Raw genomic sequence first — 144,179 nt, 5'->3', positions numbered from 1 at the left:
GACTCTGACCTGGGCTCCTCACCGTCAGCTCAGAGGGAGAGACACCAGGCCTTCAGCCAAGATATCATAGCTGCCCAGGAGAAGGAGGACAGGGAAAGGGATGCTCTCAAGAGAGCCGCCCACGAGAGCTTCAGCCTCAGTCTCCAGCAATATGGCCAGGGAGGGGGTGAGGCGGGTTGGGAAGGGGAGGGGAGGATGTGGACAGGACAGTATGGTTTAGAGAACCAGGGTTATTCAGGGTGGGAGGGGCAAGGGGAGGGGAGAACAGAGGGAAGGGTGTCTACCACATTCCAGCACTCCTTCATAGACGTGTCTCAGCAGGAGAAGACTCTGAGGGAGGAGAGACTATCCTTCCTGAGTTATGGAGGGTCTGACACCAGCTGGCAGCAGCGTCGCAGTCGCTCCCGAGTCTCCTCTCTCATCAAAGCCTTTAGCTCGGAGGGTTATGGAGGTGGGGACGGGTGGATGGAGGGGAAACTCAGGGACTGGAACAATGAGTCCTCCTGGGACAAGTCAGCTCTGATGAGCATCCAGAGAGAGCTGTCTGAGTTCTCTACGGCATACCCCCATAACTTTAACACTGGCGCCTTCCCCGCGGCCGGCACCTTCTCTCAGCAGACAGGCCCCTTACCGCCCAGTAGGAACAGCCTGTACCCCTCTGAGGTATCTTCTGCTGTGTCTCAGATGGACAAAACATCCTCCTTTATGAGATCCTCCCACAGAAAACACTGTAGTAAACAAAGCATGTTTGCACAGCTCAACTCAACCTCTAACTTCTTTCTCCATAGTGAGTTCAGCCCCTTCCAGCCCCTGTGGAGAGACCATAACAGGTTCCCCTTCCAGCAGGGGGGTGTCTCCGGGTTCATGTCCCCTGCAGACTTCCCTAAATGGTACGACTCACCCATGTACAAGGAGCTGACATTCGAACAGCAGTTCTACGCCCACCCTGGGATCAAGGAGACAGTGTACGGACCCCAACGTAAGGCCCTGGAGGGAGGCTCCACAGTGCTGCAGAAAGCCTCAGCCCTGGAGAAACGCTCTGAGTCTGAGCTGGTCGGTCACCACCCACCATGGAAACGCACCCAGAGCGTGGGGTCAAACAGATATCCCTCACTCCGTCCCTCGACGGTCTCTCCTACCAGTGAGAGGTCCCGGCGTGGCCACGATGCTGTCAGCGCCATCACTGAGTTCCAGCACACTGAGAGGTTTACCAAATTGACCGCAGAGCAGAGTGTTACAACAGTCCTAAACAGCGCCGAGCAGAGTAGTGCAGTGAAAGGCAACAAGAACAGTGTCATTTCCTTTCACAACAAGGTTAGCACAGTAGCAGTGGAGCAGGGTGTAGTCGCTAGCAACACCAGCACAACGCCCTTTAACATCACCCAGCTGCTGACGCCTGTCATCCATAACCATCAGGACACCTCAGAAGCTCTGCAGTACGCCCTCTCACCCTCCGTCGCCATCGAGCAACCCCCCGCCACAGTAGCAGTGGATCCGGGTGTAGTCGCTAGCAACACCAGCACCACTCCCTTTAACTTCACCCAGCAGTTAACACCTGTCATCCACAATCCTCAAGACACTGACACCACCTCAGAGGTGCAACAGTACGCCCTCTCACCCTCCCTCCCTCTCGAACAGCCCACCGTCTGGGGCGAGAGAGAGAGGGAGAGAAGGGGGGCCACACCAGAGGTGAGGATGTCCAGCTACAAGTCCAGAGCCTCCGGTCTCCTCTTCAACCTGAAAGACAATAGGAAGAGGGTGAAAAGCACATACAGTCCCACCAAGTTCAAAGGCCTGGAGGTGACTGGCAGGAGTAAATCTAACCTGGACGGCTATGAGCCCAGAGACACAGTGATAGATATGCCAGCTATCTTAGACATCTCTGTTCCCCAGGTGGTAGTACAGGAGGAGCCCAATGCAATAGACACTTCATTTCACCCCCATACCAACCCACAGTATAGCCCTTCATTGCAGCCAACCACTGCACACTCTGACCAACACTTGGATTACACAGACACTAGTAAACCCGAGGCCCATCAGTCCGTGAAGTCGTCTCAGACTCAGGAGGAGATGGTTTACCGTCAGGAGTACAGTGGAAACTGCAGAAACAGAGATCCGCTCACTACCAGTCAGAACGGCCAAGGTGGGATATCACAATTTATTAAATCCGATGAAATAAGTAGGACTGAGCTCCTCCAAAATGATATGTATGAGCAAGTCAGCCCCACAAAACCAGGTCTAGACATCACCCTTCCCACAGTGAGCTCACACCTCCCTAGCACTAAGCCCAAACCTTACCCTAGCCCCAATTTTACCGCTAACCCACCCCCAGCAGTCCCAGACACTTACAGGATAGATGGAATCCCTCCAAACCAAACCAACACTGTAACCAGAGACGCACTAGTATCCAAACAAAGTTTTGAGCCCAATACAAACCAGACTACAGTAGAGAGATACACAAAGGCAGGTGGATGTGAGCACGTAAGAGAGAACAAATATGGTTTGGGTGTGAATGACAGAGTTACAACAGAAGTGCCTCCATGGAAAGGGGAGATCGCTGCGCTAATAGAGAAAGACAAACAGTCTCTACCCTCACAAAGAGCAGCTACAATGAAGCAGGACCCAAACCAGAAATATGGAAATGAGTGGAATATATATGGACAACAAGAAAAGAGAGAACAGGGAGAGCAGAATGCATCTGATGGAAGGCTGCATCCAGCTGGTGAAGTCTTAATAGGTCAAAATATCCTTCCATATAAGGACATGCTTCCAGTTCCTGACCACACACTGGCCAATCAGGAGGAACTGTCAAACAGATTCACTCAAAACACAGTCTGCCCTCTTAGTCAGCAGATCATCAGAGACACTGTAAAAGAGCAATACTATTCTGGGACTTTCATGGACAAGTATGGAATTGTAGATCAGTATCGAGTCAATGAGGAATCTCTCACCACCAAAGAGAAGTATCAGAACCAAAATGATCACTTGTACAGGGGTACAGGACAAGACCACAGAAAACAGAGTCTGTATTCGGAAGGTGAAAGAGCATATACAGTCCATAACACCCTGACAGAAAGAGAGCAACCTGTTCAGAGAAAACCACATGCCCCATGGGTGGAAGACAACAAACTACCCAGACACGAAGGATATGTAGATAAACAACAATATGACCAGGATATACAGTGGAATTCTTCATACAAGAATGAGAACAGACAATACAGAGACAATGCAGCTACAACAGCACAATGTGCAAAAGATCACAACCAGTATACCGACAGGACTGCTACAATACTGCAACAGACAAATGGAGAATTTAGTGCAATTAACAGTCACCAATATCCCAAAAGTACAACAAATGACCCCAATAAGATGCACACAACAGGGCTAGCTAAAGCAGAGCTAGCTAAAGCAGAACAAGCTCAAATAGAGCAAAATAAAGCAGTGTTAGCTCAATCAAAACAGGCTAAAACAGAGAAAGTGAAAGCAGAGCTAGATAAAGCAGAGCACGTTCAAGCAGGTATTGCTGAAGCAGAGTTAGCTAAAGCAGAGCTAGCTAAAGCGGAACAAGCTAAATTAGAGCAAGATAAAGCAGAACAAGTTCAAGCAGATATAGCTGAAGCAGAGTTAGCTACCGCAGTGTTAGCTAAAGCAGAACAAGCTAAATCGGAGTTAGCTCAAGCTAAACATGCTAAAGTAGAGCAAGCTAGAGCAGAACTAGAAAAAGCAGAGAAAGCTACAACTGAGTTAGCTAAAGCAGAGCAGGCTAAAGCAGAACAAGTGAAACCAGAGATAGCTAAAGCAGAGTTGGCTAAAGCAGAACAAGCTAAATCAGTGAGCGCTAGAGCAGACAAAGCTAAAGTTGAGTTACCTAAAGCAGAACAAAACAAAGCAGAGCAAGCTAAAGCTGAAATAGCTAAAGTAGAGTTAGCAAAAGCTCAAACAGAACAAGCAAAAGCAGATCTTGCTAAAGCTAAACTAGCTAAAGCAAAGTTAGCTAAAGCTCAAGCAGAACAGTCTAAAGCAGAGAAAGTGAAATCAGAGCTAGCAAAAACAGAGTTGGCTAAAGCAGAGAAAGATAAAGAAGAGTTAGCTAAAACTCAAGGGGAACAAGCTAAAGCAGAGTTGGCTAAAGCAGAGTTAGCTAAAGCAGAGTTGGTTAAAGCAGAGTTGGCTAAAGCAGAGTTAGCTAAAACAGAACAAGCTAAAGCAGAAACTGCTAAAGCAGAGTTGGTTAAAGCAGAGTTGGTTAAAGCAGAGTTGGCTAAAGCAGAGTTGGCTAAAGCAGAGTTAGCTAAAACGGAACAAGCTAAAGCAGAAACTGCTAAAGCAGAGTTAGCTAATGCAGAGCTGGCAAAAGCAAAGAATGATGAACCTGCTCAGTACAGTTCATGGTCAGCCAGTGAGGACAGATACGGTATAAATGATATCCTCACTACCAGAGACTATGAACAGGTGAAGAGAGAGCGACTGAGAGAGAGAAAGCACACTGTCAACGAAGCCGTTTCAGCAGCAGATGACACCAATCTCAACATATCTGCAAAGGCAGAGAACAAAACACTCCAACAGAAAGATGTCTCTCCCACCAGCAGGTATGAAAGGGTAGACAGGGGGGTAGATGACTACAACAGATTGAGAGAGAAATACGGGTTCAGTCATGCAATTTCAGCTAAGGAAAACAAACAGCCCTCTAAGGATGTAGCTGCAACAGATGACAGTAAAAAGACTCCGAATAATGCACCTGCCACTAATAAACATGAGCGGGGGAATGAGGGTCAATGGGTGTACAGCGAGTCATCCAAGCAATTCAAACTGGCCAGTCAGATTGAGAGGAAGACGAAGCCTGCTGACCACACTGTAGCAATGATGAAAGACGTCCATCCGTCCTCATTCAGAGCTCTGTCACTAAAAGAGAAAGGCCAGACCAAGCAAGAGATACTGACGTCAAAACTGAAGGCCCACGCTGAAAAGGAGATCTCAGCCATCAAAGAGAAAGGTTTTGGTAAACGAGACAGACTCTTATCAAGAAACCCCACCAAGCACCAGGAACAGAGAGAGAGAGGACAGAACGGACAGGAAGTGACGAGCGTTAAAAATGATCCATCCAGGGTTGAAAAACAAACAAACAGCCAACTCAGCGTCAGGAAGGAAGCACCTCAATCAGAACATAAAGAGCCAGCTAAAACTGAAGCATCGGCTGTCAGTGATGGTCAACAGTCAAGAGCATCACTGGAACAGGCCATAAACGGGTCAAAGGTCAGTGATGTAATTGAAAAGGAAGTGCATCAGTCAAAGAGGGAGGAAAGTGCAAATGAGGCCATTTCCGGTGACAGTTTGCAGATCATGGGGATAATGGTGACCATAAGAGAACCCTCAGTGAATGAAGACAACGTTTTTACTCCACATCATCCCACCCCGGTAAAAGATAAGATAAACATGGAAAAAGAGGCAATTATTTCCAATAGAAATGAACTCAGCTCAGGTCAACTTCCCAGCAACAATTCAGGCCATTTGAAACAAGAGACTCCTCCAGCCATGGCTCCCATTGCAGATGAAAGAGTTTCGGAAAATGCAGTTAAATCAATTGTAACAAGCAAAAGGGAAGACACTACATTTGCTGAACCTGTAATTACAGAAAAGACCAGAGTTAAACAGCAAACACAGTTGCCAGAAGGGAAAGGTGAACCTAAAACAGAATGTGTTATGAGTGGGAGTAAGCAGGCTAGAAGTGCACCTGAAACCACAAGGAAAAATCCAGAGAAAAATGACAAATCTGTGAGGAACGAGAATTACTCACGGGAGATTCCTAAATCGTATGGGAGAGATCAGTCTCAGAGGGAAACTCTACTCCATGACACCTCTGCAGTTAAAGATGGACGCTCAGCAGAGGTCAAATCGGCTAAAAATAAACAGTTGGCTGAAACTCAACCTCTCCTCTTTAAACATAGCATCACCGCAAGAAACCCTAACGACTACGCAAACAACAACCATCCTTCTAATGAAAGCATCGGCAAGGCCGACCTTGCAGCAGTGGAAATGGAAAAGAGCAGTGTCATTCAAGGTGGCAAAGACATCAGTGTTCAAGATGGCCAAGTGGATAATTTACACATAGGAAGTATTACAGTCCATGTTGTGTCATTAATAAGTGAGATTGACAACCACAAAACTACTGAAGGTCACTCAGTTACCGAACAGGTTTCTTCAGGAGCAGAGAAACCCACTGGTGACAACAATGTTCACATTGATAGTATAGCCATCCGTGTTGTGTCAGGTGTGAGTGAGAATGACAACGGGGAGACAACAGCAAGAGAGAGAGAGCATAACCCAGCACTTCCAAGTGAAAAAGTGTCGCAGAAATCAGAGGTGAAACCAAGACAGAAGGCGCTACCTACTGTCCCTACTGCCATCGCAGACTACGCCAGACTAAAGGTGATCTCTACAGAAGAAGATTCCCCTCCTAATGTGGACAGTCCAAGCAGAAAGGATGGATATTTCCCCATGATACAGACTCACCGCAGTAGATGTCCAGTCTTTACAGTTGAACAACAAGACCACCCAGTGACCGGAGGGGTGTCGAGGAAAGAAGAAGTATCTGTGAAAGGACCAGAGATTCCCTCCAAACTAAACACGGAGGCTAAGATAGGAGTGTTGTCTTCCATGGAGCCGGAACAGAGAAAGAAAGGGACGATCAAACTGAGGGAAAAGGAAAAACAGCCAATCTCATTCAATGAGGCAAAAACTACTGAAGGATTCACAGAGACACACTCTCTTAAACACGACACTGTGCCACAGCCAGAACATGCAACCACTTCAGGGTACCAACTTGGGTACCAATCTGGGATTGATTGGAACCAAAGGCTCTATCAATCCCAGAATCCTCCTCTGCCAGCTCGCGCCATACCCTCACAGGTTGATGTTAAGACCAGAAACCCCTCTTTCTCACAACAACCGACCCAACCCACCCATGTTGACAGGCCTGGAAAAGACCCGTTCTCCCCTACAGAGGCAACGCAATATATGGAGAAAACACATGCAACACAAGCCTCTCTGGGAGACATATATAGCATGGAGAAGAGAGAGGAGAGGAGAGAGAGACAGAGAGAGGATGAGAGGATGGTGAGAAACAAAGAGGAGAGGAAAGAGGAGGAAAGGAAGGTAAGATGGAGAGATGAGGAGAGGATGGTGATTGCGAGACAGAAAGAAGACGAGAGGAAAGAGGAAGAGAGAAGAGAGCAACAGCGACTGAGAGAGGAGAAGAAGGCGGAGGAGAGGAGGAAGAGACAGAGAGAAGAGGAGAAGATGGCGAGACAGAGAGAGGAAGAGAAGAAAGAGAAGGAGAGGAGAGAGCAACAGTGTCGCAGAGAGGAGGAAAATAAAGAGGAGGAGGAGAGGGCGAGACAGAAAGAGGAGAAGAGGAAAGAGGATGAGAGGAGAGAGCAACAGCGACAGAGAGAGGAGGAGAAGAAAGAGGAGGAGAGGAGGGCAAGACAGAGAGAAGAAGAGAGAATGGCGAGACAGAAAGAGGAGGAGAAGAATGAGAAGGAGAGGAGAGAGCAACAGCGGCAGAGAGAGGAGGAGAAGAAAGAGGAGGAGAGGAGGGCAAGACAGAGAGAAGAAGATAGAATGGCGAGACAGAAAGAGGAAGAGAAGAATGAGAAGGAGAGGAGGGAGCAACAGCGACAGAGAGAGGAGAAGAAAGAGGAGGAGAGGAGGGCAAGACAGAGAGAATCAGAGAGAATGGCGAGACAGAAAGAGGAGAAGGAGAGGAGAGAGCAACAGCGACAGAGAGAGGAGGAGAAGAAAGAGGAGGAGAGGAGGGCAAGACGGAGAGAAGAAGAGAGAATGGCGAGACAGAAAGAGGAGGAGAAGGAGAGGAGAGAGCAACAGCGACAGAGAGAGGAGGAGAAGAAAGAGGAGGAGAGGAGGGCAAGACGGAGAGAAGAAGAGAGAATGGCGAGACAGAAAGAGGAGGAGAAGGAGAGGAGAGAGCAACAGCGACAGAGAGAGGAGGAGAAGAAAGAGGAGGATAGGAGGGCAAGACAGAGAGAAGAAGAGAGAATGGCGAGACAGAAAGAGGAAGAGAAGAATGAGAAGGAGAGGAGGGAGCAACAGGGACAGAGAGAGGAGGAGAAGAAAGAGGAGGAGAGGAGGACAAGACAGAGAGAAGCAGAGAGAATGGCGAGACAGAAAGAGGAGAAGGAGAGGAGAGAGCAACAGCGACAGAGAGAGGAGGAGAAGAAAGAGGAGGAGAAGAGGGCAAGACAGAGAGAAGAAGAGAGAATGGTGAGACAGAAAGAGGAGGAGAAGGAGAGGAGAGAGCAACAGCGACAGAGAGAGGAGGAGAAGAAAGAGGAGGAGAGGAGGGCAAGACAGAGAGAAGAAGAGAGAATGGCGAGACGGAAAGAGGAGGAGAAGAATGAGAAGGAGAGGAGAGAGCAACAGCGACAGAGAGACGAGGAGAAGAAAGAGGAGGAGAGGAGAGAGCAACAGCGACAGAGAGAGGAGGAGAAGGTGGTGAGACAGAAAGAGGAGGAGAAGGACAGAATAGAACAACAGCGACAGAAAGAGGAGAAGAAAGAGGAGGAGAGGAGGGCAAGACAGAGAGAAGAAGAGAGAATGGCGAGACAGAAAGAGGAGGAGAAGAATGAAAAGGAGAGGAGAGAGCAACAGCGACAGACAGAGGAGAAGAAAGAGGAGGAGAGGGTGGTGAGACAGAAAGAGGAGGAGAAGGACAGAATAGAACAACAGCGACAGAAAGAGGAGAAGAAAGAGGAGGAGAGGAGGGTGAGACAGATAGAAGAGGAGAGGAAAGAGGAGATGAGGAGGGAGAGACAGAGAGAAGAGGAGAGGATAGCAAGACAGAAAGAGGAGGATCTGAAAGAGGAAGAAAGGAGAGCGCAACAGAGAAAAAAGGAGGAGAGGGCAAGACAGAGAGAAGGGGAGAGGATGGTGAGACAGAAAGAGGAGGAGAGGAAAGAGGAGGAGAGGAAAGAGGAGAGGATGGCGAGACAGAAAGAGGAGAAGAGGAAAGAGGAGAGGATGGTGAGACAGAAAGAGGAGGAGAGGAAAGAGGAGAGGATGGCGAGACAGAAAGAGGAGGAGAGGAAAGAGGAGAGGATGGTGAGACAGAAAGAGGAGGAGAGGAAAGAGGAGAGGATGGTGAGACAGAAAGAGGAGGAGAGGAAAGAGGAGAGGATGGTGAGACAGAAAGAGGAGGAGAAGAAAGGGGAGAGGATAGGGAAACAACGACAGATTGACGGGATGAACGAGGGGGAGATGAGGGCGAGACAGATAGAGGAGGATATTACAAATCAACAGCGACAGAGAGAGGAGAAGAAAGAGGAGAGGAAGGCGAGACAGAGAGAAGAGGAGACGATGGCGAGACAGAAAGAGGAGGAAAGGAGAGAGGAGCAGCAACGGAGAGAGGAGGAAAAGAAAGAGGAGGAGTGGATGGTGAAACAGAAAGAGGAGGAGAGGAAAGAGGAGGCGAGGAAAGAGGAGAGGAGAGAGCAACGGCGACAAAGAGATGAGGAAAAGATGGCGAGACAGAAAGAGAAAGAGAGGAAAGAGAAAGAGAGGAAAGAGAAAGAGAGGAAAGAGAAGGAGAGGAGAGACCCACAGCGACAGAGAGAGGAGGAGAAGACAGAGGAGAAGCAGAGGGCGAGACAGAGAGAGAAGGAGAAGATGGATGCTCTCCAGTATTACTCCATCAGCAGCCCTGAGGGTCAAACCAGACCCAGGGACATACCCCTCTTCTCCCCCCAGCCCTCCCCACGCAGGGGGGACCTTGAGGACTGGGAGTCCTATGGTAGACCTCACCTCCCTACCTCCCCTGCCCCCCCTTCCACCCGCTCCAACACCTCCTCCCCTGCCCTTGGGGGCAAGCCCACCATGTTCAGAGTCAAAGACAACACCTTCAGAGGCTCCTCACTCACCAAGTCAGTCAAACCACTCTTCCACAAGAGCTTTGGAGAAGAGTTCAGGGTGGGATCAGCCCTTTGGAGCGGATCAGATATGGGAGACGAGGAGCTTGAGAGGACAGGAGAGAGCATAAATGAAAGGCTGAGAGAGAGCGCCGGGACTCCTGTGTATCACGACTCTGCCATCTCGTCACACCGACTCCCCCGCATCCGAGAGACTCAGCTCTCGAAAGAGTTCACCGCCCCCTCGGAGACCACCTACACACACCCTTACTCCAGGCTCCTATCCAGGAGGAATGTGGCTCTGGACGACGATGACTCTCGCTCGATGATCAGCAACATGTCTGGGGATGTTGAGAGTTATGCCACCAGTGTAGCCGACCTGTCTGATTCTGAGTTCGCCAGCAGGGGGGGCTATGGCAGGCCAGATTCAGCCTGTAGTTTTATCAGCGACGTAGGACGGCCACTGGGGAAGCCCCCGACGGTTCCTCCTAAGAGTGAGAAAGCTCTACGGAGAGCCAAGAGGCTCACAACCCGCAGGATAAAGAAAGAGTCGAAGACTGAGACAGACAGCACTGCTGACCTAGTGGAGAAACCGGTCCATGCGGTCGCTAGTGTCCCCTCCTCACCCTCAGAGCTTCGATCCTCCAACCGTCACGCTCGTGCCTCCCCCCATTTCGCTGCCCCTATCTCCCTGCCCCTTGCCCCAACTCACATCTCCAGTGTCCCCTGTTCTCCAACTGATGTAGGATCCGCTCATCACCCATCCTTCCATGCCTCCCCCCACGCCAAAGCCCCTGCCTCCCTTCCCCTCGCCTCACCCCATGCCTCACCCCCTGTCTCCCACCCCCGAGTCACAATGCAAGTGGCCAGTGTGCCCTCCTCCCCCACCCACCACCACGCTCCCCCCAGACACCTTGTCTCACCCCTGGCCTCCCCCCTCACCTCCCACCTGAATGTCCCTCAGTACCACGTCGACCCCTACTACCCTTCCCCACCCTCCCTCAACCTCCCCCAGCACTTCACCCAAGGTTTAACCCAGAAGAAGGTTCTACAGGACCCGGGGTCTGGTCAGTACTTTGTGGTGGACATGCCTGTCCAGGTGAAGACCAAGACCTTCTTTGACCCAGAGACGAGGAAGTACGTCCAACTGAATGTCCGTCAGCCAGGCCAGGGAGGCTCTCTGTCTCAGCCCCAGCCACAGTGTTATCCCCAGTCCCTTCCCGAAGACTCATACACCCAGCCCCAACCCCAAACATATCCCCCATACACCCAGCCCCAGGCTCCTCCAGCCAGCCGGTCCTATGTGCTCTACCAGGGATACCCCCAGAGATACCAGCCCATGCCCGTATCATCCCTGCCCACTCACAGGTCTCTCTCTGAAATGTCTGCCTTGGTGTCTCCCACCCAGGACCCACAGCCCACAGAGGAGAGTCAGGGTTGGGCAGAGGAGGGAGAGAGGCATGGAGAGGGCTGGAGCAGCCAGTGTTATGAAGGAGAGGAGGAGATAATTGGGAGAGAGACATATGGACAGAGCTACAGCCAAGAGCAGACACCTTACATGGACACAGCTCATGACACACACACTGTCCATGACACACACGCTGCGTACGTCACACACAACCAGCTGGACAAAGGCGCAGTGGACGGTGATGATACTAACTCCGCCCCCCACCGTGATATCATCACCATGAGCGAGCTGGAGGACTTTGCTATGGATTCTGGTGACTGGTGACACTGATTGACAGCTTTTGTTTCACAAGTCCTGTTAGGGTCGTGTTCATTAGGCACCGAACAGAAGGAAATGGACTGAAATTGACTTTTTCCGTTACGTGCCCTGATAATGAACACAGCCCTGGTCTCTCTAGAGCAGCGGTTCAAGCATCAAAGAGACTTATAAAGGCTGAATAGCATTTCATGTAATTGAATAAACAGCTGTGTTTTAAAGCATTTGATTGCATTTACATGCACAAATACAGATTTCACAGAAGCCCAATACATAGTTATAAGAACAAATCAAATAAAAAAATCCACATGCTTCATAGACAACAGGTGTAGACTAACAGTGAAATGCTTACTTACGGGTCCTTTTCCAACAATGCAGAGTTAAAGATTGGATACTAAATAAAATAAAATAATTGTCTGGCAATAAATAAATAGAATAAACTAGGCAACCGGATAGATAATAGACAGTAGCCGCAGTATGTGTGTGTGTGTGTGTGTGTGTGTGTGTGTGTGTGTGTGTGTGTGTGTGTGTGTGTGTGTGTGTGTGTGTGTGTGTGTGTGTGTGTGTGTGTGTGCGTGTTGCGAGTGAAGCGATGTGGCTTTATATGTGACTTATTTAAGATCTTTGTCTGCTGAAATTGACTATTTTGTTTTGTTTTCTTTTGGAAAGTATCCCTCTTCTGAGACATTTTGTAAAGCTTGCTGTTACATTGCTGATGTTGATCTTTTTGTCGTTTTGTGGTGGAATTATGAATTAGATTAAAGGCTATTTATTATTAACAGTTTCACAGAAATGTTTACCATTCCATATTTTGAATGTGATATGCTGTCTAGGATATTCTCGTGGTGCATTTGATCGATATGTCATGGTCACCTAGAACGTTTACTAATATCAGTGAATAGTGAATAAGAATACAACACAATAGATATCTACAGTATTTAACCGTTTTTCAGGCTGATAGTACTTCTGGGGATGCAGTTGAACATGTTGTAGAAACTGAAGTTCTCATGAGCTACATCTGTTACCAGTGTAAACATCAAATGGATTGGATTATTATTTAGACCTCAGTTTGGTTGGTGTGCATGAAATATTGTCAAAGAATGTGGTGGCGGTTCTGCAACAAGGTCTCATTAGAATATGTCAGAATAGTGGCATATGGGGAATTTAACCATTATACTGTATGTCACCTAAACTGAAAGGTCTATGCAAAGTGAACACAAAACCTGTATTTATGCAAATATGCAGCCACATTGTGTAGATGTGAACACTGATTTCAATATGAACGTTTAGCAGATTTGATTTCAATAAATAGATCCACATTTCTGAAGTGAGAAATGTGTACAGCGTTTCTCCCTTGCTGTGAATAATATAGTGTGGCTTATTATCAAAAGCACAATTTATCACTTTGTATTAACTTTCTTTGTCAGTATTTTGGATGTATTTCAGAAGCACTTTGTAAAGAAGCAAATAAACAAATGATGTGTTATTTGTTGTTTTTTGTTTTTGTTGTTGACTAAATTAGTTCTCTGATAATGAACTCAGTAGCTGACTAAGATACCACCTAGTGGACGTGATAAGTACATAACCGCGATCTTCTCCATTCCTCTTCTCCTTCAATATAATAGTAGATTTGGTGTCCAGAGCCTTCATAATCACACTTTTTGTAGCCTTTTCAGGACACTGTCCTCCCACATAGCCTGCAAAAGGCTCCAGTCATTTCTTATGGTGCATTTATGTTCATTTATGTACAGTTGAAGTTGGAAGTTTACATACACCTTAGCCAAATATACTTCAACTCAGTTTTTCACAATTCCTGACATTTAATCTGAGTAAAAATTCCCTGTCTTAGGTCAGATAGGATCACCACTTTATTTTAAGAATGTGAAATGGCAGAATAATAGTAGAGAGAATTATTTATTTCAGCTTTTATTTATTTTATTTACATCACATTCCCAGTGGGTCAGAAGTTTACATACACTCAATTAGTATTTGGTAGCATTGCCTTTAAATTGTTTAACTTGGGTCAAACGTTTCGGGTAGCCTTCCACAAGCTTCCCAGCTGGGTGAATTTTGGCCCATTCCTCCAGACAGAGCTTGGTGTAACTGAGTCAGGTTTGTAGGCCTTGCACGCACGTGCTTTTTCAGTTCTGCCCACACATTTTCTATAGGATTGAGGTCAGAGCTTTGTGGTGGCCACTCCAATACCTTGACTTTGTAGTCCTTAAGCCATTTTGCCACAACTTTGGAAGTATGCTTGGGGTCAAAGTCCATTTGGAAGACCCATTTGGGACCAAGCTTGAGATGCTGTTTCAATATTTCAACATAATTTTCCTCCCTCATGATCATCATCATCATCTATTTTGTGAAGTGCACCAGTCCCTCCTGCAGCAAAGCACAACATGATGCTGCCACCCCCGTGCTTCACGGTTGAGTTGGTGTCTTCAGCTTGCAAGCATACCCATTTTTCCTCCAAACATAACAATGGTTATTACGGCCAAACAGTTCTATTTTTGTTTCATCAGACCAGTGGACATTTCTCCAAAAAGTACAATCTTTGTTCCCATGTGCAGTTGCAAACCGTAGTCTGGCTTTTTTTATGGTGGTTTTGGAGCAGTGGCTTCTTCCTTGCTGAGCGGCCTTTCAGGTTATGTTGATATAGGACTCGTTTTACTGTAGATATAGATACTTTTGTACCTATTTCCTCCAGCATCTTCACAAGGTCTTTTGCTGTTGTTCTGGGAATTGCTCCCAATGATGAACCAGACTTGTGGAGGTCTAGCCTATCAGAAGCTTCTAAAGCCATGACATCATTTTCTGGAATTTCCCAAGCTGTTGAAAGGCACAGTCAACTTAGTGTATGTAAACTTCTGACCCACTGGAATTGGGATACAGTGAATTATGAGTGAAATATTCTGTCTGTAAACAATTGCTGGAAAAATGTCTTGTGTCATGCACAAAGTAGATGTCCTAACCGACTTACCAAAACTATAGTTTGTTAACAAGAAATGTGTGGAGTGGTTGAAAAATGAGTTTTAATGACTCCAACCTAAGTGTATGTAAACTTCCTACTTCCTACTTCCCTAAACCTAGGGATACATATCACTGGTGAAATGCCCTCATACTGAGATGCACCCTATGCTCTGACTTTGATCATTGATCTCAAGCCTAAACTTGAAAAAAATACATAAATTTTCATTTATTTATTTATCTAGGCAAGTCAGTTAAGAACAAATTATTATTTACAGTGGCGGGGGAACAGGGGGAACAGTGGGTTAATTGCCTTCTCAGGGGCAGAACGACAGATGTTTACCTTGTCAGCTCGGGGATTTAATCCAGCAACTTTTCGGTTACTGGCCCAACGCTCTAACCACTAGGCAACCCCGATCTATGAGATATAATTTTTTAATTTTGTGTATCAAATAAATCTATTTTTCAAGGGAGAAAAATTTGAAAGAATGTTTCTAATTTAACCTTTATTTAGGTTAAATAACGTCCCATTGAGTTTAGGAGACCTGGCCAAGACGGTCATGTTGATGGCTTTGGGGCTCCTGAGTGGTGCAGCAGTCTAAGGCACTGCATCTCAGTGGAAGAGGCATCACTACAGTACCTTGTTCAAATCCAGGCTGCATCACATCTGGCCGTGATTGGGAGTACCACAGGGCGGTGCACAATTGGCCCAGTTTTGTCCGGGTTTCGCTGAGGTAAGCTGTCATTGTAAATAAGAATTTGTTATTAACTGACTTGCCTAGTATAATATAATGAGCCACCTCTGGGTCTGATATGAGACAGGAGTCTGGTCCAGAGCAGAGAGCTGGTCCTGGTCCTCTCCATGCTGAGTCAGGTGCCTCCCTGTGGTTGTGTCGCTGTCAGCAGCCTGTGGTTACAGCAGGCAGACGTCTGATGAACAAATGCATTACTCTGCTGAGTTAAAATATGCTATGCTGGTATAACCTCCATCAGAGATGACTCTAACAGATCTAATTGATTGGCTTATCGATAATTTCTAATGCGGGAATTAAAAGCAGGGATGATGACGGTGGAGGTTCAGTCTCTTCTCTGAATACTGTCTGCACTGTCTCTCTGCCGTTGTATAGAAGTTAGCATAGCCTTATAAACACAGATCTAGGATCAGCTTTAATGCGCCCCCCCCCCTGTTCGTTAGCATTAGGGAGGGAAAACATGACCTCAGATCAGTTTCCAGGGTAAACTTCATCCTGCTGCTTGTCTCTCAGTGTGAAGAGTCCAGGACATCTCTCTCTTTCTGCAGCACAGTATTATGTTTCCATTACTGCAACAATAGAAGTCCATTAACATGGCTGTGTAGAAGAGAGTTAAAATGCCTGTCCTCCATATTCACTCTTTCTGTTTCTGGCTGCCCTCCAGTTAATTTAATACAACAATGCTCCACAAAACTGCTGCAGGACTTATTTTAGGTGACAGAGAATTATCACAGATGCCACATGCACAGCGGGGATGTCAATAGCAACTTGACTTGTTTATGGGATATTAAAGCAGTGAATTATGGGTGCCATACAAAACTTAAATGATCGGAACCATTATAACCCCCGAATCTTTTGTTTTTGTTAATGATTAAATTCCAAATCTACTGTATTCAATTTGGAGAGATTTAAATGTGTTGTCTGAATCTTTTGTGTGAGTTTTAGACCGTATGTCAATGTCAGCCGCACATATAATAAATGTTCCATTTTGGGAAGCAGTGTACATTTCTTATAATAAGTATTGTTATAATACGTATACACTATATAAGTATTGTTATAATAACTATACACAATATTATCATTAGCTGCCATGTCATTGGATTTTTGGAACTCCTACATTTACATATTAGGAGATGATTAATCAAGTAATCCTTGATTCGGCTTGATTGGATATATATATATCTATATATATATATATATATATATATATATATATATATATTCACACACACACACACACACACACACACACACACACACACACACACACACACACACACACACACAGTGCTGTGAAAAAGTATTTGCCCCTTTTCTGATTTTCTATATTTTTAATATTGAATGTTATCAGATCTTCAACCAAAACTTAATATTAGATAAAGGCAACCTGAGTTTACAAATAACAAGAAAAATGTATACTTATTCTATTCATTTAATTAACAAAGTTTTGCAACACCCAATTCCCCTGTGTGAAAAAGTCATTGCCCCTTAAACTCAATAATTGGTTGTGCCACAACTAAATGCTTCCTGTAGTTGTTCTCTCACATCACTGTAGAGGAGTTTTGGCCCATTATTGCATGCAGAACTGCTTTAACTCAGCGACATTTTCAAGCATGAAATGCTCTTTTCAAGTCCTGCCGCAACATCTCAATTGAGATTAGGTCTGGAGTAACACAATCATTCTGGGAAAAAATGTCCCTTTATCAGTAAATTAGTCAGTCATACGTAAATCATTCCAATCAATCACTTACTATTCTCTAAATCCTAAAATGGTGTTCCCAGAACTTGCATGTAGTTCCCAGAACTATGTAAGTTAAATACCTAATATGAATACTACCTGAATACCTAAAGACAACGTTGCCGACAGGGTCTCTCTACCCCCGCCACAGTTGTAGCAGCTCCAGTCTCTCCCTACAGAGGCGCCTTGTGCTCCTCGCCCTCTGCCTCTTACCCTTCCTCTACCTCCTCCTCGACCTCGTCCTTGACCTCCACGGTATCCTCTTCCTCCTCCAGCAAAAAACAACAACTGTGCAGCTTGTAGTTTAGCACCAGTCTTGGATGTCTTTGACTTGATCTGTCTTTCTGCATGGGTGTTGTGAGGTTTGACATCAGCAAGGTTCTTTGTCTCCCACCCAATGCATGTAGTGGTCTTCCTTGGCATGGCACAGCAGGCTGACATATGGTTCTTGGTCAGGGGCCAGACCAGGATGCTGGAGGAAGCTCTTCTCCATTCGTTCCTGATAGTCCTCAAAGCTCTCATCGGCCTTCATCATGGTAGAATGTATTTTCTGCCCGTCTGTGTCCTTTGGATATGTTGTCTTTACATGATCAAACACAGAAGTAAGTTGGTCAGCACGGTTGGCTCTGACTGCATCACTGTTCCGGCCTCCCTTACACTGGTTCCACTTGAACTTCAAACACCGACAGAGTATTTCCTCAATTTCACGGGTGGTCTGGTTATCCATGGCAATGATTGCTCTCACCTCTTCTTCAAACTTCACAGCATCTTTCGTGGGGTCATTCCATGCTGTCCAATCTTCTGTCTGACACAGTACCCCTTTACCAAATGTCTTTGCCATCACTTTACTGGGTCCCTTTGTTGACAAATCTGGGTCTTCATACAGTGCCTTGCGAAAGTATTCGGCCCCCTTGAACTTTGCGACCTTTTGCCACATTTCAGGCTTCAAACATAAAGATATAAAACTGTATTTTTTTGTGAAGAATCAACAACAAGTGGGACACAATCATGAAGTGGAACGACATTTATTGGATATTTCAAACTTTTTTAACAAATCAAAAACTGAAAAATTGGGCGTGCAAAATTATTCAGCCCCTTTACTTTCAGTGCAGCAAACTCTCTCCAGAAGTTCAGTGAGGATCTCTGAATGATCCAATGTTGACCTAAATGACTAATGATGATAAATACAATCCACCTGTGTGTAATCAAGTCTCCGTATATCCAATTTGCATTACTCTAGTCATAACGCAATCATTCTGGGAACTAATTTCCCTTTTTCCGTAAATTAGTCGATCATACAAAAAATTATTCCACTCAATCACTTACTATTCTCTAAATCCTAAAATGGTGTTCCCAGAACTATGTAAGTAATCCCTGAAAACCTACAGACAACGTTGACGATGGGGTCTCTCTACCCCCACCTAGTCCCCTTTTGGGACTCTGGATCCTATTCTAAGCTTCTCAAACCAGTTTTTTTAAGTCGACTTACTGAAATTCACTTGTCAGTCTTTCCAGGTTTCGCAGATGATGTGTTTTCTCCAGGGCAGCCCACAGTGAGTATCTGGTCTGAGTGCGTCCTCGTCGTCTTTGGTCAGACGGGAATTTCCCTTGCACGCCTTCAAATGGAATGAGTCACCGGTGTTCCCTCACAGACCCTCACTGCCGAGCTCCACAGGTAGAATCAATTATCCAGTTTGTGACGCCAAATTGTCATGGAAATGACCACCTAAGGACTCAAAGACAAAGTTAAATGAACGGATCTTTACTATCACGGCCGGAGAGGTTACAACAAACGTAATACTCAAAGTACAAGTCTGTCAGAAGCTCTGAAGGGATGCTCTCCCTTCAGCACTCGTAATACTACGAGGCATCTCTGCTCTCAGGGTGCAATAGGCCGAGCACTCAACATGCTCGGCACTGACACAGATGACTTGGCTGAAAGAAATTGATAATAGGAAGACTGTTGGAACTGTTTTGTTTAGACTTCAGTGCAGCTTTTGATATCATTGATTATAACCTATTTCTGAAAAAACGTAGGCGTTATGGATTTGCATCCTCTGCCTTAATATGGATTGAGAGTTACCTGTCTAGTAAAACACAGAGGGTTTTCGTTAATGGAAGCCTCTCTCGTGTAAATTCAGTTGAGTGTGTTGTACCGCAAGGCAGCCGGCTAGGGCCATTATTGTTTTTCTGTTTTTACAAATTACCTTCCGCTGACCTTGAATAAAGCCTGTGTGTCTATGTACGCCGACAACTCAACAGTATAGACGTCAGCTGCAACAGTAAAACAAATCACTTAGACACTTAACACAGAGCTCCAGTCAATTTTACAACGGGTAACTAGTGTAGTGGAGATGTTTTGTGTCCTCTCTTTCACTGAAAATGCGTGACTACATGTAGCATATTGTTTCTCGTTATTGTGTTAGGATGTTCTGTGACTGCTCTATGTTGGTTAATGGTAGCAACAACTGCTCTCTTGTAGTACATGATTCTGTTACAAGAGCACCAGGAAATGTGAGTAATACAATTTATGTTTACAATAAGTCTACCGCACTGAAAGGAGACCCAAATGGTACCTATTGGTTGTGTGGCCAATTTGCTTATTACAGTTTACCACTAATTTGGGAAGGGGCGTGTACTGTTGGGTTTGTGGTGCCGGCCATGAGAGTCCATGGAAACACTAAAACAGAATTGAAGGTTCTGTTCAGGGACTAAGGTCAGCCGAACCCTCATTTTAATAAGCGATCCCTTGCCGATGTCAATCAGGTTCAGACCTTCTTCTCCTGATTCACTGGTGTTTTACTGCCTCAATATGGAGTTGCATGTGCCTTAGATCAAATTAAAGATTTGGCTTTTAAAGTTACGAAAATTAGAAATGCTACTGAATGAGGAGGTGAAACCACTCCGCAAGGTGGCCCTGCAAAACAGGGAGGCAGCCGACTACTTATTGGCTGGTCAAGGGGGTACTTGTTCTCTCTGTTCTCTCTGTTTGGTGATGAATGCTGCACTTTTATCCCAGATGTGTCATCAAATGTGACTGATCTTGCTAACTACATTCACACTGTTGCAAAGCCTCATTCCGGGAAATCAGAGTGGGTGTTTATAGTGATAGTGATAGTTGATAGTGTTCCCGGTTTTGACCCCTGCCTGACTCTGGACTACTTTCCCGCCTGCCTGATCATCCTGCCTGCCCTGACCTTGATTCTGCCTGCCCTTTGGTAACTTTTGGACTCTGAAATGGTTTTAACCCTTTTGCCTTTCCACGACCATTCTCTTGCCTTACCCTATTGGATTAATAAATATTGTAAGCCTCCAACCATCTGCATCTGGGTCTCACCTTGTGTCATGATAGTATTTGGGGAGTTTCTCCCTTTATTCTCCGCAGATCCTCTCAAGCTCTGCATGGTTTGATGGGGAGAGTAGCTGCACAGGTATTTTCAGGTCTCTCCAGAGACGTTCGATCGGGTTCAAGTCTGGGCTCTGGCTGGGCCACTCAAGGACATTCAGAGACTTGTCCCGAAGCCATCCCTGTGTTGTCTTGGGTGTGCTTAGGGTCATTGTCCTGTTGTAAGGTGAACCATCGCCCCAGTTTGAGGTCATGAGCGCTCTGGAGCATCTTTCCCTTGATCCTGACTAGTCTCCCATTCCCTGTCGCTGAAAAACATCCCCACAGCATGATGCTGACACCACCATGTTTCACCGTAGGGATGGTGCCAGGTTTCCTCCAGACGTAACACTTGGCATTCAGGCAAAATAGTTCAATCTTGGTTTCATCAGAACAGAGAATCTTGTTTCTCATGGTCTGAGAGTCCTTTGAGTGCCTTTTGGCAAATTTCAAGCGGGCTGTCATGTTGCTTTTACTGAGGAGTTGCTTCCGCCTGGCCACTCTACCATAAAGGCCTGATTGGTGGAGTGATTCAGAGATGGTTGTCCTTCTGGAGAGTTCTCCCATCTCCACAGAGGAACTCTCGAGCTCTGTCAGAGTGACCAGAATGGGTTTTTGGAGTGGGTTTTGGTCACTTCCCTGACCAAGGCCCTTCTCCCCTGATTGCTCAGTTTTGCCAGGTGGTCAGCTCTAGGAAGAGTCTTGGTGGGTCCAAACTTCTTCCATTTAAGAATGATGGAGGCCACTGTGTTCTTGGGGACCTTCAATGCTGCAGAAATTTTTTGGTACCCTTCCCCAGATCTGTGCCTCGAAAAAATAATCTCAGAGCTCTACGGACAATTCCTTTGACCTCAGGACTTGGTTTTTGCTCTGACAGGCATGGTCAACTGTGGGGCATTATATAGACAGGTGTGTGCCTTTCCAAATCATGTACAATCAACTTAATTTACCACAGCTGGACTCTAATCAAGTCTCAAGGATGATCAATGGAAACAGGATGCACCTGAGCTCATTTTCGAGTCTCATAGCAAAGGGTCGAATACGTAGGTCAGTAAGGTATTTCTGTTAAGTTTTGATACATTTGCAAGAATGTCTAAAAACCTTTTTTCGCTTTGTCATTATGGGGCATTGTGTGTAGATTGATGGGGGGAATCCATTTCAGAATAAGGCTGTAACGTAACAAAATGTGTTAAGTCAAGCGGTCTGAATACTTTCCGAATGCACTGTACACACACACACACACACACTACATGACCAAAATTATGTGAACTTGGTAATGTGTGTTGCAACTGAAGACAGACAATTTTTATGCGTTACGCGCTTCAGCACTCGATGGTCCTGTTCTGTGAGCCGTTGTTGCTCCTAAACAATTCCACATCAAAATAACAGCACTTACAGTTGACCGGGTCAGCTCTAGCAGGGCAGAAATTTGACGAACCTATGACGGTGCCACATTGAAAACCACTGAACTCTTCAGTAAGGCCATTCTACTGCCAATGTTTCTCTATGGCGATTGCATGGCTGTGTGTTCATTTTATACACCTGTCAGAAACAGGTGTGGCTGAAATAGCCAAATCCACTAATTTTAAGGGGTGTTCACATACTTTTAAATATATATATTTGTATATATTATACAATACCAGTCAAAAGTTTGGACACACCTACTCATTGCAGGGGTTTTCTTTATTTTTACAATTCTCTACATTGTAGAATAATAGTAAAGACCACAAAACTATGAAATAACACAAATGGAATCATGTAGTAACCAAAAAAGTGCTAAACAAAATATATTTTATATTTGAGATTCAAGCAGCCACCCTTTGCCTTGATGACAGCTTTGCATATTCTTGGTATTCTCTGAACCAGCTTCATGAGGTTGTCACCTGGAATTATTTCAATTAACAGGTTAATTTGTTATTTAAAAGTTAATGCATTTGAGCCAATCACTTGTGTTGTGACAAGGTAGGGGTGGTATACAGAAGATAGCCCTATTTGGTAAAAGACCAAGTCCATATTATGACAAGAACAGCTGAAATAAGCTTTACTTTAAGACATGAAGGTCATTCAATACGGAATATTCAACAACTTTGAAAGTTTCTTCAAGTGCAGTCGCAAAAACCATCAAGCGCTGTGATTAAACTGGCTCTCATGACAGGAAAGGAAGACCCAGAGTTACCTCTGCTGCAGAGGATGAGTTCATTACAGTTACCAGCCTCAGAAATTGCAGCCCAAATAAATGTTTCAGAGTTCAAGTAACACACTCATCAAAACATCAACTGTTCAGAGGAGACTGCGTGAATCAGTTATTCATGGTCAAATTGCTGCAAAGAAACCACAGCTAAAGGACACCAATAAGAAGAAGAGACTTGGTTGGACCAAGAAACATGAGCAATGGACATTAGACCGGTAAAATTTGTCCTTTGGTCTGATGAGTCCAAATTTGAGATCTTTGGTTCTAACCGCTGTGTCTTTGTGAGATGCAGAGTAGGTGAACGGATTATCTCTGCATGTGTGGTTCCCACCATGAAGCATGGAGGAGGTGATGTGATGGTGTGGGGGTGCTTTGCTGGTGACACTGTCTGTGATTTATTTAGAATTCAAGGCACACTTAACCAGAATGGCTACCACAGCATTCTGCAGTGATACGCCATCCCATCTGGTTTGCACTTATTGGGACTATCATTTGTTTTTCAACAGGACAATGACTCAACACACCTCCAGGCAGTGTAAGGGCTATTTGACAAAGGAGAGTGATGGAGTGCTGCATCAGATGACCTGGCCTCCACAATCACCCGACCTCAACCCAATTGAGATGGTTTGGGATGAGTTGAACCGCAGAGTGAAGGAAAAGCAGCCAACAAGTGCTCAGCATATGTGGGAACTCCTTCAAGACTGTTGGAAAAGCATTCCAGGTGAAGCTGGTTGAGAGAATGCCAAGAGTGTACAAAGCTGTTGTCAAGGCAAAGGGTGACTACTTTTAAGAATCTACATTATTTAAAGAAGGATTTGTTTCGCACTTTTTTTTGTTTACTACATGATACCCTATGTGTTATTTTATAGTTTTGATGTCTTCACTATTAATATATAATGTAGAAAATTGTAAAAAAAAAATTAAGAAAAACCCTTGAATGAGTATATGTGTCCAAACTTTTGACTGGTACTGTATATATATTTATTTATATTCTGAAAAAGAAAACAATACTGGCGTAAATCAAAAATACAAAAAAATTGTTGAACTTGCCTTTCCTCACTATACGAACCTGGCCAAGATTTAAATGTTACATGAATGGTTTGGAAAACTCAATCACTAAATAATGGTCAAACGTTTTACTCCGATTTTAGAGTATAATCATGCAAACTCAAACTACATGCACGGCTATTTGTTTCGTGGAAGATTTTGCTTGTCTTGTTTAAAGAGTGATAGAACAAAATAACCCATAAAGATAGAAGAAGAAGAAGAAGCAGCCTCCACAGATCATGAGTGGTCTTGCTGATATAAGCACACTAACAATTTAACCCAGTGACTCAAAGCTTCAATGAAGTCTTCACTTTATAACAGTATAACTCGATGACTCAAAGATCCAATTAAGTCTTCACTTTATTCATATATATGAACTATGCACAGCATGCAGAACATTTAATTGCGAAAGATGAGAGCGATAGAGAAGAGAGAGGAGGACAGATGAATAAAGAGAGAGAAACAAAAAGAAGATACAGGGAGAAATATAGAGACAAATAGATAGAGAACAAGATAAATAGGGGGAGAGAAAGATAGAGGAATAGAGAGAATAAAAGAGTGTGAGTGCTCGAGCCAGGACTTCTGACATTATCTCCCTCCTCCATGTCACCGGGGTGTCTCCCTCATCATTAATTATTAACCCAGTACTTTGTGGTAATACATAATTCACCATCAATTATTCATGCTAATGTGTGTGTAGTTGACTTAATTGTGTTATTGATTATCAAAAGTAATTTCCTGAAAATCCTCAAGGACTCAAATTGAATCAGCCTAAATCCTGGTCTCTGTGTACTCTCTCTTCATGCGATTAAGTTTTCTCAATCTGATTGGTTTATGTCTTATTAGCCGATCTGGTGAAAGACAACACAGAAAAGAGGTTTAATATATTTTTTAAAGGCTAAATTAATAAATCAACTATCACTGATGAACCATGAATGAGCCTCTGGGTTTAAAGGCCCATCGTTTTGTAAATATACATTTTAGTGTTAATAAATAGCATGTATCATGTTTAATGGGCTATTGTAACCTGGCGATGCGTCTCGAGCGAGAGAGAGAGAGAGAGGAGGTTATGAGTGGTGTTCTCTAGTTTCTCCAGTTTTAAGGGAAACTGATGAATAATGGATAGGAGCAGATGGCCGTGGCGGTAGGCAACAGGAGAGACTACATCTTTAATTGTTTTAGAGAACATGTCACAACAGGACTAAAGTGATCCAGGGTCGGCTAACGCTAGTAATGCCACAGACGTGCTAACAGACTGCTATTAGCAAAAGCCCTGATATCAACACCACTGTTGTGTCATCATATCTGTTAGCCTACCCTGTTAGCGTAGCCAAGGGACCACAGAGCAACATTAGCTTCAACTGTGGCACTTTAACATCGATGTGAAAGCAAATACGTTGATTCATGTACACTGCCACTGTCAGTTAAACGAGACATAAATAAATCAGTAGTTAGCGTTCTCTCTGGCCGCTGGCTTAAAAACCTGAACACGGATGACCATGACTCCAGTGAAAACTATAGAAGTGTCAATATTTCACATTGTGTTTTTACATATGTTTTAAAAAAAGAGGAACATAACATGTTACATTGTCTGGTGACTTTCTGTAACACAATACCCTAATACACAGGGGAGAGCGTGTGGCCAAGATGAGAGAGAAGGGGAAATGCCTCAGATTCACATTATTAGCCAGGGTGGTAGTCTCCATCACACACAGTTTATTCAGAGTTCATGTAGAGTCCATGAGCTACGTACAGTACGTGTGCTTATAAGGGGACCGCAACGGCCCCACGATATTCAGCAATATTCACCCACAATAAATAAATCACAGTCATACAATATCTTGATAGTTGAATCCATAGAGTATGATATCTGGGTAGCCACTCCTCTCCCTGCTCCAGTAGTAATAGGACTAGGTCCATAGTTGTGCTTTAGGAGGAGTAGGTAGAGGGAGAGTAGTTGTAACAGGAGGCACATTCACACCACAGGAGTTTTAAGTCCCAGTCCTTCCGTCTGTACATCCACACTGTCTGCACGTCTGTCTCCTCTGGGCGGCGACACAGACACACTCACTTTTTCTCCAGTGGTTCCTTGGGGCAGAGGGGGTGTTTGTCAGACCCGGTACCCTGAGTCGGGGTCTTGGAGCCTGGGCTGGGAGCCTCGTCTCTGGAGCCTCTCCCCACGGCTCCAGAGACTCCCAACACTGATCCAGATACTACTCCCAGGGCAGGGCCCATCCCAGGCCTCGTCAACCCAGCACCAGACACCCCAAGCACCGACATGCCTCCTACTCCAGTCCCATGCCCGTGGCCGGCCCCCAGCAGGTTGGCTGACTGTAGCACGGCCTCGGAGTGCTCCCGGGCCTTCATCCTCAGGGCTGCCACACTGGCCGTACGGTTGCCCTGACAACCATAGGGGGGCAAGAAGGACAGGCCCATGGGGTCAGGAACACAGCATGAGCACAGACCACCTCCTGGTAAGACACACACACACACACACAGGGTCAGGATATTGTTTTACAGTAGAGTATGTCCATCATCACTACCCTCCTCCTCTAACCATCAAGTGTGTTAGTCATGTTAACTGTTAGCTGTGCTAACTTACCCTTCATTGTGGCAACATGTGACAGAGCCTGGGCATAGGTGGCTGAGTTCAGGAGGGTTCCTGGTAGACAGGAGGGGAAGAACGGACCACCAGGACCCACCGCTCGGTTTATACTAGAGGGAGAGAGAGGAGGGAGGTTAGTTTAAAATGACTTCGAGAGGAGATTATGGTTATCCTGCAACTGAAGGAAAGCGAAGAGGAGTAGGGAGGGGAAGAGGAGTGAGAGGAGGGGAAGAGGAGTGGGTTAGCATTTGTGGTGACTTAATCACATTTGGAAGGTCCGAAGTAAACAACAAGCAAATAGGGGCTGGTCTGAGACTTCAGCACAGACAGCTGTACACTCAGCACCCTGCTTTTCAGCACCACATAACAGTGGACAGCGGCTGTATTGTTACTGGCCACTGGGAGAGAGGGATTTAAGCACAGTGGACTGTTGCTAAATCAGGATCCCAAATTGGAGACATTCAGCATCACATGACAATGGACTGCTTCAACATCACTGGCCAATGGGAAAAGAAGAGGCCTAACTCTGTAGGGGAAGCCTCCCCACAAACTCTATGCTAGACTATACAGCCAACCCTGTCTTCATACACCTATGTCCTTGTCCCTGTTCTCTTACCTTTGCTGCATCTCCAAAGGTTCCTTCTGTTTCCTGCTCTGATCCACAGGAGACTGGGAGTTCAGACTCCTGGACGGAGGAGTGCCTCCCTCGTTCATCTGCTCCTTCCCTCCGTCAGGGTCTGTACTCCCTCTCTCTGTCTTTCTCCACTTGGCCCTGCGATTCTGGAACCACACCTAAACAGGAGAGGAAGTCAAAAACTCACTGTTGCGCCATGCAATCTCTCTCCCGTGTACAATCTAAAGTAGTCCAATGAATACCTGCTTTTGTGATGTATATTGATTGACATGTTACAAACCCAGACCAGCATCTTTGTAGTTATGCACACAGGAGCAGAAGGTAAGATTCAGTTGGTCAGAAAACAGACAGATTTTATGAACCATGTCTCATTACCGAAATATGGACAGGGTCTATTGTGTCTTGTCATCAAATCCATCAAAAGGATATGTCATTTTTGGATCATGATAATATCAAGATAAAGATGTCGCTGTGTGTGTGTGTGTGTGTGTGTGTGTGTGTGTGTGTGTGTCAGACCGAAGCTCTCTGCCTGAGTGACTTTGCACTGCGACTTCTCCCAAACTTCACCCACCCATAGTCTCCAGCCCGCCACATACTGCCAACTTCTATATCCTAATTGAAAGAAGGTCATTGCCTATAACAACATTTAATTGAGCAATTTTTCATTCTCATATTTTAATGACTTCCCACTGACAGTCAGGGCGCTTTAGAGAGAGAGCTGTGATGAAGTCGTTTATTCCCCTATTTAGTGATTGTTTGACAACATCAGATTCGATTAAGACTGCACTCCCACACGCATTAATCATGATGTGTGTGAATGGAATGGGGTGGAGCAACTGTGCGGGACAGAACAGTCACCATTGTGCAAAAGCCTAGGTACAAGGACGTCAACAACCAAAAAAACGAATCCCATTCAGTCAATGTACGAAAAAAGGACAACAGTTTAGTTTAGTGTCAGGACAACAATACCGCTGCTTGTTGTGATTGTGAGGCAGGCTATCTCACCCCTGCACCTTACAGCTAAAGAGTCGTGATCCCGTCTCTCTGAATGGCTGGTAATTGCTACATTAATCTCCATTTGGCACCTGCTTTAAGGAGGGGGAAACCCATTGACACGATACAATAAAGACGGGCCAACAACACTACAACAGAAAGGACATTTATTTTCTAATAATAATGTAAGTTTAATATCCCTGCATGCTGCAGCCGATTCATGTTCAGATTTAATAATAGGAATGCTGTAATCGGATTAGACCGGAATAATTTGTTTACAATCCCTAATTTACAGCTCGGGATTCCATTATCCCGCGCGCTGTCGGCTTTAAGCAATAGTAAGATGACCCAGGGGAAGCAAAGCCGAACTATTATATTTCCTACAATTAGATCTGCGCTCACAACAAAACCCAAAAGCAAATCTGGAATGCAGGAAATTACATACAGGACAAACTGAATTGAATTACAACTTGCCAAGTTTATAACCACACATATGTGGAGGGCAGGGCAGTTATAAATTGCCCCCAAAATAATAATAACAATGTAAAGGGGTGGGTGTGTGTGAGCGCGTATTTAATGCTGTTTTAACATTTGTATCAACTGCCCTCTTTAAAAGCATCCCTTTTTCTTTTGTTTTCTTCTTCTGAGCTGCGGAAATGGACGCACATGTATGATGTGTTTTTTTTAAATGTACCTTTGTTTTGAGACGCGGACAAATTAGTGAAGAACATTATCACTGGTTAATTATGAATGACCGATTAATCAACCTGATCTAATATTCACCATTATGTTGATGTTATTAAAGAGCATCGGGAGAATGACAGAGTGCCTTAATTTACCCTCCTCTCTCTGGTCAAACGTGCTCTCGGAGCCCACTGCCTCATTTCGGTGTGTGCGTGAGCGTGCGTGTTCACCTGGACACGCGCCTCCGTCAGGTTGATCTTCATGGCCAGTTCCTCGCGCGTGAAAACATCCGGGTAGTGAGTCTGCGCGAAGACAGCTTCCAAAGCTTCCAACTGAGAACGACAGAAATGTGAGATTAAGACTTTTAAAGTGATGTGAGTTTATTATTCACGACACTACACACAATGGTATATTTATGTGTGTGTGTTGGTTTTCGAACGAAATATACAAAAGATTCCTGTTTTGGTAAGTGCCCTAGCCTACTTTCAGAAGCGATAGGCCTATATATTGGCCTGTGAATAGCGTAACTAGGCAACAAAATGCTATTAACTAGAATAAGTGCAAGTAATACGGAAGTGATAGGCTACATTTTATTATTACGGCGGAAATAATGAGAAGCATCATTATAATAATCGTTAATAATAATCAACAATATTATGGAAATATGTGGCCTACATTTGTATAAACTAGCTAGACTAATGCATGGTTTTGCTCACATAAGATTAAATTCGTTATAACCAATGTACAGAGTGATATTTTTAAGCAGTCCAGAGTTTTATAATTGATTGCTACCTGTTGTAGAGTAAATGTTGTCCTATTTCTACGTTGTTTTCTCCGCAGAAAGCCGTCATCAAAATCACCTGCTGAGGCATGGTTGGCAAACCCGTTGGTGTTCACTGAAAACATAAATCATCGAAGAAATGTTTCAATAAAAACACTTGTTTAGAGAAATAAATTGAATACATTTGTGTTTGTTTTCAGTCTAAACCTGACATAGAAACACTTTGCAACGAACACATCGAAATGAAAGGATCAAGCAGGAGTTCATTTTTTCGGATGTCAGTAAATAGGATGGCCCATTGAAACGGACTATAATCTGCTTGTATATTCCTCTTATTAGAGCCATGAAACATTGATGTCCCGGTCTGAGAGGCATGACACCCAACATCTGTGGCCGCAGACGGGACAACACACCCGCCTCAGCCCCGGGGCTAACACACACACACACACACACACACACACTTTAAACTAGGGTGGGCTCATAAAACAAACAAAAATACGCTATTAAAACATGCTTTTTCAAAAACAAGTATAATCTTAAAAGGCAAGCAAAAACTCGCGACAACCGCTTAAAACATTTACGGAACATGCAGTAATATATTTATATATATATAAATACTATATAACTGTTAACTTGATATATCAAGTTAACAGTTGTGTAGTATTTTACACGAAATGATGCTAACACATAAATACACACATACTTTATTTACCACAATTAAAAAAGTGGATACAAATATGTTAATCAGATGTTTACAGTTTTCATGAGTCATAACCCTTAAACCACTCTTCTTACAGGGAATTCCGAGGTAGCGTCAAGCTGCAAATATTTGAACTCAATTGCAAGGAAATAGAAGTTATAGGATGTAGCCTACATTTATTATTTCCAAATCAAAACTGTCAACACATTCTAGCCCATCTATGGAGAAGCGGTCCCAAAAGTTGCAGTATTAGGCTATGGTCTACTTACACGTATTAGTCCGACAGCATTCTCCATCCAGCTGAGGGGGACAATGAAAGTAAAACATGATGGTTTTATGGGCTTTGTTTATCTATGGAGCTGTGTACGAAAGCCCGATGTCACTGAGAAATCTGAAAAGAAATCAAATAATTTCAGTCGCAAATCAGAGAATAACGAGTCAAGATGTGTCCAAGCGGTCTGCATCAATATTTGACAGTGGAACGGGCCAAAATACAACCATTGTAAGCCTAAACAGTGTAATTATTACAATGTTCATATTAATGACAAAATAGAAGAAAAAAACTCCGCAAAACTCCCTACTCTTCCCCCGAAATTAACGAACAATAAGTAGTTTGCGTAACAAAACAAATTACTAGGCTATAAAACACTGGAATAAAACATGAAATAGCATGCAATGTGCTCACACCAAAGTTATTAGCGGAGATGAATCCTCAACAAAATTGTCCATAAGGATGGGACAGGGTAGCGCTCACCAAATGTTATAAAGAGACACATCAGAAATAATGCTTAGATGTCTCTTGCAAAAAAATGTAATAAATTATAGTAAATTGTATGAAACATGTAGCCTGTCTATGATAGAATATTCCATCTGTCTGTCATACCTGCTGTGTATTTGTCTTGTGCTGGTCCAGGGCGCGAGGAGGAGAGGATGCTGAGGACGCGAAGAGTTTCCTGTATGTCTGAGGGACCGGCAAATCCACTTTAACAGTCACTATCTCTCTCTACAACCTCTCTTACTCACTCCCCTCTTTCCCCCACACCATCCCTATCTGAGTGTATCTACTCTGCCTTTCTCTCTCTCTGGGAGTGTCCAGATGTCTTCGGCGAGTTGAGGCTTTCAGCTCTTGCTGCCTTTAGAATCTCACGCTTAATTGGTTCTAATCGGATTACCGCGGCTTTGTCTTCTCACTGTGAGTGGGACCTCTTTCCCTCCCTCACTCTCTCTCTCTCCGTGTGTGTGAGAGAAACATCAACTCTCCCAGGTATCTGAGAATTCAAATATTTTCCCCTGCAGATTATTCCGCTGTTATGTCAGTGGTTATTCCCTGACCATAAACACACACACACACACACACACACACACACACTTTATTTGGTTGCTTCTATATTAAAAATCTAAGATGACTTCTGTTGGGTTTGAGATTGACTGCCAGGCCGTTAATTGCTCCTTAGGTGGGTTACCGGGTCCACTTTACAACGGGCTGCGCATATCATAACATTCACAATGGCCAGAATTTTGATTTTCTTCACAGCAAGGGGTCCCACGATTTATATCGCTTCCACGGATAAACGATATACCACGGGACCATTTCAATTAGTTTTAAAGCGCATCTGGGACATCACAGCACAGACGCTGGAGTCTCCACGGAGAGACGAAATGAGGCTCCAAACTGCACCTGAAATTTGAAAGAGGAGGGTGGGATTGGATCAACGCACATAAGGTGGAGAAGCCGGTCTAATGGCAGGTAATTGGGTCTGTAATATCGTTACAGTCGGGTAATGGGCAGTTACGGCCCATGCGCTATTAAGTGCATCCCCTGTGTGCAGCATTTATTATATTAAAAGGGGGAATAATAATGATATTTTGGTTATTAAATGCATGTAATTAATTTATGCACTGCTGAAAATAAAGTTGTTATTACGACTTTCGACTAAAGGGAAGGAGAAAATTGAAATCAAGTGTATTACTCTTAGAATTGTTTTTTCTAATAGTATAGAGATATTTAATCTATGTGTGTGTGTGTGTGTGTGTGTGTGTGTGTGTGTGTGTGTCAGTAACGACCCTCTTTATCATGTGAAGTCTGTCAGTGTAAACTGCAGCTTTCTCCCAGTCACTCACTTACAGTAGGACTCAAACACAACAATAGCGTTATCTGGCAAAGAGTACGCTATTTAGCCCCTCTGAACATCATTTGCGAACTGAGTGCCAAACGATTTTACATGTAGAATCGCGTGGAAAAAATGTCGGCAGTCAGATGTCAAGGCCTACAGCAAGCAGGTGGTGCCTAAAACACAGCGTGCTAGATGATTGGCGGCTGAAGAATGCTAGAACCACGTTCATTGTGATGTGCCAAGGATACTGTGAGTTTCCCTGCGTTTAAGCCCTTGTTTTACATGCCCAGACTCAGATGAACTCCTGGATACCATTTTAATGTCTCCGGACATTGAACATCTGGACATCTGAAGGAAACTAGTGGTAGTTCTGGGAGCCAATGCTAACTAGCATTAGGGCAAAGACTGGAAGACTATTCCACGTTGTTGTTAACTTGTTCTAGAACCCAAGAGCAAAAAAGTAGACTATCAGAAAATAATTGACTAACTTCATATGAATTTATGGTCATGAATAGAACATATTTCAATCAGAATGGTTATTAGCATAACCCTCACTCTCAAAAATAGAAACACAACAATTTCAAACATTATACTGGGTTAGTTCATATAGGGAAATCAGTCAGTATCTGGTGTGAACACCATTAGCCTCATGCAGCGCAACACACCTTCACATAGGGTTGATCAGCTTGTTGATTGTTGATTAATGGCACTTCAATGGGACTCAGGATCTCACCACAGTAGCACTTTGTATTCAAATTGACATTGATAAAATGCAACTGTGTTCGTTGTCCGCAGCTTATGCCTGCCCATACCATAAACCCACCGCCACCATGGGGAACTCTGTTCAAGGATTACCGCAGACAACATTGGCATCAGCAAACCGCTTGCCCACACAACACCATACTCACTGTCTGTCATCTGCCTGGTACAGTTGAAACCGGGATTCATCCGTGAAGAGCACACTTCTCCACGAGCACGCACTTGAGCTTCCCTTTCTGGTTACACGTTACCCGTGGTCTGCGGGTGTGAGTCCAGTACTGCCAAATTCTCTAAAATGACATTGAAGCGGCTTATGGTAGAGAAATACACATTCAATTCTCTGGCAACAGCTCTGGTGGACATTCCTGCAGCCAGCATGCCAATTGCATGCTCCCGCAAAACTTGACATCTATTGCATTGTGTTGTGTAACAAATGTTGTGATCTGCAGTTTAGAGTGACCTTTTATTGTAATCAGCACAAGGTACCCCTGTGTAATGATCATGCTGTTTAATCAGCGTCTTAAAATGCCAAACCTGTCAGAGGGATGGATTATCTTGGCAAAGGAGAAATGCTCAGTAACAGGGATGTAATCAAATTTGAGCACCAAATTTGAGAGAAATAAGCTATTTGTGCGTATGAAAAACTTCTGGGGTCTTTTATTTCAGTTCATGAAACATTGGACCAACACTTTACATGTTGCATTTATGTTTTTGTTCAGCATAGTTGCGCAGGTCTACTTATTGTTTTTGGAATTGGGCCATAGGTTTTTGCCGAGCTTCATTTGGTACACAGGAAAAGCTATGCTCCAAAAGAAAATCCTAAAGTAAAGTATAATAGTGCATGCTTTTAATTATTTGAGCTCAAAAGAACTAAAGCGGTCAATCTGATTCCATTTTGGACAAATCAATACATTTCTCCCATGTATGCCGACACGGGAAAAAAAAAGCTGTGTGTAGTGTTTCTACCGTTGATAGTCAAATGCACTGTTCATAATAACTAATATAGGTTAATAGTGATTGGGTAAAGTCATTGCTCAGCGGTTGTAAAAGGCAGGTGTGATTTAAGGAAGCCCCTGTGAGCTGCTACTGCTCATGAGTGTCGTAGAAAGGGGGATGAATTGATTTGAAAAGAAAAGCTATTTTGAAAGATAAATTATGAATAAATATTTTCAAAACAGTATAAGTATGTGGTTGGAATTATACAATTAGAAAAAAATAGGGATCTCCATAGACTTAGAAACAAATAAATACACTATTCACTAGATTTCATGGATGATTTATTCCTTCATTATGAAATGCAGTCATGTTGTCTGTCTATAAAAGCTGGCATCTACACATTTCTATCTATCTACACAACTGACAGATACAGCAATCTGGACTCGGGTGTAGACAAAACAGAGTAAATGTAAATCCGGGACACTGCAATTGCTATGATATGTTATGTTTCGTATTGGTATGTATTAATTTGTGGATGTCCATCTTCCATTTCATATGGTATGTTATGAATTACAATTCGTAGGATGTATTAAAGTTGCTAATTAGCTAAAATGCTAAAGTTGTCCGTGATAATATTAGAACACGCAACCTTTGGGCTGCTATTTTTTGTGTTACACGCTCACCCATCTTTAGTTTTGGCCTTAATTAACCTTCTGTTTTATGTAACCATACCAAACAAAACTAAATCACACTAATTTGCTTGTCCCGGATTTACGTTTACTATGTTACGTCTAGCCTATGAGACCATGCTGGGTATAGAGCACAGGCGGCCAGTGGCACCTTAATTGGGGAGGACGGGCTCATACTAATGGCTGGAACTGAATCAACGGAATGGTATCAAGCACATCAAAAACATGGTTTCCATGTGGTTGACACCATTCCACTCACTCCATTCTGGCCATTATTATGAGCCGTCCTCCCCTCAGCAGCTTCTTGTGGTATTGAGGTAGATCAGATTTGATTACGATGTCAGTTATTACAATGTCATAATATTTCACCACAATCTCCCCTTGGTTTTAGAAAATCAAGTTGTTCAACAGCCTTAAAAAACAGGAAAAATCAAGTCGTTACATCTTGGGTCGATACAAGAGAAGATAGTATCGGAGAGCATTTCAATTGACCTCCCCCTTGATACTCCCAAGGAAATGTATGAATGAACGCATCAACTTTTGTTTCAATATTCATTCTTCCAAGAGCAGCACAAATATTCATTTTGGAATATTTCAAAATCCGACAACATAGCAATGTATAATACCACAAATATCCATTGTATTACTAATATACACTGAGTGTACAAAACATTTGGGACACCTGCTCTTTCCATGACAGACTGATCAAGTGAAAGCAATGATCCCTTATTCATGTCACCTGTTAAATCCACTTCAAATCAATGTAGATGAATGGGAGGAAACAGGTTACAAAAATGTTTAAGCCTCAAGACAATTGTGACATGGATTGTGTGTGTGCCATTCAGAGGGTGAATGGGCAAGACAAAATATTGAAGTGCTTTTGAACGCGGTATGTTAGTAGGTGCCGGGAGCACCAGCAACGCTGCTGGGTTGTTTATGCTCAACAGTTTCCTGTGTGTATCAAGAATGGTCCACCACCCAAAGGACATCCAGCCAATGGCAGGCCAGTGGTCTAAAATGGGTCACAGATGAAAGAGGACAAAGAAGGTTGACACGAATTGTGCAGAGCAACAGACGGGCGGGAAACAGTTAGTCAACTGACAGTCCAGTACAACATTGGATCCCAAAGACCAATAAAATAATGCACAACTCGTCGTACATTGATACAAATTGGGTAGAACATCCGACGACCTTATAGAGTTGCGGCTGCAGTGGGTTCAGGAACAAAAACACTGGATACTGGAGAATTGGAAAACATTGCATGGTCTGATGAATCCGGTTCCTGCCATTTAATGCTGATGGGAGGACTAGGGTATGGAGAAAACAACGAGTACATGCATCCATTATGCCACGTGTCAACATTGCACACAATGGGCCCATTGGTAAAAGTGGAGCAACATTTCAGGACATCTGAATCAGGTTTATCCATTTTCAAATAGATTTTTTTTTAGCACGATAATGCCCCATGCCACAAGGATAGGATTGCATCCCTGTGGAATGCTTGACACCTTGTAGAGTCCATGTCCCGACGAATTGAGGCTGTTGAGGGAAAAAGGATGTGCAACTCAATATTAGGAAGGTGTTCCAAATGTTTTGTACACTCCATGTATATTGTATTTTTCCTTAGAGTCAATCTCTGACTACTATCCTTCAAACAGCACTAAGCATGACATCACTTTCCTATGGTAATGAAGAAACCTAAATGAAAGCACGCATTTCTTAACATTGCAAGGTGGATGGATACTCATTCAAAAGATATGACATTTTATTCAATGTCGATTTTTATTGTGCTTCAAATGCAAGAAAGAATTTATGGAATATTTGTTAAATGTTTACATTATTTTAAGGCTACTTGAAAAATACAATGTTCAGACTGGTATGTTGACAATATTGGTCTTACAGTGAAAAAAACATTATTTGTGCCAATTGAGCTGAGCAACGCGTTTAATACAGAGTGCTGGTGAGTCCTTACTCCACCCATTCCATTCACTGCAATGCAATTCACAGCATATGAGTTACAATATGGGTCTCACAGTGAAAAAAGTAGGGTCTGTAGAATCTGTATGGTATAATTTCATGGGCATTGAATAATACGGAGCGTTGCTGGCCTTTTACTACACCCATTCCATAGGACACAATGCACATCGGCAGTCTTTTTTACCCCTCTAAGCCAATATGTAATTTATAGGCCAACAGTGTATTGCGTTGGGACTGTTGGAATGGGTGGAGTAAAAGTGCTGGCTGGGTATGTAGACTCAGTCCCCCCAAGAAATAAAACCCTATTTAGATTCTACAGACCATATTGAGTAATCCCTACCCCACTTTTACGGTGGCATTTTATTTCTTCTCTATAAGCCAATATGTAACTCATTTGCTGTGTATTGCATTGCAGTGAATGGAGTGGGTGGAGTAAGGACTCACCAGCACTCTGTATTAAACTCATTGCTCAGCTCAATAGACCAATTTAAGTTGTGTAGACGACTAATCCAATTACATATACTTGTATTTTACTAAAAGTGTATTTCTTTACGTATAGCTTTCAACATACCAGTGTTGGTGTAAACTTTCTAAAGAAATGCTGGTATAAATACACTACATGGCCAAAAGTATGCTGGTCAAACATCTCATTCCAAAATCATGGTCATTAATATGGAGTTGATCCCACCTTTGCTGCTACAACAGCCTCCACTCTTCTGGAAAGGCTTTCCGCTAGATGTTGGAACATTGCTGCAGGAACTTGCTTCCATTCAGACACAAGAGCATTAGTGAGGTCGTGCACTGATGTTGGGTGATTAGGCCTGGCTCGTGGTCGTCGTTCCAATTCATCCAAAAGGTGTTCGATGGGGTTGAGGTCAGGGCTCTGTGCAGGCCAGGCAAGTTCTTCCACACTGATCTCAACAAACCATTTCTGAATGGACTTCGCTTTGTGCACAGGGGCAGCCAAGAAGAACGTGTTCAAACATTCATTCATTCCTTGTGCTGTTGAACTACTAAATGCAAAGTCAATTGTATCGGTACATGTACTTATCTATCGAGTGCAGTTGGGACAGTGCTCGTTTGTGAGTGAATTAATTAATGTCTTCCATGTTGTTAGTGTATGCAACATGATGGACTGACTGGTTTAAATGTGTATGATGTGAGAATGTATGTGATTATTTTAATGAAGGTGATACCAAAGAAAAATGTCCATCCTGGATGGACTATAAAGTTTTATTCTATTCTATTGTCATGCTGAAACAGGAACGGGCTTTCCCCAAACTGTTGCCACAAAGTAAAAAGCACAGAATCTTCTATGTCATTGCATGCTGTAGCATTACGATTTCCCTTCACTGGAACTAAGGGGCCTAGCCTGAACCATGAAAAACAGCCCCAAACCATTATTCCTCCTTCAGAAAACTTTACAGCTGGCACTATATGCATCCGGGCAGGTGGCGTTCTCAGCAAAGTCGCCTCTTCACTGTTGACGTTGAGACTGGTGTTTTGCGGGTACTATTTAATGAAGCTTCCAGTTGAGGACTTGTGAGGCATCGGTTGCTCAAACTAGACACTAATGTACTTGTCCTCTTGCAGTTGTGCACCGGGGCCTCCCACTCGTTCTATTCTAGTTAGAGCCAGTTTGCACTGTTCTGTGAAGGGAGTAGTACACAGCGTTGTACGAGATCTTCAGTTTCTTGGCAATTTCTCCCATGGAATAGCCTTCATTTCTCAGAACAAGAAGAGACTGACGAGTTTCAGAAGAAAGGTCTTTGTTTCTGGCCTGTAATCAAACCCACAAATGCTGATGTTCCAGATACTCAACTAGTCTAAAGGAGGCCAGTTTTATTGCTTCTTTAAATCAGAACAACAGTTTTCAACTGGGCTAACATAATTGCAAAAAGGTTTTCTAATGATCAATTAGCCTTTTAAAATGTCAAACTTGGATTAGCTAACGCAACGGGCCATTGGAACACAGGAGTGATGGTTTCTGATAATGGGCCTATGTAGATATTCCATAAAATAAATCAGCCGTTTCCAGCAACAATTGTAATTACACTGTATTTCTGTATTATTTTAATGTACAAAAAAATGTTGCTTTTCTTTCAAAAACAAGGACATTTCTAAGTGACCCCAAATTTTTTAACGGTAGTGTAAGTGTTCGTGAGATATATTAGCATGTAGCCCAAACTGTTCAGACGCTACAGACAGAAGTTGGCAGATCATCTGTACCGACTTCAAACGAGTCCCAAGACGCTTGTGGGGGTCGTAGAGCACAACATTGTGTTCGTGAGAGTTTCATCTATCCATATAGGGGTAACAGTTTGTAGGGCGTTCAGACGCTACAGACATTTTCGTGAGAAGACTGATATTTTGGAATGTCTCATGGTCTGACAAACACAGCTCTAGCTCTGCCACCTTTCACCGCAGATGCGGAAGTGCGACATCGGCGGATTAAGACGTGAAAATCGTCTCTATGGGGTTAAAAATAAAAGTACGTCAAATGATCAAGACATTTTCTTAAAAGGTGGTTGCAATGCCGTGAAAAACCGTTGTACTGCATATTCCCCAAGTTTAACGTGTCTTTGTAGGGGGACTCTTATTTTGAATTAAAAACATCTGCATAATTTCCTGCTGCCACAATAACAGTATTCGATTTCTAGCTACAATGTCAGTTACATGTAAAATGTCTGAATTCAAGTAGATCCCAGGTATAAACAAATAAATATGACATTTTCATTAATAGCACCCCCCCAACCCAACTACTACAGTAACTCAGGTCCCCTTCTCCCTCTTTTTCCTATCTCCTCGCCATCAGTCAAAATTATTTTTTTTTTAGCCTCAAGTTCCTCTCCATCAACCCAGACTTCTCCTCCTCTGCCTCACCCTCACTACAAGTAGTCAGATGTGAGTCTCCTCTCCCCTTCTCCTTACTCCCATTATCTGTAGTCAGGTTTAAGTCTCCACGTCCCCTCCTGCCCCTTTGCCCTGTGGAAGTTACAGATGTTTCGGAGTAGTTCTCTGAAGACAGGGGTCTGGGTGTGGGTCAGTCTGGGGGTGAAGTGGTCCAGGACCTCCTTGGTGCTGGCCTGTCCATCCACAGCTCCCTGGAATGCCACAAAGTTTCTCAGCTCCACCAGGAGTTCATCGTGTTCCGTAGGGGGGGCAGGAGGGCCTGAGGGGATACGGGCACCCCCCTCTTCCTCTTCTCCTTCATCCCCTTCTCTCTGGGGCAGGCTGAGGTGGTTCCTAGCTTTCATGCAGGCCAGTAGAGTGGAGGAAGAGAGGGGGGCCGTAGTAGAGGAAGAGCCTCCCACCTCTACCCCTTCTCCACTGAAGTGACCCCCCGGGATGGGTTTCCTAGCGATGGTTTTCTTGATGATGGCAGCGTCCTACACAGATAAAGCAGACATACCGGGTTACAACAGAGAACAGAATAATGAAGAACATGGAGAACAGAGAATATCTGACTATATGTTTCAGCAGGGTCATGTTCATTAGGCACCCAACAGAGGTAAACAGACCGAAACATGGAGTGACTACCAGGACGTGTCCAATAAGAAACACACATTTCCATTTCCATCTGCAGGTTCCATCAAGTTGAATTTAAGACTTTTTAAAGACCTGTTCAATGCCAATTGAAATGCAATTTAATACCAATTGAGGTCTACGTGTGCTACAAACCTGCTAATATTCCCATATTTCTTCACACCGTCACTAATAAAAAACAATGTGTAGGCTAACCATCTTCTGATGGCATTCACAGTGCTTTAATAAAGATGTGCAATAGACTACTGAGATGGTATTCAAATAGCTTTTTTCATCTAGGCAGGAATGCATGACTCAAGATATTTTGATGTGCACTGCAACCTAATCCTGTGATTGTAATGCATTTTAGGTTGACAATTAGTCCATTGTCATATTTTACAGTTAAAATAGGTCTCTATTTTTTGTTCAATAGAGATTAATTTTCCTACATCTTTACGTGCACTAAAATCACAGATGAATATATTTGGTGTTAATTCACCTGGGTAAGTGGAAAATAAAAAACACATTAGCTAGATCACTACCTCGAAGTATAATTTTCACTGGAAGTAACCATGTTTTAATCTAACAGTAAAGTAATGATTAATTCCCCCCCAAAAAACGTCGCTGTCATAGCCTAATACCCAGTGAGGCCAATGCGCTCGCAGAGGCCGATGAGCTCGCAATGGACAATGCTAATTTTGCGTGCTCCGTATCGCAGATCCATATCTCGGTTGTAAAATAGACAGCTGAGAAATAAAAAAACAATATACCTGCACAAAGCTGAGAACATCCTCTCTTCAACTGTGATGAGTATTACCAGGGCCTTAAACAAACTTTTTTTCTATACCAGCCACTGTGGTTGGTAGATAAAAAAAATCTCGCAGCAACTTTGATTTGTTTTTGGCATAATTACACAAAGATACACAAAAAATGATGAGCATGCTTAGTAATGTTTCTAAAACAAGACATTATTAGTAAGAAATAATGTGGTATATTGCTTGATTTAATATAATATTCTGTGACCTGAGTCACAGAATCTGACAAAACACTTTAGCTGCCCCTTTAAGGTAACCTTGGTAACAGGGCTGCTGGAGTCATCACATGTTCCCGTGAGAACGTCACTAGTTGAGGCCAACAATGTCTCTTTTTGCTAGCAGCGAGAGCAAACTCAAACATCGAAAAGCAACCTAGCTTGTGAACAAAACAATGTAAATTGCCAAGAAACACGAGGACAAAGTCTCACTTTAGTAGACTTCAGAGTACATTAGACCAACTTTTATGCCTGTGCCCAATAATTCTAAAAACAAATCTTTCAGTGCTCACAGCCCCCCAGACAGGCAGAGTTGCTGTTGCAAGGTGGGATAGCTATAACCTTAGGATTCAGATTTCTTTGTGTATTAGTAGATATGAAACAAAATGGCAGAAATACTTTGAAAACAGCTACTGCAGCATTTATTTTGCTATAAAATCACAACACACACTTTAAAAAAAATTAAACACTCACACTGTAGAGCCCGGAGAGTTACCACACGCCAACGTGGCTGGTGAATTAGACATTATTACCCACCAATACCAAAATCTACCTGCATTTGTCAGGTGGCGGGTGTTAATTTTATGCCCTGAATATTACACAGGATTGCTGTGTTTTTCTTATAGCTAGAATCAGAACACTTTTTTTTTCTCCAAAATAAGTGCAGTGGAAAAGGAAGTTAAAAGTGGCTCGCTCATTATCACTGCAGCAGGTCCTGGCGAAACAGGAACATGGGCAGACACTTTCATTAGAGGAATTATGAAGACAATGCACTATACTGTTTATTTTGCTGTGGTGGCAACAATAAGCAGCTGCACAACATTGCGGAAACACAGTCGTCTCCGGTTGAATTTTTTAAGACCATTGAAAACTGACATTAAGACATTTTAAAGGCCTTTCATTTAGCTAAACTAATTTAAAAAAATACATTTTAAGGATCAGCAGACACCCTGTGAAAAACATTTTATTTTGTGTGCCCTTATACAAATATGTTGTCTACCTCAGTGGTGTTGAGGTGTGTAGTTACCTTGCATTTGTCCTGAGCTGGGACAACTGTAGTAGGAGGAGCAGATAGCAAAGGATTTTTCTTCTGACCAAACCTCTTCCTGTAGACACACAACCACCCACACACATATTCAAACTACAATACCCATAATCCTCCACTCAATGTGGAAGTCTACAGTGATAGCCTGTGTGTGCGTGTACCTGGCTGGAGCTGGGGCAGGTTGGTTGTAGGGCAGTCTACAGTGTTGTCTGGAGACCTTCAGAGCTTTCAAAGCGTCTTTAGCTACTCTGTTAGCTTCAGCTTCCACCAGGACAAAGTCTGGGTTAGACGCCTCCATGATGGAGTCATGCTGCATCACACTGTGGATACCTAGAGAGGAGAGACCGAGAGAAGAAGGTTAAAGATGCACTGTGTAGCTTTACTTTACCCTGTGATTGTAGGACAAAATCATTAACACAAATTGTGGTTTAAACACCACAAACAAAAAAACACACACACAAAAACAGTTTGGTTCATGTTAGTTCATCTTCTACAGTTTAAACGAAGAGCTTCACCTTCAGTCCAACAAAACTTCACCTGGCAAATAATGCCTCATGTGCAGAGGTACAAAATTTCTTGAAACGCGTAAAGGAAAGTACGATAACACTTTATAATAACTTTCCTGAATAAGCATTAAAGCGACATAACTACCAACAAAAATATATTTCATTACTTGTAAACATGTATTAACATAAAAACATACCCGACTTCTTGAAGAGTTTGGCCAGTACATAGTCGTCGCTCTGTCTCTGGTCCTGTTTCTCTGGCTGCTCCTCACGCTCCTCTTGTCCTTTGTAGCTCCTCTTCTTCACCAGGTAAGAGATGCGATGACCCTCGACCTTGGCCTGTTTCTGATTCCCGTGTTTGTTTTTAGGTCCTTCTACTGTCGAGTCACAGTGCTTCCTCTTCTCCCGGTGTTTGTAGGGACTGGGGCCGGGTCCTTGAGACTCTCTGTGTTTGTGTGGACTGTGTTTGTCTCGTTGTTTCTGTGTGCTGGGACTGACAGAGTTAGTGTGTGAATGTTTGTGTGGGTTTGGGCTGGTCACGGGTGAGTCTCTGTGTTTGTGGGTCAGAATGGAGTTTTGGTCTCTGTCTGGGTCTGTGAGTATATGAGCATTGCTTCCCTCCTCCCTAGAATGCTGTGTGTCACATTCTGTCTGGGACTGTCCAATAGGAATATCTGCCTCGCCCTGGTTGGCTTCCTCGCTGTCCGTCAGCCTGTTGTTCTTATTGAGAGAGATGTTACTGCGAAGGGGGGTGGTCCTGTCTCCAGGCTGGGGCGATGGGGAAGGGATGGCTCCACCTCCAGTGGAGCTAACATTGTGATTGGTTACAGAGTGTCTATGGTTAGACCTTGGTCTGACTGGCTTCTTAGGAGCTTGGACATCAGAACCCGTGCCTACACAATGAGTGGAAATAAAAATGAGTGGAAATAAAAACAAACACAAAACCAATAGGAATAGACAGGCGGAACCACGTGTGTGTGTGTGTACCTGCAAATATAGCACTGGTCTCAGTGCCCTGCGTCCCGTCAGGGTTAGATAAGGTAAACAGCTCGTAGATGTCGTTGGACTTGAAGAAGCGTCGCTGTTTGGGGTCCTTCAGAATGCGGTTGGTCAGGAAGTGTTTGAAGATTTGCCTGAAGGGAAAAACACCAGAGGTGAATATTAACACAGTCTCTCCCTGGTGGTGTTGGGAGGAGAATCTAAATAGTTCAGTTTATCATAGGTGAAGAGCTACTTGAAACGTGGACACAGTAAAAGGTCCAGAAGCCCTGTGGTCGGTCAGCTGTTTGTTCACCCGCACACACAATTGCTAATAACCTATCCGCAATCGCCCGACTATATGTGACAAAGTGAAAATCTGAAGCCCCGACCCTAACCCGATAATATAGAAAATGCGCTGTAGGCTACAGTCAGATGGTGGGATGATTTTGAGACAGGTTACTGCTTATAATTTCCAACTTTTTGGTAGGCTATTTGGGAGTCAAAATGTTGCCAACATTTGGTGTATAATTTTACTGCAAGAAATGCTTCATTCTGCAGGAGTTAATATGCGAGAGGTTATAGATCAACAGTTAGTGTCCAGATTTCAGTGTCCATTTAACCCGTCTGAATAGTAAGCTACAGTTCCCCTTGACGTGCCATAGGCCTATTTGACAACCTGTCTTGTGACTGTGGAATTTGTATAGTGCTCTCACAACGACACACATAACATAGCTGGCACTGCTATCAATATATATTTTTTAACCACTTCACCAAATCTTTCCCAAACATGACTTTTCTGGCCCTCGCTTCTCTTTAACTTCAACTCTCCATTTAACATAAATTGTTACATTGATGCATTAAACTCAGACATGGTTCTTTCTGCCTAAATTTTCCCAGCAAGTGTTCTATGCCACTAGGGGCTCTAAAACTACTCTTATACGACCAACAAGCACGCTTACAAGACACTCCCTTGGCCTCCCTTCGCAAGAAGTGCCCGTGACACACTCAGTGGAGAAGTGGTCCAATGAAGCAGAGGCTACATTTTACGGGACAAGAAATGTGTTTCGGGACTTTGCCAACATCGCAAGTTTCACCACCCCGTCACCGGCTTCATCAGAAAGTGCACCGATGACGTTGCACCGTTGTCCCTACAGTAAAGGTCAGATGTTCTCCCAACCAAAGGCCCTGGGTTAACACTGAGACACATGTTCAACTAAAGGACAGAGTCACACTACACATAGGGCTATTGCAGCCAACGTAGTTAACCGTGAGGCTAAGGAAGTAGCCACGGTCACATGACGAAGTCCCGCTACAACCTCCGTAGAACCACCAAACATGCAAAAAAGACGATACAGGAATAAGGTGGAATCCTATTGCACTGGCTCCAATGCTCAATGCATTGGGCAAGGACGAAAATGCATTACGGATTATAAAGGACAAACCAGCCAACCGTGAGCTACCCAACGATGCCACTCTACCAGATGATCTTCAAGCCTTTTATGTACTCTTCATTGACAATACCGCAAGCCTTGCATAAGGGCTCCCGCTGTTCCGGATTACTTGCTCTCCGAGGCTGACGTGAGTAAGACCTTTAAACGCGTCAACACTCATAAGGCCACTGAGCAAGACAGAATACCAGAGCACATCCTCAGGGCAGGAGCAGACCAGCTGGCAGGTGTCGTAACGGACATTTTCAACCTCCCCCTGTTCCAGTCTGTAAATCTCCACATGCCTCAAAATGACCATCCATCGTTCCTGTTCCCAAGAAATCTAAAGTAACCTGCCACAGTGCCCTGTAGCACTCACATCTGTAATCATGAAATGCTTAGAAAAGGCTGGCCATGACACATCCACACCATCACCCCAGACACCCTGGAGCCACTCCAGTTTGCATACCGGCTCAACAGAGCCACAGACGACGCCATCTCAATTGCACTCCACACTGCCCTTCCCACTTAGACATGCAGGGGAAAATCTTATGTGAGAACGCCGTTTATCGACTATGGCTTAGCTTTCAACACCATAGCCCCCTCCAAGATTGTCACCAAGCTTGGGACCCTGGGACTGAACACATTGCATCACTGCCTGGTGTGGCAACTGCTCCACCCTTGTCCGCAAGGCCCTACAGAGGGTGGTGCGGACGTCCCAGCACATCACTGTGGGCGAGCTCCCAGCCATTCAGGACATACACACAAAGCAGTATCTGAAGAAGGCCCCAAAAAATTGCCAAAGACTCCAGCCAGCCCTGCCATAGACTGTTCTCTCTGCTTCCGTCCAACAGGCAGTACCAGAGTATCAGGTCTCGGACCAACAGGCTCCAAGAGAGCGAGAGCCTCTACCCCCACCGTGGACTGTATGCACTGACAGTGCACACGCTCACAGGTCTCAACCCGGCACACGCATACACTGACACTCACCACCACGCACACACCCACCACTTACGCTGCTGCTGTATTGTTTACTATTGTGATTTATCCATCCTGCTACCAGTCACTTTCTCCTAATCCCTGCCTACATGTACACATCTACCTCAATTAATGCAGTATACCTGCACCTAAAATGTATTTCTTATTTTTGTTTTTATAGTTCTCCTATTTTGATATTGAATATTGCACTGTTGAGAAAGGGTTGCAAGTTAAGCATGCCACTGTACTTGTGCATGTGACAAATAAAACTTGAAACTAGAGCGTTTGCAACGTCAGCGTCGCGGTTTCTTTGGGAAGTCCATATACGAAATTGTATGCACGCAATACTGTAAATCGCTTTGGATTGAAAGCATCTGCTAAAATGGCATATTATATCATAATGGGGCCTGAGAAAGTAAATGTTACCCTTCTTGATGCCTTTGGCAAAATGCAGCGAGCTCAGATATATGCAAAGTCTGTATTTTAACCCCTCAGGAAGTGAGGGCTGTACCTTGGTGAATGGCTAGTGATATGAATATAGTGTCCCTCCTTCCCTTCCTACCTGTGGTAGATCTTCTCCTCAATGGTCCCGGCGGTCAGTAGTCTATAGACAGTCACCTCCTTTTTCTGACCGATCCTCCAAGCTCTCTCTCGAGCCTAGAGGACAACAACACAGGGACATGGGGGTGAGAGTGTGATAAGAGTGTGAGTGCGTGTGTGCGAGATCCTCCACATAAGCGCATCGAGCCTAGAGGACAACAACACAGGGACATGGGGGTGAGAGTGTGATAAGAGTGTGTGAGTGTGTGTGTGAGATCCTCCACATACGCGCATCGAGCCTAGGGGACAACAACACAGGGACATGGGGGTGAGAGTGTGATAAGAGTGTGTGAGTGTGAGAGATCCTCCACATACGCGCATCGAGCCTAGGGGACAAGACAATAGCAGGAGATTCATAGTTAGGCAACGACTGACTGGTCACAGATATGTATGTGTACCATGGAGTCTGTCGACCCTATGGTCAGCGGTGTGTGTACCTGTGTGTCAGTGCTAGGGTTCCAGTCGGGGTCATAGATGATGACTCGGTTGGCTCCGGTCAGGTTGACTCCCAGCCCCCCCACTCTGGTGGTCAACAAGAACACAAAGATAGACTTGTCCTGGAGAGGAGGAGAGGACAAATTGGGATATAATGGTGGTCAAAGCATATACAGAACAATTTCTTATACTACTTTTTAAAAATCACTCATCAGGACACGTCTGATCATGGGACCATATGCAAAGATACCCAAAGAGACTGGGCAGCAGGCTAGACAATATGCCGTTTCCACACTAGCCCCCAGCGTTAAGATTTTTTACTGAAAGGTCTTTTCACACTACTGAGCCGAATCGAGACGATCCAAACCTAAGCTATACTGAACAGGCCTGACTACGCGTCAACCATAGTTGCTGGAAGCATGCTGAAAAAGACAATGTGAAAAGGAAATATCTGAGCCAGCACAGTTTGGTTCAGGTCTGCAAGAAAGTGTGAAAAGGGTAGAATTGTAGACCCTTACTTCGTTGTATCGAGCGATGAGAGGCTGTCTGGAGGCGATGGTGGTGGTACCATCCATTTTCACATAGGTGTAGCCATTCTCCCTCACAAACACCTCCAATATCCCCAACATCTAGAAAGAGACGGCGCGAGAGAGAGGAAGAAAGAGTTATGGATTAGGCCTAACAGGATTGTCATATTAATATTCTATGGAACTTGAGACCCCCCCCCCCCCCCACCACCAACACACACATACCTGTCTGGACTGTGTGAACAGCAGGACTCTGTGTTGCTGTTTAAACCAAAGTCGGAGCAGTGATTCCACCACCATCAGTTTGCCGGAACGTTTCCAGAAGCCAAAGTGTTCCTCTTCAGTCAGTTGGTCCTCTGGTATACCCTTCAGGATCTTGGGACCCCCAGAGAACAGGTCCGGGTGGTTACACATCTTACGCAGTGCTATCAGGCCCGAGAACACCTGGAAATGAAGTATAAAAACACAATATATAAATGCATTAATAAATAAAACAGTCACTGTGAACTAGGAGGATAGTGTTCCCCAACTTTGTGGTAGAACTGTTTCATTTGTCAGTCGATGTGTCACAAGATAGCTCACAAAACTTAAGGTTGATCATAGCACAAAAACATTTGGTAAACACAGCATTGATTGATTTGTTGCATCTACCTTGTTAGGATCTACAGAAAGAAGCAAGCTAGAAAATAATATGCTTTCCAGTCAACAACATTACATTTGATTATATTTCCATGATCATATTGATGGTCCCTTTAAACAAACACATTTTCAGACTAATTATTTCCATAAGGGTCCTAATGAATGATCCGACATAACTAATTCCCTGCAGAAGGCAAAGAGTGCGTTGTGTGTTTGCAGTGCACTAGCCAAGTGCTGCATTAGTAATGTGGGTTAATGGATTCAGAGACCACATCAAGGAGAGGACTGACCACTGAGAGTGTGTGTGCGCGCGCACAAGGAAATATAGAGCAGTGATGAAGAACGGTTGGTGTAAAAGCCTTTCCTCGGGTCAGAGATACACTCAAAAACCACTGTAGAGCATTCCTCTGACCAGGCATCAGTTATCATACCACTGACCTTACATATCCTAATGTGAATGACACACCGAGATAACATACAGGTCCCTATAGAAAGCTTTAAGCATGCATCATGTCGAGCAAAACCCATAGAATGGCATATCTCAACATTATAGACCATCTCGGGTAGTACTCCAGTGTTTGTGTTAAATAATGAATAAGGCCCATCTTTTTCCTGGAAGAATAACCGACTTAACCTGAACTAGGTACTCGTCTTTCAGTGGGATGCCAGAACGTGCATTTCCAATCCAGATCATAACTTGAGATATATTAGCCCTGATCCACCATCCTGACCACTGCACTTTTGTTTCGTTTTCACAGTGAAACAGAATGTAAGCTCGCAAGATCAGGATGGTCGAACAAAACAATATATTTACATGGGCCTTAAAATGAAAATAAAATCAGCCTGTGGTTACAGCACAATAATTTGTATAGACAGACAATTGACTTGACTGTTCAAAGCCAAAAGGTCAATCAATCAAAAAATGTTGATAGATACAATTCTCTGATCAATAACAAAAGAGCCTCAGTGCAGAAAGAGGAGGAGGAGAGCCAGCTAAGAGGTAGATGAGAGGAAATGGAGAGGAGGGAGAGACTCACCTGCATATCTCCATTCAGTATTTGGTAGACCTCTTTGGAGTCCAGATAGCCCTGATACACCTCACGCTGCGCCTCTGTTAGCCTGCAAAACAAAACCTGGAGAAACACAAGCCTTCACTTTAAAACCCCTTGATGAAACAAGTGTGTGAGCGGAAATCAAAGACAAGAGGTTTCAGCCTAGAGGCTCTGTCCCGAGGGAGACAATTCATGAACTGAACAGAATAGTGTGTGTGTGTGCGCGCGCGTGGGGAAATCTGACCGGCAGCATTTGAATTTAATGGACATTTGAGAAATTTCCCAGACCCACATGCATTGGGTGCGTTACCTGATTAGGGCGTCCACTCACGGTGCTCAGAATGACAGAAATCACATTTAGGTTATGGGTACTCATCTTTTTTTTATCTCCCCAATTTCGTGATATCCAATTGCGATCTTGTATCATCTCTGCAACTCCCCAACGGGATCTGGAGGCGAAGGTCGAGTCATGCGTCCTCCGAAAAATGACCCGCCAAGCTACGCTTCTTAACACCCGCCCGCTTAACCCGGAAGCCAGCAGCACCAACGTGTCGGAGGAAACACCGTTCAACTGACGACCGAAGTCAGCTTGCAGGCACCCATCGCCCAAACCCTCCCATAACCCAGATGACGCTGGGCCAATTGTGTGCCGCCCTATGGGACTCCCGCTCACGGCCAGTTGCGAGATTGAATCCCAGGCTGTAGTGACGCAGCAATACTGTGATGCAGTGCCTTAGACCACTGCACCACTCAGGAAGCCCATGGTTAGTCATCTTAACAGAACATGCAACGGTGTGCACTTCTTACCGAATTCCGATGCGCACTTTGAAGATGTTGGAATAACTGCCACAATGTACTTTTCCTCAGCCTTTCCTCATGAGGACTGCAGATGTGGCTAGGACAATAAATTGCAATGTTTGTACTGTGAGACGCCTAAGACGGCGCTACAGGGAGACAGGACGGACAGCTGATCGTCCTCGCAGTGGCAGACCACGTGTAACAACACCTGCACAGGATCGGTATATCTGAAAATCACACCTGCGGGACAGGTACAAGATGGCAACAACAACTGCCCAAGTTACACCAGGAACGCACAATCACTCCATCAGTAGTCAGACTGTCCGCAATAGGCTGAGAGAGGCTGGACTGAGGGCTTGTAGGCCTGTTGTAAGGCAGATCCTCACCAGACATCACCGGCAACAATGTCGCCCATGGGCACAAACCCACCGTCGCTGGACCAGAAAGGACTGGCAAAAAGTGCTCTTCGCTAACGAGTCGCTGTTTTGTCTCACCAGGGGTGATCGTCGGATTCGCGATTATTGTCGAAGGAATGAGCGTTACACCGAGGCCTGTACTCTGGAGCAGGATCAATTTGGAGGTGGGGGGTTTGTCATGCTCTGGGGCAGTGGGTCACAACATCATCGGACTGAGCTTGTCATTGCAGGCGATCTCAACGCTGTGCGTTACAGGGAAGACATCCTCCTCCCTTCCTGCAGGCTCCTCTTGACATGACCCTCCAGCATGACAATGCCACCAGCCATACTGCTCGTTCTGTGCGTAATTTCCTGCAAGACAGGAATGTCAGTGTTCTGCCATGGCCAGCGAAGAGCCCAGATCTCAATCCCATTGAGCACAACTGAGACCTGTTGGATTGGAGGGTGAGGGCTAGGGCCATCCCCCCCAGAAATGTCCGGGAACTTGCAGGTGCCTTGGTGGAAGAGTGGGGTAACATTTCACAGCAAGAACTGGCAAATCTGGTGCAGTCCATGAGGAGATGCACAGCAGTACTTAATGCTGCTGGTGGCCACACCAGATACTGACTGTTACTTTAGATTTTGACCACCTTTGTTCAGGGACACATTATTCAATTTCTGTTAGTCACATGTCTGTGGAACTTGTTCAGTTGTCTCAGTTGTTGAATCTTGTTATTTTCATACAAATATTTACACACGTTAAGTTTGCTGAAAACACATGCAGTTGACAGTGAGAGGACGTTTCTTTTTTTTTTACTGAGTTTAGAACATGAGAGAAAAAGCCTACTGGTTTCAATAGCATATGGAAGTCTTTATAAAAAATAATTGCCTCCAAGCTTCAATGGTCAGATTTTTTACTTTGAACCAAGGTAAGACATGCCTCATAATACGAAGTAAAACGTTCAGGTTTCAAACCATTTTCAAAATGCATATTTCCTCCAGGTTATTGCAAAGTGCTGTGTGACACGCTGAAGCCTTATATGCACTTGAAAGGTGACCGGGAAGCGCGCTACAATTACCAGTTGAGAAATACAAATAGTATAAAACACACAATTGCATTTAGATTTGTAATGGAATGACTGGGCTTATAAAAGCACAAACTTCAGTCCAGTAGCATTGAATGAGATTTTGAGAAGCTGTCCGACAGATTTTCCGCTCATAGGCTCTGTATCTGTATTTTTCCAGCTCCAGTTTTATTTATCAGCTAAAACATTTTATATTATAATTTTTTTTTTTTATCTGTAAAAATCCGGCCAATGGAAACACTGGTGTAGGTGTCTGAGATCCAACCAGATATTAGCTAGCCACCCTAATGAAGACCTGCTCCTCTAGTCAATGGAGAAACGAGTGATTACACTAATGAACAGTGTGCGCACAGGTGCTGCAGCACCGCCAGCACTATTCACGGGGAGCCAGTAGAGAAAAGGGCTGAGGGAGGGCGGGTGGTGTTGTAATTAATTAGGAGAAGCCCCGACTAAAAGACACACGCATATACAATTGAAGTCAGAAGGTAACATACACCTTAGCCAAATACATTTAAAAACTCGGTTTTTCACAATTCCTGACATTTAATCCTAGTAAAATGTCCCCGTCTTAGGTCAGTTAGGATCACCACTTTATTTTAAGAATGGGAAATGTCAGAATAATAGTAAAGATAATTATTTCAGCTTGTATTTCTTTCATCACATTCCCAGTGGGTCAGAAGTTTACATACACTCAATTAGTATTTGGTAGCATTGCCTTTAAATTGTTTAACTTGGGTCAAACATTTAGGGTAGCCTTCCACAAGCTTCCCACAATAAGCTGGGTGAATTTTGGCCCATTCCTCCCGACAGAGCTGGTGTAACTGAGTCAGGTTTGTAGGCCTCCTTGCTCGCACATGCTTTTTCAGTTCTGCCCACAAATTTTCTATAGGTTTGAGGTCAGGGCTTTGTGATGACCACTCCAATACCTTAACTTTGTTGTCCTTAAGACATTATGCCACAACTTTGGAAGTATGCTTTTATGGCGGTTTTGGAGCAGTGGCTTCTTCCTTGCTGAGCGGCCTTTCAGGTTATGTTGATATAGGACTCATTTTACTGTGGATATAGACACTTTTGTACCCGTTTCCTCCAGCATCTTAACAAGGTCCTTTGCGGTTGTTCTGGGATTAATTTGCACTTTTCGCACCAAAGTACATTCATATCTAGGAGACAGAACGCGTCTCCTTCCTGAGCGGTATGAGTGGTTGCTGAATGGTCCCATGGTGTTTATACATGCGTACTATTGTTTGTACAGATGAACGTGGTACCTTCAGGCGTTTGGAAATTTCTCCCAAGGATGAACCAGACTTGCGGAGGTCTACAATTTGTTTTTTCTGAAGTCTTGGCAGATTTTTTTTTGATTTTCCCATGATGTCAAGCAAAGAGGCACTGGGTTTGAAGGTAGGCCTTGAAATACATCCACAGGTACACCTCCAATTGACTCAAATTAGCCTATCAGAAGCTTCTAAAGCCATGACATAATTTTCTGAAATTTTCCAAGCTGTATAAAGGCACAGTCAACTTAGTGTAAGTAAACTTCTGACCACCTGGAATTGTGATACGGTGAATTATAAGTGAAATAATCTGTAAACAATTGTTGGAAAAATTACTTGTGTCATGCACAAAGTAGATGTCCTAACCAACTTGCCAAAACTATAGTTTGTTAACAAGAAAACATGGAGTGGTTGAAAAACAAATTTTAATGACTCCAACCTAAGTGTATGTAAACATCCGACTTCAACTGTATAAAACCTCTGGTAAACCCCAAGATGTACCCACTAAAACTAGCAACGGTCGTCAAAATTGAGAAGGTAAAAAACACATTCTGATAAATGTAACAGCTACATAATTAAGTAAGACAACTCAATTTGTAAAAACCCATCAAATATGGACTTTTATTGCACGTAGACAATTGTATAATGAGAAAAATAAATTAAAATCTCAACATTTTGTTGGGAATTCAGGTATTTAATTGAATGTCAAATATAAAAATGTTATTTGTAACCACACATGCCAACGTTATTAATCCATATATTGCGCTTTGTTGTCATTATCATCTAAACAAACATCAACAATTTTCTAAATCGGCAAAGGGGAACACTTACTGGAAAGAGACCGTTTTCTATTCTCTCATCTCTGTAGTTGCCCATCAACTTTGAAAAACACGTGGGTCAAAACCCATGTTGTTCTACGTCTACAATATCTGATGGTACCGCCATCCTTTTTCCCCCCCGATAGTGGAAAGTCCAGCAGAAAAGGTGGTTTAGCACAGGTATGAATATTGTCAGTTTTTATTTTGAAAGCAATCGGTCAACTGACAGTCAGTTGTCCAATGTATTATCCACTTCTCAAACACAGCCAAATAATGGTTAAGAATGGTGTATTCTCAGGTGGCGTGGCTTGAGCCTTGCTATTAAAATGGCGCACAGGAACACGGAGCCGACTACGGGTTCAGTTACGGCGGGCGGACAGCGCCGATCTAGACGCGGCACGCCCGGTACAACTCATTAATGGACACATTCTACATACCTGTGGTTCGTTGAGGTTTGCTTGGCATTGTGCAGGAACAGGTCTGCAGTGTGATACTGCCTTGTTCTTTATGCTAGTATTCTTATTTCCCAGTTCCTCAAGAACGTAGAACAGTAAACTGTAAAAATAATTGCAAAAAGACTACAGCCTCTTCTGGTATCCACTACATGAGTGACAGAAAGAGACACGCACCTGTTCATTCTTGTCAGGTAAAGAGAGGTTGGCCTTCACGTCAGCCTTCATCCGTCTGAGCAGGTAAGGGTTAATGGTATCCCTCAGAACACACGCACACTTATACGCTGTCTGGACCTAGAAAAACACAAAAAGACAACGATTCAAGACACGCGCACAATTTTACACAGTCTGGACCTATAACAACCAAGACGCACAACAAACAGTTACAACAAATGACAGCAAAGACACCAACACAATGGTTCAACAGCCCCTTGGGTAAACATGCATGACACACACACGCGCCTTCTGAAGGGTCAGATGAACAAACACTTGACCACGACACCTATAATGGAACATTTGTCCTGGGGCATGTTTGTCGTTTAGCCCCCCCACCTCCCTCTATCCACTCCTCCCCTCTCAGCAGATTGGGCCATTAAACATTGATCAGAGTGCTTATGGTGGTCTCTTGAGGGGGAACTCTCTCCCTTTCATCAGCTGCCTATAGTGTGTGATCCAGTAAACGGCTTCAGCCCAGGGTCACGATTTAACCCTTTAAACCGTTTGTTGACCATTCATTCATCAGTCATCCACCTCACTTGGGGGGGGAGGGGGGTGAGATCAGAGGGACAGCCAGCAGGGGGCAAAAAGTGTTATAGCTGCAGGGCACTATATAACACAGAGCTAGAGAGGAGAGGGAGGAAGAAAGGGAGAGAGAGAGAGAGAGGACTATGGAAAGAAAGAGCGAGGGAGAGCGAGTTGAGGGTGGGGATACGGAAGATGGACACAGATGGGGGTGAGAGAGAAAGAGAGGAGCGAGAAAGGGGTAGAGCTATAGAGAGAAAGAGTGCTTTGCCCGCTCATCATTTAATAACTTCAATAATTAGTAAAGGTTTTTTATTATCGACAGCGGAAACACGGATGGCCATCTAAAAGCAGCTAAATAATTAAATCCAGTCAATGTGTGTGTGTTACCTCTAGAGCCAGTTAAATAATTAAATCCAGTCGGTGAGTTATTAATGACTGGACACTAATGACTGAGGATCATCGTTTAGCAGCTCACCGCCTCTTTCTCTGTCCATCCCTTCTCACGCGCCCCCCCCCCCCCCACCCCTCTCTTTCCCTCTATCCATCCCCTACCTCTCTTCCATCCCCTCCATGTGAATCAAATCCTGATGTCAAATCCTGAGAAATGACCCGAAAATGACGAGAGCGTCTTTGATGCCAAATTGTGTGTCCGTGTGTTACCTGTACAGGTGAAGCGTTGCTGTAGCCCCCCATGGTGATCGGTACAGAGAACTGTTCCATAAAAATAGGCAGCGTGCCCAGTTTGCCAGGGAAGACAAAGTCAAATAGACTCCACAGCTCCTTCAGATTGTTCTGCATAGGACTGCCAGATAGAATGAACCTATGAGGAGTACGGAACTAGAGACGGAGAAAGGGAGTGAAAGAGCGAGAGAGGTAGGGAGAGGTAGAGAGAGAGAGGGGGGTGTGTGAGAGAGAAAAAGAGGGTGAGATAGAGAGCAAGCGGGTAAAAGGGAAGAAAAAATCTTGATTAGCAGCTTGGATGGAACAAAACACTATACCACATACTTATACTGTAGCTATCCAGGACCAGGGTTGCTGACCAACAGTTTATTGAGCTGTGTGAGGGTACCTGTTTGCAGGCGGTGGTAACTCCAGCGTGAGGGTTGCGGATCTTGTGTCCCTCGTCCAGTATAACGTAGTGCCAGCCGTCGTATCTCTGCAGGGTCTCCTGCATGATCCTCACGGCTGAATACGACGTTATCAAGACACCATGACATGCTGCCATCTCTGATATCAACTTCTCCTAGAGCGAGAAAAATCAGCCCCCGCATCACTCTCAAGCGCCCAAATGACTCTCCGCCACACGGAGTGCCCACGCACTTTCAACATTTAGATAATAAACCATTTCACCTTTCCATTGAGTTAACGATGGTGGATTGGTTGATTTCCAGTTAAGTACAGAAAAGTATCATCCAACCAATCAGGTATCTCCCTGCACCCTCATATGCCATGTCTTGAAATATGCAGACATATTAAAAGTAAATTTACAATGTAATACTTCTGACATTCACTAACTTTCGGACTTTATAGCATTCCCAGAAGGCATGGATTATTGAGTTATTGTTAGTTGTACTGTAGAATGAGAATATTGTCACGTGTAAATTTGAGTTTATTAAGCATACATTTTCATTAACTGTAATTGTGTTATGTTCCAACATTCCCCTCTTGTGCCAATGTCAGTTATTTTTAAGTCTTGGTTCCAGTAGTATTTTTTCCTAGGAGATCGTCAGTAGTACAGGCACTCTATAAGGTTTGGTATATCTTACCCATCACATGAATATCCTATTCTGACTCAAATAGGGATCCCACAAGACTGGAAACGGGGATACCTAGTCAGTTGTCCAACAATGTATTCAACTGAAATGTGTCTTCCGCATTTAACCCAACCCCTCTGAATCTGAGAGGTGCGGGGGTGGTGCTTTAAATCGACATCCACGTTTTTGCCTTCAATGTTGAAAAGATATCTACATTGGTCAGTCCAAAAGTGCTTTTTAATTCTGTCATGGAAATACATTTATTTCCTATTATCAAGTCATTAAAAGGTTCCTATGCCTTTAGTTTTCCATGTAGACCAATTTATCTGTGAATTCTGAAAAGCTATACAAGGATTGTTCCATGGGGGTGTTTTTAGGGAGTGATATTGGTGCTTGTAGAACACGTTTCAGTTTCTTCCATATTGTTATAGTGTTCTTAACTATGAAGTTGTTAATGTGCTTAGCTTTATCCTTTGAAAATAAACACGTAAAACGATTCTGGGGATGAGCATCCTCTATATGTACCCAGTGTTCCTCTTTAGTGCACTTAAATAAACTCAGCAAAAATGGCCTTAGCCCTCACCCTCCAATCCAACAGGTCCCAGATGTGCTCCATGGGATCCGGGCTCTTCGCTGGCCATGGCAGAACACTGACATTCCTGTCTTGCAGGAAATCACGCCTAGAACGAGCAGTATGGCTGGTGGCATTGTCATGCTGGAGGGTTATGTCAGGATGAACCTGCAGGAAGGGTACCACATGAGGGAGGAGGATGTCTTCCCTGTAACGCACAGCGTTGAGATCGCCTGCAATGACAACAAGCTGGATGATGCTGTGACACACCGACCCAGATTATGATGGACCATCCACCTCCAAATCGATCTAGCTCCAGAGTACAGGCCTCGGTGTAAAGCGCATTCCTTCGACGATAAACGCGAATCCGACCATCACCCCTGGTGAGACAAAACCGCGACTCGTCAGTGAAGAGCATTTTTTGCCAGTCCAGTCTGGTCCAGCGACGTTGTTGCCTGATGTCTGGTGAGGACCTGCATTACAACAGGCCTACAATCCCTCAGTCCAGCCTCTCTCAGCCTATTGCGGACAGTCTGAGCACTGATGGAGTGATTGAGCGTTCCTGGTGTAACTCGGGCAGTTGTTGTTGCCATCCTGTACCTGTCCCGCAGGTGTGATGTTTGGGTGTACCGACCCTGTGCAGGTGTTGTTACATGTGGTCTGCCACTGCGAGAACAATCAGCTGTCCTCCCTGTCTCCCTGTAGCGCTGTCTTAGGTGTCTCACAGTACAGACATGGCAATTTATTGCCCTAGCCACATCTGCAGTACTCATGCCTCCTTGCAGCGTGCCTAAGGCACGTTCACGCAGAGGAGCAGGGACCCTGGGCATCTTTCCTTTGGTGTTTTTCAGTCAGTAGAAAGGCCTTTTTAGTGTCCTAAGTTTTCATAACTGTGACCTTAATTGTCTACCGTCTGTAAGCTGTTAGTGTCTTAACGACAGTTCCACAGGTGCTTGTTCATTAATTGTTTATGGTTCATTGAACCATTGAAGCATGGGAAACAGTGTTTAAACCCTTTACAATGAAGATCTGTGAAGTTACCAATTATCTTTGAAAGACAGGGTCCTAAAAAAGGGACGTTTCTTTTGTTTTATTGAGTGTACATGTCGCAAGCAAAAGCCCTGGGTGGTGTGTTAATACAATTCCAAGTCTGGAACCACCCTCAGACTTACGTGCTGGCCAAACCAGACGCGCCCGTCTGCATGCGCACGTTGACTTTGTTCAGCCACATCAGAAGCGATTAGGACACGCAGATTGTTTTGATATTTCAAACTCTGAACCAATTATAATAATTTGTGGACAGGTCAAATTTGCATTAAACATTTATGACATTCTAGCTTGCTGTTGATAGCTAATTTGTGCTGGGATATAAACATTGGGTTATTTTACCTGAAATACACAAGGTACTCTACTCCGATAATTAATTCAGATAAAACCTTAACCGAATTTGTTTCTTATCATTGCTCCTCCATCCTACAGGCTTATTTTTCTTCGTTGGACTTAATTTGGCAGTTGGCAACCAACTTTACAGCATTACTACAACCGACTGGAGTGTGGACATCAGTTCATCTTTCAATCACCCACGTGGTCTCCTAAAAACCAATGAGGAGATTTGAGAGGCTGGACTTGAGTGTCACAAATAGAACCACCTATTTTCGCTCGCTGTCTCGCGGGAGCAGTGTGGGTGCAATGATTGAATAACATGTATGTGTCCATTTATTTTGCGACGCGAGCAGTGTGGTCAGCATGTTAGGAAGATATAAAACGCTACTTAATTCGGTGACTTTTATTTGCCCTTTAAAAATAATGTTTTCGGTGGGGTAAATTGGTATTACAGAGAATAAAAATAAAAATGTATGTATTGTGTAGAACAGATATGCTTGTCTTTCAGGAAGAAGAGGGAATTGTGTCAGCTCTACTCATTACATTTCTATCATGTCACCTTCACTGAACTCCAGTCCTCACACCGCCAGCTGATGGTGACGCATTACTTCTCAGTACCATAGAGACTGGTTAATTAAAGGTGCATGTGGAGTTTGTAGCTCTTCACTATTAAAGAAGGGGGAGGCATGAGGAGCCAACTCTGCATAAACCGTTCTTTGGTGCCCCCCCAAAGGAAACCCCTTTTTTTTTTTAAATACTAAAAAAATAAATAAAAAACTTGCGCCCCCAGAGGGGTTGGGTTAAATGTGGAAGACACATTTCAGTTGAATGCATTCAGTTGTACAACTGACTACAGCAGGTATCCCCCCCCAGCCCAGACTGCATCACCCATTAATCACTGTGTCACACCCACACAACTTGCTGGGTGCGATCTACAGTGTAAAGTAATTAATATCTACCAGTGTACCACTAATTAATTTACATCTCCCTCAGAGCGGAATCCTCCACAAAATGCTGACAGGAGAAAAGATACAGCACAAGAAAAACACCTGAATACACACCCCCTACCTTTGTTTGGGTGAAGGATCCCGTGTCGTGTAGGACAGCCACTCTGAATGGGGGCCACCAGGTGTGAAACTCACTGACCCACTGGTGCATGACTGTCGCTGGACACACTATCACTGTAGGACCTAGTCCTTGGTACCTGGAACACACACACACACACACACACACACACACACACACACACACACACACACACACACACACAGGATCAGGTAAAGTTCAGGGTTTGTGTTTCAGTCAGGCTGCTGGCATGTTATGGTTCATTCACATGGTGTTTATACCGACATAAATAGCCAAATTAGGGCTGTGACAGACTTGGAAAATGAGGTTACGGTAGTTGGCCATAACCGTTCCGGTTCGTACACTTGTTACATGGACATGCAGCTTAATAAAACCCATTTGAAACAAGCAATTAACACTTCCCTATTATCATGGCATTTTATTCTTATTATTCAGGTTATTACAAATACGGAAATGCCAGGATGGAGGATCTGTTGCATATTGACACAACATTAAACGGAGTCAAAAGAAAGATATACAGTTGAAGTCGGAAGTTTACATACACCTTAGCCAAATACATTTAAACTCAGATTCACAATTCCTGACATTTAATCCAAGTAATAATTCCCTGTTTTAGGTCAGTTAGGATCACCATTTATTTTAAGAATGTGAAAGGTCAGAATAATAGTAGAGAGAATGATTTATTTCAGATTTCATTTCTTTCATCACATTCCCAGTGGTTCAGAAGTTTACATACACTCAATTAGTATTTGGTAGCATTGCCTTTAAATTGATTAACTTGGGTCAAACATTTCAGGTAGCCATCCACAAGCTTCCCACAATAAGTTGGGTGAATTTTGGCCCATTCCTCCTGACAGACCTGGTGTAACTGAGTCAGGTTTGTAGGCCTCCTTGCTCACACACGCTTTTTCAGTTCTGTCCACAAATTTTCTATAGGTTTGAGGTCAGGGCTTTGTGATGGCCACTCCAATACATTGACTTTGTTGTCCTTAAGCCATTGCATTGTGCCACAACTTTGGAAGAATGCTTGGGGTCATTGTCCATTTGGAAGATCCATTTGCGACCAAGCTTTAACTTTCCGACTGATATCTTGAGATGTTGCTTCAATATATCCACATAATTTTCCTGCCTCATGATGCCATCTATTTTGTGAAGTGCATCAGTCCCTCCTGCTCCAAAGCACTCCCACAACATGATGCTGCCATCCCCGTGCTTCACGGTTGGGATGGTGTTCTTCAGCTTGCAAGCGTCCCCATTTTTCCTCCAAACTTAACGATGGTCATTATGGCCAAAACGTTCCATTTTTGTTTTATCAGACCAGAGGACATTTCTCCAAAAAGTATGATCTTTGTCCCCATGTGCAGTTGCAAACCGTAGTCTGGCTTTTTTTTATGGTGTTTATATTTGCGTGCTATTGTTTGTACAGATGAACGTGGTACCTTCAGGCGTTTGGAAATTGCTCCCAAGGATGAACCAGGCTTGTGGAGGTCTTGGCTGATTTCTTTTGATTTTCCCATGACGTCAAGCAAAGAGGCACTGAGTTTGAAGGAAGGCCTTTAAATACATCTACAGGTTCACCTCCAATTGACTCAAATTATGTCCATTAGCCTATCAGAGCTTCTAAAGCCATGACATTTTCTGGAATTTTCAAAGCTGTTTAAAGGCACAGTCAACTTAGTGTATGTAAACTTCAGACCCACTGGAAATAATGAAATAATCTGTCTGTAAACAATTGCTGGAAAAATGTCTTGTGTCATGCACAAAGTAGATGTCCCAACCGACTTGCCAAAACTATAGCTTGTTAACAAGAAATTTGTGGAGTGGTTGAAAAACAAGTTTTAATGACTCCAACCTAAGTCAACTGTATACTACTGGTCAAAAGTTTTGAAACACCTACTCATTCAAGGGTTTTCCTTTATTTTCTACATTGTAGAATATTAGTGAAGACACCAAAACTATCAAATAACACATTCAATAATGTAGTAACCCCCCCCCCCCCCCAATCAAAATGCATTTTATATTTGAGATTCTTCAAATAGCCATCCTTTGCCTTGACAGCTTTGCACACTCTTGGCATTCTCTCAACCAGCTTCAGCTGGAATGCTTTTCCAAGAGTCTTGAAGGAGTTCTCACATATGCTGAGCACTTGTTGGCTGCTTTTACGTCACTCTGCGGTCCAACTCATCTCAATTTGGTTGATGTCGGGGGATTGCGGAGGCCAGGTCATCTGATGCAGCACTCCATCACTCTCCTTCTTGGTCAAATAGCCCTTACACAGCCTGGAGGTGTGTTGGGTCATTGTCCTGTTGAAAAACAAATGATAGTCCCACTAAGCCCAAACCAGATGGGATGGCGTATCACTGCAGAATGCTGTGGTAAACATGCTGGTTAAGTGTGCCTTGATTTCTAAATAATTCACAGACAGTGTCACCAGCAAAGCACCCCCCCACACCATAACACCACCTCCTCCAAGCTTCATGGTGGGAAAAACTCAAATGCAGATCATCCGTTCACTCACACCGCGTCTCAAAAAGACAGGGCGATTGGAACCAAAACTCTCCAATTTGCACTCCAGACCAAAGGCCAAATTTCTACCGGTCTAATGCCCATTGCTTGTGTTTCTTGGCCCAAGCAAATCTCTTCTTCTTCTTGGTGTCCTTTAGTAGTGGTTTCTTTGCACCATGAAGGACTGATTCATAGTCTCCTCTGAACTGTTGATGTTGAGCTGTGTCTGTTACTTGAACTCTGACTGGTAACTCATAAACTTATCCTCTGCAGCAGAGGTAACTCTGGGTCTTCCATTCCTGTGGCGGTCGTCATGAGAGCCAGTTTCATCACAGAGCTACACATGGTTTTTGCGTCTTATAGTAATGGTGGACTGTATTTTCTCTTTGCTTATTTGAGCTGTTCTTGGCATTTTACCAAATAGGGCTATCTCCCGTACCTTGTCACAACACAACTGACTGGCTCAAACACATTTTAATTTATTTAATCTTTATTTAACTTGGCATGTCAGTTAAGAACAAATTCTTATTGACAATGACGGCCTAGGAACAGTGGGTTAAATGCCTTGTTCAGGGGCAGAACGACACATTTTTACCTCGTCAGCTCGGGGATTCGATCTAGTAACCTTTCGGTTACTGTCCCAATGCTCTAACCACTATGCTGCCTGCCACCCACATTGTGGAAAGAAATTACACAAATTAACTTAAAAGGCACACCTGTTAATTGAAATGCATTCCAGGTGACTACCTCATGAAGATGGTTAAGAGAATGCCAAGAGTGTGCAAAGCTGTCATGAGTAAAAAAATAAAATAAAAACTTGAATGAGTAGGTGTTCCAAAACTTTTGACCCGGTAGTGTGTCTCTACCGGTACTGTATGCCTATCAGTTGACTTTCCTGTAATAAAAAATAAAAAAACAACACAGATCCTATTTTGACGCACAAAACCATTCAAATGAAATCCGATGGGTTTTCTACTTTTCCCAAAATATTCACATAATGTCACAAACCCTGCCATCGAAATCCATTCGATGGCAGTGGCATAGAAATATGTCCTTCAAAGAGAGGACGCAGTAATGAGACAAAGTAGCCTAAGCTACTGAAAAAGCCAAGATTAAATCATGACAGGAGCGTTTGATTCTTAAAGAAACACCCCCCCCCCCCCCCCCATAAAAGCACCTGTCAATCAATGCCACATGTGTTGATGCCACAAGCTATAGTATGAAGATGTAATTGACAACGATTAAAATAGAAAGAAATACATGCAACATGCCCATTGCCTATTTATCAGCGATGCCGATTATCGAGGGGGAGAGTGTTGGAAAGATTTTTCAAATACTGTGAGGAATATACATTAAGCAAAAATATAAAACCCAACATTCTACTATTTAAACTTTTTTTTTTACTGAATTACAGTTCATAGGCAAATCAGTCAATTGAAATAAAAATAATTAGGCCCTAATCTAAGGATTTTACATGATTGGGAATATAGATATGCATATGTTGGTCATAGGGAAGTGGGTCAGAAAACCAGTCAGTATCTGCAGCACGACACATCTCCTTTGCATAGAGTTGATCAGGCTGTTGATTGTGGTCTGTGGAATGTTGTCACACTCTTATTTAATGGCTGTGCGAAGTTGCTGGATATTGGTGGGACCTAGAACACGCTGTCGTACACATCAATCCAGAGCATCCCAAACATGCTCAACTGGTGACATGCCTGGCGAGTATGCAGGCCATGGAAGAACTGGGACATTTTCAGCTTCCAGTAATTGTGTACAGATCCTTGCAACATGGGGCCGTGCATGAACATGCTAAAACATGAGGTGATGGCAGCAGATGAATGGTCTGCCATCTGCCCTGTACAGTTGAAACCGGGATTCATTTGTGAAGAGCACACTTCTCCAGCATGCCAGTGGCCATCGAAAGTGAGAATTTGCCAATTGAATTCAGTTACGAAGTCGAACTGCAGTCAGGTCAAAATGACGAGCACGCAGATGAGCTTCTCTGAGATGGTTTTTGACAGTTTGGGCAAAAATGATTTGGCTATGCAAACACACAGTTTCATCAGGGTGGCTGGTCTCAGATGATCGATCCGGTTAAGAAGCCGGATGTGGAGGTCCTGGGCTGGCATGGTTATACTTGGTCTGCGGTTGTGAGGCCGGTTGGACGTACTGCCAAATTCTCTAAAACAACGGAGGCGGCTTATGGTAGAGAAATTAACATTAAATGATCTGGCAACAGCTCTAGTGGACATCTGTGGCATTATGTTGAGTAACAAAACTGCATATTTTAGAGTGGCCTTTTATTGTCTCCAGAACAGGGTGCACCTGTGTAATGATTATACTGTTGAATCAGCTTCTTGATATGCCACACCTGTCAGGTGGATGGATTATCTTGGCAAAAGAGAAATGCTCACTAACAGGGATAAACAAATTTGTGCCCCAGATTTGATTGAAATAAGCTTTTTGTGCATATGAAACATTTCTGGGATCTTTTATTTCAGCTCATGAAACACGGGACTAACACTTTGCATGTCACGTTTATATTTTCGTTCAGTGTGAATGGATGTAAAAAATAATAATACAATTAAAAATGACTTTGTTGACTTACTGTGTGACGGGAAGAAAAAAAATGACAGAAGCCCAGCTTATTAGTGGTGGTGAGTTAAGACAATCAGAAATCAGACATTCCCAAATGGGCACTTTCCTACATTTGCCGTCCAGGTACTTGTGTGTGCGTTCAGGCCGCACACTGCGTAAAAATTACCAGGAAAGAGAAACAAGACACACGCTCATTGCTTACATGGAGCATGTCAATTATGCTATGTAATAAACCAAAATGTGTTTTCCATAAATGTAGCAAACAACATTTCCACTCCGAGAATGAGAACTATAAATGAATGACAGGGTTTATCAATAAATTGTCTGTTTTACAAATGGTAGGCTACCACATGGGCATTCATAAAAGTGCTTTGCGGGCCAACACTGTATAGTCTAGACTACTATTCTACTTAAGAGGGGCGGCAATTTTATTTTACTCGCATAGGGCGGTATATTGGCCAGGACCGGGCAGATATGAGGATTGGCACATTGTCCATTTGACATAACATTACCGCATTATAGGCCTCAGAGCCAGAACAACCTTGTCGACTGCTTTAAAAAATATATATGTATTTATTTATTTACTAGCAAGCAATGAAAACGTGCATTGTATTAAAGAAAGTCGACAAATCAAAACACTTTTTATTGAAGTGTCATAGCCTATAGTGTTCTAAAGCTGCTTGAGCATCAAAAGGACAGTTAAAAAGAGGAGGATGTAGAACGTTTAATGGATAGACTAAGTTAGCAAAACAATTGATTATAGTCATTAGTAAACACCCCCACTATTAGGCAAAGTTTAGCTACACGACAATAGAGCTTTCTAATAATTTTTTTTATTTTAAATTTTACCCCCTTTTTCGTGGTATCCAATTGGAAGAGACGAAGGTTGAAAGTCATGTGTCCTCCGATACACAACCCAACCAAGCCGCACTGCTTCTTAACACAGCGCGCATCCAACCTGGAAGCCAGCCGCACCAATGTGTCGGAGAAAACACTGGCAACCTTGGTTAGCGTGCACTGTGCCCGGCCCGCCACAGGAGTCGCTGGTGCGCGATGAGACATGGATATCCCTACCGGCCAAACTCTCCCTAACCCGGACGACGCTATGCCAATTGTGCGTCGCCCCACGGACCTCCCGGTCGCGGCCGGTTACAACAGAGCCTGGGCACGAACCCAGAGTCTCTGGTGGCACAGCTGGCGCTGCAGTACAGTGCCCTTAACAACAGAGTAAATACGATTTTTTTTTTTTATCCGAAAAATGATGTAGGCCTATTTTGACGGTTATGGATAAAGAACGTTATAACGTTGAAACGGTTTTACACGGTTATTAAATTATCGTCACAGCCCTAACTGCCATGAACCTCTGCTTGGTGGAAACCATTGATAGAGGCATAATTGAGTTTGCAAACAATCAATTTGTGGACGTTGACAGCAGACAGAGTATTGACCATCAGAGAGGTTCAATCCCTCTGGAGTGTGTGTATGGAACCAGTGGGCCCCGCCTTCAACATGCTTTAATGTGGTTCACGTTTAATTGGCCCCCTCTGCCCCTGTGACCACGTCCACTAAGAAACACACACACACACACACACACACACACACACACACACACGTGTCATGTCCACGTTTCCTTTGGTGTCTGCAGTAGAGAATGAGAGGAGTCTAATAATTGAAACATGTTTAATAATTCAGACTAAAACTCTCCAGCACAAATCACCCTAATGAAATATTCATTACTACACAGACTCCCAGTCTGAACACACCATAACGGCTAGAGTTTGTGTGTGTTCGTGCGAGCGTCAGACCTGGGTCCAAATCATAGACTTAGTTAGACGACAAATCTTTGTAACTGTTCCATTATGGCATCTGTGGGGATGAGCAGCACAATTGAGGCCATCTCCATTATAAAGTAGTTCATTTTCTTCTTCTACTACTACTACTGAATTGGTAAACAAACTGAAAGGGTGCATACTGCCACCTGGAGTCTGTTGTTTGAACAGGTATAAAGCCATGGTTGGCGATTTAAACCACCTGCGGTAATGTAATGTTTGCTCACAAGTATAATTCTTTGGCTGATCCCTGCTGATGAGCTGGATGGAATTGTGTGATCCTTCATTAACCCATAGGAAGTTCTACCCAGAAGACTACTTTAAAAAGTCCTCAATGGCAATGTCCATGCAAAAATTTGTTATTTCCAAGGAGTGACCTCCATCTATCTCTAGGATCCAAATACTTGATCTATGCCTGATTGAGCTTGCCTGTTGCAATGGAACTAATATAAAAGCTCAAATAATGCAGACCCCACCCACCTGGCCCTCTCGGCAGGCTAGAGCAAATGCTTAAAGTACTTGAAAGACTTCAAATAATAATTTAACCCAGGTCAGGTGTACGTGTGTGCATGCCCGTGTACCTGTAGTTGGACCCTCGTGTGCGTAGTTTGCTGTAGCTGAGGCCAGCCAGGAATGCGATGACTTGGATGGTTTTACCCAGACCCATCTCATCCCCCAGGATTCCCCCTGCCTGCTGGCAGTGTAGCTCCCACAGCCACCTCACACCTGTCTGCTGGTACCTGGAACACACGCACACACAGAAAGAGACAAAAGACACACATACGTGCACACACAGCTGTTAATATACACACACACACACACACAAACATCCCCGTCTGTCAAAAATCCACCCCCGCCCAAACACAAAGAGCACAGTGTGTGTGGTGGTAAATTAATCGTTAGGTCATTGTCAGTAACGATTCCAGATAAAGAGACCGGAAGTGTAGAGACTGATCAGCTGTGAGCCACTTTGCTCACTTTCTACTTGAGTACTTTTTTACTCAACTCAGACTCAAGTTACTCAACTGAATACAGTCCAAAACAATCTGCCTGCTTTGAGTTCAATACGCTTCACTTATACTTACAATGATGTTCTGTGGTGATGATAAAACCAAATCTAAAACTGAATGTGTTTTTTTTTTTTTTATAAACTGGTCCACACACACAACTTATTATAGACATACTTTATGTATATAATCATTTACACTATCAGAGTTCATATTCAACAGGTATCAACATAAACATTAGTCATAAACATTACAAAATACAGTGACAATTGGGAAAAGCTGTTACTTTGTTTGTTACTTACTTGAAGAGTTTATTCCAGAGGAATCCAGGCACTTTGAATCCTTCATCAAACTCAGCATCACTCTGGTCACTCTCCTCCTCTCCTCTCTCTCTCTTCTCCTCCCTCTCTCTCAGCCGCAGCCGCCTCCACCGCCTGTAAAAAGAGAAAACAGTCATCACTACTGTCATCCTCTCCCTTTCCTCTTCCTCCTCCTACAGGGGAGCAGGTGCTACTGTCACATAAGTCACTATAGCCCCGCCACCCCCCTCTACACACTCTTGTATTGACTCAGCAAAATCTCCCCAAGGCCCAACAGTCCCATCTGGATCTCTCCCCCTACAACACTTAGGCCCACAACACAAAGTGTCTCAGAGTAGGACTGCCGATCGAGGATCAGGTCCCACCTCTAATTTCATTACACTGATCGTAGATCAGCACACCTACTAAGAGACGCTTTATGAATATGGGCCCAGACCCTTATGTGCATCTGAGCAGCAGAGATGTCCCATGCTGAAACAAGACCACTAAACATTTGCGGCCCGAACCTTGCTCTTTAAAACCCAAAGGGATGTGTGAGTAATTGGTGTAATCACTATCAGTTAGCATAGGGAATTCTTAAGCCGTTTTAAGGAGGGCAATCTAAGGCAGTTGAATTTTTATATATATATATTTACATGGTCTTTTCTGACATTCTTGAACAGATAGAGAGAAAAGGTGATAGTGAGGAAAGCTAGAGCCTGTGTCAAAGTGCAGTAGGCCGGATTCAAACGCATAGACGTGTGCCGGAGGCTACGGGATTACCACTAGACCAGCCAGGACACGTGTATTTTTAATAGACTAGCTGCATAGAGCGAGAGGGCAGTTAGTGGCAGAGTCGTCACACAGCAAATGAAGATTGATACAGACAATTAGTGGAGTGGGTTCCCTAGGAAAGGTGTGAGAGGGAGAGGACCGGAATCCATCTTCATTTGGTCCTGGTACTGTCACTAAGGCTGGGAGACTGCTGCTCTTTGCTGGCCTGCTGAGACCAGCCACACTAATTAAGTCAAGGCATCGGCTCAGTTTATTACGCTTTTCTCTCTACACACTTCCCTTCCTCTCTCTCCTTTCCTTCTTTCTCTCCCCCTGTCCCTCTCTTGTCCTTTCTCACTCCCTTCCCGTCCCTCTCGCTCTTCTTAACCGCTCTCTCAGCCTCCTGAGTCATTCCACCTCAAAAAGCACAAGAAAGAGGATTTCGAAACCCACCAATTTAGATTGTACTGAAATCGTTTCTGTAGTTAGAAACGGATAAGATAAGCATTCCTGAAGCATTATTTTGTTGAAATATAATTTGATCTGAGAAATTAAGCTATTTGATTGCACCCAAATTGTCAATTTAAATTGATAGGATTCATATAGTCAATGAATCTGATTTGGACCATAATTCTTCCTAACAATGAGTAAGACATGGGGAATCTAATAAAAAATTGTCAAGAGCCACCTACGAACCACCCACAGCCCATGCCAATCCCACTCCATCAACCAGTATACCATCAGCTTTGACACGCTGCTGCTTGGAGTATTGCTTCTTCATATTTTATAACATATTCTCTGTGAATTTGGTGCTGTTCCCCTGTTTAGAGAAATTAGCCAATGAAGCCGCTTGCATCAGTGTGTTCCACTCGGTTTAAACAAAATTGTGGAAGGAGCTGTGTTTTTAGCAGCCTCCTCTCATTTGTGGTATTGTGTAAGACATGATTTTACAAATTAAATTACTGAGAATGTATGAATTCAATCTATTGTATAAACTGCCTTAATTTTGCTGGACCCCAGGAAGCTGCCTTGGCAGCAGCTAATGGGGATCCATAATAAATACAAATAGTTAGTCATTTTGAATATCGTCTAGGTCTATATGACCAGGACTATTTTCTAATTAAGAGAATATTACACCTTTAACCGGTCTTCTCTTGAGATTAAAGTCTTATTTATTTAAGATATGAAATGCCACAATGTTTGTTCAAATTATGGATTTTATTAAAACAGAATAATGAAGTAAACAGCCCACATTATCTTGAAAAATAAATTCAAGGTAAAATTTTAAAATAAAAGGGCTATACATACACATCTTAAAAAAGGTCCAATGCAGCTGTTTTTATCTCAATATGAAATCATTTCATGGGTAACAATTAAGTACCTTACTGTGATTGTTCTCAATTAAAATGGAAAAAAATGTGCTTCTTACTGGACTCCCAAGTGGCGCAGCGTTCTAACGCACTGTATCTCAGTGCTAGAGGCGTCACTACAGACCCTGGTTCGATATCAGGCTGTATCACAACCGGCTGTGATGGGGAGTCCCATAGGGCGGCACACAATTGGCCCAGCGTCGTCCGGGCAAGGGTTTGGCCGGGATAGGCCGTCATTGTAAATAAGAATTTGTTCTTCGCTGACTTGCGAAGAACATTTTTTTTTTTATCTTAGCAAAGAGCAATTTCTCAAGCAAGAATTTCGCTAGGACTGTCGGGGAGTAGTCTGAGTGGGGAGGGGAAACTGAAATCTAGCTGTCATTGGCAGAGAGGTTTAGAATTATTTCTTATTGGTCTATTAACTCATTTACTGGGCAGGCCAAAACTCCATCCCACCAAAACATGCTGAAAATTCAGGCAGTCTTTTCAAACAGCGCTTACACTAAAAGGGCTATCATAATTTTCACAATACTATTCCACCTTCATAGTGACGAAATGTATATCAAACACAGGCAAATCACGTTTGACTGCATCTTTAAGGTAAAATTATTTTAAAATTATCATTAAGTAGGGCCCTATAAAATGAGTTATATTTTTTGCCTAATTCCAATTTCGATTTTTGGGTGTAGAAACCTTTTAATTGAAGTGTGCACCTAACAAGAAACCTTTTTTTAGATGTGTTTTTGTAGAGCACATGTGATGGTAGAGTTTTCAAACCAAATACCCACTGGATTAACGAAAATAATCATTAAATTGTGCCAGAATAATGTTTTCATTAGCATCAACACTAAAAGCTACACAAAGTTGTTGAGACACACACACTCTCGTTGCCTCTTCAAAAAGTTGCAGGAAATACGGATGCATTCTGTTCAAGTCTTATGATAAACTTGGGATAATTCATTTAATGCATTTAGTTGATTCCCTACTAAGGTTAGGGCTGAGTGATATGGCCAAAATATTATATCACCGTATTTTTTAAATATATTTTTTTACAGTATGACGTATTTTATGTTTTTTTTATTTTTTATAATAAAAGTTCTAAATGTGCTTTATGAGTAGTGCGTGACTCTAGGGTGGCAACACATACATTCTAAGTGATTTCAATGGGTCTTTCTCCATTCTGATTGTTTTATAGCGTTCAATTCAACTTCAACCCACAAAAAGTCATAATTTTCATCAATTCCTGCATTTGAGATAATTTCCACACTGCCACATAGGGCTGCACGATATGGGCAAGTAATCTGGGCCTTATTTTTAACCAAATGTTGCAATTTGTCTTGCAATTTAGAGCAAAACACTTGGGTTAACTGTTGGAATCATGGGAATAGAATGTCTATTCTAATTATATAGTTAGAATATAATAGTGGGCACTTTTAATAGTGTTGTTTGAAATTACAATGAATGAAAATGCCAGGGAGGAGTTATTGTGACAGGTTAGGATAGCTGTTTCTTAGGGAACCCTATAATCTTTGGCTACATTGAATGTTCTCTCTTAGCAACTTCATGTAGGTAAAATATTCTTTCTTTGTGTTTACCTCTTTAATTTAGAAGACACTGTTGCACAAACATGCTGATTTAGGTCTACATCAGGCAGTATAGCTAAGTACGCTTGCTCTTACTCAGTACATGTATTAGCTAACTAGAGATTAGCATTAGCGGCTAACAAGATTTAGGAACAACTTGCTAAGAAAAGACAAACTAGCTCTTTGCAGATGTAAGAAACAAGCTAACAGTGTAATTATAGAATGCTAGTAGATTTATATTAAGAAGCAAAGTGACAACTGCATCGTTGTCATCAACAGTGTTGCATATGCTGCACTGACCACGCAGACTGAACGCAAGTGTCTCGTGTAGTGATGGGTCTTTTGAGAACGAGTCGGCTCTAAGAGCCGGCTTGTATATCAGAAGAGCCGAATCTACTTATAAAAAAAATAAAGATATGAATAATCAAAAGATTTAAATGAATAGAAATAACTAATTCAAAGAACGAAAAAATAAAATAAAATAAATAAATAATAATAATAATAATAATAATAATAATAATATAGGCCTAAATGCTCAAGCGCACACATAGCTGACAAGAGAGAACAGTAACTTATTAGTTCAGGTTCATGTTTTGTCCACTGATACTACATTATCATCTACTGCTCATATACATATATAAAACAGGGTTAAATAATGATGTAGTAATAACTGCTTACTGTACCTCTCTCCACTGATCTCCACAGTGACCTGCTCAAAGGGTTCCAGGACTCTGCACACCTCCTCCACCACCTCCCAATCCTTTTGGGTCAGAGCATCAACAGGTGCATTGACAATGGCCAGGGTATAGATGATGGCATCCTTTGACTCAAGAAACCTCTTCAACATATACCATGTTGAATTCCACCTTGTAGTGCAGTCTTGTTTAGGCCTCAGCTCAGGCATCCCCATCTGGCATTTTTCAGCACCTAATGTGCTCCTGTGGAAGCATTCCACAGCTGCTTTCACTTTGTCCACAGTAGGCTTCATCACCTTCAGAGAATTTCTTACAATCAGGCTGATTGGTTATGTTAGCTGCATTGTCGCTAACACAACAGACCACTTTTCCATCTACTTGCCGTTCTCTGGCCACTCTCAACAGTTCCTCTGCCAAGTTCTCTGAGGTGTGTCTGTCGCTGAACTCAAAGCAGTCCAGAAGACAGCTAGACATCGAAAAACCTTCAATGAAGTGACATGTAACCGACATGTAAGAAGTGGTTACCCTTGATGTCCAGCAGTCAGTGGTAAGGCAAACTGCAGTAGATATTTGGACTCTTTCCCGCACTGAAGCCTGTGTGCTCTCATACAGTTGTGGAATAAGTGATTTTGAAAGGGTTTCCTGCTTGGAATTGTGTACATTGGACTATTGCTATAATTTCTAAAACCTCTGTCCTCCACAATCAAAAATGGCTGCTAATCGGTGTCAATCATTTTAGCCAGTGCAATATCAATTTGGCCTTGTTTTGCCTCAGACATAGACTTTGGTATAAACTGGTCCATAGAAGACTGCGTTGCTGTGGGTCGCGGAGTAGGCCTGCTTGACTGAGTGGAAACGCTGGCTCCACCACTATCACTAGCAGGCCCGCTAGTTTCTCGACGCTCCACTACAGCTAGCTTCACAGTTGGGTGCACAGGTCGCATCTGCCGGTGTAGGTTGTACGTAGAACCGGCTTTATATGAGATCTTGTTTTGGCAAATTCTACACTGTGCTCTAACATTGTCTACATTAATGAAATGCACCCAAATGCTACTTTGCTTCCAACTCATTTTCCAGCTGTTTTCACAGCTGTCCTTCCTCTCCTCAGCTGCTAAGTGTGTGACTGTGAGTGAGTTGGCTCGGCCCTCCCTCACGCATCTCTGGTTCATTGGTTGACACTGCGTGTCTGATTGACAGGAACAACAGGTGAGGCTGTTAGTCTGAGCAGACAGTCAGAACAAGACAGTCCCTTACACAGACCCTTACACAAGAGTATAATTTTTTAGGTGCTGAAAAATGCCAGATGGGGATGCCTGAGCTGAGGCCTAAACAAGACTGCACTACAAGGTGGAATTCAACATGGTATATGTTGAAGAGGTATATGCCATCATCTATACCCTGGCCATTGCCAATGCACCTGTTGATGCTCTGACCCAAAAGGATTGGGAGGTGGTGGAGGAGGTGTGCAGAGTCCTGGAACCCTTTGAGCAGGTCACTGTGGAGATCAGTGGAGAGAGGTACAGTAAGCAGTTATTACTACATCATTATTTAACCCTGTTTTATATATGTATATGAGCAGTAGATGATAATGTAGTATCAGTGGACAAAACATGAACCTGAACTAATAAGTTACTGTTCTCTCTTGTCAACTATGTGACAGCCTAAAAAATTATACTCCTGTGTAAGGGTCTGCAGCGAATCACAACCAGGGCAACAGGAAGAAGAGGGATCAGATGGAGCAGAAGCACCAGCAGTAGTGCCACAAACGTCTGCTGTTTGGATGCTGTTTGACGAGAGAGCAACTGGGGATGCAGCATGAAGGAATCCCTCAGCAGATGCCATAATGGAGGTACGATACTATTTGGAGGAGCCACTCCTCCAAAGATCCGCAGATCCTCTGAGTTGGTGGAAGAACAAGGCCTCTGTCTACCCAATGCTTACTAAAATCATGACAGGGTGACTGCATAGTGGCCACATCCGTTCCCTCAGAGGGTCTTCTCGAAAACGGGACAAATAATTACCGAGAGAAGAAACTGAATCAGCCCCTCGAAAGTGAGGCAGCTTGCATTTCTGAATGCCAATCTCTCAGAAGCAAAATATGGCCAGCATAGCTGTGTGCTGCTGGTTATAACATGGCAATAAAGAAGAGAGAAAAGAGGGACCAGTTTAATGTTTAAAGTGGGATGCTGCAGTTTTGCACCTTATTTATTTCTCTCTGATATGGTGCAATATTCTATTATTATGCTGTTCAGATTGTATTAGTTTTGAATGGTTAGATTTATATGCACTTTGTTTATATAAAGTATAATTTTTTTACTGTAAATGCAAATGTTTAATAGCATTATTTTTAACAACGAACCAATGCATTTTTAAATAAATTGTGGTTAAGGTAGAGTTTGATTTCATTTAATAATATCATTAGAATTGTTTTAAAATCATTGCAAACTGTTTGACTTTAAAAAAAAAAAAAGTTTTGTATTTTTTCAAGAGCCGTTTGGGAGCCAAAAGAGCCGGCACTTTTTGGTGAGCTGAGCCAGCTCACTGAACAGAGCTGGAATGCCCATCACTAGTCTCGTGGTTGAGGAACATCAAATGCGCTCCTTGAGTGACAGGGGGCGTGGCTAGGTCTGAGTGGAAAGCGGCATAGAGATGACCCAAGTAGCGAAGTAAACTGTAAAAAAAAATGACGTTACACACTGCCTATCACATTTAACAAACCAAAAATTCAAATACCGGTATAGGAGGTAAAGTAAAAAACACAAACCTGTCCGTGCATCAATACCGGTATACCGCCCAGCAGTAACTAAGGTAAAAAAAAAAATTAAAAAAAAAAGACGTTTTTGTTTTATTCCTTTTTAATACCTGGATTCTGTGAGGGCCCTAATTATCATGGACCAGGATGAGTCTCTCCACTACTTATTGCTGCAGTGATGATTCACTGTCGTCATCGAATATTTTCATAATTTATCTGCAGATAATTGCAAAAAGGTAGTCCTACCAGCAGCCTATGCAAATTAGGGAGCCAAATGAGCGGCCCTCTCACCGGCTCTCTCTAAATAGCCTAGTTAATATTAAGTGGAAAAGGTAGCCGGTTGAAAACGAGTAAGTAACCGGTTGATTAGCCGCAGCCGGCACGAATGGAAAACAGTGTTTTCATTATTTACCAGAAATTAGTGTGAAAGTACAAAGTTTCTCCCACTAGATGCTGCTGTTCCTGATACTTTTACCCATTTTGCTGGTCTCCTGTGTGTATTAAATGGATATAACATTTTCTTAGCAACTTTAAGTAAAAAATATATATATATATTTTGCTGATGGTGAAAATAAATTGTGCTGTCATCCTCACAATTCAACCCAGTCCTCTATGAAAGCAATTCAGTTTGTCCTTCTCTTTAAAAAAAAAGGTATGGATTAGTTAGACCAACAGCAGTTATAATGGTTTCAATGTTATGTTATCTAATGGTCTTCAAAGAGTTAAAGTCCCAAACACTGTATACACTGTATAGTTTTCTGCAAGGGTAATTGTATTTGGCTGGGTGTAAAGGTAAATGTCACTAAATCACACTACATATAGAGATGTTTTCTAATAATTGTATTGAAAAACATACAACTGCCATGCAATGGTTTATAATTGTATTCTTTTATTAGGACTCACAACATTTTAGAGACACTAGCCCATTTCTCCATCAAAGGTTTGGGCTTGTAGAAAAAGCCTTCATATTAACTGCCATTTGGACTATTTAAGGAGTGTTGGGTTGAAGCATTAGGTTGCTCAGAAAAGGACAAACTGAATTGCTTTCATAGAGGACTGGCTTGACCACACAATTTATTTTCATCATGAGCAAAAGCTATTGGTTTTCTACCCAAAGTTGCAAAGAAAATGTTGCGATCCATTTAATAAACACATGAGACCAGATAAATGTATAAAAGGGTGTGCTGGCAGCAGCAGGGAAAGCGGCATCTAGTGGGAAAAACCTGGTACTTAAACACTCAATTATGGTAAATAATGCAAGTGACTTCAATGGCTAATTTCTCTAAATGCGGGGGGAAATAACAACCAGATTCACAGGAAATACATCACAAGGGATGAAGAAGCAATACTGCAAACCACATCTTTAAACCACACTGAACAAAAAATACAAACAACACGTAAAGTGTTGGTCCCATGTTTCATGAGCTGAAATAACAGATCCCAACAATGTTCAACACGCACAGAAAGCTTATTTCTCAAAAATGTTGAGCACAAATTTGTTTACATCCTTGTTGATGAGCATTTCTCCTTTGCCGAGATAATCCATCCACCTGACTGCGGTGGCATATCAAGAAGCTGATTAAACAGCATGGTCATTACACATGTGCTAGTGACAATAAAAGGCCACCCTAAAATGCGCAGTTATGTCACACAACACCACAGATGACTAAACATGAGGGCGCGTGCAATTGGCATGCTGACTACAGGAATGTCCACCAGAGCTGTTGCCAGAGAACGTAATATTCATTTCTCTCCCAACGTTGTTTTAGAGAATTTGGCAGTACATCCAACTGGCCACACAACCACAGACCAAGTGTATGGAATCGTGTCGGCGAGCGGTTTGCGGATGTCAATGTTGTGAACAGAGTGCCCCATGGTGGCGGTGGGGTTATGGTATGGGCAGGCATAAGCTACGAACAACAAACACAATTGCTTTTTATCGATGGCAATTTGAATGCACAGAGATACAAGGATCTGTACACAATTCCTGAAGGTGAAAATGTCCCAGTTCTTCCATGGCCTGCATACTCACCAGACATGTTACTCATTGAGCATGTTTGGGATGCTCTGGATCGACGTGTACAACAGTGTGTTCCAGTTCCTGTCAATATCCACAAACGTCGCACAGCCATTGAAGAGAAGTGGGACACCATTCCACAGGCCACAATCAACAGCCTGATGAACTTTATGTGAAGGAGATGTGTCGCGCTGGATGAGGCAAATGGTGGTCCAGTCAGTATCTGGTGTGTTTTCTGATCCTCATCCCTACTTTTTATTTATTTAAAAAAGGTATCTGTGACCAACAGATGCATATTTATATTCTCAGTCATGTGAAATCCATAGATTAGGGCCTAATGCATTTATTTCAATTGACTAATTTCCTTATATGAACTGTAACTCAGTAAAATCTTTGAAATTGTTGCATGTTGCGTTTATATCTTTGTTCAGTATACTTGTTAAACATAGAAAACTGATACTGTATACTGGTGATTGGGGTGGGATTGGTGTGGGGGGGTGGGGGTCCGTGGATAGCTTTTGACCATTTTATTGGATTCCTAATGTCTTACCAGGTTTCGATACTGAGACCAGTTTGACTTGGCAATGCGACAAACATTGATAATCTGGTTAGTTTTTGGTTCACAATTTACTTTTTTAATCATCATGATTTATTTAAACAGTAATGTGCAATTTACCAGAAATAAACCAACAACAGCACGGGACTGCCTATGGCAGTGTGTGTCAGGACTCGATGTTGAACACAGTTTGTGCCTAGAAAGTTTGTTATATCGAGTACTTATCACACGCTCGCTGCACTCATATAGCCTATAGATATTCTGTCGGGCAGTTGGTTGTTGCGTGGAGCGAAGACCGAGAGCGGTAGGGGTAGGAAAGACGTTCCAAGTTCTGATATCTACCAGTAAATGCCAAGGCGAGAATGTGTATGCAAATCAGGAATTTAAAAAGTTCCGTCTCGTTAGAATATTTGCAATGCGCAATTCAGTCATCATGGAATAGCCTATCTTGAAAATCCGACATTGCCTCTAGGCTCTTTGGTCCTTGAAGTAATTTAAGTTATCGTATCCAATTTAGAAGTTTTACTGCTCCAATATAATTATTCTGCAATTTCATTTCTATCAGATTTTATGAGAGATATTGGCACTTCTGTTTGTTTCTCGCCGTCTCAAATGAAGGGTGTTTTCCCTAGTCTGTTGCGGTAAAAACCATATGTGGTTATTATAAGCAAGACAACATCGAATGTTGCCTTCAACTTGGTTTTCCATACAATGCGTTCCATTACAAAGGGAATCGGGTTTTTAATAGCTTTTCATTTTAACACATGATACAGTATTCCCTCAACATCTCAAATGGCGAGACTGACTAGCTACCACCTGGACAGACTTCATTAGTGTGTGTGTCGGGAGCATGCAGTCGATTTAGTCAGACAATGCCAGCATTATTTCAACATATTTTAGAACGTAAAAATAGTGTGAATGTCAATGCGGCGGGTAGGCCTATTAAAATTATTATGCATGTTTGTTTTTTTTAAATATACATTTTGGGCCTATTATAGGCCATTACAACAATTCAATAGGAGATTACAATGAAGTGCTTGAAAAAGTCTGTTAAAGTCCTTGAATTTGACTTGCCAATGTCTGTATGAACCATGCATAGGCTACTAGATCAGCCCGCAACTGAACGATAAAGGGGGGGTAAAGATAAAGAGTTTTGTTCGGGGGCCAGGCAAGTATTAACCCTGCCGAAAGGAACATGGTAGAATAGATAGAGTATCGCTCCCAGACGCACACACATCAGCAGAAGAACTAGAAAGGTATCCTATGCCCTACTGGCAGAATCATGATCATTTGAATCAATCGAGTGGCCATTTGTTTTGAAAACTCCATCACAAGCGCGCTACAGAAACACTGCTAGCCAAACACAACTGTCTGGCTGGTGCACACCTTAACCGAAGGGTAACTACACCATTTTAAAATGTTTGTTTTTTTTAAAATTTCTTAGATTTTCCCCAGACCTAAACAATGGTCCCCTAGTGTGGTTTAAGCATTATTGTGGATTTAGAACATTCAATTGTGTTTTGAGAGCAAAAACCCGCATTTTCCCCCCAATTCTGCCCTCTAGAGGATTTCGCAGAAATTAACACATGGCACTTAGAAATCTGAAATAAATACATTTTGCACGTTATTTTAACACTATTTTCTATGCCGTTACAGTAAATCTATCCAAATCAATGTAAGAACTCAAGGGCATGCTAATTTAAAAAGACGGCCAGTCATTATTAGCCCAGTTCTGTATGGAATGCAGGCACATTATGGGACACAGGCCAAGTCATTATCAAACCATGTGCTGGTGCCACCAACTGAAAAAGTTGGTAACACCAGTGCCACCATTTGGAAAACGTTAGAGCAGAACCCTGCTTACTCATTGTTATGAAGAATTATGGTCCAAATCGAATGTTCAGTACCATTTATTGAAGATTATATGAATATTCTAAGTTTAAATGGACAATTTGGGTGCAATACATTTACTTCATAGAGATCAAATTACATTTCAACAAAATAATATTTTCAGGACTGCTAATCGTATTTGTTAATAACTACAGAAACTATTTCAGAACAATCTGAGAGGTTGGGTGTCATGGCTTGCTGAAATGACAGGGAATGACCCCCCCCCCCTACCATCAGTACCCAGAGCAGTGATGTTGAATTATCATTCCAACTGTGTAGCTTGTAGTGCAGAGAAAGGACACATGCCAACACTATTTAGTTAGTGTCTATAAATACGTCATCTTGTTAGCAGCGTCTTAATATTAAATGTGTGCAGTAGGGTTGGGGGATATTTGGGGAGAACTCTTCTACAACATGCTACTCCAAATATCTCGATATCCGATATAATCGTTTCACACCGTTCATGACTAGATAACTACAGACTGCAATTTGTGCATATTTACGATATTAAAGTCAAATTGTAATTAAATAAGTATGGCAACACAATAAAGGCGTAGCTCGTTCATTTAGACTTACTTTTCAACATATTCATACAGCCTAACTGATAAAACCGCACCGCTTTGATTTGAAAAGCTCAAAGATTATACTCGTGTCTCTCCGAAAACATCCCTCCCAACCCCAATCAGGCCTACATTACAATAACACTGATGTTAAAGGTGTAGCTAGTCACTGGTAGGTTAGTCCTGTAGTTTGAATTTACTTTGAAATTCAATAAATTCAATTAATTTAACCTATGACACGGGGGGGGGGGGCAATTAAGAGGTAAGGACTAACCTACTAGTGATTAAGCTACACCTTTACCATCCGTTTTTCCACTACAACCTATGTTACTTAGATGGGACAAACTGCCCTGCCCTGCCCATCTATGTTTGAATGCGTTTTCATAGGAATGTTCTAAAGTTGGTGTTGGCAGCCTGGATAAATGAGGTAAATTTACAGGTAGAAGGTGTGTTTTTACCGTATCCTCTGTTTGTAGAACTCCACATCTCCGTCGTCTTTCTTCATCTTCTCTTTTCCCTTTTTCCCTGTACCCTTGTCTTCCTCTGAGCTGTCAGGGTAATACTCCTCGTCACACTCTCTCCTTTTCCCCTTCTTCCCCCCTTTTTCTTCACTCTTCTTCCTGTAGGGCTTTAACTCATAGTAGTCAACCTCATCCTCCTCTCCCCAGCCCTCATCTCGGTCCTCCCACTCTTCTCTCTCGGGGTCCATCAGTTCATCACTGGGGAGGTACTCAGACCCCTCGCTGTCCATCTCATCTCCTCCAGCTTCAAGCTTCGTCCTGGGCTTGGGGATCGGCGTGACCTTCTTAGCCGGGGCCTTAGAGTGGGCCTTCAGAGCGGTCCTCTGCAGCTTACGCATTCGCTTCTGGAGCTTCTTATCCACAGAGTAGGAGGGGAGAGCCTAGTAATGGTATGAATGATGATAAGCATAGTCATAATAATAATAATAATAATAATAATAATAATAATAATCATGAAATGCATTAAGATATAATGCTTTTCACCATAAGTAGCCATAGAGTCACAGATTCAGGAATTAATGGTACCTAAATCTCCACACACACACACACACACACACACACAAAATCACCCACCGCTTCTTTGGTCTTTTTCCCTTCCTTGCCCACAGCAGTCTTCTTCTTCTGCTTTAGGGGTGCAGGTCTCTTCCTGTCCACCGCCATCTTAGCTTGGTCCGCCAGGTACTGAACAATAAAACAATCAATCAACCTATCAACCAATCAACCAATCAATGAAAAAAATGATCCACCTACAGCGTCGAAGCCAGAGTTTTCAGACAGCATGAACTTGCGTGGTTCCTTCTTCTCCTCCTTCTGAGGGACCCTCGTTCCAAACGGTGTCATGTGACCCGTCCGGATTAGCTCCTCCCACTCCGTCTCCTGAGCCGGCATCAGCATACTGCCCAGAGTAGATGGGCCGGGCTCTGTTAGAACAAAACAGGTTCAATATTTTAATGTTTACATACTGTTTTACCCACATTTTATGTATATACTGTATTGTAGTCATGGCTCGTCCTACTATAACTACTGCTGTACACACATTTTCTATTCATATACTGTCTATACACACCATTATATATACACACACCATTATATATACACTGAACAAAAATATAAAATGGTCCCATGTTTCATGAGCTGAAATAAAAAAAATCCCAGAAACATTTCTCTCAAATGTTGTGCACAAATTTGTTTATATCCCTGTTAGTGAGCATTTCTCCATTGCCAAGATAATCCATCCACCTAAAAAAGGTGTGGCATATCAATAAGCTGATTAAACAGCATGATCATTACACAGGGAGGGAAAATAACAATTTAATCAATTTTAGAATAAAGCAGTAATGAAACAAATGTGAAAAAAAGTCAAGGGGTTTGAATACTTTCTGAATGCACTGTGTATTTTGGTATTTCTCCCATTCTTCTCTGCAGATCCTCTTAAGCTGTCAGGTTGGATGGGGAGCGTCACTGCACAGGGATTTTCAGGTCTCTCCAGAGATGTTCGATCGGGTTCAAGTCCGGACTCTGGCTGGACCACTCAAGGACTATCAGCCATCCTGCTTTGCCTTGGTTGTGTGTCATTGTCATGTTGGAAGGTGAACCGTTGCCCCAGTCTGAGGTCCTGAACTCTCTGGAGCAGGTTTTCATCAAGGATCTCCTTGTACTTTGCTCTGCTAAACTGTCCCTCGATCCTGACTATTCTCCCAGTCCCATGTTTCTCATGGCTGAGAGTCCTTTAGGTGTCTTTTGGCAAACTCCAAGCGGGCTGTAATATGCCTTTTACTGAGAACTGGCTTTCGTTTGGCCACTCAACCATAAAGGCCTGAATGGTGGAGTGCTACAGAGATGGGAGAACCTTCCAGAAGGACAACCATCTCTACAGAGGAACTCTGGAGCTCTGTCAGAGTGACCAACGGGTTCTTGGTCACCTCCCTGACCAAGGCCCTTCTCCCCCAATTGCTCAGTTTGGCCGGGCGGCCAGCACTAGGAAGAGTCTTGGTGGTTCCAAACTTCTTCCATTTAAGAATGATGGTGGCCACTGTGTTCTTGGGGACCTTTTTGGTACCCTTCCCCAGATCTGTGCCTCGACATAATCCTGTCTCGGAGATCAACGGACAATTCCTTCGACTTTATGGCTTAATTTTATACATTTTAGAACAAGGCTATAACATAATAAAATGTGAGAAAAGTGAAGCGGTCTGAAAACGTTCCAAATGCACCATACAGTGCCTTGCGAAAGTATTCGGCCCCCTTGAACTTTGCGACCTTTTGCCACATTTCAGGCTTCAAACATAAAGATATAAAACTGTATTTTTTTGTGAAGAATCAACAACAAGTAGGACACAATCATGAAGTGGAACGACATTTATTGGATATTTCAAACTTTTTTAACAAATCAAAAACTGAAAAATTGGGCGTGCAAAATTATTCAGCCCCTTTACTTTCAGTGCAGCAAACTCTCCAGAAGTTCAGTGAGGATCTCTGAATGATCCAATGTTGACCTAAATGACTAATGAGGATAAATACAATCCACCTGTGTGTAATCAAGTCTCCGTATAAATGCACCTGTACTCTGATAGTCTCAGAGGTCCGTTAAAAGCGCAGAGAGCATCATGAAGAACAAGGAACACACCAGGCAGGTCCGAGATACTGTTGTGAAGCAGTTTAAATCCGGATTTGTATACAAAAAGATTTCCCAAGCTTTAAACATCCCAAGGAGCACTGTGCAAGCGATAATATTGAAATGGAAGGAGTATCAGAACACTGCAAATCTACCAAGACCTGGCCGTCCCTCTAAACTTTCAGCTCATACAAGGAGAAGACTGATCAGAGATGCAGCCAAGAGGCCCATGATCACTCTGGATGACCTGCAGAGATCTACAGCTGAGGTGGGAGACTCTGTCCATAGGACAACAATCAGTCGTATATTGTGCAAATCTGGCCATTATGGAAGAGTGGCAAGAAGAAAGCCATTTCTTAAAGATATCCATAAAAAGTGTAGTTTAAAGTTTGCCACAAGCCACCTGGGAGACACACCAAACATGTGGAAGAAGGTGCTCTGGTCAGATGTAACCAAAATTTAACTTTTTGGCAACAATGCAAAACGTTATGTTTGGCGTAAAAGCAACACAGCTGAACACACCATCCCCACTGTCAAACATGGTAGTGGCAGCATCATGGTTTGGGCCTGCTTTTCTTAAGCAGGGACAGGGAAGATGGTTAACATTGATGGGAAGATGGATGGAGCCAAATGCAGGACCATTCTGGAAGAAAACCTGATGGAGTCTGCAAAAGACCTGAGACTGGGACGGAGATTTGTCTTCCAACAAGACAATGATCCAAAACATAAAGCAAAATCTACAATGGAATGGCTCAAAAATAAACATATCCAGGTGTTAGAATGGCCAAGTCAAAGTCCAGACCTGAATCCAATCGAGAATCTGTGGAAAGAACTGAAAACTGCTGTTCACAAATGCTCTCCATCCAACCTTACTGAGCTCGAGCTGTTTTGCAAGGAGGAATGGGAAAAAAATTCAGTCTCTCGATGTGCAAAACTGATAGAGACATACCCCAAGCGACTTACAGCTGTAATCGCAGCAAAAGGTGGCGCTACAAAGTATTAACTTAAGGGGGCTGAATAATTTTGCACGCCCAATTTTTCAGTTTTTAATTTGTTAAAAAAGTTTGAAATATCCAATAAATGTCGTTCCACTTCATGATTGTGTCCCACTTGTTGTTGATTCTTCACAAAAAAATACAGTTTTATATCTTTATGTTTGAAGCCTGAAATGTGGCAAAAGGTCGCAAAGTTCAAGTGGGCCGAATACTTCCGCAAGGCACTGTATATAGATTAGCAGTCAAACGTTTGGACACACCTACTCATTCAAGGGTTTTTCTTTATTTTATTTTTTTTCTAAATTGTGGGAAACAATGAAATAACACATGGAATCATGTAGTAACCAAAAAGTGGTAAACAAATCAAAATGTATTTTACATGAGATTCTTTAAAGTAGCCACCCTTTGCCTTGATGACAGATTTGCACATTCTTGGCATTATGGCAAGAACAGCTCAAATAAGCAAAGAGAAACGACAGTCCATCATTACTTTAAGACATGAAGGTCAGTAAATCCAGAAAATTTCAATAACTTAGAAAATTTCTTCAAATGCAGTCGCAAAAACCATCATCAAGCGCTATGATTAAACTGGCTCTCATGAGGACCGCCACAGGAAAGGAAGACCCAGAGTTACCTCTGCTGCAGAGGATAAGTTCAATAGTTACCAGCCTCAGAAATTGCAGCCCCAAAAAATGCTTCACAGAGTTCAAGTAACAAACATCTCAACAGCAATTGTTCAGAGGAGATTGCGTGAATCAGGCCATAAATGTATTTATTTCATTTAACTAGGCAAGTCAGCTTAGAACAAATTCGTATTTACAATGGCAGCCTACCCCGGCGAAAGCCGAACGATGCTGGACCAATTGTGCACCGCCCTATGGGACTCCCAATCACGGCCGGATGTGACGCAGCCTGGATTCAAACTAGGTCCTGCAGTGACGCGTCTTGCACTGAAGCAGTGTCTTAGAACACTGCGCCACTCGACTCATTGTAAAATTGCTGCAAAGAAACCACTACTAAAGGACACCAATAAGAAGAAGACACTTGCTTGGGCCAAGAAACACAAGCATTGGACATTAGACCGGTGGAAATTTGTCCTTTCATCTGTAGTCCAAATTTGCGATTTTTGGTTCCAACCGCCATGTCTTTGTGAGACGCAGAGTTGGTGAATGGATGACCTCCACATGTGGTTCCAACAGTGAAGCATGGAGGAGGTGGTGTGATGGTGTGGGGGTGCTTTGCTGGTGACACTGTCTGATTTATTTAGAATTCAAGGTACACTTAACCAGCATGGATACCACAGCATTCTGCAGTGATACGCCATCCCATCTGGTTTGCGCTTAGCGGGACTATCATTTGTTTTTCAACAGGACAATGACCCAACACACCTCCAGGCTATTTGACCAAGAAGGAGAGTGATGGAGTGCTGCATCAGAAGACCTGGCCTCCACAATCACCCGCCCTCAACCAAATTGAGATGGTTTGGGATGAGTTGGACCGCAGAGTGACGGAAAAGCAACCAACAAGTGCTCAGCATATGTGGGAACTCCTTCAAGACTGTTGGAAAATAATTCCAGCTGAAGCTTGTTGAGAGAACGGTTGAGAGAATGCCAAGAGTGTGTCATCAAGGCAAAGGGTTGCTAATTTGAAGATTTATTGAACACTTTTTGGTTACATGATTCCATATGTTTTATTTCATAGTTTTGATGTTTAAACCCATGAATGAGTAGGTGCCCAAACTTGTGGTAATAATATATATACACATACAGTTGAAGTTGGAAGTTTACATACACTTAGGATGGAGTCATTAAAACTCGTTTTTCAACCACTCCACACATTTCTTGTTAACAAACTATAGTTTTGGCAAGTCTGTTAGTGAGTCAGAAGTTTACATACACTAAATTGACTGTGCCTTTAAACAGCTTGGGAAAAATCCAGAAAATTGTGTCATAGCTTTAGACGCTTCTGATAGACCTTGAAATACATCCTACCTTCCAACTCAGTGCCTCGTTGCTCGACATCATGGGAAGATCAAAAGAAAGCAGCCAAGACCTCAGAAAAAAAAATGTGTCTCCACAAGTCTGGTTCATCCTTGGGAGCAATTTCCAAATGCCTGAAGGTACCACCTTCATCTTTACAAACAATAGGACGCAAGTATAAACACCATGGGACCACGCAGCAGTCATACCGCTCAGGAAGGAGACATGTTCTGTCTCCTAGTGGTGAATGTATTTTGGTGCGAAAAGTGCAAATCAATCCCAGAACAACAGCAAAGGACCTTGTGAAGATGCTGGAGGAAACAAGTACAAAAGTATCTATATCCACAGTAAAACGAGTCCTATATTGACATAACCTGAAAGGCCGCTCAGCAAGGAAGAAGCCACAGCTCCAAAACCACCATAAAAAAGCCAGACTACGGTTTGCAACTGCACATGGGGACAAAGATTGTACTTTTTGGAGGAATGTCCTCTGGTCTGATGAAACAAAACTAGAACTGTTTAACCATAATGACCATTGTTATGTTTGGAGGAAAAAGGGGGAGGCTTGCAAGCCGAAGGACAACATTCCAACCGTGAAGCACAGGGGTGGCAGCATCATGTTGTGGGGGTGCTTTGCTGCAGAAGGGACTGGTGCAATTCACAAAATAGATGGCATCATGTGGGAGGAAAATTATGTGGATATATTGAAGCAACATCTCAAGATATCAGTCAGGAAGTTAAAGCTTGGCCGCAAATGGGTCTTCCAAATGGACCATGACCTCAAGCATACTTCCAAAGTTGTGGTAAAATGGCTTAAGGACTACAAAGTCAAGGTACTGGAGTGGGCATCACAAAGCCCTAACCTCAATCCTATAGAAAATGTGTGGGCAGAGCTAAAAAAGCGAGTGAGAGAAAGGAGGCCTTACAAACCTGACTCAGTTACACCAGCTCTGTCAGGAGGAATGGGCCAAAATTCACCCAACTTATTGTGGGAAGCTTGTGGAAGTCTACCCGAAACGTTTGACCCAAGATAAACAATTTAAAGGCAATGCTACCAAATACTAATTGAGTGCATGTAAACTCCTGACCCACTGGGAATGTGATGAAAGAAATAAAAGCTGAAATAAATCATTCTCTCTACTATTATTCTAACATTTCATATTCTTAAAATAACAGCAAATGTGCAAAGAATGGGACAGGGCAATCCAGATCCCTCTAGTGAGAAGTAACTCACCTTCGTCCACATCGTCCTCCAGCAGTAGCTCAGCCTCTATCTTCAGTGTGTCTTCTCCCCCCAGGATGGCCTGTAGTCTCCTCTGCTTTGCTCTGATCTTCTTCAATTGCTTCTCCTGCAGAGAGACATCTTCATCTTGAATATCCTCATCATCATCATCATAACCAGCCCCATCATCACTTATAAAGGGCAGATGGAGCATCAAATCAGGAGACAGAATGTGCTGTCCACAAGAGGATCTGCAACAAGCGGACACTAGTAAACTTAACAAGAGCTAATCCATTGAAGAACAATGGATCACGGCTTGCATAGCACAGCCGCATTCCTTACAGCAGTTTTCCTCACCTTGTTCTCTTTCTGCCGTCTGACAGACTCAATCTTCCTGTTAATGTCTTTACTGGAAGTAGCATAGGGAGTCAGCTGCTCTATTATCTTATTAATATGCTTCAGAGCTGCCATACATGACCTGGAACACACACACATACATTAGTACAGAACTGACACATGTGCAGCCTGACCGATACCTGCTCCAACTACAATTATACCCCAGCACCTCTTCTGTAATCTACTGCTCTACCAACCCAGGTCTAACCCTTAGACTTAGCTAGATTAATTGTCACCCAGCCTAGCCAAAGGCCATACCTGACATCGTCTAGTACAGACTGGTACTCCTTCTCCGCCTCGGCCTTGGCTGCAGCCTGGCTGGCTTCGTGTATGGCCTGGTCCACCTGCTGCAAGACCCCCTGCTCCAACACATCCTGGTCGTACACAGCGACACCCAGACCCTGTAGCTCTGCAGCCCCGGAGCTGGCACTCACAGCCTGGATAAGCTGGCGGTCAATGTGTAGCAGGGCTCCAGACTTCTTAATGGCTAAGAACGGAGTACAGACACACACAGTCACTGTCACTAAGAACAACAGAGGAGTAATGATATAATGGCACCGTAGGTCTCCACACGTTCTCCTAACCAATTGTTATTTATAACTTTTTTGTACATGTTTCTGCCACCGTCTCTAATAACCGAAAATCACTTCTAGATGTCAGGACAACGATTACTAACCTCGTGCTAGCGAGTCGGACGTGAAGGATTTACTTCAGACTCCCGACAAGGCCCAAATCCCCGTAATTCGCATGAGAAAGAGACAGATATCGGGGACGTAGGTCGGGGTGCCTTATAAGGATCCGACAGACGAGTGTGTAATCTGTCTCTACCATCAGTCCTATTAGCCAACTTACTTGGATAACAACATAGACGAGCTACGATCACAAATATCCTACTAACGGGCCATTAAAAACTGTAATATCTTATGTTTCACAGACTACAAAGGGAAGCACAGCGGCGAGCTGCCCAGTGACACGAGCCTACCAGACGAGCTAAATCACTTCTATGCTCGCTTCGAGAAAAGCAACACTGAAGCACGCATTAGAGCATCAGCTGTTCCGGAAGACTGTTTGATCATGCTCTCCGTAGCCGACGTGAGTAAGACCTTTAAACAGGTCAACATTCACAAGGCCAGACAGATTATCAGGACGTGTACTCCGAGCATGCGCTGACCATCTGGCAAGCGTCTTCACTGACCTTTTCAAATTGACCCTGACGGAGTCTGTAATACCAACATGTTTCAAGCAGACCACCATAGTCCATGTGCCCAAGAAGACTAACGTAACTTCAATTTGCATACCACCCCAACAGATCCACAGATGATGCAATCTCCATTGCACTGCACACTGCACTTTCCCAAATGGAAAAAAGGAACACCTATGTGAGAATGCTATTCATTGACTGCAGCTCAACATTCAACACCATAGTGCCCTCAAAACTCATTAAGCTAACGACCCTGGGACTAAACACCTCCCTCTGCAACTGGATCCTGGACTTCCTGATGGGCAGCCCCAGGTGGTAAGGGTAGGTTACAACACATCTGCCACACTGATCCTCAGCACAGTGGCCCCTCAGGGGTGCATGCTCAGTCCCCTCATGTACTCCCTGTTCACTCATGACTGCATGGCCAGGTACGACTCCAACACCATCATTAAGTTTGCCGATGACACAACAGTGGTAGGCCTGATCACAGACAACGATGAGACAACATATAGGGAGGAGGTCAGAGACATGGTCGTGTGGTGCCAGGATAACAACCTCTCCCTCAATGTGATCAAGACAAAAGGGATGATTGTGGACTACAGGAAAAGGAAGACCAAGCACGCCCCCATTCTAGTCGACGAGGCTATAGGTGGAGCAGGTTGAGAGCTTCAAGTTCATTGGTGTCCACATCACCAACAAACTCATGGTCCAAACACACCAAGACAGTCGTGAAGAGGGCACGATAATGCCTATTCCCCCTCAGGAGACTGAAAAGATTTGGCATGGGTCCACAGATCCTCAAAAAGTTATATAGCTGCACCATCAAGAGCATCACTGCTTGGTATGGCAACTGCTCTGCCTCTGACCACAAGGCACTAGAGGGTAGTGCGTACGGCCCAGTACATCACTGGGGAAAAGCTTCCTGCCATCCAGGACCTCTATACCGGACAGGTGTCAGAGGAAGGCCCTAAAATTGTCAAAGACTCCAGCCACCCTAGTCTGTTCTCTCTGCTACCACACGGCAAGCGGTACTGGAGCGCCAAGTCTAGGTCCAAAAGGCTTCTTAACAGCTTATCCCTTCAAGCCATAAGACTCTGAACAGCTGATCAAATGGCTACCCAGACTATTTGTACCCCCCTTTTACACTGCTACTACTCTGTTATTATCTATGCAGTCACTTTAACTCTACCTACATGTACATATTACCTCAATTACCTCGACTAACCTATGCCTCCGCACATTGTCTCTGTATTGGTACACCCTGTATATAGCCTTGCGACTGGTATTTTACTGCTGTTCTTTATTTGTTATTTTTCACTTATCATTTTTCTTTTTTACTTAACACTTATTTTTCTTAAAACGGCATTGTTGGTAATTAAGGGCTTGTAAGTAAGCGCTTCACTGGAACATTTGAGTTTGTGAATCCAGACTATCCGTCTTCTTACCACTGCTGCCCTCCCCAGATCCAGTGCTATCTGGGCAGGCCATTGCAGGCTGCTCAGTGTCCCCCTGGCTGGTCCCAGTGATGGAGATTGAGCATCCAGCAGTTCCTCTGTTGGCCCCATCCTCCTCCATTCCTCCCGGGGTGAGAGCAGCACTAGCCGGGTTGGAGAGGATAAGAGGAACCTGGTTCTCAGTATTTTCTACTGGCATCCTGTTGCATCTTGAGACAGAAAGGTAAAACCATCTGATTCAACTGCAGTGCAAATACAGATACACACGGGGAAAGAGATGTCAACAGATTGCAAAATTACACATAGCTCTTTGATCTGTAGCTATGGCTATCCAGTTCAGAGACTATTTCAGCACTAAACTACACACTTACCAACAGGTAGATAACTAAATAGAATATGTCATGACTTGATTTGAAAATGATCAATTTAGCTCTCTCTAGCTGCTGTAGTTATTCTACTAGATTAGGTCCAATAGCTAACGTTAGCTAGATTACAAACTCATAATTTGAACGTTAGCAGAGTTGGCTAACTAACGTTAGTTAGCTATGTAACGTTTGATAGCTAGTATCAATAACGTTAGCAGTTCACTCTTGTTTTATTTAGAAACTACAAGTTGCAACCTTACTAACTAGTTACATTCCCGAGCTAGTAGCTAGCTAATTAGCTAGATAGTTGTGTAAGGAACGTTGTCGAGAGCAAATGCATTGTTGACAGAAAAGAGTCTAGTCTCGATCAATGAAACGAGGCTGATATAACGTCTCAAAGTTCGCCCATTTCACCACTTGCATTACAATTACATCGAGATACAACAAGTAATGTTAATGTCTTTAGCCTAGCTGTGATACTTACAAATCGCCAAGTTACATAACCTAACTCCTATTGTGATGCTTTCCACTAGATGGCACAGCCACAAAGTCAAAATGGGCTATATCGTATACTTTTTTTATACAAACGTATGAAAACAAAAATGTGCTTTTTAGTCTTAATTTAGAGTTAGGCATAAGGTTAACCGTGTAGATAGGTTTAAAATTACATTTTAAGATTTTTTTTTTTCTTCTTCTTCGATGAAGTTTAACGGCGGTTGGCATCCAATAAATGTGGCATTACCACCACCTACACTTATTTTCTATGGTATATTGGCGATTACACATCCCACCACCTACTATGCGTCGTGGAAACAGCGTTTCTTCTTCTTCTTCTTCTTCGATAGGTGTTTAACGACGGTTGGCATCCAATTGTAATTGCGCACTACCGCCACCAGCTGGACGCTGTATTGTATAAGAAACAAAAAAAAAACATTTCGGGAAAAGGGTAAAGGACATCATACAAAATAAAGCACATCAACTAAGAAAACCCATCACACTTCTTCAATAACATTCCACTCCAAAATACATCCCTAAACAGGCTCAGGGGCCTGTGATGATGGTACATTCACCGACAGGATTTCTTGCATCACCTCAGCAGTGAAATCATGAAGACACTAAAAACGTTCAGCAGCATTCACAGTGACTCCAATTTTCTTAGACTTCTTCTCCACTTGTGCTGTACAGTTTATGACCATTGCAATAAATAATACAAAGTCCACCTTTTTAACAGGTAGCATTTCACTGTCCCTCGGTTGATGAGAAACCTTCACTGGTCGTGGTGGCTCTACTACTATTGTTTCTTCCCTGCCACTCAGACCTTCCAATTTTCTCGCCGCCTCCAAATTGGACACACGCTGGACACTCCTTACCCTTGCCAGCTCATTCTCCTTCACCCTAAATGGGCACTCCAAGAATTCAGGCGCTTGCTCACATCCACAGTTGCAGCAATTCCCTTCAACTGGCATACGATATTCTTCCCTTCTGCACACACTTGACACATGACCAACTCTTTTACATTTATGACACTGAAGGGGCTTGTGCACAAAAGCTCTTACAGGGTAACTCATGAATCCTAACTTGATTTGAGAAAGGAGAGACTCTTCATCAAAGAACAGTAGGATGTTCATCCACCATACAGGTCAATCGACGTGCACCAACCACTCCATCGATATCTTCAGTTATATCCTCTACCTTTGTTTATTGCGCCACCCCAGAAATAACCCCCTTGATAGGCACCTTGCTACGGAAATCCATGCAGGAAACATTCCACTCCAATGTCTTTTTCAGTCTTTAAAACACCCTTCTTCCGCTCCAAAACATTCACACAAAAAATAAGACCCGTTCTTGTTAGTATCACCAAATCCACACTTTCCTCCAACACGTTCCAGATTTTCCTGGGGACGTTAAACAGATTTTCCAAGTAGTATTGATCCAGAACCCTGACTCCGACCAAAAACGAGTCTAGTGGTTTCCTATTTTCCAACACAGCTTTCTTAACTTATCTTGTTTTCATTTTTCATCGCCAATGTAACCCACTCATTCTCACTTTATTTACTATTAGCTTCACTTGACTCACTATCAGTTGCAAACAAAACCTCAGTTTCCGCCATCTTCCGTCCCGTCCTCAGTTCCGCTTCACATCAGCAAAAAAAACTTTTAACACATAGGGTATATTTTGTCTGGCAGCAAACTTTTGCTATAGTTCGATTGACCACTCTGACTTTTGCCACCACAATTTCCTTCACCCTTACAGGGCCCTCCAGGAACCCAGGATCACGATCTCCGCCAGAACTGCAACACTGCCGTTCTTCTACACGCCGTTCTTCAGTATACTCTGTTCGTCTGCACACACTTGAAACACGGCCAAATCCTTTACAATTTTTACACAGCGGTAGTTTGGGGACGAAAGCTCTTACGGCAAATCTTTCAAAACCAAGGTTCACATACTTAGGTATTTGCACTTAATCAATAAACGACAGGACCGACAGACCTTCTTCTTTTTCTCCATTCAGCCTGCGGGTCAGATGCCAGGCACCAACCACACTAGGAATTCTCTTCAGGTATTTAACCTAAACATCCGTCGTCACTCCTGAGATGACTCCTTTGACGGGTGCTCTACTCCGCAGTTCAAAATACAATATTCTGTTGTCCGGATTTCTTTTGAGGCCAACTGCAATCTGCCTCTGCTCGTCAGAAATACAATTAATCAAAATAAGAACACTCCTGGTCACTCTGACAGACTCCAGTTTTTCCAAGCAAAAACTTTATTTTCAACACCTCAAACTGGTTTCCCACATCTGCATCCATACTCAACAACCGCTTCCCAACAAGAAGTGATTCATTATCATTTAAGCACGCATCATCCACTCCAATTTCAGACAATTATCCTCTTTGTTCCAGTTTTTGATATTACTGTTGTCCGTTCAGAACATTCGTCAAATTTACTTGACATGCTGCTTAACACCAAAACACCAAAAGAAAGATGCCCAGGCTCCCTGCTTATCTGCGTGAATGTGCCTTAGGCATGCTGCAAGGAGGCATGAGGACTGCAGATGTGGCCAGGGCATTACATTGCAATGTCTGTACTGTGAGATGCCTAAGACAGCGCTACAGGGAGACAGGACGGACAGCTGATCGTCCTAGCAGTGGCAGACCACGTGTAGCAACACCTGCACAGGATCGGTACATCCGAACATCACACCTGCGGGACAGGTACAGGATGGCAACAACAACTGCCCGAGTTACACCAGGAACGCACAATCCCTCCATCAGTGCTCAGACTGTCCGCAATAGGCTGAGAGAGGCTGGACTGAGGGCTTGAAGTCCTGTTGTAAGGCAGGTCCTCACCAGACATCACCGGCAACAACTTCACCTATGGGCACAAACCCAAGGTCGCTGGACCAGACAGGCTTGTCAAAATGTGCTCTTCACTGACGACAACAACGTCGCCTATGGGCACAAACCCACTGTCGCTGGACCAGACAGGCCTGGCAAAAAGTGCTCTTCACTGACGCATGCCTAAGGCACATTCACGCGGTTGTGTCTCACCAGGGGTGATGATCGGATTTGCGTTTATCGTCAAAGGAATGAGCGTTACACCGAGGCCTGTACTCTGGATCGGGAACAATTTGGAGGTGGAGAGTCCGTCATGGTCTGGGGCAGTGTGTCACAACATCATCTGACTGAGTTTTATGTCTTTGCGGGCAATCTCAACGCTGTGCGTAACAGGGAAGACATCATCCTCCCTCATGTGGTACCCTTCCTACAGGCTCATCCTGACATGATCTTCCAGCATGACAATGCCACCCTCCATACTCCTCGTTCTGAGTGTGATCTCCTGCAAGACAGGAATGTCAGTGTTCTGCCATGGCCAGCGAACCTATTGGATTTGAGGGTGAGGGCTAGGGCCATTCTCCCCAGAAATTTCCGGGAACTTGCAGGTGCCTTGGTGGAAGAGTGGGGTAACATCTCACAGCAAGAACTGGCAAATCTGGTGCTGTCCATGAGGAGGAGATGCACTCCAGTACTTAATGCAGTTGGTGGCCACACCAGATACTGACTGTTACTTTTGATTTTGATCCCCCTTTGTTCAGGAACACATTATTCCATTTCTGTTTGTCACATGTCTGTGGAACTTGTTCAGTTTATGTCTCAGTTGTTGAATCTTGTTATTTTCATACAAATATTTACACATGTTAAGTTTGCTGAAAATAAATGAAGTTGACAGTGAGAGGATGTTTATTTTTTTGTTGAGTTTAGAACATAAGAGTAAAAGCCTAATAACAAATAAAATAATAATATTAATAAAAACAAAAAACAAATACCCTACCATTAACCCTACACTCAATTAAAACCTACCACCATACTCCACTATTTAAATCTATGTACTGTTACCTCAGGACAACTGCTTGAAAGGATAGGATACCACCACTTAACACATCCTGTAACTCTCCTGACGTCAAGTCTCGCACACCCAAATACCTCTCTGCACACCACCACCTCATACGTTCCATCCCTGCAGTTCAGTTGATAGCCATTGCTATAAATGCTAAAAATCCAATCTTTCTGAAGCATATATCACTTGTTGGCCTATCCCTCTGTGCTGGTACAGCTCTACTACTCACATCACTCCTCTCAGGATCCCTCCCCCTTGATCCATCTTCCTCTACTTTCTTCACTGCCTCAGCATACAACAACTTCTGCGCTATTCTAACCCTGGAAACCTCAATCCTGCCTCTCTGGTGCTGGACATTTCTGATCCCCAGCCCCATGGGCACCCCTACAATTAACAGATACTGTACCACTAATTGCCCCAATACTACACATTCCTTTGTATCATGCTCTTCTGCACAATGCTCCCACCTAGGAACCTCCCTCCTACACACTGTTGCCACATACCCATAAGCGTGACACCTGTAACAGCGTAATGTATTCAACACAAAGCTCATATGGGATAACCTATATATCCTAACATCACTTTGTCGGGCAAAGACAACAAAAAAAACAACTCTAAATGACAGACACCACTCATGCCACCCTGTCTGCCGTCGCAGCAAACAACGAGCATCACAAACACCGGGAATCTTCCCCTTCAGTTGGTCATCTTTCATATTTACCCCTACCCCAGTAATCACTCATCTCAATGGCACCCTTTCCTTGAGAGAAAAACAATTCACCTCTCTTGTCCCCATTCGTTTAACGCGGAGTGCCTGCTCCGTCTGACCAGCAGAAACACAAACAATTATCACAAGACCACATCTGGTTACCTTCACTGATTCCACAGCACCCACCCTGAAACTACAGATGGATCAGCCAAAAGGCAAAGGTCCACTTTAAAATATATTTTTTTTACTCCTACTGTCACAAACTCATTTTCATCCTGACCCTCGGTGGAAGCCTCGCGCTCTGAGGAAGAGACATTTTAGAAATCGTCAGGGTTTATTACTTTGTGGTTGTGGTAACTGGTGACAACCGTAGAGCCTTGACTTTTCACACATTTTGTTATGTTACAGCCTTATTTTAAAATGGATTAAATCGTTTTTTCCCCTCATCAATCTATACCACAATACCTCTTAATGACAAAGAAAAAACAGGTTTCTAGAAATCATGTATTAGAAATTAAAACTCAAATATCACATTTCATTTCAAGTATTCAGACCCTTTACTCAGTACTTCATTGAAGCACCTTTGGCAGCGATTACAGCCTCAAGACTTCTTGGGTATGACGCTACAAGCTTGGCACACCTGTATTTGGGGAGTTTCTCCCATGCTTCTCTGCAGATCCCCTAAAGCTCTGTCAGGTTGGATGTTGAGCGTTGCTACACAGTTATTTTCAGGTCTCTCCAGAGGTGTTCGGTCGGGTTCAAGTCCGGGCTCTGGCTTGGTCACTCATGGACATTCAGAGACTTGTCCCGAAGCCACTCCTGCGTTGTCTTGGCTGTGTGCTTATGGTCATTGTCCTGTTGGAAGGTGACCATTCACCACAGTCTGAGGTCCTGAGCGCTCTGGGGCAGGTTTTCATCAAGGATCTCCCTGTACTTTGCTCCGTTCATCTTTCCCTCGGTCCTGACTAGTCTCCCAGTTCCTGCCGCTGAAAACATCCCCACAGCATGATGCTGCCACCACCATGCTTCAACGTAGGGACGGTGCCAAGTTTCCTCCAGACGTGATGCTTGTCGTTCAGGCCAAAGAGTTCAATCTTGGTTTCATTAGACCAGATAATCTTGTCTCTCATGATCTGAGAGTTCTTTCGGTGCTTTTTGGAAAACTCCAAGCGGACTGTCATGTTGCTTTTACTGAGGAGTGGCTTCCTTCTGGCTGCTCTACTATAAAGGCCTGATTGGTGGAGTGCTGGAAAGTTCTTGCATCTCCACAGAGGAGCTCTGGAGGTCTGTCAGAGTGACCATCAAGTTCTTGGTCACCTCCCTGACCAATTGTTCAGTTTGGAAAGGCAGCCAGCTCTAGGAAGAGTCTTGGTGGTTCCAAACTTCTTCCATTTAAGAATGATGGAGGCCATGTTCTTGGGGACCTTCAATGCTGCAGCATTTTTGTTCGTACTCTTCCCCAGATCTGTGCCTCAAAACAATCCTGTCTCGGAACTCTATGGACAATTCCTTTGACCTCATGGTCATTTACAAAATAGCCTCCAACACTCTACTCAGCAAACTGGATGCAGTCTATCACAGTGCCATCCGTTTGGTCACCAAAGCTCCATACACCACCCACCACTGCGACCTGTATGCTCTAATCGGCTGGCCCTCGCTACATATTCGTCGCCAGACCCACTTGCTCCAGGTCATCTATAAGTCATTGTTAGGTAAAGCTCCGCCTAATCTCAGCTCACTGGTCATGATAACAACACCCACCCGTAGACGTACAACAACTCCCGCAACCAAGGACTCACAGAGGCCATCAATGAATAATGATTATTTGGAGAGAGAGAGAGAGAGAGAGAGAGAGAGAGAGGCCACAGTTTGGGAATGAGACTTCTGATTGTATTTAATACACCCTATGTAAGATAAAATTAATACCTAGAGAGGTTTTAACATTATTTAACATTGTATTTTCTTTTGGATAACAATTTAAGCATGCTTGTTTGTGAAGCAGTTGGATAACCAGCAGAGGGGGCTGTCAGAGAGGCTGATGTCTTTGACATTATTGATGAGAGGTATGCTTTTTGTCCAGGGAGGAGAAGATGTAATTGAGAACCTTGGTTGTGGCAGTTATGCAGCTGTGACGTTTTCAGAAACCAGACTGGAACTTGGAGAGGATGTGGTTATGGCTCAGGTAGTGGGTAAGCTGGGTGTTCATTATCTGCTCCAGGAGTTTGAAGAGGCAGGAAAGAATGGATAAACACAGGTAGCAGATGGGATCAGTGATGTCACCACATCTGAACAGTGAGTGAACATACAGTGCCCTCGGAAAGTATTCAGACCTTTTGACTTTTTTCACACTTTGTTAGGTTACAGCCTTATACTAAAATGGATTAAATAGTTTTTCCCCCTCATCAATCTACACACAATACCCCATAATGACAAAGCAAAAAAAGGTTGTTAGAAATCTTTGCTAATTTATTACAAATAAAAAACTTAAATATCACATTTACATAAGTATTCAGAACCTTTACTCAGTACTTTGTTGAAGCACCTTTGGCAGCCATTACAGCCTCAAGTCTTCTTGGGTATGACACTACAAGCTTGGCACACCTGTATTTGGGGAGTGTCTCCCATTCTTTTCTGCAGATCCTCTCAAGCTCTCTCAGGTTGGATGGGGAGCGTCGCTGCAAAGCTTTTTTCAGGTCACTCCAGAGACGTTAGATTGGGTTCAAGTCCGGGCTCTGGCTTGGCCACTCATGGACATTCAGAGATTTGTCCTGAAGACACTCCTGCGTTGTCTTGGCTGTGTGCTTAGGGTCATTGTCCTGTTGGAAGGTGAACTTTCGCACAAGTCTGAGGTCCTGAACACTCTGGAGCAGGTTTTCATCAAGGTTCTCTATGTTCTTTGCTCCATTCATCTTTCCCTCGATCCTGACTAGTCTCACATTCCCTGCCGCCGAAAATCATCCCTACAGCACTATGCTGCCACCGCCATGCTTCAATGTAGGGATGGTGCCTTGATTCCTCCAGACATGATGATTGGCAATCAGGTCAAAGAGTTCAATCTTGATTTCATCAGACCAGAGAATCTTGTTTTTCATGGTCTGCGAGTCCTTTATGTGCCTTTTTGCAAACTCCAAGCTGGCAGTCATGTGCCTTTTACTGAGGAGTGGCTTCCATTTGGCCACTCTACCATAAAAGCCTGATTGATGGAGTGCTGCAGAAGTGGTTGCCCTTCTGGAAGGTTCTCTCATCGCCACAAAGGAACTCTGAAGCTCTGTCAGAGTGACCATCGGGTACTTCGTCACCGGCCTGACCAAGGCCCTTCTCCCCCGATTACATAGTTTGGCCAGGCATCCAGCTCTAGGAAGAGTCTTGGTGGTTCCTAACTTCTTCCATTTAAGAATGATGGAGGCCACTGTGTTCTTGGGACCTTCAATGTTGTAGACATTTTTTGGTACCCTTCCCCAGATCTGTGCCTCGACACAATCCTGTCTCGGAGCTCTACAGACAATTCCTTTGACCTCATGGCTTGGTTTTTGCTCTGTCAACTGTGGGACCTTATATAGACAGGAGAATGGGGTGTGTCTTTCCAAATCATGTCCAATCATTTGAATTTATGACAGGTGGACTCCAATCAAGTTGTAGAAACATCTCAAGGATGATCAATGGAAACAGGATGCACCTCAGTTCAATTTCGATTCCCATAGCAAAGGGTCTGCATACTTAAATAAGGTATTTTGGTTTTTTATGTTGAATAATTTTCCACATTTCCAACAATCCCAAAAACCTGATTTCGCTTCCTCATTACGGGGTATTGTGTGTAGATTGAAGAAGGGATTTAAAAAATATATATATTTTAGAATAAGGCTTTAACGTGACAAAATGTGGAAAAAGGGAAGGGGTCTGAATACATTCCAAATGCACTTTATACCCTGCAGAGTAAATGGCAAACATATCAATGCAATTAACTGTAGTTGTTTCCTCAGATAAATGGAGTAGTTACTATGAACTGCATTATGTTGTCTACAGTGCCAGAAATGGTTGACGATGTCTTTGATCCAGACCGGATTGATGGATTGTCCAGTAATCTTTCCTGCCTGTGTTTGGTAGAACAGATAATACCAGGGAGAGAAAGTCCATTACACATGACTGCACTTCTACCCAGACACCACCTCAATTAATTAATCAGCATTACTAAAGAAATGGTAATAAGTGCCTGGTATGCATATAATTTGTGCTTAAAAAGACTACTGGCCCACAATCCTCATGATTAACATAGGCAATTTACATGACAGGAAAAGGACCGATGTGCTAATAGGATGAGTCTACTATCAGAGCATAACAGTCATCTCATTTAAATTGTTTTGGTGCAATCTCTGAATGTAGTTGTGTCCAAAATCAGCGACACTTCCAGAGACCACAGAGCAATCAGTTTTATTGGATGAGATTGTAATGCGAGCAATACCTCAAGACTAATATTAAAGAAGTCTCAAGGTATTGCTCGCCTGAGGTAGAGTACCTCATGATAAGCTGTAGACCACAATATCTACCAAGAACGTTCTCATCTATATTATTCATATCCGTCTATTTACCACTAATGCACTAAGACAGCACTCAACGAGCATTATAAGACCATAAGCAAACGAGAAAATGCTCATTCAAAATCTCTAGACCACCTTTACTCCACACACAGAGATTCATACAAAGCTTTCCCTCGTCCTCCATTTGGCAAACCTGACCATAATTCTATCCTCCTGATTCATTCCTGCGTACAAGCTAAAACTAAAGCAGGCTGTACCAGTGACTCGCTCAATACAGAAGTGGTCAGATGACGCGGATGCTATGCTACAGGACTGTTTTGCTATCACAGACCGGAATATGTTCCGTGATTCATCCAATGGCATTAAGTAGTATACAACCTCAGTCACCTGCTTCATCAGTAAGTGCATTGACGACGTCATCCCTACAGTGACCGTACGTACGTACTGTACATATCCCAACCAGAAGCCATTGATTACAGGCAACATCCGCTAAAGCTAAAGGCTAGAGCTGCCACTTTCAAGGAGCGGAACTATTCCGGACACTTATAAGAAATTCCGCTATGCCCTCAGATGAACCATCAAACAGGCAAAGCGTCAAAACAGGACTAAGATTGAATCCTAATACACTGGCTCTGACGCTCGTCGGATGTGGCAGGGCTTGCAAACTATTACGGACTACAAAGGGAAACATAGCTGCGAGCTTCCCAGTGAAGCGAGCCTACCAGATGAGCTAAATGCCTTCATGCTCGCTTCAAGGCAAGCAATACTGAAGCATGCATGAGAGCACCAGCTGTTCCGGACAATTGTGTGATCACATTCTCCGTAGCGGATGTGAGCAAGACCTTTTAACAGGTCTACATTCACAAGGCCGCGAGACGGATTACCAGGGCATGTACACAGAGCATGCGCGGACCAACTGGCAAGTGTCTTCACTGACATTTTCAACATCTCCCTGACTGAGTCTGTAATACCCACGTTTCAAGCAGACCACCATAGTCCCTGTGCCCAAGAATGAGAAGGTACATTTGCATACCGCCCCAACAGATCCACAGATAACGCAATCTCAATCTCACTCCACACTGCTCTTTCCCACCTGGACAAAAGGAACACCTATGTGAGAATGCTGTTCATTGACTACAGCTCAGTGTTCAACACCATAGTGCCCACAAAACTCATCACTAAAATAAGGACCCTGAGACTAAACACCTCCCTCTGCAACTGGATCCTGGACTTCCTAGAAAAAGTTGTATTATCCAGCAAGGCACTTAACCCCCAATTGCTCCAGGGTCGCCTACGCAAGCTCTCTGGCAATTGGGATATGTAAAAAACAAATGGCACATCTCAAATGCACTTGTGTGTTTAAGGACCAATATCAACAATTGTTATTATCAGTAGAGCACATAATTTGTAGTTACACTCACCGCATTTACTTTCTTGCCCAGATTTTTGCCGCGTGCCACATGTCAAGGGAATGAAGAATACAGAGTCCTTGTACTTTCTTTTCTCTGGATTTGTAAAGGAAGTAGGACAATACAGATTGGTATAATCACATTCAAACTCAAAAACACACTTGGATAATTATGAACATGTCAACATTTAGGTAAAAATGATCAAATGTTGTGCAATCACTTGTCAATATAGGTCCTACATACACCTAGACAGAGATGCACTTACTCATTAGTGCCGAAATCTGCATAATGTGCGTCAGTGTAGATCTCCTTCAACTTGACCTCCAAGAGGAGCTCGTCAATTGTCCTAATAAAAGCCTGCTTTTCCACCACGACAGAGTTCCTCTGTGTCTCCCGTTTATCCACCGTGACAATGTGGATGATATCCTTCGACTCATTCTCAATGGTGATATACGTGCAAAACTGTACACAATAAACTATGAAAGGTATTGACAGATAAACAAATGATAATCAAATCAAATTTTATTGGTCACATACATGTGTTTAGCAGTTGTTATTGCGGGTGTAGTGAAATGCTTGTGCTTCTAGCGCCGACAGTGCAGTAATAACCTAACAAGTAATATCTAACAGTTTCACAACATATACCCACAATACACGGAAATCTAAGTAAGGAATGGATTAAGAATATATATACACATATACATGTATGTCAGAGCGGCATTGGACTAAGATACAGTGGCATAGCATAGACTACAGTATATACATATGAGATGGGTGATGCAATATTTACAAACAATCAAAGTGACTAAGATACCGTAGAATAGTATAGAGTACAGTTTACACCTATGAGATGAGGTAATGCTAGATACGGAACATTATTAAAGTGGCTAGTGATCCATTTCTAAAAGTGGCCAGTGATTCCTAATCAATGTCTACAGGCAACCGCCCCTGATGTGCTAGTGATGGGTGTTAAACAGTCTGATGGCCTTGAGATAGAATCTGTTTTTCAGTCTCTCGGTCCCAGCTTTGAGGCACCTGTACTGACCTCGCCTTCTGGATGATAGTAGGATGAACAGGCAGTGGCTCGGGTGGTTGATGTCCTTGATTATCTTTTTTTGCCGTATTATGGCATCGGGTGCTGTAAGCGTCCAGGAGGGCGGGAAGTTTGCCCCTGGTAATGCATTGGGCAGACCGCACCACCCTCTGGAGAGCTTTGCGGTTGTGGGCGGTGCAGTTGGCGTACCAGGCAATGATACAGCCCGACAGGATGCTCTCAATTGTGCATATGTAAAAGTTTATGAGGGTTTTAGGTGCTAAGACAAATGTATTTAGCCTCCTGAGGTTCTCCTGCTCCTTCTTCACCACACTGTCTGTGTGGGTGGACAATTTCAGTTTGTCAGTGATGTATACGCCAATGAACTTGAAGCTTTCCACCTTCTCCACTGCTGTCCCATCGATGTGGATAGGGGGGTATTCCCTCTGCTGTTTCCTCAAGTCCACGATTATCTCCTTAGTTTTGTTGACGTTGAGTGAGAAGTTATTTTCCTGGCACCACACTCCCAGAGCCCTCGCCTCCTCCCTGTAGACTGTCTCATCGTTGTTGGTAATCAAGCCTACTACTATTGTGATGTCTGCAAACTTGATGATTGAATTGGAGGCGTGCTTGGCCACGCAGTCATAGGTGAACAGGGAGTACAGGAAGGGGCTGAGCACGCACCCTGTTGGGCCCCAGTGTTGAGGATCAGCGAAGAGGAGGTGTTGTTTCTTACCTTTACCACCTGGGGGCGACCCATCAGGAAGTCCAGGACCCAGTTGTACAGGGCGGGGTTCAGACCCAGGTCCTCGAGCTTGACGATGAGCTTGGAGGGTACCATGGTGTTGAATGCTGTGCTGTAGTCAATGAACAGCATTCTTTCATAGATATGCCTCTTGTCCAGATGGGACAGGGCGGTGTGCAATGTGATGGCGATTGCATCATCTGTGGATCTATTGGGGGGTAAGCAAATTGAAGTGGGTCTAGGGTGGCAGGTAAGGTGGAGGTGATATGATCCTTTACTAGTCTCTCAAAGCACTTCATGATAACAGAGGTTGAGTGCTATGGGGCGATCATTTAGTTAAATTACCTTAGCTTTCTTAGGTACAGGGACAATGGTGGCCATCTTGAAGCATGTGGGGATTACAGACTAGGATAGGGTGTTTGCACTATTATGGAAAGTAGTGGCACATATATAAAGTGAAACACAATATACATATTCTTCTAATTTACCTGAGGAGTCCGTTCTCACGTCAGCTAGAATAAACTACACACACACACACAAAGGATGTTTAGTAATCAGAAAATGAAACACCAAAAGTAACGTGAGAACAAAATACATTACAAAGCTAATACTATGTTGATGACATAAAATATAGTACCACTTCATATATGGATGACACATGGCGGTCAATGACTTCAGCCCTCTTCTCCTGCCAAAACGTAGTTGTTTCCAGAGAGCAGAATGTTGGTTGCCAAAATGAAGTCACCTGCCTGCATACTGTACTTGAAGGTGCGCTGTGAGTTCCGTATAACAGAGCAGGGGAGAAAGTGGACAGGAAATAGATATTCAATAAACCTAAAATGTAGTCATGACGGAAACCATTTGCACAATTCAAGTCAAGCACATTGCAATAGAGGCATTCCACTGAGATGTTATGATAAAGTCTAAACAGGACAAATATATAATCTGTTGGGAAAATTTCTCGAGTCATTCCAAAATGACTGCTGTTCCCCATGAGTTCATCTTGAGCTCGAATGGTGGAAAGCCATCACACTACACCAGTCACATAGTCTTTGTATGTGCACTTGTGTATAGGAAGCTGAAGAAAAGTAGAAAGTTGCCAAAAAAGTATCGTCGTAGGTGATAGACACATGCTGGCCAACAATGTCATCTTCACACATGACTTAATTACCCTGGAAACGACGGCACATCCAGTTCAGGAGACTCCATAACCATCATTGGAGCCAACGACGGAGCTATCATCGGAGCTGTCCTCGGAACAGTCATCCTCTGGTTCCCAATCCTCATCGCTTGTCTCCTACTGGTCATCAGTAGGCACCCAGGTCTCGTCTTAAGTCTATACTTGAAAACACACTTTTGCATATATAGTGTAAGTGTATATGGACACCCGTTCAAATTAGTGGATTCAGCTATTGCAGCCACACAAGTTGCTGACAGCTGTATAAAATCGAACACAGAGCCATGCAATCTCCATAGACAAACATCGGTAGTAGAATGCCACCTTTCCAACAAGTCAGTTCTTCACATCTCTGTCCTGCTAGAGCTGATCCGGTCAACTGTAAGTGCTTTTATTGTGAAGTGGAAACGTCTTGGAGCAACAACGGCTCCGCCACACAGTAGCAGGCCACATAAGCTCACAGAACAGGACCACCGAGTGCTGAAGTGCATAAAAATCCTCTGGCATCAGTTGCAACCTGTCACGCCCTGGCCTTAGTTATCTTTGTTTTCTTTATTATTTTGGTTATTTCAGGGTGTGACATGGGTGATGTATGTGTTTTGTCTTGTCTAGGGGTTTTGTATGTTTATGGGGATGTTTCCTTTCTAGGTGTTTATGTAAGTCTATGGTTGCCTAGATTGGTTCTCAATTAGAGGCAGGTGCTTCTCGTTGTCTCTGATTGGGAACCATATTTAGGCAGCCATGTTCTTTGGTTATTTTGTGGGTGGTTGTTTCTTGTCTTCTGTCTTTGTGTCTATGCACCAGAAAGGACTGTTTCGGTTTTTCCACATTTGTTGTTTTGGTATTTTGTAGCGTTCACGTTTATGGTCTTTATGTTGAACTCTAACCATGCTGCATTTTGGTCCTCCTCTCCTTTAACGGAAGAAAACCGTTACACTACCGAGTTCGAAACTGCCTTTTGAAGCAACATCAACACAAGAACTGTTCGTGGGGAGCTTCAGGAAATGGGTTTCTATAGCCGAGTAGCTGCACACAAGCCTAAGATCACCATGTGCAATGCCAAGCGTTGGCTAAACTCAGCAAAAAAAGAAATGTCCCTTTTTCAGGACCCTGTCTTTCAAAGATAATTCGTAAAAATCCAAGTAACTTCCCAGATGTTCATTGTAAAGGGTTTAAACACTGTTTCCCATGCTTGTTCAATGAACCATAAACAATTAATAAACATACACCTGTGGAACGGTCGTTAAGACACTAACAGCTTACAGACAATTATGGTCACATTTATGACAACTTAGGACACTAAAGAGGCCTTTCTACTGACTCTGAAAAACACCAAAAGAAAGATGCCCAGGGTCCCTCCTCTGCATGAACGTGCCTTAGGCATGCTGCAAGGAGGCATGAGGACTGCAGATGTGGCCAGGGCAATATATTTCAATGCCCGTACTGTGAGACGCCAAAGACAGCTCTACAGGGAGACAGGACAGACAGCTGATCGTCCTCGCAGTGGCAGACCACGTGTAACAACACCTGCACAGGATCGGTACATCTGAACAATACACCTGCAGGACAGGTACAGGATGGCAACAACAACTGCCCGAGTTACACCAGGAACGCACAATCCCTCCATCAGTGCTCAGACTGTCCACAATAGGCTGAGAGAGGCTGGACTGAGGGATTGTAGTCCTGTTGTAAGGCAAGTCCTCACCAGACATCACAGGCAACAACGTCGCCTATGGGCACAAATTCACCGTCGCTGGACCAGACGGGACTGGCAAAATGTGCTCTTCACTGACGAGTCACGGTTTTGTGTCACATGGGGTAATGGTCGGATTCATGTTTATCGTCGAAGGACTGAGCATTACACCGAGGACTGTACTCTGTAGCGGGATAGATTTGGAGGTGGAGGGTCTTTCATGGTCTGGTGTGGTGTGTCACAGCATCATCGGACTGAGCTTGTTGTCATTGCAGGCAATCTCAACGCTGTGCGTTACAGGGAAGACATGTGTCCCTGAACAAAGGGGGAGGTCAAAATCTAAAGTAACAGTCAGTTTCTGGTGTGGCCACCAGCTGCATTAAGTATTGCAGTGCATCTGCAATACTTAATGCAGCTGGTGGCCACACCAGATACTGACTGTTACTTTAGATTTTGACCTCCCCCTTTGTTCAGGGACACATTATTCCATTTCTGTTAGTCACATGTCTGTGGGACTCTGCAAGAACACACATGGAATTATGTAGTAACCAAAAAAGTGCTAAACAAATCAAAATATATTTTATATTTGAAATTCTTCAAATAGCCATCATTTGCCTTGATGACAGCTTTGCACACTCTTGGCATTCTCTCAACCAGCTTTATGAGGTAGTCACCTGAAATGCATTCTTAAAAATGTATTTGTGGATTTTTTTCCTTCTTAATGTATTTGAGCCAATCAGTTGTGTTGTGACAAGGTAGAGGGGGTATACAGAAGATAGCCAGAATAAGTCCATATTATGGCAAGAACAGCACAAATAAGCAAAGAGAAACGACAGTCCATCATTACTTTAAGACATGAAGGTCAGTCAATACGGAACATTTCAAGCATCAAACGCTATGATGAAACTGGCTCTCATGAGGACCGCCACAGGAATGGAAGACCTAGAGCTACCTCTGCTGCAGAGGATAAGTTCAATAGAGTTACAAGCCTCAGAAATTGCAGCCCAAACAAATGCTTCACGGAGTTCAAGTAACAGACACATCTCAACATCAACTGTTCAGAGGAGACTGTGTGAATCAGGCCTTCATGGTCGAATTGCTGCAAAGACACCAATACTAAAGGACACCAATAAGAAGAAGAGACTTGATTGGGCCAAGTAACATGAGCAATGGAAATTAGTAATTTGGTCTGGAGTCCAAATTGGAGATTTATGGTTCCAACCGCCGAGTCTTTGTGGGACGTGGTGTCACATCAAATCAAACATGATTTAGAAGCTGTTAAGAAGCCTTTTGGTCCTAGAATTGGCGCTCCGGTACCGCTTGCCATGCGGTAGCAGAGAGAACCGTCTATGACTTGGGTGACTGGAGTCTTTGACAATGTTTGGGGCTTTCTTCTGACACCGCCTAGTATATACAGTGCCTTGCGAAAGTATTCGGCCCCCTTGAACTTTGCGACCTTTTGCCACATTTCAGGCTTCAAACATAAAGATATAAAACTGTATTTTTTTTGAAGAATCAACAACAAGTGGGACACAATCATGAAGTGGAACGACATTTATTGGATATTTCAAACTTTTTTAACAAATCAAAAACTGAAAAATTGGGCGTGCAAAATTATTCAGCCCCTTTACTTTCAGTGCAGCAAACTCTCTCCAGAAGTTCAGTGAGGATCTCTGAATGATCCAATGTTGACCTAAATGACTAATGATGATAAATACAATCCACCTGTGTGTAATCAAGTCTCCGTATAAATGCACCTGCACTGTGATAGTCTCAGAGGTCCGTTAAAAGCGCAGAGAGCATCATGAAGAACAAGGAACACACCAGGCAGGTCCGAGATACTGTTGTGAAGAAGTTTAAAGCCGGATTTGGATACAAAAAGATTTCCCAAGCTTTAAACATCCCAAGGAGCACTGTGCAAGCGATAATATTGAAATGGAAGGAGTATCAGACCACTGCAAATCTACCAAGACCTGGCCGTCCCTCTAAACTTTCAGCTCATACAAGGAGAAGACTGATCAGAGATGTCAAACATGGTGGTGGCAGCATCATGGTTTGGGCCTGCTTTTCTTCAGCAGGGACAGGGAACATGGTTAAAATTGATGGGAAGATGGATGGAGCCAAATACAGGACCATTCTGGAAGAAAACCTGATGGAGTCTGCAAAAGACCTGAGACTGGGATGGAGATTTGTCTTCCAACAAGACAATGATCCAAAACATAAAGCAAAATCTACAATGGAATGGTTCAAAAATAAACATATCCAGGTGTTAGAATGGCCAAGTCAAAGTCCAGACTTGAATCCAATCGAGAATCTGTGGAAAGAACTGAAAACTGCTGTTCACAAATGCTCTCCATCCAACCTCACTGAGTTCGAGCTGTTTTGCAAGGAGGAATGGGAAAAAATTAAAAAAAATGTCAGTCTCTCGATGTGCAAAACTGATAGAGACATACCCCAAGCGACTTACAGCTGTAATCGCAGCAAAAGGTGGCGCTACAAAGTATTAACTTAAGGGGGCTGAATAATTTTGCACGCCCAATTTTTCAGTTTTTGATTTGTTAAAAAAGTTTGAAATAGCCAATAAATGTCGTTCCACTATATGATTGTGTCCCACTTGTTGTTGATTCTTCACAAAAAAATACAGTTTTATATCTTTATGTTTGAAGCCTGAAATGTGGCAAAAGGTCGCAAAGTTCAAGGGGGGCGAATACTTTCGCAAGGCACTGTAGGTCCTGAATTGCAGGAAGCTTGGCCCCAATGATGTACTGGGCCGTACGCACTACCCTTTGTAGCGCCTTATGGTCAGATGCCAGCAGTTACCATACCAGGTGGTGATGCAACCGTTCAGGATGTGACAAGTAAAGTTTGATTTGATTTGAATGTCCTTGATTGGCCCAGCCAGAGCCCGGACTTGAGCAAAATCAAACATCTCTGGAGAGATCTGAAAATAGCTGTGCAGCGATGCTCCACATCCAATCTGACAGAGCTTGAGAGGACCTGCAGAGAAGAATGGGAGAAACTCCCCAAATACAGGTGTGCCAAGCTTGTAGCGTCACACCCAAGAATCTCAAGGCTTTAATCGCTGCCAAAGGTGCTTCAACAAAGTACTGAGTAAAGGGTCTGAATACTTCTGTAATTGTTTTAATTTTATTATGATTTTGTAATCGTTTTTTAAAAACCTGTTCTTGCTTTGTCATTATGGGGTATTGTGTGTAGATTGACAAGGAATTCAAAACACATTTATTTTAGAATAAGGCTAAATTTGGAAAAAGTAAAGTGGTTTGAATACTTTCCGAATGTATGGCATCAAAGTTCTCCTCAGTGAATTTTTTTTCTGATATATACCAAACATGAACACTGTTGTATTATTCTTTCACACATTCCAATAGTCAGTTCTCTGGTTACTGTAGAGAGATACATTTTGGCCCCTCAAAGGGAGGAAGGGCTTACAGTACTGGGCCTTAAACCCATTGTCCTTTATATTTTTGACCAATTCACCTACATGCCCCAGGTGACAGACAGCACATAAACATATTTGAGGCAGGGCCTACAAATCCTCACTTTCCGGACAAATACTACAAATGAATATTCAGTCTGTGTCCAGAACAAGAAGAGATGGCCCGCACTGTCACATCTGCTCCTGCAACGCCCTCTACTGCTCATCCTGTGCCCCCAGTGCTCTTTCCCTCTGTGTGTGTGTGAGTGTGTGTTTGTGTGTGGGTGGAGACAGGTGTGCTGGAGTCAGAGCAGATTCCCACCAGCTGCAACCCGTTCCATAATCAAGACCTCTACTAATACACAGCCCTGCCACTTCCACGCTGCCAGATCGTAATCTCTGCTCATTCTGCCCGCTCTGACTCTGGTCTCTGTTTCCATTCCCACATCTCGTCATCCTGCTACTCTGTCCTGGATTCCCCACTCTACTACTCCCTTGGATTCCCCTCCGGACCTGCTCAACCCCTCTCGCTCCAGCCTCAGCCTCCGCACCTGGTTTCCAGCAACCCGCCCGACCTTCCCCTGCCTTGCACTCCATCTCCCCCTGTGTTTCAATAAATACCTTGGTTGCTTCATCCCAGTCTCCTCGTCTGAGTCTGTTCTTGGGTTCCCCTGTTTCACTCCGCGTAACACGCACTACATGAAAGTTCGTTCTTGAGTCTCCCGTCGAGCTTATGGAACCCAACCTCTAGTCCTTGGGCCCATGGCATGGCCTCATTCTGCTTTAGACATGCAAATGTACTTAGATGACACCTTCCTTCAAAAAAGCTTTTTTTTGTCAAGAACAGAGAGATTACACCACTTTATTTCAGATGAAACATTACAGTCAAGAATTACAAGTCTTTGGGCTCTAGTTTTGGCTGGCAGTGCTAGTGTCAAACAAGTTTGACAAGTTTGACTTGTAAAAGCCAGAGCTCTGCTATATTCCAACCCTGGCGCCTCAGTTGGTAATTTAACAACCCTGTCAGGTGGGAGGGAAAAAAATATTTGAGCTGTGTCCTTTTGGGATACTGGAAGGTGCAGCAGTCTAAGACACTGCATTTTAGTGCTAGAGGTGTCACTGCAGACCCAAGTTTGATTCCAGGCTAAAAAAAATTGTAAAAATTTCCTGTTCACGACTGTTCACGACTGCACTAATATAGTATGGCTCTTATTTATAAATTAAAACATGCGTACCGCGAAATCAACATTTTGCAATGGTCATCTCAGTCTCTGGACTTGAACCCCATTGAAAACCTGTGGTTTGAATTGAAGAGGGCCGTCCACCAGCGCAGATGAAGAATATCTGGAAAGATTTTGTATAGAGGAATGGCCTAAGATCCCTCCCAAAGTTTTCCAATCTCATTAAACATTTAACATTTGAGTAATTTAGCAAACACTATTATCCAGAGTGGTATATAGGAGCAATTACGGTTAAGTGCCTTGCTCAAGGGCACATTGACAGATTTATCACCTAGTCGGCTTCGGGATTGGAGCCAGCCACCTTTCAGTTACTGGCCAAACACTTAACCGCTCGGCTAGAAAAAGGCTCAGTGCCATTGTCCTCGCAAGGTGAGGTATTGAAAGGCATTGAACCAAAATTATTTTGAGAAAAAATATATTACTTGTTAAACAAAATGTCTTTCTCTGAGCAATGGTATTAGTATAAAATAATATAATTTCCCTTAATCTTTTTTTGCATACAATATATACTGTAGCTCAGTATTTGTATTAATTCATTTTTGTTCATCTTTTTTTAAGGGAGCAAATCATTTTGGACCTAACTGTACACACACACACACACACACACACACAGAGACACACAGACACAGACACACACACACACACATTACTGTAGTTATCTACCACCACAAAATGCCCCGTTTGAATCCTTACATATTCCTGTTGTTTGTTTCACCTTTCCCCTTCTGTAGCTCTCTATAGTTCTGACCTGGATTAACTCACCTCCTGTTTGTCACACAGCAGCATTGTTCTGTCCTCCTGTGGAACATTTTTTAGTGTGTGTGTGTTCCTGTAGGAGAAATGTAGGCTGTCTGTGGCAGGTTTACAGTAACAGGAGGGAGGGAGCAGAAGGGGATGAGAGAGGACGGGAGAGGGTCAGGAAGGGGGAGAGAAACAACTGCTGTTGTTTTGCCTTTTTGTTGTAGCGCCCTCTGCCTGTCTCCTTGATGCACAACTCTTAGAAGAGCCATTAGTTATATACCATACAGATAGGGGTGCGTGCTGTGCGTGCGTACCATACCATACCGATAGTGGTGTGCGAATGTGTGAATCATTCCCCATGGACACAGAAGCAGGGATGATCCAATGATTTATATAAACCCTGGATTGCTAATGCTATGTATTGGCCACTGAGAGGCTTTGAAGCCCCCAGTCGGCCATATTGGCACTCCCCAGTAGGAGCAGTCCTCCATACCAGGGTTTCCCAACCCTCTCCTTGCCCCCCCCCCCCCCCCCCCCCCCCCCCCCCCCCCTCATTTTTGTTTTAACCCTAAACTGCCACATCTGACTAAAGTAGTCAGCTAATCATCAAGCCTTTGACTAATTGAATCAGGTGTGCCAGTTTAGGGTTAAAACAAAAATTTGAAATGTCTGGGAGTGAGGGTACGAGGAGAGGTTTGGGAAACCCCGCTTCAGAGGAATGAAAGGAATTCTACAGTATTTCAATCAAATGTTTAAAGGATGACATGTATTTAAGCATTTTGGTTGTTATTGCAACAAAACAGGGCGATGCAGATACGGGAGGCAGATTGTTTGAGTCTCTGATATTTATTATAAAACAAGGGGCAGGCAAGAGACAGGTCGTGGACAGGCAAAAGAACATAAACCAGGAGGTACAGAGTGGCAGGCAGGTCAGGGTAGACTGAATGGTCAGGCAGGCAGACTCAGTGTCAGGGCAGGGAAAGGTTAGAACCCGGGAGGACTAGAACAACACAGACTTGGAAAAACACGCTGGTTGACTTGACAAGATGAACTGGCAACAGACAAACAGAGAACACAGGAATAAATACCCTGGGAATAATGGGGAAAATGGGTGACAGCTGGAGGTGGGTGGAGACAATCCCAAAGACCGGTGAAAGAAATCAGGGCGTAACAGTTATAGTGGGGACAGTAACATTAGTACTCTCTAAAAGTACTATCCCCATCAAAATCCATCTGTTTAAGCATCTCAATCCACCGCATCCGCCGATGTCGGTCTTCCGCATCTGTGGCGGAAGGTGGTAGTGCTACAGCGCTTTTTGCCAAAACAGTAGACATCCCCAAAATCATTCTTCTCACAAAAACTTCTGTAGATTCTGAATGATTTGGGCTAACAACTACTAAATGACCCCTCTAATGTTTCAAAACAGATGGAGGCACTTGCCAACAGAGCTCACTCTGTCAATCAACATCAATCACTATTCAGTGACACACAAGTCACACTCAGTGACACAAGAGATCTCCATGTGAACTGTCATCTCCTCAATGATTTGGACTGTCAAATTAGATAGCTGTTATAGTCATCCAGTTCTGTTTCTTAATAAGTTTGGCCTTTTCAAGGGAGTCATCTGTAGTCTTTGAAACAGTCCCAGTCATTTCTCTGGTGGTTTGTGCGTTGTAGCTGTGTGGTGTTGTAAATATGTTTGGTATTTACTCTGCCCAATAGAATTGCCAGTAACACAATTTAATAGTACTGCTCTATTGTTTGTGTGTTTAATCTGGGTTTAATCATAACCATGTGTTCCGCAGTGGAAAACTACACGGAACACACACTCACCAGTTTAATAGTGAGCCATTGCTGACTGGGCCATTATGTTTATAGAATGGTCCAGACTTTCATAAGAGCAGAGAATTATCCCTATTTGAAATAAGATGTTTTAGAGCACCGAGACACACACCACCGGAGTACGGCTCTATTTCTGCTCATGAGACTGTGTGTGTGTGTGCATGTGCGTTTTTGTGGGTATGCAAGAGCGTGTGCCTGATTGTGTGTATGTGTGTGCGTGTGTGAATTTCTGTAATAGCATGGTCCCTGATTCAACATACAGTGCATATTTATAGAAATACAAAAACGTAAATAGAATATTTACATAAGTATTCAGACCCTTTACTCAGTAGTTTGTTGAAGCACCTTTGGGAGTGATTACAGTCTTGAGTTTTTTGGATATGACACTAAATGCTTGGCATACCTGTATTTGGGGAGTTTCTCCCATTCTTCTCTGCAGATCATATCAAGCTCTGTCAGGGTGGACGGGGAGCGTTGCTGCACAGCCATTTTCAGGTCTCTCCAGAGATGTTAGACCAGGTTCAAGTCCAGGCTCTGGCTGGGCCACTCAAGGACATTCAGAGACTTGTCCCGAAGCCACTCTTGCATTGTCTTGGCTGTGTGCTTACAGCCATTGGCCTGTTGGAAGGTGAACCGTCGCCCTAGTCTGAGGTCCTGAGTGCTCTGGAGCAGGTTTTCATCTCTCTGTACTTTGCTCTGTTCATCTTTGCCTCGATCCTGAGTAGTCTCCCAGTCCCTGTCTATAAAAAACATCCCTATGGCATGATGCTGCCACCAAGTTTCCTCCAGACATGAAGCTTGGTATTTGGGACTGAGCAAGGCAGTTAACCCACTGTTCCCCGGGCGCCAGAGACGTGGATGTAAGGCAGCCCCCGCACCTCTCTGATTCAGAGGGATTGGGTAAATGAGCAAGACACATTTCAGTTGAATACATTCAGTTGGACAACTGACCAGGTACCCCCTTTGTCTTTCCCTTTCCAAAGGGTTCAATCTTGATTTCATCAGACCAGAGAATGTTGCTTCTCATGGTCTGAGAGTCTTTAGGTGCCTTTTGGCAAACTCCAAGCGGGCTGTCATGTGCCTTTTACTGAGGAGTGGCTTCCGTCTGGCCACTCTACCAGAAAGGCCTGATTGGTGGAGTGCAGCTGAGATGGTTGTCCTTCTGGATGTTTCTCCCATCTCCACAGAGAAACTCTAGAGGTCTGATTGGACCATCGGGATCTTGGTCACCTTCCTGGCCAAGGCCCTTCTCCCCCGATTGCTCAGTTTGGCCGGGTGGCCAGCTCTAGGAAGAGCCTTGGTGGTTCGAAACTTCTTAAATTTAAGAATGATGGCGGCTACTGTGTTCTTGGGGACATTCAATCCGGCAGACATTTTTTGAACCCTTCCCAGATCCGTGCCTCGACACAATCTTGTCGTAGCGCTCTATGGACAATTCCTTCGTCCTCATGGCTTGGTTTTTACTCCGCCATGCACTGTCAATTGTGAGACATTATATAGACAGGTGTGTGCCTTTCCAAATCATGTCCAATCAATTGAATTTACCACAGGTGGACTCCAAACAAGTTGCAGAAACATCTCAAGGATGATCAATGGAAACATGATGCACCTGAGCTCAATTTAAGGTCTCACAGCAAAAGGGTGAATGCAAGTAAGATATTTATATTTATTATTTTTAATACATTTGCAAAATTTTCCCAAAAACTTTTCGCTTTGTCATTATTGGGTATTATGTGTAGATTGCTGAGGATTTTGTTTTATTTCATCAATTTTAGAATGAGGCTGTAACGTAACAACATGTGGAAAAAGTCAAGGGCTCTGAATACTTTCTGTAAAAAACTGAATATCTAACTTCCTTCATACAGAGCTATGGTGTTATGTTTTACTATATGGATCACTCCAATACATTAGTTTCACTCCGCGGCAGTGGGATACATCCGAGGTGAGGATTTACAGATTTACTCCAGTGTACACCTGTTTCCCGGCTGGGGTCCGCCTTTATAAATAGACCCCATGGCCGCGACAACACGTTCTCTTTCATTTCTCGGCGGACATCCGTATGGTTTGAGGTAAAAACGTTCTGAAGTTCGTTTGGTAAGTCACTGGTAAGTGTAATATCTTGCGTGGAAGTATACTCACTGGCTATTAGGCCAGCCCCTTCTCTTGAGTGGGCCAATTGCTGCGCGTGATTGGTCTGTATCTTCTGCCCGTGGTTTGTCTACTTTTGTTTCATTAGCGTTACACTACAACTTTGTGTGCATCCATTAGTATGGTAGCTCTTGCTGCCACAAACTGTAATTTACCTTACACAACTTGACGACTGGCTTGTTCTATGTGTGTGTTGTGAAATGCTTTAACATTCTGCTCCCCGCGGGGGTTCTCTGCTAATTACCCTGCAGGTTTTTTGTCTTGTTCTTTCCCCTGCAGAGAGTAAGAGTATCATGGTGGGCTTTCCACTACATTGAGACATTAACTTTGGAGTTCCCTAACGGAGTTACTCCATCATATGGTGCTATTTTTACTACTTGGATATTAAACCAGCGAGGCAATATTGCAGTCGGGTGACTGCATATTTCCTCCAGGCATTGTTGAGGTGGCGCTGTTGCTCCTTTCTCTCAGGTGGGGTGGAGATGCTGAGCATGTGCTGCCGGGAGCTGGTCATCACAGACACCTCCCAGATTGGCTGGGGGGGGGGGTTGTGACCAAGGGCAGATTGGCCAGTGGCTGTTGGCTACTCCCTTGGAGCAGCAGACACATTAATTCACTAGAGCTCCAAGCTGTACTGCTGGCTCTGTGGTCTTTCCTTCCACATTAGAAGGGAAGACATGTCCTGGTGAGAACACCACAGTGGTGGCTTACATCAACCATCAGGGTGGACTGAGGTCCCACCGCCTCCATCTTATGACCTCTGAGCTCTTTCTCTGGGCTCAGGGACGTCTAGCATCTCCACGCGCAGCGCACGTACCTGGCACCCTGAATGTGGATATGCTATCGAGGGAGGGCCCGCCACCTTGGGACTGGAGCCTACATCCCCAGGTGGTGCCGCACCAGTGGGACAAGTTCGGGAGGGTGCAGGTGGACCTATTTGCCTCCCTGGACAATGCACACTGTCCCCTGTGGTACTCCATGTTGGAACCACCAGGGCCTCTGGGCTTGGATGCTCTGGCTCACGATTGGCCAGGGCTGGAGCTTTACCTTGACCCTGGTTCAGCCTTCTGTCCCTATTGTCTGGGACACCTTGGCAACTGCCCCTGAGAACCGACTTGCTGTCTCAGGCCGGGGGAAATCTGTGGCATCCGAGACCGCACGCCTCAGTCTGTGGGCTTGGCTGCTGAACGGCACCAATGGTCCATGTTAGGACTACAGGAGGGTGTAATGAATACCATGCAGAGTGCAAGGGCACCGGCTACAAACGTGGCATGCCAGTTGCTCTAGCGGTTGTTCTGATCTTGCACTGGTATTGAGGTTGTACCCGAGTCATACAAGGTGCAGCATGTCCTCCAATACCTGCAGTCTCGCTTGAATAAGGGCTTGGCCACCCCATATGCCTGCCATGTGGGGTGGATGGACAGGCCTGTGGGGCGCCATCACTTGGTCACAGGTTTATGAAGGGGGTTTGTCGCCTGCGTTCAGCTAGGACCCGCTCAATGGCGAGCTGGTATCTGGATGTGGTCTTGGCAGCCTCCCTGAAAGGTGGCTTTCTTGATTACTTCCATGAAGAGGGTGGGTGAGCTCCATGCTCTTTCTGTAAGTTCTGAGTGCTACTGGATGGACTCCGGTGGGAGGAGTATTAAAATAGTCTGTTTTGTTTTTGTACAGACATTACACCCTTACCTAAACAGCACCCTTACCTGAGAAGTAAAAATCAAAGGGAGATAAACTGGCAATTGAATAACTGCAGTTGACATAGCTAAGTAGATGGAATAATACTCTTATTGCAATGTGGATGGCTCTTAAAAGAGCCTGTGGTTGTGCATAGTGTAGTCTATTGTGTTACCTGTGAACAGCACCCTCTTCGAAGAAGATGCTTCTGTTTCTAGCTCTAGCAATGCAGTAAATGTCAAACAGTATTATACTAATACACAAATAACCCCACGGAAAAAAAGAAGAAGAAACAAGAAATGAAGAAATAGCAGAACGAGCAATGTCAGAGTCGGGAATATAAATATGTGGTGTGTATAGACAGTATGGACAATATATAACTAAGAAAAAGGTATGTACAGCAGTTGTTATACAGTGCCTTGCGAAAGTATTCGGCCCCCTTGAACTTTGCGACCTTTTGCCACATTTCAGGCTTCAAACATAAAGATATAAAACTGTATTTTTTTGTGAAGAATCCTCAACAAGTGGGACACAATCATGAAGTGGAACGACATTTATTGGATATTTCAAACTTTTTTAACAAATCAAAAACTGAAAAATTGGGCGTGCAAAATTATTCAGCCCCTTTACTTTCAGTGCAGCAAACTCTCTCCAGAAGTTCAGTGAGGATCTCTGAATGATCCAATGTTGACCTAAATGACTAATGATGATAAATACAATCCACCTGTGTGTAATCGAGTCTCCGTATAAATGCACCTGCACTGTGATAGTCTCAGAGGTCCGTTAAAAGCGCAGAGAGCATCATGAAGAACAAGGAACACACCAGGCAGGTCCGAGATACTGTTGTGAAGAAGTTTAAAGCCGGATTTGGATACAAAAAGATCTCCCAAGCTTTAAACATCCCAAGGAGCACTGTGCAAGCGATAATATTGAAATGGAAGGAGTATCAGACCACTGCAAATCTACCAAGACCTGGCCGTCCCTCTAAACTTTCAGCTCATACAAGGAGAAGACTGATCAGAGATGCAGCCAAGAGGCCCATGATCACTCTGGATGAACTGCAGAGATCTACAGCTGAGGTGGGAGACTCTGTCCATAGGACAACAATCAGTCGTATATTGCACAAATCTGGCCTTTATGGAAGAGTTGCAAGAAGAAAGCCATTTCTTAAAGATATCCATAAAAAGTGTTGTTTAAAGTTTGCCACAAACCACCTGGGAGACACACCAAACATGTGGAAGAAGGTGCTCTGGTCAGATGAAACCAAAATTGAACTTTTTGGCAACAATGCAAAACGTTATGTTTGGCATAAAAGCAACACAGCTCATCACCCTGAACACACCATACCCACTGTCAAACATGGTGGTGGCAGCATCATGGTTTGGGCCTGCTTTTCTTCAGCAGGGACAGGGAAGATGGTTAAAATTGATGGGAAGATGGATGGAGCCAAATACAGGACCATTCTGGAAGAAAACCTGATGGAGTCTGCAAAAGACCTGAGACTGGGATGGAGATTTGTCTTCCAACAAGACAATGATCCAAAACATAAAGCAAAATCTACAATGGAATGGTTCAAAAATAAACATATCCAGGTGTTAGAATGGCCAAGTCAAGAATCTGTGGAAAGAACTGAAAACTGCTGTTCACAAATGCTCTCCATCCAACCTCACTGAGCTCGAGCTGTTTTGCAAGGAGGAATGGGAAAAAAATTCAGTCTCTCGATGTGCAAAACTGATAGAGACATACCCCAAGCGACTTACAGCTGTAATCGCAGCAAAAGGTGGCGCTACAAAGTATTAACTTAAGGGGGCTGAATAATTTTGCGCGCCCAATTTTTCAGTTTTTGATTTGAAAAAGTTTGAAATATCCAATAAATGTCGTTCCACTTCATGATTGTGTCCCACTTGTTGTTGATTCTTCACAAAAAAATACAGTTTTATCTTTATGTTTGAAGCCTGAAATGTGGCAAAAGGTCGCAAAGTTCAAGGGGGCCGAATACTTTCGCAAGGCACTGTATGTATCGCACCGGGCTATGCTTTCGCTGCCTCCAGCTCTGCCTTGGGGCAGCGATATTCCCCAGCCTGTGCCCAGGGTCCTTTCCGTCCAGGATCTCCTCCCATGTCCACGAGTCCTGAGATCACTGCTGCTGCTGCTCGTTACCATGCTGCTTGGTCCTTTGGTGGTGGGTGATTCGGTAACGATTCTCGTCCTCTTCATCTGAGGAAGAGTAGTAAGAAGGATCGGAGGACCAATGCGCAGCGTGCTAAGTGTCCATATTGTATTTATTATATGAACACAAAACAAAAACAACGAGAACGAAATGAAACAGTCCTGAACGGTGAAATACAAAACACAGAACAGAAAATAATCACCCACGAAACACAGGTGAAAAAATGCTACCTAAGTATGATTCTCAATCAGAGAAAACGAACGACACCTGCCTCTGATTGAGAACCATACCAGGCCAAACGCAAAACACAACATAGAAAAACGAACATAGACAACCCACCCAACTCACGCCCTGACCATACTAAAACAAAGACATAATAAAATAACTAAGGTCAGAACGTGACAGCATTTCATCATCAATGCTACTGCCATCCTAAATGACCCGTTATACAAAATAAGACATGTCAACAGCTGGCAGTAAAGTGGCATGAAAAACGAGACATCCATGTCCTTCCCCTTTGTCCATACAGCAACCATGTCGGCCACAGGGAAGGTGGACCACCTGATGGGAGAGAAAAATCAAACCAGACTGCGTGCTTGACTATAACCTCAAAATGGGGGCAGTGGATAAGGTGGACATGATAAACAGCTTTGTGGAATGCACTCAGAAAATGACCAAGTTTTCCATCTGATCAACGCAGCCCTCAATGGCCACATAGTTCACCACCAACTAGCAGGTGAGATGATTACTGAACAAGGGATTTTTTGTAATTGGACATAAAGTTATGTAGCTAGCTACCTAAGCATTGAGTATAACACCATAAAGGTTATGAAATGCGTAATGTAACCTCGTGTGTCCGCGGTTATAAGGAATATAGACAAAAATATTATGCTACAGTTGACAAGCCATAACACAACATGCAGAAACATTTATAACATAATAAGGCACTTACTTTGATAGAAACGCACACATTTCACAAAGTTACATTTCACAAAGTTATTGTTGCTAACGAAAAAACAACTACAACTGCGATGCAGGCAACAGAAGGAAAATGTGAACACGTGTGTGCAGGATGGGAGATGAACAAATGTCTGCAGACTTGAACTGCACAAACAATTGGGAAGTTTTTGGGGAATTTTGTCTGGGTCAGAAAACTTAATTGTTCCGCAAAAGTAAAAATGACTGCTTTTATGTGAATGAATGAGGCGGAACACACCTCAATTCAAACTTGTTAGAAAACAATTTGACGAGTTGAAAACAGCCTATAAATAAAAACAGGCTGCGTGCCTTGGTTTGAGGGCAGCGCGGATTAAATGTACTGTTGCGTAACAATCAAATTCTGGAATGGAGAGAACGTTCTAACATCACATGCAAAAAAAAAAACTCATGCTGGAGCGACCGTTAGAGATATTTGGAACTCAAACATGAAAAGGTTAATTACACTTTTTCCCCAACATTTACTGACAGATAGCCAGAGTGAATTTACGAAGCACCTGAATGTCCATTGAGAATGCACAACGACTATACCACTTAGCTAAGCTAGGAATGACGGGAAAAATCAAGTCAATAAAAGTTGGGTAGTTAGTTAGATAGCATATACAGTGGGGCAAAAAAGTATTTAGTCAGCCACCAATTGTGCAAGTTCTCCCACTTAAAAAGATGAGAGAGGCCAGTAATTTTCATCATAGGTACACTTCAACTATGACAGACAAAATGAGAAAAAAAATCCAGAAAATCACATTTGTAAGATTTTTAATGAATTTATTTGCAAATTATGGTGGAAAATAAGTATTTGGTCAATAACAAAAGTTTCTCAATACTTTGTTATATACCCTTTGTTGGCAATGACAGAGGTCAAACGTTTTCTGTAAGTCTTCACAAGGTTTTCACACACTGTTGCTGGTATTTTGGCCCATTCCTCCATGCAGATCTCCTCTAGAGCAGTGATGTTTTGGGCATGTTGCTGGGCAACACGGACTTTCAACTCCCTCCAAAGATTTTCTATGGGGTTGAGATCTGGAGACTGGCTAGGCCACTCCAGGACCTCCAGGACCTTGAAATGCTCCACGCAAGTTAATATTCTGGCAAGTTTGATGTATTGGTAGCCAACTAACTTTAGGTAGCTAGCTAACCTACCAGGAAACATTTCTGTAATGATATGCTATGTGGTTCGTAAGGATAGCGTAGCTAACAAATTGTCAGCCAACATAACGAGTAAAGTAACTTATTTGAAAAGTCATTACTTTATTACATAGCTCAACATTTTCTTAACATTTGTCATAATTAGTTAAAGCAATCAATTTGTATCCGCTGTCATTGGACTTCTCCTGCATATTTTCTGCCATTTTCGTCAAATCTGAAAGAGATGAAGCCACGGCCATTTTCTGATTGCATTATGGGCCCTAAAAGCACGGAAATGGTTTCCACTGCTTGTATACTTCCCCTAATTTGGCAAATGTTGTATGACATCTGGTAAGTTTTGGCATACTAACTATATCCATACATGACCAATAAGATACTATATAGTCAATTTAGTTAATAAATAATATGGTTAGTGCGGTTAGTATAAGTATTCGAACACATCTCTGGTCTTCTTGCCATTGTAAATTAGGCACGGTCTCACTGTGTAAGTAGGCCAGCGTAGACTGATAATGTTGGACTGATTTAGGGTACATACCATTTTGAGATTATAATTAGAATAGTTCAGTACAATAGAATGGCCCGCCCTGTTCTGCATTCACAAATGGTGATCACATATTTATGCATTGCTCGCTTCGAGTCAATTATTGGGGTGATTATCAACTGGGCATGACACCTTCAACTATCGGGAGAAGGAAGGCAGCTGGCCCTACTGTTGGGAGGAGGGACAAAGGGGGAAAACCATTCAAAAAATGACATGCCTTCCTAAAACTAGTTATAACACCAGTTCAGTTTGTGATATTAAGATTCTAACAATGACAGTGTGTTTTATAGACTTATATAGGAAAAGTCAAGGACGGAGGGGGACATGACTTAAAAAAATGGCGGAGTAAATACTTTTTTTTTTACATTCATGACCAATCCAAATAACTGCTTTAGTTAGCGACTAACTTATGGCAAAAGTTTTGTAGTTGTAAAAAAAACAAATTTGCAGCAGAGAAACACACGAGCTCTGGTGGAAAGGGCTTTTTTATTTCCGACCACGTTTCACATGGTTCCGGTCTGGCTAATGGTTCTAACGTTATGTAACGGAACAATAGGTATAGCTATGTACTTGTCATTCGGTTCAGACTAACATTAGTTTAGAAAATAATTGTTTGCGATGTATATTTGGTTTGTTGGTTGCTTTGCTAGTTAGCAAGCTGAAATCTCTGCTCAAGTTGGCTAATGTTAGCTAACATGCTAATAATGTTTTGAGAAGAACATGGTTCCCTGTATAATCCAGACAAGAGTGGATGGGGAATAAGATTAGTTGTGCAGTTGCTTCATCTGGTTGATGCATTACCCAGGTAAGAAGTGAGCTGACTGCTACAGAGACAAAAAGGTGAGATCGCTCAGATGATGTAGATGTGGTGGTTTCAAATATTAAAATGACTACAGATAGCTAGCTCTCTCCATGCTTTTCCTGAAAATGGTTATCTGATATTACGTTTAGATAGTTGATGTTGTTCTGGCTAGCTCAACCAAAACAGGCTTTTCTCCACCTTGCTGGTCTGCAGATGCATGACTAGATGATCATGATATTGTGGCTGTAACATTTACCGGACACCGGAACAACAACAACAACTAGCTAGCTATATCAGATAGACATTTTCAGGAAAAGCAGCTCATATAGCAAGCCAATAAAATGAATAAAATGGGCACTGCATCAGCCAGATGAGGCAACTGCACATCTAATCTACTTCCCAATCCCCTCTTGTCTTGATTCTAAAGGGAGCTAGCCTGTTCTCCTCAAAACATTATTTGCAAGCTAGCTAACATTAGCCAACTTGAGCTGAGATTCCAGCATGCTAACTAGCAAAGCCAACCAACTACACAGCATATATAGAATACACAGCGTAAACAGTTATTTTCTAAACTAATGTTAGTCTTCACCAAATGTCACGTACAGTGCCTTGCGAAAGTATTCGGCCCCCTTGAACTTTGCGACCTTTTGCCACATTTCAGGTTTCAAACATAAAGATATAAAACTGTATTTTTTGTGAAGAATCAACAACAAGTGGGACACAATCATTAAGTGGAACGACATTTATTGGATATTTCAAACTTTTTTAACAAATCAAAAACAGAAAAATTGGGCGTGCAAAATTATTCAGCCCCCTTAAGTTAATACTTTGTAGCGCCACCTTTTGCTGCGATTACAGCTGTAAGTCGCTTGGGGTATGTCTCTATCAGTTTTGCACATCGAGAGACTTAATTTTTTCCCATTCCTCCTTGCAAAACAGCTCGAACTCAGTGAGGTTGGATGGAGAGCATTTGTGAACAGCAGTTTTCAGTTCTTTCCACAGATTCTCGATTGGATTCAGGTCTGGACTTTGACTTGGCCATTCTAACACCTGGATATGTTTATTTTTGAACCATTCCATTGTAGATTTTGCTTTATGTTTTGGATCATTGTCTTGTTGGAAGACAAATCTCCGTCCCAGTCTCAGGTATTTTGCAGACTCCATCAGGTTTTCTTCCAGAATGGTCCTGTATTTGGCTCCATCCATCTTCCCATCAATTTTAACCATGTTCCCTGTCCCTGCTGAAGAAAAGCAGGCCCAAACCATGATGCTGCCACCACCATGTTTGACAGTGGGTATGGTGTGTTCAGCTGTGTTGCTTTTACGCCAAACATAACGTTTTGCATTGTTGCCAAAAAGTTCAATTTTGGTTTCATCTGACCAGAGCACCTTCTTCCACATGTTTGGTGTGTCTCCCAGGTGGCTTGTGGCAAACTTTAAACAACACTTTTTATGGATATCTTTAAGAAATGGCTTTCTTCTTGCCACTCTTCCATAAAGGCCAGATTTGTGCAATATACGACTGATTGTTGTCCTATGGACAGAGTCTCCCACCTCAGCTGTAGATCTCTGCAGTTCATCCAGAGTGATCATGGGCCTCTTGGCTGCATCTCTGATCAGTCTTCTCCTTGTATGAGCTGAAAGTTTAGAGGGACGGCCAGGTCTTGGTAGATTTGCAGTGGTCTGATACTCCTTCCATTTCAATATTATCGCTTGCACAGTGCTCCTTGGGATGTTTAAAGCTTGGGAAATCTTTTTGTATCCAAATCCGGCTTTAAACTTCTTCACAACAGTATCTCGGACCTGCCTGGTGTGTTCCTTGTTCTTCATTATGCTCTCTGCGCTTTTGACGGACCTCTGAGACTATCACAGTGCAGGTGCATTTATACGGAGACTTGATTACACACAGGTGGATTGTATTTATCATCATTAGTCATTTAGGTCAACATTGGATCATTCAGAGATCCTCACTGAACTTCTGGAGAGAGTTTGCTGCACTGAAAGTAAAGGGGCTGAATAATTTTGCACGCCCAATTTTTCAGTTTTTGATTTGTTAAAAAAGTTTGAAATATCCAATAAATGTCGTTCCACTTCATGATTGTGTCCCACTTGTTGTTGATTCTTCACAAAAAAAATACAGTTTTATAGCTTTATGTTTGAAGCCTGAAATGTGGCAAAAGGTCGCAAAGTTCAAGGGGGCCGAATACTTTCGCAAGGTACTGTACATAGCTAGACCTATCGCTCTGCTACACAACGTAAGAACCACTAGCCAGACCGGAACACTGTGAAACATGAAAGCATATTCAAGAATGACAACACCTTACCTGATTGACCTGAAGAAAAAGTCCTGTCTACCAGAGCTCGTGTTTTTCTATGTTGCTTGCTCGCACGATTATTTTTCAGAACTATAAAACTTTTGGCAGAGGTTAGTCGCTAAGTTAGTGCCAAAACTCTGAGCGCACAGATTCGACATTGTCATATGTATTTTTTATTCAAAGAAGAAGATTCATCAGTCGCAAGTTTAATAAATGAATTACATTAATTCTCATTTAGTTGCATGCTTGCTAATCTTATTGAATTTATTCACATATCATCTTACATGTTTGCAAGTGTTGTTGCATTTATTCTCAAAAGTTATGTTTGCAAAAGAAATGTGCAACTACAAAATTCATTACATGCTTGTACACTTAAGTACATATTTTACCTCCAAATTTGGGTTTAGGGTGAGAGGAATGCATCCAGAGGATAACTTCTTTCTATATATACATCTTTCAGTGAGGTGAGGTATGTTCCTCAGTGTTTGTTCGAAAAGTGGAACCACACATCCCCCGGGTTCCCTGGTTCTAGAGCTCCCAATGACTCCCAGTGTAATATCCGGGGGAAAGTCTACATGATGACAGTCTCGCTTCTTAATATGAAATCTGATGATGTTGCTGAATTATTGACAAAAACATTTCCTGTCCCCAATGTCATCCTCATTGTCTTTTTATTATCAATCAGCAAGATAATTAACACTTGGCTGGAGTGACTACAGTACATCATGCATTACATCCCCCTACAGAGTGCTTACAACTCTTGAACCACTGAAATTCACACACAGTGACAGTGGCTTGATGATCTAACTACAGTAATTATATCAAATACTGTATAACATGTACATCATTTATGGGTGACTCCCAAATGGTCACTGAGTATATATGAAACCCCCATTTCGATTGTTATCTGTAGAATTCTCTACATATTATTATGCTTTTCTCCGTGTTCTTCTGTAGTGATATAGATGAAACAGAGGCTGTAGTCAGCTGAGAGGATCAGACATGCTTAATGTCACGTAGAGCAGTATTCCCCTTTTCACTCTATTTCCCTTTTTCCTTCTCCAACCCCACCACACCCCTCCTTCCCTTCTCCCTCCTGCTCTCCTCTCCCCACCAGCTTCCTCTTGTCAAGAGGGGATTTCTCCCTCCAAATTCACACTGGACTGTGTGTTAGGTCTTCTATAGAAGGCTGTGAACTAACTCGGCTTAAGTTCAGGGTCGACTCGTGGCCAGTTCCTCATGGGTAAACAAAATAATTTCTTAACTTGATGGGTCACAAGACAATTAAAAAGACAAACACACAATCCTCACACCCCCAGTAACCCCCATGTATCACTTACATAAACCCTTCGAGGGTGAGTTACAGTCTTACAGCATTTGTTGCAGGAGGTTTGTCAGGACAATCCCAGCAAGCAGGGGACATCCAAAGGACATTAGGAGACGTTCCCATTATGTCCCTTTCAGGGTTTCCGTGAGGATAATTAAACATGACGTTAACCCCGGGTCCATAAGGTGAGTGTTCAGTACAGGTCCTGGTCAGTCGCAGAATAAGAATAAGGTCTTTTGATGTCCACTAGGGAAGGTTACAAATAAGTTCCTATTTGGTTTTGATAGGACGTTATCCCCGGGACATTCAATGCCCACTCGTGGACATTTCCGACAGGTCCTAGGTTGTTACAGACAGAACATTACAATAAGATCTTAGCATGACCATAAGGGGACATTACAAAAAGTTCCCCAGGTTGTTATATTCAGGACATTCAGCTAACACAAGGGGACATCCAGTACAGGTCCTTATTGGCTACCGACAAAATGTTACAATAAGATCTTTGCATGACCATTAGGGAACATTCTCCTCTTGACATTCAACGAACACACAGGACTTTCCATGCAGGTTCTAGTTTGCTCATGCCATGATATTGTGTCTGAGTGTTTTGTCTAGTTCCTGGTACGCTCCAGGCATGTCATTTTAGGAAATTCTCAGGACAATTGGTGTACCAGTGCTCAGGATGTCACGTGATGGTTACAAGGGAACATTCTCTGGCAGACTTTTGTCTAGTTCCCTGTAAGCTACCAGGATGTTACTGATGACCATGTCAGGACTCTTCATTGAATATTCTCAGGACATACATTTTACTAGTACTTAGGCCCCAAGGAAGCTTTCTCTAGGGGACCTTTGTTTAGTTCCTTGTAATTTACCAGGACAACACTGACAAGACGTCTTCAAGACGTTCTCAGGACATTTGTTTAACCAGTCGTCAGGACATTGCATGATGGTCCTCTGAGAATGTTCTCTGGTGGACCTTTGTGTAGTACAATCAAATTCAATCAAGCAAATGTATTTATAAAGCCCTTTTTACATTAGCAGATGTCACAAAGTGTTGTACAGAAATCCTAAAACCTCAAACAGCAAGCAATGCAGATGTAGAAGCACGGTGGCTAGGAAAAACCCTCTAGAAAGGAAGAAATGTATGAAGTAATCTAGAGAGGAACCAGGCTCTGAGGGGTGGCCAGTCCTCTTCTGGCTGTGCCGGGTGGAGATTATAAGAGTATATGGCCATTTAAAGCCAAATTGTTCTTCAAGATGTTCAAACGTTCATAGACGACCAGCAGGGTCAAATAATAATCACAGTGGTTGTAAAGGGTACAACGGGTCAGTACCTCAGGAGTAAATGTCAGTTGGCTTTTCATAGCAGAGCATTCAGAGGTCGAGACAGCAGTTGCGGTACAGCGAGAGAGAGAGTTGAAAACAGGTCAGGGTTCCCTAACAGAACAGTTGAAACTGGAGCAGCAGTACGACCAGGTAAACTAGAGACAGCCAGGAGTAATCAAGTCAGGTAGTCCTGAGGCATGATCCTAGGGCTCAGGTCCTTTGGGAGGGGAGGGAGGGAGGGAGGGAGGGAGGGAGGGAGGGAGGGAGGGAGGGAGGGAGGGAGAAAGAGAGAATTAGAGGAAGCATACTTAAATTCACACAGGACACCAGATAAGACAGGAAAATTACACCAGATATTAGACTGTCCCTGGCCCCCTATTGCAGACTATTTACAGCATAGATACTGGAGACCGAGACAGGGGTGGGTCACTGTGGCCCCATCCAATAAAACCCACAGACAAGGCTAACCAGACTGGATATAAGCCCACCCACTTTGCCAAAGCACAGCCTCCACACCACTGGAGGGATATCAACAGACCCCCAACTTAATAGCCTGAGAGAAGGCTGAGTATCGCCCACAAAGATCTCCTCCATCGCACGAGCAAGAGGGGGTTCAAAACCCGGACAGGAAGATCACGTCTGTGACTCAACCAACTCAAGTAACGCACCCCTCCTAGGGATGGCATGGAAGAGCACCAGTAAGCCAGTGATTCAGCCCCTGTAATAGGGTTAGACGCAGAGAATCCCAGTGGAGAGAGGAGAACCGGCCAGGCAGAGACGGCAAGGGCAGTTCGTCGCTCCAGTGCCTTTCCATTCACCTTCACACTCCTGGGCCAGACTACACTCAATCATAGGACCTACTGAAGAGATAAGTCTTCAATAAAGATAAAAATTGAGCTCTATGGGAGAAAGCCCTGCCTCCAGCTGTTTGCTTAGAAAATCTAGGGACAGTAAGGAGTCCTGCGTCTTGTGAACGTAACGTGCGTGTAGGTATGTACGGCAGGACCAAATCAGAAAGATAGGTAGGAGCAAGCCCCTGTAATGCTTTGTAGGTTAGCAGTAAAACCTTGAAATCAGCCCTAGCCTTAACAGGAAGCCAGTGTAAAGAGGCTGGCACTGGAGTAATATGATCAGATTTTTTGGTTCTAGTCAAGATTCTAGCCATGTTTATCACTAACTGAAGTTTATTTAATGCTTTATCCAAGTAGCCGGAGAGTAGAGCATTGCAGTAGTCTAATCTAGAAGTGACAAAAGCATGGATTTGCTTTTCGGCATAATTTTCTGAAAAAGGTTTCTGATTTTTGCAATGTTACGAAGATTGAATAAACCTGTCCTTGAAATATTCTTGATAGGTTTGTCAAAAGAGAAATCAGGGTCCAGAGTAACGCTGAGGTCCTTCACAGTTTTATTTGAGACAACTGTAAAACCATCAAGATTAATTGTCAGATCCAACAGCAGATCTCTCTGTTTCTTGGGACCTAGAATTAGCATCTCTGTTTTGTCCGAGGTTAAAAGTGAAACATTTGCCGCCTTCCACTTCCTTATGTCTGAAACACAGGCTTCCAGGATAGGCAATTTTGGAGCTTCACCACGTTTCATCGAAATGGACAGCTGTGTGTCGTCCGCAGAGCAGTGAAAGTTGACATTGTGTTTCCGAATAACATCACCAAGATGTAGAATATATAGTGAAAACAATAGTAGTCCTAAAACTAAACCTTGAGGAACACCAAAACTTACAACTGATTTGTCAGAGGACAAACCATCAAATCAAATCAAATTTATTTATATAGCCCTTCGTACATCAGCTGATATCTCAAAGTGCTGTACAGAAACCCAGCCTAAAACCCCAAACAGCAAGCAATGCAGGTGTAGAAGCACGGTGGCTAGGAAAAACTCCCTAGAAAGGCCAAAACCTAGGAAGAAACCTAGAGAGGAACCAGGCTATGTGGGGTGGCCAGTCCTCTTCTGGCTGTGCCGGGTGGAGATTATAACAAAACATGGTCAAGATGTTCAAATGTTCAGAAATGACCAACATGGTCGAATAATAATAATAAGGCAGAATAGTTGAAACTGGAGCAGCAGCACAGTCAGGTGGACTGGGGACAGCAAGGAGTCATCATGTCAGGTAGTCCTGGGGCATGGTCCTAGGGCTCAGGTCCTCCGAGAGAGAGAAAGAGAGAAGGAGAGAATTAGAGAACGCACACTTAGATTCACACAGGACACCAAATAGGACAGGAGAAGTACTCCAGATATAACAAACTGACCCTAGCCCCCCGACACATAAACTACTGCAGCATAAATACTGGAGGCTGAGACAGGAGGGGTCACAGAGATGAACTGACATCTTTCCAACAGATAATATATAAACCAGGCAAGAACTTGTCCATGTAGACCAATTAGGGTATTCTCTCCAAAAGAATGTGGTGATCAATGATGTCAAAAGCAGCACTAAGGTCTAGGAGCATGAGGACAGATGCAGAGCCTTGGTCGGACGCCATTAAAAGGTAATTTACCACCTTCATGAGTGTAGTCTCAGTGCTATGAGGGGGTCTAAAACCAGACTGAAGCATTTTGTATACATTATTTGTCATCAGGAAGGGAGTGTGCTGCTGTCGAACAGCTTTTTCAAATACAGTGCCCCCTTGAACTTTGCGACCTTTTGCCACATTTCAGGCTTCAAACATAAAGATATAAAACTGTATTTTTTTGTGAAGAATCAACAACAAGTGGGACACAATGCAAAATGATTCAGCCCCCTTAAGTTAATACTTTGTAGCGCCACCTTTTGCTGCGATTACAGCTGTAAGTCGCTTGGGGTATGTCTCTATCAGTTTTGCACATCGAGAGACTTAATTTTTTTCCCATTCCTTCTTGCAAAACAGCTCGAGCTCAGTGAGGTTGGATGGAGAGCATTTGTGAACAGCAGTTTTCAGTTCTTTCCACAGATTCTCGATTGGATTCAGGTCTGGACTTTGACTTGGCCATTCTAACACCTGGATATGTTTATTTTTGAACCATTCCATTGTAGATTTTGCTTTATGTTTTGGATCATTGTCTTGTTGGAAGACAAATCTCCGTCCCAGTCTCAGGTCTTTTGCAGACTCCATCAGGTTTTCTTCCAGAATGGTCCTGTATTTGGCTCCATCCATCTTCCCATCAATTTTAACCATCTTCCCTGTCCCTGCTGAAGAAAAACAGGCCCAAACCATGATGCTGCCACCACCATGTTTGACAGTGGGGATGGTGTGTTCAGCTGTGTTGCTTTTACGCCAAACAAAACGTTTTGCATTGTTGCCAAAAAGTTCAATTTTGGTTTCATCTGACCAGAGCACCTTCTTCCACATGTTTGGTGTGTCTCCCAGGTGGCTTGTGGCAAACTTTAAACTACACTTTTTATGGATATCTTTAAGAAATGGCTTTCTTCTATCCACTCTTCCATAAAGGCCAGATTTGTGCAATATACGACTGATTATTGTCCTATGGACAGAGTCTCCCACCTCAGCTGTAGATCTCTGCAGTTCATCCAGAGTGATCATGGGCCTCTTGGCTGCATCTCTGATCAGTCTTCTCCTTGTATGAGCTGAAAGTTTAGAGGGACGGCCAGGTCTTGGTAGATTTGCAGTGTTCTGATACTCCTTCCATTTCAATATTATCGCTTGCACAGTGCTCCTTGGGATGTTTAAAGCTTGGGAAATCTTTTTGTATCCAAATCCGGCTTTAAACTTCTTCACAACAGTATCTCGGACCTGCCTGGTGTGTTCCTTGTTCTTCATGATGCTCTCTGCGCTTTTAACGGACCTCTGAGACTATCAGAGTGCAGGTGCATTTATACGGAGACTTGATTACACACAGGTGGATTGTATTTATCCTCATTAGTCATTTAGGTCAACATTGGATCATTCAGAGATCCTCACTGAACTTCTGGAGAGAGTTTGCTGCACTGAAAGTAAAGGGGCTGAATAATTTTGCACGCCCAATTTTTCAGTTTTTGATTTGTTAAAAAAGTTTGAAATATCCAATAAATGTCGTTCCACTTCATGATTGTGTCCCACTTGTTGTTGATTCTTCACAAAAAAATACAGTTTTATATCTTTATGTTTGAAGCCTGAAATGTGGCAAAAGGTCGCAAAGTTCAAGGGGGCCGAATACTTTCGCAAGGCACTGTATGTTGAGAGGAATGGGAGGTTCGATATAGGCCGATAGAAATAAAGCCTCTCTTGAAAAATCAAAAAACGGACACTTTAAGTGAGTTTGGTACACATCCGGTGGATAGGAAGCCATTTATTATGTTCACCATAGGAGGGCCAAACACAGGAAGTAGCTCTTCCAGTAGTTGGAATAAGGTCCAGTATGCAGCTTGACGATTTAGAGGCCATGACTATTTTCACAAATGTGTCAAGAGATATAGTATTAAAAAACTTGAGTGTCTCCATTGATCCTAGGTCCTGGCAGATCTGTGCAGACTACGGACTCCTGAGCTCTGGAGAAATACGCAGATTCAAAGTTGAGTCCGTAATTTGCTTTCTAACGATCATGAGTTTTTCATCGAAGTTAATGAATTTTTTGCTGAAGTGAAAGCTACATTTGAAGTCAGAAGTTTACATACACCTTAGCCAAATACATTTAAACTCAGTTTCACAATTCCAATTCCTAGTAAAAATTCCCTGTCTTAGATCAGTTAGGATCCCCACTTTATTTTAAGAATGTGAAATGTCAGAGTAATAGTAGAGAGAATGATTTACTTCAGCTCTTATTTCTTTCATCACATTCCCAGTGGGTCAGAAGTTTACATACACTCAATTAGCATTTGGTAGCATTGCCTTTAAATTGTTTATCTTGGGTCAAACGTTTCAGAGAGCCTTCCACAAGCTTCCCACAATAAGTTGGGTGAATTTTGGCCCATTATTCCTGACAGAACTGGTGTAACTGAGTTAGGTTTGTAGGCCTCTTTGCTCGCACACACTTTTTCAGCTCTGCCCACAAATTTTCTACAGGATTGAGGTCAGGGCTTTGTGATGGCCACTCCAATACCTTGACTTTGTTGTCCTTAAGCAAGTGTGCCACAACTTTGGAAGTATGCTTGGGGTCATTGTCCATTTGCAACCAAGGTATAACTTCCTGACTTTAACTTCCTGACTTTAACTTTCTGTCTTGAGATGTTGCTTCAATATATCCACAAAATGTTCCTCCCTCATGATGCCATCTATTTTGTGAAGTGCACCAGTCCCTCCTGCAGGAAAGCACCCTACAACATGATGCTGCCACGCCCGTGCTTCAGGGTGCTTCATGATGCTGCCACCCCCCTTTTCCTCCAAACATAACAATGGTCATTATGGCCAAACAGTTCTAAAAAGTACGATCTTTGTCCCCATGTGCAGTTGCAAACCGTAGTCTGGCTTTTTTATGGCGGTTTTGGAGCAGTGGCTTCTTCGTTAATGAGCGGCCTTTCAGGTTATGTCGATATAAGACTCGTTTTGCTGTGGATATAGATACGCTTGTACCTGTTTCCTCCAGCATCTTCACAAGGTCCTTTGCTGATGTTCTGGGATTAATTTGCACCTTTCGCACCAAAGTACATTCATCTCTAGGAGACAGAACGTGTCTCCTTCCTGAGCAGTATGACAGCTGCGTGGTCCCATGGTGTTTATACTTGCGTCCTATTGTTTGTACAGATGAACGTGGTACCTCCAGGCGTTTGTAAATTGCTCCCAAGGATGAACCAGACTTGTGAAGGTCTACAATTTATTTTCTGAGGTATTGGCTGATTTCTTTTGATTTTCCCATGATGTCAAGCAAAGAGGAACTGAGTTTGAAGGTAGGCCTTGAAATACATCCATAGGTACACCTCCTATTGACTCAAATTATGTCAATTAGCCTATCAGAAGCTTCTAAAGCCATGACATCATTTTCTGGAATTTTCGGTCTTCTTTGTGTATTTAAACTTGTGATACAAGCATTGTGATACCGTGAATTATAAGTGAAATAATCTGTCTGTAAACAATTGTTGGAAAAATGACCTGTGTCATGCACAAAGTAGATGTCCTAACCGATTTTCCAAAACTATAGTTTGTTAACAAGAAATTTGTGGAGTGGTTGAAAACCGAGTTTTAATGACTCCAACCTATGTGTATGTAAACTTCCGACTTCAACTCTATATCTTCTCTTGTTGAATGCTGCTTTTTAGTTAGCTTTGCGATAGTATGCATTGTGGATTGTTCTTATTCTCCTCAATTCGGGTGGAAAAAAATAGGAGGATCGAACAGCAGCGAGGGATCTTCGATTTTGCACGGTACTGTCTTTCCAAGATAGTCGGAAGACTTCCAGTTTGGTGGAGCGCCATTTCCGTTCCAATTTTCAGGAAGCTTGCTTCAAGGGCTCAGGTATTTTCTGTATACCAGGGAGAAAATGTATTGTGACAAATGTTTTTTTGTTTTTAGGGGTGCAACTGCATCTAGGGTATTACGCAAGGTTAAATTAAGATATTCAGTTAGGTTGAAACTAGATCCAGGGTATGTCGTCCTGAGAACGTCCTAAAATCATCCTTGGGGATGTCCCTTAGAACAAATTGGGAACTAGACAAAACTTCCAGAGGACCATGACACAATATCCTTAAAACTTCTTAAAATCATCATTGGTATAATGAATTCTCAGGGAGAAAAAGTGTAGATACACGCGCAGAGCGCGACGGGTGTTATATCACCTTTGCAGAAGGCAGGAATCGTGGTCACAGGCAGGCAAACAGGCAGGTGAATCAAAACTAGGACTGAAGGCTATAACCGGTTCTCACAAACAAGTTAGGGAAAGGCTTAGTAGAGTCAAAACGAACAATACCTCACAAAGGCACAAACAGAATGAACTGAACTAAATAAGGAGCTGATGAGACCAGGTGACTAACTAAAACAGCTGAAATCAATGAACAAAAATGAAAGACAGGGCTACGTTCAAGAACACAAAGAAACAGCATTATGTTCAATAACACAACGAAACAGAACACAGAAAGAAAATAAATACAAAACCTTACAATTGGTTGGGACATCCGTGGACCAATCCAGAAACTAGACAAAACCTCCACAGGACCATGACACATCATCCTGGCGACTTTAGGCGACCATTTTGTGACGTTTCGTGGACGTCCTAATGCCTCTTTTTTTGTTTGCAGGAAATAGAGCTATGACAGATGACAGGAAACGTTGTAACCCTAGTGACACAGAGACAGTCAATACTGCTGTACAAATAAAGTTATTTATAAAATGGTTTGACATGGTACATTATAGCTACACAGTCTGGTGTCTGCAGGCAAGAAGGGAATGGGTGACCAGGTCGTGAGGTTTGGACATGAGGGGAAGTTCACTGCACTGAAAGCACTATAATGAACGGCACTATGGAGACGTGGAGTAAATACAGCATAATTACAGCAAAACACACAACAACAACATTCATTTATCATGATAGAGTTAATTGATGATGTTTACATTAGAACTAATAGCAACAAGTACAGTATTATATGACACTGTTATTGGTCCAGGACGGGAGGACGTTCCTATCTGACCTTGGAACTGTTGAGGTCTGAGGTTGGGGTACTGCAGTTTAGTTTAGTTAAATTCATTGCAACGTTCAGTATTTGTAAGGACAGGACGTTACACTTCATAATAACTTTCATAATTAATACAATATTAATACATTCTTTATAGATTATTAGAAATGGTATACATGCATTTGGATTGTTATAAAACGTATACATGTTTAATAGTTACTATTAATTGTTTGTATAATATTTATTTTAAAAAATGTAATGGTTTTTCTGGAAAGATATTACTAAAGTGTTAATGGATGGAAAAATACTTTGTTTAGAGTGTAATTATGTATGGCACAAGTCACATAACTGGTTAGGTCATTTGGAGGGTTCAAGAATGGGAGTAAACAACAACCCCTTCGGGAGGTGTCTGTCTGTCAGCACCAGGATTGCTACATTTACATTGAGCACCACAGAGGAAGTCACCACACACTGTGAGGTGTGAGCCAATCACAACAGACCGATACAAGAAGCAAGGAAACGTGTGTCTGTTTGGCACTCGGGAAGACAGAAAGGTTGTAGCTGGGTGTTATGGTGGAATTGTTTAGGTAAGGGTGCTAGGTGGGACATAATTTGGATCTGCTGTATGGAGAACAATGGGGGGACAGAGATGTTGAGAATGTGATAGAGACTAAAAGAGAGAAAGTGAAGAGTTCACTCCTATAACCTGTATATGTCTTCAGATGCACATTTCAAATATGGACAGTCCAGGGATATTTTACCGCCGATCTTGATAAGAAATGACCATGCCAGACACTTTTGGATAACATAAATAGGAAATTAATCAAATAATAACAATAGGCTACACCAATATTAGTTTCCATTCATACAAAGTGTCGAGTAAATTGCTACAATAGATTTGCTGTGGTAATCAAGGAAATACTTTTCTCTCTTGTACAGAATGCTTGTCAATCTGTACAATAGATTTGGCCCTTAGTCTGTGCAAAAAGAGCTATGTTGTTTCGACGACAACATGTACCAGAGGGCGAACATACTGTGTCTTGAAACATTTTGGTTGCAAGTGTATCACGGGCTATTAACCCGGGTGTCCCATGGGAGCAACCAACATCTTAGACCGTTTTCTACTGTTTTTGAAGTTAGCAGATGGGGCTACCTCATCACGTGACCATGAGCGACTCATGTCCGCTACACAAGCAGGACTACTAATTTAGGGGGTAGTAGATAAGTGTCACACCCTGGTCAAAGTATTTTGTGTTTATCTTTATTTATTTGGTCAGGCCAGGGTGTGGCATGGGGTTTTTGTATGTGGTGTGTATGGGGATTGTAGCTAGTGGGGTGTTCTAGCTAAGTCTATGGCTGTCTGAAGTGGTTCTCAATCAGAGGCAGGTGTTTATCGTTGTCTCTGATTGGGAACCATATTTAGGCAGCCATATTCTTTGAGTTTGTCGTGGGTGATTGTCCTTAGTGTCCTGATGTCATTGTTCTGTGTTAGGATACACAAGTATAGGCTGTTTCGGTTTTCGTTAAGTTTATTGTTTTGGTAGTGTTTGTGTTTAGTGTGTTTCTTCATTAAACATGGATTGCAATAGACACGCCGCATTTTGGTCCGACTCTCCTTCACACCTAGAAAACCGTTACAGAATCACCCACCACAAAGGGACCAAGCAGCGTGTCAACAGGCAAGAACAGCCCAAAGTGGAGTACAGTATGGACTATACTTCTTGGGAGGAGATAGACAGGTGGGCGGTCGACCCAGGGAGAGTGCCGGAGCCCGCCTGGGATTCGATGGAGCAGTGTGCGGAAGGATATAGGAGAATGGAGTTTGCGAAGCAAGCAAGGCGGCGCGGACGGAGGCCCCATAGTCAGCCCCAAAAATTTCTTGGGGGGGGGGCTCAGGGAGAGTGTGGTAGAGTCAGGAGCCAGACCTGAGCCAACTCTCCCTGTTTATCGTGAGGAGCCAATGAGGAGACCAGAACCAGAGCCGGTGTTGGAGGTGAGCGAAACAGAGACTGTGAAGGAGTTAATGGGGAAATTGGAGGAGAGAGAAATGAGGGAGTTGCTGTGTTGGTGTTTTAAACATGGAATTCGCCGACGGAGCGTGTCGGGGATTTGATGGCACCTGGGTCAGCGCTCCATACTCGTCCTGAGGTGCGTGTTAGTCGGCTGGTGAAGATGGTGCCAGTCTCACGTACCAGGCCTCCTGTGCACCTCCCTAGCCTTGCACGTCCTGTGCCAGCACCGCTCTCAAGATCTCCAGTACGCCTTCACGGTCTAACCCATCCTGTGCCACCTCCACACCCCAGCCCTCCGGTAGCAGCTCCCCGCACCAGGCTTCCTGTGTGTGTCCTCGGCCCAGTACCACCAGTGCCAGCACCACGCATCAGGCCTACAGTGCGCCTCGCCTCTCCAGCGCTGTCGGAGCCCTCCTCCTCTCCAGCGCTGTCGGAGTCTCCCGCCTGTTTAGCGCTGTTAGAGCCTTCCTTCTCTACAGCGCTGCCGGAGTCTCCCGCCTGTTCAGAACTGCCAGTCTGCATAGAGCTGCCAGTTTGCAAGGAGCTGCCAGTCTGCATAGAGCTGCCAGTCTGCATAGAGCTGCCAGTCTGCATAGAGCTGCCAGTCTGCAAGGAGCTGCCAGTCTGCAAGGAGCTGCCAGTCTGCAAGGAGCTGCCAGTCTGCAAGGAGCCGCCAGAGCTGCCTGTCTGCAGGATGCCGCCAGAGCTGCCAGTCTGCAAAGAGCTGCCAGTCTGCAAGGAGCCGCCAGAGCTGCCAGTCTGCAAGGAGCCGCCAGAGCTGCCAGTTAGCATGGAGCCGCCAGAGCTGCCAGTTAGCATGGAGCAGCCAGGGCCGCCAGTCAGTATGGAGCAGCCAGGGCCGCCAGTCAGCATGGAGCAGCCAGGGCCGCCAGTCAGCATGGAGCAGCCAGGGCCGCCAGTCAGCATGGAGCAGCCAGGGCCGCCAGTCAGCATGGAGCAGCCAGTCAGCATGGAGCAGCCAGAGCAGCCAGTCAGCATGGAGCAGCCAGAGCTGCCAGTCAGCATGGAGCAGCCAGTCAGCATGGAGCAGCCAGAGCTGCCAGTCAGCATGGAGCAGCCAGTCAGCATGGAGCAGCCAGAGCTGCCAGTCATCATGGAGCTGCCAGTCAGCATGGAGCAGCCAGTCAGCATGGAGCAGCCAGTCAGCATGGAGCAGCCAGAGCTGCCAGTCAGCATGGAGCAGCCAGTCAGCATGGAGCTGCCAGTCGACCAGACTCTCCCAGATCTGCCAGTCGACCAGACTCTCCCAGATCTGCCAGTCGACCAGACTCTCCCAGATCTGCCAGTCGACCAGACTCTCCCAGATCTGCCAGTCGACCAGACTCTTCCAGATCTGCCAGTCGACCAGACTCTTCCAGATCTGCCAGTCGACCAGACTCTTCCAGATCTGCCAGTCGACCAGACTCTTCCAGATCTGCCAGTCGACCAGACTCTTCCAGATCTGCCAGTCGACCAGACTCTTCCGGATCTGCCAGTCAGCCAGGATCTGCCGAAACCGCCAGCCAGCCAGGATCTGGTAGATTCATCAACCTGCCTGAGCTTCCTCTCACTCCTGACCTTCCTCTCACTCCTGAGCTTCCCCTCAGTTCCGAGCCCCTCAGTCCCGATCTGCTCCTCAGTCCAGTGGGGTTCTGGGTGAGGACTACTAGGCCATGGTTGGCGGCGAGGGTGGACTATCCAGGGACGCGAGGAGAAGGGACTAAGACATTGATTGAGTGGGGTCCACGTCCCGCGCCGGAGCCGCCACCATGGACAGACGCCCACCCGGACCCTCCCTATTGTTTTGAGGTGCGTTCGGGAGTCCGCACCTTAGGGGGGGGGTTCTGTCACACCCTGGTCAAAGTATTTTGTGTTTATCTTTATTTATTTGGTCAGGCCAGGGTGTGGCATGGGGTTTTTGTATGTGGTGTGTATGGGGATTGTAGCTAGTGGGGTGTTCTAGCTAAGTCTATGGCTGTCTGAAGTGGTTCTCAATCAGAGGCAGGTGTTTATCGTTGTCTCTGATTGGGAACCATATTTAGGCAGCCATATTCTTTGAGTTTGTCGTGGGTGATTGTCCTTAGTGTCCTGATGTCATTGTTCTGTGTTAGGATACACAAGTATAGGCTGTTTCGGTTTTCGTTAAGTTTATTGTTTTGGTAGTGTTTGTGTTTAGTGTGTTTCTTCATTAAACATGGATTGCAATAGACACGCCGCATTTTGGTCCGACTCTCCTTCACACCTAGAAAATCGTTACAATAAGCTTCAATATTGTGGATAGATTGTAGCTTCCATCAATGTAATTGTCTGCATCATTTCCAATCGCCTATTTATTTTGTTTGGAAAATATATATATTTATAAATATACATACATGCACATACCCACCTATATATAAATATACATATATACATAGATATACCTCTTGGAATTATTGGCTAATTTGTTAACCTTTGAGTTGTTTCTGTTTTAAATCTGTGACCATGCAGAATTCACCTTGTAACCAGGCAGAATGAGTGAATCAAACATAAAGTCAAAGGGCAGTGGGCCAGTTTCAAACCAATGCCGACTCTGGCATATCTGTGCCGGGGTAAACCACTGGACCACACAGGCGCTGAGGTAACAAATAATGTATTCGGCCTATTGCTTGCTTATAATAAAACAATTTATCTAAAAAAAAAAAAAAAGATTTTCCCTAACAAAAATCACAACTACCCTCTACAAAAAATGTTTAATGTATTATAATCCACATAAGAATTCATACGAGACTCACTGTAGCCTGAACGTAGCCTACATGAGGTACAATGTAGGTATGGTACTGCATTTGTATATAAAATACCGCTTCCAGCTGCCCCTGGCGGCGATTCAAAATATTTATTCAGATAATCAAGTCCTCCTGCTGCAGGATTATTATCCTCCTGCGACGGAAGGGATCAAATGGGGCGGCAGGTAGCCTAGTGGTTAGAGTGTTGGACTTGTAACCCGAAAGGTTTTAAGATCGAATCCCAAAGCTGACAAGGCAGTCATTCCTGTTCCTAGGCCGTCATTGAAAATAAAACTTTGTTCTTAACTGACTTGCCTAGTTTAATAAAGGTAAAAAATATATTAAGATCTGACATCTGTAGGTTTTCATCCAATTGGTGACAGATTTTCATGTGAATATAAAAAAATATCCCAAGTGGCTCAGCAGTCTAAGGCACTGCATCACAATGTTGTGGTGACACTACAGCTTGGGGTTTGATCCCAAGCTCTGTCATTAAAACTGGGACGTCCAGGGATGGGTTTGGCTGAGGGGCTTTACTTGGCTCATCGTGCTCTAGTGACTGTGCACCTGCTGGCTGACTTCAGTTGTCAGTTGGATGGAGTTTCCTCTGACACATTGGTGCTTCTGGGTTAAGAAGCATGGTTGGCGGGTCATTCTTGGAGGACGCATGACTCAAACTTCATCTCTCCTGAACCTGTTGGGGAGTTTCAGTAATACTGTTCAAAAGTTTGGGGTGACTTAGAAATGTCTTTCTTTTTGAAAGAAAATAAAAAAAAGTGTAATTTAAAAAAAAAATAACATCAAATTGATCAGAAATACAGTGTAGACATTGTTAATGTTGTAAATGACTATTGTAGCGAGAAATGACAGATTTTCTTCTTAGGGCTAGGCCCCTTTTTTCTCAATTTCTGCCTGAACGATGTGCCCGAAGTAAACTGCCTGTTGCTCAGGCCCTGAAGCCAGGATATGCATATAATTGGTACCATTGGAAAGAAAACACTTTGAAGTTTGTCAAATGTTGAAATAATATAACACAATAGATATGGTAGGAGAAAATCCAAAGAAAAACCAACCGTAATTTTTTCTTTTTGAGAAACCATCCTCTTACAATGGGAAGTATAAGGGCATTCTGAAAATTTGCTCCCAGGATGCAATTCCTATGGCTTCCACATGATGTCAGCAGTCCATGTTCAAGGTTCCAGGCTTGTAACTTCCAAAACGAATAAGAAATATCAGTTTAGGTACAGGGACACAGTCTTGGAAATCTGTGTTAGCACGCGTCATGAAGAAAGGACGCACCTGCTAAAATCCTATTGAACATACTTCTTTCCGTTGGAAATATTATAGTTTGATAACATTTTAGGTTATCTGAGGAGTACATGGAAACGTATTTTGACTTGTTGAAAAGTTTAGGGGTAGATTTTCGGATTCCTTTCTCTGCATGTTGAACGAGTGGATTACTGAAATCGCTGGCGCCAACTAAACAGACTTTTTAGGATATAAACACTACATGTTATAGCTGGGATCCTTTGGATGACAAATCAGAGGAAGATTTTCAAAAAGTAAGTGAATATTTAATCGCTATTTGTGAATTTATGAAACCTGTGCCGGTGGAAAAATATTTTTATGTGGGGCGCTGTCCTCAAACAATCGCATGACATGCTTTCGCTGTAAATCTGACTGATATGACTGATATGACACTTATATTTACCTAAATGTTTAATATCCATCATTTTTATGATTATTTATTTTAATTGCACTCCCTCCAGTTTCACCGGAAGATGTCCCGCTAGGGAGACACCTAGCCTTAATTTGAGCTGGATCTTACCGGAACAGAATCCGGCACCTCTCAGTTCTAGACTGTTTCGTTCCAGAACACATTTGCACTATTTGCAATGTACCAATTATAATCAGAGTTAGGCTAATTGAAGTTGACTACACTGTAATTCTCCTGGCTGGTCCCTAAAAAAACGTCACGTGAAAACATGCCTGATAATTGATTCGTGTTGGGCCAGCCATTTGCGCAACAAAGTAGCCTATGTAGACCATCCGGTGGCCTATGCTGTGGTGAGATAAAGAAGCTTGCCTGTATCTCAAGAATGAAATTCACTTTCTATGATCTCTCTCTCTCTCTCTCTCTCTCTCTCTCTCTCTGCACTCTGGTAGAAATGAGCCTGCAATTCTCATCTCTCCAGCGTTGGACTTCATCATATATTTCCTTATAGAATCCTATGCACAAAAAATGAAATAAGGAGTAGGGCTACACTTTGGATTATGTGTAGCCCAATCAACAGGCATGCCTGCAGTCGGGAACGCACAGCAAATCTGTCAGTGGACATTATGCAGCCAAAACAGGCCTTTCCCAATATTTCAAATACAGTTGCGGGAAAAGCTTAGAAAGCAAATGGATCCTGCTGAAAAGAGAAGACTAATGTGTCTGTAGGCTACCAAGTTATCAACTTCCAAATAGGCCTATTGAGCAAACAGCAATGTTCTACCAAGTAAAACAAGAGCGAGATAAGCTTTTGGCAGGAGCGGATTGGCCATCGCCTGTGAGTGAGCTGAGCATCATTGGGTGAGTCAGTGAGACTGGAAAGTTTTTCTAGGACTATAATTTCCTCCTCATATTGTACAATATATGTGTCTCCACACCAGTGGCGACCCGACATTCAGGGCAGGTGGGGCAGAGCCTTTTGAGCCTCACCTGTTGAACAACATTTTTTAAAATAATCTGTTTGTCAGTGTCAAAGTATCCTGTCATTTTGATCATTTGTGAGGTATTAAAAAATATTCTGCTAAAGTCTCCAGTCATCTAAAAGTATGTAGAGTTGCATGAAATGCGATAATAAAGGCCAAATTGTTCCCGAACCCTAGGCTACAAAATATGCTCCCCATGTTTGGAGGTGCCAGAACAAAACTTTTGCCCGAGAAGGAGGTGACCTGGGGTGCTCTGAGGTACCAGAACGCATGCAAAAACATATCCTTTATAATGAAGCATTGACTGCTTTATCATGTTTTTGCGAACTGGCATAGAACTGGCATAGACGCTTGCAACTTCTACTCTACTCTACTTCCAACTCTACTGATCTATGCCAGTATACAAAATGCTTTATTATTAAGGAGATTGAGCAACTGAGCAACCGGGCAAGAAGGACCTTGGACCAAGAACCCAATGACCACTCTGACAGAACTACAGAGTTCATTGGCTAAGATGGGAGAAACTGCCAGAAGGACAACAGTCTCTACAGATGTCACCAATCTGGGCTTTATGGTTGAGTGGCCAGATGGAAACCACTCCTGAAAAAAAGGCACGCCTGGAGTTTGCAAAAAGGCACTTGAAAGACTGAGATCATAAGGCAAAATATTCTGTGGCCTGATGAGACAAACTTTGAAATCTTTAATGCAATGCACTGTCTGGAGAAAACCAGGCACTGCTCATCACCTGTCTAACACCATCCCTACTGTGAAGCATGGTGGTGGCAGCATCATGCTATAGGGATGCTTTTCAGCGGCAGTGACTGGGAGACTGGTAAGGATAGAGGAAACAATGAATGGAGCCAAATACAGCAAATGCTTGATGAGAACC

The 144,179-nt window shown here is 43.4% G+C and overlaps 2 protein-coding genes across 4 annotated transcripts; both read right to left on the bottom strand.

Annotated features, from left to right (window-relative positions):
- Positions 1-23,619: 23,619 nt before the first annotated feature.
- drgx (dorsal root ganglia homeobox) lies at positions 23,620-31,254 on the bottom strand. The gene is made up of 7 exons (XM_021606368.2): positions 31,004-31,254; positions 30,390-30,511; positions 29,432-29,535; positions 28,870-28,971; positions 26,945-27,120; positions 26,326-26,438; positions 23,620-26,194 (listed from the first exon to the last, which is right to left on the bottom strand). Exons 2-7 carry the CDS (start codon positions 30,445-30,447, stop codon positions 25,791-25,793), a joined length of 957 nt encoding a protein of 318 aa, XP_021462043.1. The 5' UTR covers positions 30,448-30,511; positions 31,004-31,254; the 3' UTR covers positions 23,620-25,790.
- Positions 31,255-38,645: 7,391 nt separating this feature from the next.
- On the bottom strand, positions 38,646-91,765 carry ercc6 (excision repair cross-complementation group 6). 3 transcript variants are annotated; one of them, XM_021606358.2, is made up of 24 exons: positions 91,681-91,765; positions 90,509-90,726; positions 88,121-88,349; positions 87,824-87,944; positions 87,479-87,593; positions 81,407-81,576; positions 81,230-81,337; positions 80,594-81,036; positions 67,942-68,073; positions 67,214-67,372; positions 59,680-59,815; positions 55,973-56,146; positions 55,564-55,740; positions 54,337-54,453; positions 49,326-49,421; positions 47,875-48,093; positions 47,641-47,751; positions 47,125-47,244; positions 46,650-46,744; positions 43,689-43,834; positions 42,899-43,594; positions 42,357-42,525; positions 42,178-42,256; positions 38,646-39,984 (listed from the first exon to the last, which is right to left on the bottom strand). In XM_021606358.2, the coding sequence occupies exons 2-24, from the start codon at positions 90,714-90,716 to the stop codon at positions 39,532-39,534; spliced, it is 4,473 nt and encodes a 1,490-aa protein (XP_021462033.2). In that variant the 5' UTR covers positions 90,717-90,726; positions 91,681-91,765; the 3' UTR covers positions 38,646-39,531. The 3 variants fall into 3 exon arrangements, with proteins under 3 accessions (XP_021462033.2, XP_036837050.1, XP_021462024.2); XM_036981155.1 differs by having other exon boundaries at positions 91,551-91,688; XM_021606349.2 differs by lacking the exon at positions 91,681-91,765 and adding an exon at positions 91,367-91,674.
- Positions 91,766-144,179: the final 52,414 nt, after the last annotated feature.

Source organism: Oncorhynchus mykiss, chromosome 1 (assembly GCF_013265735.2).
Source record: "Oncorhynchus mykiss isolate Arlee chromosome 1, USDA_OmykA_1.1, whole genome shotgun sequence".
Taxonomy (NCBI): domain Eukaryota; kingdom Metazoa; phylum Chordata; class Actinopteri; order Salmoniformes; family Salmonidae; genus Oncorhynchus; species Oncorhynchus mykiss.
Note: the sequence above shows the minus strand (reverse complement) of the source record. Positions and strands in the feature narration are given on the sequence as shown.

Coding starts and splice junctions, on each gene's coding strand:
- drgx (XM_021606368.2), bottom strand. CDS start 30,447: ATGTTTTACTTTCATTGTCCCCCTCAGCTGGATGGAGAATGCTGTCGG. Junction 29,536..30,389: donor ATGCTGTCGGACTAATACGT/GTAAGTAGACCA, acceptor TTATGTTTTCAG/TGAACACCAACGGGTTTGCC. Junction 26,195..26,325: donor ACATGTTGCCACAATGAAGG/GTAAGTTAGCAC, acceptor GTGTCTTACCAG/GAGGTGGTCTGTGCTCATGC.
- ercc6 (XM_021606358.2), bottom strand. CDS start 90,716: ATGCCAGTAGAAAATACTGAGAACCAGGTTCCTCTTATCCTCTCCAAC. Junction 56,147..59,679: donor GATCCTTCACCCAAACAAAG/GTAGGGGGTGTG, acceptor TTCTCGCTCTAG/GAGAAGTTGATATCAGAGAT. Junction 47,245..47,640: donor TCATCGCTCGATACAACGAA/GTAAGGGTCTAC, acceptor CCTCCTCTCCAG/GACAAGTCTATCTTTGTGTT.